Source organism: Hordeum vulgare, chromosome 3H (genome assembly GCF_904849725.1).
Source record: "Hordeum vulgare subsp. vulgare chromosome 3H, MorexV3_pseudomolecules_assembly, whole genome shotgun sequence".
Classification (NCBI taxonomy): domain Eukaryota; kingdom Viridiplantae; phylum Streptophyta; class Magnoliopsida; order Poales; family Poaceae; genus Hordeum; species Hordeum vulgare.
The window spans coordinates 199287245-199431423 of record NC_058520.1 but is presented as its reverse complement, the minus strand read 5'-3'; positions in this window follow the sequence as shown (position 1 = coordinate 199431423).

The window sequence follows — 144179 nt, the reverse complement described above, 5'->3', positions numbered from 1 at the left end:
TCCTTCTCCTTCTATTCTTCTCTTCTTCTTCTTCTTCTTCTTCCTCCTTCTTTTCATTTCTCCTCTTCTCCTCTTCTTGGAGCTAAATTAGCTAACTATGTCTTTTTGGAGCTAAATGGGCTAATTATGTCATTATAGAGTAAAACAAGCTAAGTATATAATATTAATGAGCTAACCAAGGTTCTTATGCTATTTTGAGCTTATAATGTCTTTTAAGAGCTAAATTGGCTAATTATATCATTTTTGGGGAAATTAAGGCAAGGAGAATATGAAATAGGAGAAGAAAAAGGAGGAGGAGGAGAAGAAGAATATATAAAGAAGGAGGAGAAGGAGGAGGAGGCGGAGAATGACTAGAAGGTCCTTGGCCTTCTCCTCCTCCTCCTCCTTCTTCTTCTCTTCTTCTTCTTCTTCTTCTTCTTCTTGTTTCTTTTCATTTTTCCTATTTCTTCTCCTCTTCTCCTCTTCTTGGAGCTAAATTAGCTAACTATGTCTTTTTGGAGCTAAATTGGCTAATTATCCCATTTTAGAGGAAAATAAGCTAAGTATATAATATTAATGAGCTAACCAAGGTTCTTATGCCATTTTGAGGTTATTATGGCATTTTGGAGCTAAATGGGCTAATTATGTCATTGTTGGGGAAATTAAGGCAAGGATAATATGAAATAGGAGAATAAAGAGGAGGAGGAGAAGAAGAAGAAGAAATAAAGAAGAAGGAGGAGGAGGACGAGAAGGACTAGAAGGTCCCTGTCCTTCTCATCCTTCTCCTCCTCCTCCTCGTCCTCCTCCTCCTTCTCCATCTTCTCTTCTTCTTCTTCTTCTTTCTATTCATTTTTCCTATTTCTTCTCCTCTTCTCCTCTTCTTGAGCTAAATTAGCTAACTATGTCTTTATGGAGCTAAATGGGCTAATTATCTCATTTTAGAGGAAAACAAGCTAAGTATATAATATTAATGAGCTAACCAAGGTTCTTATGCCATTTTGAGCTTATAATGTCTTTTAGGAGCTAAATTGGCTAATTATGTCATTGTTGGGGAAATTAAGGCAAGGAGAATATGAAAGAAGAGAAGAAAGGGGAGGAGGAGGAGAAGAAGAATAAATAGAGAAGAAGGAGGAGAAGGAGGAGGAGGAGGAGAAGGACTAGAAGGTCCTTGGCCTTCTCCTTCTTCTCCTCCTCCTCCTCCTCCTCCTCCTTCTTCTCTTCTTCTTCTTCTTCTTCTTTCTTTTCATTTTTCCTATTTCTTCTCCTCTTCTTTGAGCTAAATTAGCTAACTATGCCTTTTTGGAGCTAAATGGGCTAATTATCCCATTTTAGAGGAAAACAAGCTAAGTATATAATTAATGAGCTAACCAAGGTTCTTATGCCATTTTGAGATTATTATGGCATTTTGGAGCTAAATGGGCTAATTATGTCATTGTTGGGGAAATTAAGGCAAGGAGAATATGAAATAGGAGAAGAATGAGGAGGAGGAGGAGAAGAAGAAGAAATAAAGAAGAAGGAGGAGAAGGAGGAGGAGGAGGAGGAGAAGGACTAGAAGGTCCTTGGCCTTCTCCTCCTCCTTCTCCTTCTTCTCTTCTTCTTCTTCTTCTATCTTTTCATTTTTCCTATGTCTTCTCCTCTTCTCCTCTTCTTGGAGCTAAATTAGCTAACTATGTCTTTCTGGAGCTAAATGGGCTAATTATCTCATTTTAGAGGAAAACAAGCTAAGTATATAATATTAATGAGCTAACCAAGGTTCTTATGCCATTTTGAGCTTATTATGGCATTTTGGAGCTAAATGGGCTAACTATGTCATTGTTGGGGAAATTAAGGCAAGGAGAATATGAAAGAAGAGAAGAAAGAGGAGGAGGAGGAGAAGAAGAATAAATAAAGAAGAAGGAGGAGAAGGAGGAGGAGGAGGAGGAGAAGGACTAGAAGGTCCTTGGCCTTCTCCTCCTTCTCCTCCTCCTCCTCCTCCTCCTCCTACTTCTCTTCTTCTTCTTCTTCTTCTTTCTTTTCATTTTTCCTATTTCTTCTCCTCTTCTTGGAGCTAAATTAGCTAACTATGTCTTTTTGGAGCTAAATGGGCTAATTATGTCATTGTTGGGGAAATTAAGGCAAGGAGAATATGAAAGAGGAGAAGAGAAACTTACCGTAGTGGTCATCAAGGAGGAGAAACACCTGGAGAAGGGTCGTGCGATGCCGCTCGGGAGTTATTCTGCACAATAGATATTTTGCAATGTCTCAGTTAGCATGATGACACTCAATTATTAATACTAGTTTATAATGAAACTCACCATGCCAATCGAAAAGAAGACGGGCATCGACGGAGGTACTTGACCGCTCTTCTCGCACATACCCTGAAGAGTGGGTCGTATTAGTTAGTAATGAAACAGACATTACACACATGATTTGGCTAATGTGAAAAAAACTTACCACAAAAAGCTCGTACAGGGCCCGTTGACCCGCCTCATTCCGGGACCTCTCCTCCTCAATCAATCGTGCCGTGGTCTGGTCCCTCTCATCAAGAGCAGCCTGACTTGCCAATCTCTCTTTCTCAAGAGCAGCCTCAAGAGCAGCCTGGCTTGCCAATCTCTCTTTCTCAAGAGCAGCCCGGCTTGCCAATCTCTCTTTCTCAAGAGCTGCCTGAAACACAATTCCTCGTTAACACAGTAATGATCTATGGTGACACACATAATGAAATGTATGAAAGTGTTCTTAGTCCGTACAACTAACCTCGATGGCAAGATCGACTGGCCGTGGACGACGCATTATCTCAGGACAGCTGCTCGACTGGCATGCCTTGATCTCCGGGCGAGTGAGTGGACAACGTATTATCCCATCTCCAATGGATATTGAGCCATGGGGCCTCCCGCCACTAGATATCATCACCAGCTCTGGATCCAAAGGTTCCTGGCTAGGGTTAAAGTCATCCCCTTTCGTAGCCTTCCCCGCGTCCCTGTATGCCACGAGGTTCTGGTGGGATGATATGTTGGTGAAGTTATTGGGATCATCCAGGTCAGACACAGAGAATGCCTTCGCCTTCTTGTACGAGGCAATATGGGCCATGACATAAAGGTCGTACAAGTGTGGCATCTCCGTCTTATTGTGATGCGCCTAAAAGAGAGGAACAAGATATTAGCATGAAGAATGAATTGCATGAATCATGAAGCAAATCACATACCCAGTTTCGTCCGAACTGAAGTAAGTTGGCGCTGCCTTGATGGTGTGGCACACCAACCATTTGGCTACACCGATCCTTCACATTCTCGTGGACGGCTCGCCATCTCCCTGTGCACCAGTCATCAACCAGCGCCTCCCAAAAATCCATCTTATCCGCACACCATCTCGGGGGCACCTGTAAGTTATTAGAAAGAATTTTCAGCGCTACGCCTATGAATGAAATCAAGAAAACTATGTACAAGGACTTAAGAATAGGTAATTACCTTCATGTATTTCTCCTTCTTCAAAAACTTTCCGCGGCGATCCTTCTTCTGCTTCTTAATAGCACGTGTGTTGTAGTAGTCTTGAATAGCCTGCGGTCGAGCCTCGTGGCGCAAGTTCTGTAGTAACCGCCTACACTCGGGCTCGAGAACCCTGGCCGCCTCCTCCTCATATCCATTCTCACACCTATAGAAGGTCTGCAATCAAACGTGAAAATACCGATTAGTACAATAATTAGCTATATTGTTAATTTTAGATTCTGTAAAAGGATAATTTACCCAAAAGCTCTTGATCACCATCTCGGCCCTCGTGTGGCACAAGACACCATCTATAATCTCCTCCGTCGGAGCCTGCGCAACCAGGTAGTGCTCCCAGGAAAATCCTAGTGTAGGAACCTGACCCTCACTAGGCAACGTGACAAACCCTAGGAAATTTGTCCGGCAAAGCACACCAAGGACGGAGTTCGGCCTGCAGACTCCAAGAGGGTGTACCCATCCCCTGCAGCATGATAAGGTCGCATTAGATATTTGAACAAACTTGAAGGCAAAAGCTAAAAAAAGAGTAAATATACTTACCTATCTCCTTCAAGTTTAATCACCGGCCTCTGCTCGCGGGTAGCCGGCGCGACCGGGAGACGTGTACTACCACGCTTGTACACGATGGCCCCGTCCACCTGCACATCGCCCTCACTATCCGTAAGCTCATCCCCGCCATCCCCGCCCCCTAAGCCACACGGACCCTCGGTCGAATTCGGCAACTCGGTACGATCCGGCCAGGTCTCCAATCTCGGCCTCTCCATGTCGGGTGAAGCCTCCGGAACCGTAGTCTCGTGGGCCGAATGCACCTCGACCCGAGGCTGATCCTGGACCGGAGTCTCATGGGACGAATGCCCGTCAACACCAGGCTCCTGGAACAGAGTCCCCGTAGCCTCCTCCGCAAACGGGTCCACCATAGTAGTCCTATGCTCGGGTGAATGAGCTGGTGGTGGTGGCGAGGACGGCTCAGCAGTCCTCCTGGATCTTCCGCGGCCACCACCTCTCCCTGTACCCTTCCCCTTCTTCCCTACCCGACCAGCACCTCTCCCAATGGGCAATGCCGCCGACGAAGAAGAACCCACGGGTGGTGTCGACAGACTGTCTGCCAAAGCTCTACGGAGAGATAGGGGTGGAAGGGAAGTACCACCCCTCGTGCGGGGCGCCTCAGAAGAACCCGTCGAGCGATCTGCACCAGCGCCCACCAGTGACCTGCTATGATAAAGATTAAAAGAAATTAGTACGACATAAAAAAATTGAATAACTGACATGAATAATAATGTGTACATGAATAATAAAGATTAAAATATACATAATTTAAGTTGTGAATCTTACAAACTAATAATCATCATCAATAAATGCATCATCATCATCACTATCACGTATGTCTTCATGAATGACGTGCTCGTCGGGTTCAACGGCGTGAAGTTGTGAAAGGCCTTGCTTTAATCTTTGAAGCATTGACAGGTCATCCGCATCAGTAACCTCTACGAGTTCCAGGTCTTTTGGTTCCGGCTCAGGACTGGAGTCGGATTCATTGTTGCTGTCTACTTCCATGTTCTTGGGCGAAGCACGGCGGTTCTTGAAACGTTTCTTAGAAAGACGTGTTTCTTGGAAGAATTCTCCATCATATGTGTCTGGTTAATGTGAGGCTCATAATCATGTTCGTTTGGGAGAGGTGGTCTGACATGTGGCGGCACTTCATCAACAACATACCAACCTTCCATATTCTTATCCGTTTGGCATGCCCACGGTAGATACAAAACTTGGGTCGCCTGTTGAGCCGTAATATAAACATCGGGAACATCTAAATGGGTGTTTGGGTTGATTTCGACTAGTCCTATATGTTCATGAGTCCTTCTAGTCTTCTTCGGCTGGAACCAATAAAATTTGAAGACTACGACGTTCGGTGGGTTTTCACCATAGAATTGAAGTTCTTAAATTGCTTCAACTCTTCCATAATACTCGACAACACCTTCGCCGATAGCAGAGACACCACAATTTGTAGATTTCCGGTCGGGCATAGATAGCTCTTTGCCAAAGGTACGAAAGAGATACTCGTTGATGTTGTATGTCTCAAATGAAGGGACCTTATAGTCAAAACCATTAGCGACTTGTCTCAATTCGGCGTCCATAGACTCTGAATTAGCCAACAAGTTTAATACGAAACGATTGTTGCATTAGCCGCAAGTTAGACCAAGTAATGAAATGGTCCATTATGGATAATTACCGTTTGTTTGAACCAAGAGATGAAACCGGGATAGCCGCCTCCTGTCTTTGACAGAAGCTCATACACTTCGACGGAATCATTTTTGGTCACCGCTCCATCCGAGAATTTGGCGATGTAACGGCTGTTTGAAATATCCGGGAATAAGAGCAGTTCAAATGAATTAGAATTTACGGGAAAATGTGCCGAGAACTCACTCGATGTACGGCCGCACTTCTGTTAGGTTGTTGAAGATATACAACGAAATGTTCCGCCATTCTACGACATCCAACGTTATTGGTTTTGAAGCACTGGCTGGTGCGAGCTTCCCTTTGAATAGGTTGAGGTTGGACCCACCTTTTTTAGGGTCTGCATCATTGTGCCGAGGCTTCGGATTATGCAAATGATGATATTTGGCTTCGTAGTGTGCTGTCACAAAGTTTGCCACCTCCTCAGTAATGAATGCCTCAGCCATCGATGCTTCAATTCTACGCTTATTTTTACATTTACCTCAAAGGGTCTTCTGCATCCTCTCAGTTGCATAGCACCAACGATCTTGCACGGGCCCACCCAATCTTGCCTCAGTCGGTAGATGTAAAATCAAATGCTGCATTGGATTAAAGAAGCCCGGTGGAAAGATCTTCTCTAACTTGCAAGACAACTCCGGTGCAAACTCCTCCATGTCTTCTACCACGCGAGGCGGCAATTCTTTCGCACAAAGAACACGGAAGAAATAGCTCAGCTCCGCTAGTACTAGCCATTCATCCTAAGGAATAAAGCCACGTAACATCACCGACATTACCCGCTCTAGCCATATGTGCCAATCATGACTCTTGAGACCAAAGATTTTTAATTTTTCAAGACTCGCTCCCCTCTTTAGATTCGCTCCATACCCATCGGGGAACATCAAGTGCATTTTGACCCACAAGATAATTTCCCTCATAGCTGGCCTTCCAAGATTGAACCAGGCCTTTGGCTTCGACCACTTCTGCTTTCCTTTGCCTTCTCACATGTTTTGTAACGGTCTATGGCATAGTGTCTCTTGATCGACTCTAGCCTTAGTATTATCTTTTGTCTTCCCATCTATGTCGAACATTGTACCAAAAATAGCCTCCCCGATATTCTTTTCAGTGTGCATCATGTCGATATTGTGTGGAAGAAGGAGGTGTTTGAAGTAAGGAAGATCCCAGAAGCATGGCTTGTGAGTCCAGGCGTGTGTTGAATTATATCCCATGACATACCCTGGATGCTCTGGACTGATGGTCAGGATCCAGGAACTGTCTATGCAAGTCAAAGCAAGAACACTTCCGACCCTCCTGCAACTAATGAAACTGAAGAGCTGCCTTGCATTGGGGGCACGGGCCCTTCCATGCACACACCATCCAGACAATAGATTATACGCAGGCAAGTCATGCATAGAGTACATGTACCACACATGCATTTTGAACTTTTCTTTTCTAGCGGCATCGTATGTCTTGACCCCATTATGCCAAGCTTCTTCCAATTCATCCTTAAGTGGTTGCAGGCACACATTCATATTCTTCCTCGGATAATTGGGCCCTGGAATTATCAACGTCAGAAATATGTTCTTTCCTTGCATAATCTGCCCGGGGGGGGGGGGGAGATTGAGTGGAATGACAAATACAGGCCAACAACTGTATTGGGTTGCCGTCATGCCGAAGGGATTAAAACCATCCATGGCGGCGCAGACTCGAGGATTCCTTGGATCTGCCGCTTTATCCTCATGCAATCCATCGAAATGTTTCCACGCTTCCCCATCCGATGTGTGTACCATCATCTTATTCCCATCTGTATCTAGTTCGGTTCTTTTGCCCAATTTGTGCCATGTCATCCGTCTGTCTGTCTCTTTGACCATGAAAAGACGTTGAAGTCTTGGTACGATTGGCATATACAGAAGTACACTAATTGCGATTTTGGTCTGCCTCTTCTCACCCATACCGTTGTCTACCACAAGATACCTGCAAGACTCACAATTGGGACAATAGTCCAAGTGTGCACTCTCCTTCCTAAATAAGACACATCCTTTCTCACATGCATCTATCTTCTCATAGGGCATCTTAAGTACACGAAGTATTTTGACCGACTGGTACAGGTTTGCAGGCATGACATGGCCTTTGGGTAGGAAGTGTCCAAATAGTGTCATCATTGTGTCGTAGCATGCTCTTCCCAAGTTGAACTGAGCCTTTAGAGCCATTACTTGTGCAATTGCATCCAGCTGATAGAGCTTAGTGTGCTCATGGAGAGGACGTTTGGAAGACTCCAACATTTTATAAAAGGCCTTTGCAGATTCCTCCATCTCATCTTCCAAATCCCGAGCATCATCAAAGTCTTGCACCATGTCTTCGATCCCGGTACCATGCTCGTCCGTGCGACGAGGGACCAGCTCAGCTCTTGTGCGTTGTATAGACTCACCATGAAATGTCCACACCGTATAATTAGGCTTAAAACCCCTCCTCTGCAGGTGTTTGATCATTACAGCCTCTGTCGTCTTTTTATAGTTGTCGCATCCAGGACAGGGGCAATAGTTTCTTTCCTGGCCATTTGCGAATGCGGCTTTCACAAATTCCTTTGTTTTTACAAACCATTCTTTCGTCATCTCTTTCTGACTAGGGTGACCAGTATACATCCATGCACGATCACTCATCTTGCGTAGCTACTAAAGCCAGAAGAAATATATTTATATATAATTTAGCATTTATATTCATCGGTTAATCAGGTTCGCCATTTTTATTACGTCCAGGCAACCCACACGCTAATAGGTAAAGATAGGTCCTAATCCCACCCGAGTATGTGTAGATTGGATTCGTTTTCCCATGCTCTGCTCCGGATCCAACGCAAAATTTCGGCAGCACCTCCCCACTGTTCTCCTGATACACGTCTCCGCAATAAAGAAAGAGGATGTGCATCCAGAGAACAACAGGGAGGCACTGAAGAAATTCCACATCGGATCCAGAGCACAGCATACGGGAAAATGAACCCAATCTACACATACTCGGGTTGTCCATGGATAATGTTGGACAATTCGAAAGGATGGCGGTTATAAATATGCAAAGACATGCATATTTATAGATGTCGCCCTTTCGAACGGGAGACGCATACTGGTCACGCATACTGATAAATTAATTTAATTACCTAAATCTAGAAAGTTTCATCCGGAAACCGAGCCACAGTAAATGAAGGGGCGGGGAGGAGATGAAATTTGTACTAACCCACGAATGCAGGGCCGGAGTTCGTACAACGCACGGGCAGGTCTTCGCACAACAGACCTCACAGCGAGGAGACAACTATCACATGTAAATCCACCCGATCAACACAAATATTCTAATTATGTCATTTTAGAGGAAAACAAGTTAAGAATATAATATTCATGAGCTAACCAAGGTTTTTATGCCATTTTGTAGCTAAATGGGCTAATTATCTCATTGTTGGGGAAAATAAGGTCACGAGAATAAGATAGAGGAGAAGAAAGAGGAGGAGGAGGAGGAGAAGAAGAAGAAATCAAGAAGAAGGAGAAGGAGGAGGAGGAGAACAAGAAGAAATCAAGAATAAGGAGAAGGAGGAGGAGGAGAAGGAGGAGGAGGAGAAGAAGGAGGAGGAGAAGGTATTCTTCTTCTCTTCTTCTCTTATTCTTCTCTTCTTCTTTTCTTCTTCTTTTCTTCTTCTCCTTCTTATTTTTGTCTTCTCCTCCTCTTCTTCTTCTTCTTCTTCTTCTCCTCCTCCTCCTCTTCTCCTCCTCCTCCTCTTCTTCTTCTTCCTATTCTTTCTATTAAGCTAACTAACTAACTAACCTAACTAACCAAGCTAACTAAACCTATCACTAAACCTAGATAGCACTAAACAACAAAAAACAAACATAATCTACCACTAAGTCACTAAAAAAGAATCTAGCTACCACTAAATACCAAACAATAAAAAATCAACTTCTTTTTTTTCTCTTCTTCTCCTTCTTATTTTTTTCTTATTCTCTTCTTCTCTTCTTCTTTACTTCTTCTCCTTCTTATTTTTTCTTCTCTTCTTCTTCTTCTTCTTCTTCTTCTTCTTCTCCTTCTTATTTTTTTCTTCTCCTCTTCTTATTCTTCTTCTTCTTCTTCTTTTTCATCTCCTCCTCCTCATCCTACTCCTCTTCTTCTTCTCCTCTTCTCATCCTCCTCCTCCTCTTCTTCTCCTCTTCTCCTCCTCCACCTAACTAACCAAGCTAACTAAATAACCTAACTAAAACTACTAACCTAACTAAATCTACCACTAAAACTACTAACAATAATCTAGCTACCACTAATTAATAAAACAAAACTAAATCTGTAAATTAGCAAAAAAAGAAAATAAAGGACACACCGGAGAGGGGCGGACGGGGAGCAGGAGGTTGCGGCGGTGGAGGAGACGGCGGTGGTGGCGGAGGGGGTCGTGGTGGAGAAGGGGCGAGCTCCAACGGCGGTGGTGGAGGAGGAGGTCCCAGGGAGGAGGAGTGGGCATGGTGGAGGAGGGGGCGCAGGGAGGCCGGAGGAGGAGGGGGCGGCGGCACAGGGAGGCCAGAGGCCGGAGGAGGGAGGAGGAGGGGCGCAGGGAGGCCGGAGGAGGAGGGGCGGCGGTGCAGGGACGCCGGAGGCTGGAGGAGTGGGCGCAGGGAGGCCGGAGGAGGAGGGGCGGCGGCGCAGGGAGGCCGGAGGAGGGCGCGGCGGCGGTGGTGGTGTCGGGGGTGAGAGAGAGGGGTGTGGGGGTGGCCGTTAGGGGTGAGAGAGAGGCGCGTGGGGGTGGGGCTAACGCTCGTTAGGGGCGCACCCTCTTTGCCGTCCGCCTCCCGACGGCATAGAGGAGAAAAGCGGACGACAAAGAGAGAGGTCGTTAGGGGGGAGAGAGGGGGTGCGGGGTGGGCCAGCCGAGCGCTTTACCGTCTGCCTAAGTTAAGTTTGTCGTGAGCCAGCAGACGGCAAAGAGGCAGCAGATGGCAAAGACCCTCTTTGCCATCAGCCTTCTCTTTGCCGTCTGGTTTCTGGTAGCTGATGGCAAAGAGGGTCTTTGCCATCAGCCAGCAGACGGCAAAGAGGCACCAGATGGCAAAAAATTGTTTTCCAGTAGTGCATGGAGGCAATCTTTATGAGATGTTCTATGTGGATGCCTGAACCGTTAGTGGAAGGATAGTATGGTAGTAGCTGTACTTTCACAATCCTGTGTGAGTTGTGAGGTATGCTTGTGTCGTGAAATGAATTCCGGAGGCATAGATAAATAATGTATAGGAAGCTTGGAAGACTCTGATGAGTAGTTTCATGTTTTGAGTAGTTTGCTCTTTGGTTAAGGTTGTACTGAACTATGTAATGGTGTCTATGAACCATGGTGTATATATAGCACTTGCTTGTTACCATGCTGTTCAGAAATTCATTTCCGCATTCCATGTGTTCAGTGCATTCTTAATCCATAGTTAGTATTGATGTTGATATTGGTCTAAGTTGTGAGTTTGTTTGTCTGGATGGTGTTCACCAGGTTGAACCGTGCCCCTGCTCATGAGCAAGGCGAGGGTAGTCAAGCGTCGCAGGAGGAACTGCCTCACCCGCCCTCTCTGGCGGAAGTTATTCTTGAGGCAGAGAGAAACAAAAGGGAGACCAACCGTCTGTTAGAGCGTATCGAGAAAAATACGGCTCGTCAGCCTAGGAATGCTACAGTGTCCCTCAATGACTTTGTGAAGCTAAATCCTCCAAAGTTCTATCACTCCGTCGATCCCCTCGATGCTGATCATTGGCTGTGGAGTATATCACGCAAGATTTGCTCTGCGAATGTTTCTAAGGCCGACAAGGTGACCTTTGCGGCGTACTTCTGGAAGGACCCGCCAATCTGTGGTGGGAGAACTTTGAAGCTATGCGTCCTGCTGAACCAGCAACCACATGGGCAGACTTTAGTGTAGCCTTCCGTCTGCACCATATTCTAGAGGGCCTGATGGACAGAAAGAGAGAGGAGTTCTGTGCATTCACCCAGGGAAAGTTGACCATGGATGCCTATAGCCGCGAGTTCGGTAACCTCGCCCGGTATGCAACACAGGAGGTGTCTACTGATGCCAAGAAGCAAGCAAGATTCCGTAAGGGTCTGAGTCATGAGCTTCGTCACGATTTGCGCCTCCACGAATGTACAAGCTTCCAAGCCCTGGTCAACAAGGAGATCAGTGCCGAGACTGGTCATACCAACTATGAATCCACAAAGAAGCACTCCCGTGACTCTGGCTCGTCATCTAGTTCCGCGTTCCAAAAACGCAGGCTGTGGGTTCCAAATAGTTCTCTACTGCCAAGATATACTCCGAGGCCATCTTATAAGGCGCCTTAGACGAATCTGACCAACCCCCCCAGCAAAATCCCATGGTGGCCCACCTAGCAATGCAGCACCACGTGCCAATCAGGTGATCTGTTACAAGTGTGGAGAACCAGGGCACTACTCCCGAGTGTGTCCTCAGAATGTGGGTTCCAAGCAACCCGGAAAGTCCGTTGGGCAAGGCAAGTCGGGCAAAGCTTATTATGTGAAGCCAACTCCTGCACGTGGCCGTGTGAACTATGTTTCAGCAGAAGAAGCTGCAGAGGATCCCGACGTCATACTGGGTACGCTCCTTGTTAATCATCACCCAACGTGTGTTCTTTTTGACACTGGGTATTCTCATTCCTTCATTTCAGAAAGTTATGCACAGTTGCATAACATGTCTTTCTGTGATATGCCAATCCGATTGGTTGTCCAAACCCCTGGTAGTAAGTGGCAAACCCCCAGGATAACCTATGACAATGAAATTCTAGTAGACAGGCTAGTTTTTCTAGCATCCTTGATAGCCTTGAAATCTTCGGATATCAATATCATCTTGGGTATGGACTGGATGTCAGCTCACTATGCCAAGATTGATACTCATTCTAGAAATGTTCAGCTTACCCATCCCTCGGGTGAGAAAGTCAATGTCTCTACTCGAGTTGCCAAATGCCAACTCTGTTCCCTTAATGCCAACCCTCTTCCGGAACTTAAAGACATTCCGGTAGTCCGTGACTTCCCGGATGTTTTTCCAGAGGAACTGCCAGGAATTCCACCTGACAGAGATGTAGAGTTTGTGATAGATCTTGTTCCGGGAACTGTCCCAATAGCCGGAAGACCTTATAAGATGGCACCCCTGGAGCTAGCTGAACTTAAGAAGCAACTAGATGAGGCCTTGAATAAAGGTTTTATTCGTCCTAGCTCTTCCCCTTAGGCTTGTCCCGTCCTCTTCGTCAAGAAGAAATACGGAACGGATCGGATGGTTGTCGATTACCGACTAGTTAACCCGGTCACCATAAAGAACAAGTATCCGCTCCCCACGATCATTGATCTGTATGATCAGCTCGCTCGATCCTCAGTCTTCTCAAAAATGGATGTGAGGTTGGGATACCATCAAATCAAGATCAAGAATGGGGACATTCCAAAAACGGCTTTTGTCACTCGTTATGGCCAATACGACTACACCGTCATGTCCTTCGGTTTAACCAATGCCCCAGCCACTTTCTCTCGCTTGATGAATTCAATCTTCATGGAGTATTTGGATAATATCGTCGTAGTATACCTCGACGATATTCTCATCTACTCGAAGAATGAACAAGAACATGCCGAGCATCTAAGGCTGGTATTGATGAAACTTCGAGAACATTGCCTTTATGCCAAGTTTTCAAAATGTGAATTTTGGTTACCAGAAGTGACCTATCTAGGTCACGTAATCTATGGTAAGGGTATTGATGTCAATCCCGAGAGAGTTCAAGCTGTCCTTGATTGGACTCAACCTAAATCGGTTAAGCAAGTTAGGAGTTTTCTTGGTCTAGCGAGCTACTTCCGCCGCTTTGTCGAGAATTTCTCCAAGGTTGCAAAGCCTCTAACTGAACTCCTCAAGAAAGATAAAAATTTCGAGTGGACACCACAGTGTGAGCATAGTTTTCAGGAACAGAAAAGAGCCTGACTTCCGCATCTGTGTTGCTCCCACCAGATTTCTCTAAGGACTTTGTTATCTACTGCGACGTCTTGCGACAAGGATTAGGTTGCATTCTCATCCAAGATCGTCATGTGATTGCATAAGCATCTCAACAGTTGTGTCCACATGAGGATAATTATCCCACACATGATCTTGAGCTTGCCGCTGTAGTCCATGCACTTAAAACCTGGCGACATTACCTTCTTGGTAATCGTTGCGAAATTTTAACTGATCACCAAAGTTTGAAATATATCTTCACCCAGCCGGATTTGAATCTCAAGCAAAGACGATGGGTTGAGTTGATCACGGATTACGACTTAGGGATAATTTACACCCCGGGGAAGGCCAATGTTATGGTTGATGCACTAAGTCGTAAGTCTTATTGTAACAATTTGATGCTACAACGAGGTCAACCACGTCTCTATGAGGAATTTCGGAAGTTAAATCCTCATATTGTTCCTTAAGGATTCCTTTCTACCCTGGTGGCGAGGCCTACTCTTAGGGATCAAATCATAGCTGTGCAGTCATATGATAAGGGTATAGCCTGGATCAAGGAGAATATTGCTAGTGGAAACGCTAGGAAATTCTCCAACAATGAGCAAGGTGTTGTGTTCTTTCAGAACCGTTTAGTGGTTCCTAAGAGAAAACGTCTGCGGCAATTGATCCTTAAGGAGGCTCATGATTCTCCTCTCACCATTCATCCTGGTAGTACTAAGATGTATCAGGACCTAGGCCAGAGGTTTTGGTGGACTAGGATGAAGAGAGAAATTGCTGAGTTCGTTGCTAACTGCGACGTTTGTCGTCGAGTCAAGGCAGAACATCAAAGGCCTGCTGGCACCCTTCAACCCTTAGCTATTCTTGAATGGAAATCGGATAAAGTTAGTATGGATTTCATCACCGGATTTCCCAAGACCAAGAAAGGAAATAATGCTATCTTTGTGCTCATTGACCGTCTTTCCAAAGTAGCTCATTTTCTTCCAGTTAGTGAGAGTATAACAGCTACCAACTAGCAGAGTTATATCTCTCTCGAATCGTGTCTCTTCATGGTGTTCCTCTGGAAATTAACTCAAACCGTGGAAGTATCTTTATTTCTCGCTTCTGGGAGAGTTTTCAGAATGCTATGGGGACTCACTTATCTTTTAGCACTGCTTTCCATCCTCAATCAAGTGGTCAAGTAGAAAGAGTGAATCAAGTCCTAGAAGATATGCTCCGAGCTTGTGTTATATCGTTCGGTATGAATTGGGAGAAGTGCCTTCCATTCGCTGAATTTTCTTATAGCAATAGTTATCAATCAAGCTTGGGCAAAGCTCCTTTTGAAGTTCTCTATGGACGAAGATGTCGAACACCACTTAATTGGTCATAAACCGGAGCGAGGCAACTCTTTGGCCCGGGTATGATCCAGGGTGCAGAAGAGCAGGTTCACATTATTCGTGAAATGTAGAAAACAGCCCAGTCTTGTCAAAAGAGCCAATATGATCATCATCATAAGGCTGTGACCTTTGAAGTTGACGAGAAGGCTTACCTTCGGGTTACACCTTTGAAGGGTACCCATCGATTCGGTATCAAGGGAAAGTTGGCTCCTCGTTACATTGGTCCTTTTCGCATTCTTGCCAAATGAGGAGAAGTTGCCTACTAGTTGGAACTTCCTCCGCATCTTTCCAAGGTTCATGATGTTTTCCACGTCTCGCAACTCAGGCGTTGCTTTTCAGATCCTATCCTTGAAGTGGACCACAAAACGCTTGATCTCCAAGATAACCTTTCATACCGAGAATACCCTGTGCGTATTCTTGATCAAGCTGAGCATACCACTCGACGTTGAAACCTCATGTTTCTTAAATTTCAATGGTCAAATCATTCCGAAAAGGAGGCAACATGGGAAAGAGAGGATCGTCTCCGACTTGAGTATCCCGCGCTATTCCCGACGACTTCTAAATCTCGAGACGAGATTCTTTTGAGTGGGGGTGAGTTGTCATATCCCTGGATCCCTCACTAGGGTCTAGTATTTGTGCTCATGTCTTCTTCCATTGCATCCAAGAAGTTGAAACGAAATCAAAGGAAGTGGTGAAACTCAAACCAAAAAGCCTTGCCACTTCTTATTCAAAGGTAATTCAGATCTTGCCAAAATCAATGAACCCAAAATGGCCTTCTTAAAAGTTCAATATTTCTGATAAATATTGAAAACAAATTATCAGGGGAGAAAACTATTTTCAAAACACCCTTGGCATTTTATTTAAAATCAGAAAGCCCCTGAATTCAACCTTATATTTGAATTCAAAAATATTCAAGTTTTCAAAAATGTTGCAAACTTTAGGAGTAGTTGGGAATATTCCAACTAACACTCAGGGCTATTCAAACTAAATTTTGAATTGCTTTTTGAAGCTAAAATAAATAGCAGTCAATATTAGCAAGTAAAACAAAAAACAAAAACAGAAGAAAAAGAAAAAGCCCATCCTATGCTCACCTGTAAAGGCCCAGCCCACAGGGGCAGGGTCGTCTTCTTCCTCTGCCTTCTGGCAGAGGAGAGATCGACCACGGCGGCCCCCTCCACCTCCTGCTTCGCCGTGGCACTCCCCGGTGCCCCGAGGACAGCACGACAACGGGAATGACTTCCCCGAGCGCGTCCCTATCCTCCCCCTACTCTCCATTCTTCCCCCTCCTCTCGTTTTATTCTCTCCTCTCCCTGCCGCCATTAGCAGGAGCTTGAGCTCGAGGAGCCCGCACTCTCTGGCCACAGAGAAGCCTCCCCGAGTGCTCCATCCTCTCCGCCACATCGAGCTCGACGCGCACGCCAACGGAATAGACCTCCCCGAGCTCTGCAACGCCCCTTTGCCGTCGTCTTCAACCTCTGGCCACCGGAAAATCGACGTTGGATCGGCGGCTACAACACCTCCGCGAGCCATCTGAGCCTTCCATCGTCTCCACCGTGAGCTCACGAGCATTTCCCCCCTGTTTCCCGTTGTTCTCCTACACTCTAGCCACGGGACCAACGAGCCCGAGCTCCGGCAGCCGCCTCGGCTCGTCGCCGGTATCGTCCGGCCACCCTCAGCCCCTCCTGATGCCCGTAGTGGATGAGGCCGAGCGCGGGGATCATCCCAGTGCTCTCGGCACTCGATTCCGAGCACCACAGCAAGCTTTGGTGCATCTCCGGCGAAGATCCACCACGGATCTAGTCACTGCCGGTCAGTCTCCGACAGGGGACGACGTGGCCGGCGTAATCCCTGTTTGTTAGCGCTAATTAGTCACCGACAGTGGGCCCTAGCAGTGAGTCAAACACACATAGGGGCTGGTCAGCGCGGGATTATCTCCTGTGTCGCTGACCAGTGGCCCCCACCTGTCAGGTTTGACCTGACCAGGTCGGCTGACCTGCTGACGCAGTGCTGACGTAGGTCCGAGGCAATAAAGAGATTTTCTGATTTAAAAGAATTCCAGAAAATGCCCAAAACTTCTAAAAATCATAGGAATTAATCTGTAACTCCAATGAAAAAAATTTATATATGAAAAATGATGAGAAAAATCCAAGGAAACTGATATTGATATTTTCAAACATGTTTGAAAATGTTAACATCACCAAACAGATGAAATGATGAATAGGATAACCTTATTAAATAATTTGGAGATGGAATTTGAAATCCATTTGAATTCCGCTTCAAATATTATGACCAAACCATGATCAAGAACAATCAGCACCTCCAAATACCATCTTCATGCATGCTAAAACAAGATTACCTGAGCATCAGGTTGAATCAATTAAAAGCGTATTTGAAAATACCTTCTTTGAAGTGATATTTGAATCTTGATTCAAATCAACTTCAACTTAAGAAATGATAGCTACATTAGCCTACCACCTTTCATTTTCATGCCATGCGCATGCATCATCTTGTTGCATATGATTGTTATTGATTGATGTTGTTTTTACCGGTAGGCCTCGCTCCTCCGGATTCCACCGAATATCCGACTGATAGATATTGTCCCTCTGCTGAGCAACATGGCAAGCAACCATTTTGATCATCCCGATAAATCACATGTTCTCGCTCCTGCTCTTGTTTCTTGCATTAGGTCAAAATGCTTTCACTGCTTTTATCACGTTAGTTTAACCCGCTTCCTTTGCATGACCTGTCCTCGTCACATTAAATAGCTGAACCTTGCAACCTAGCATACCTGGTAGATGCTTGAAACATGATGTGCCTTATCCTGCTATGCATGCTATGCTTAAAGTTGAGTATGGCCTGTCATCTGGGTGATGAACAGGATTGTGAGAATGTGTTCAGTTATTAAAGGTGGTGCGTTGAACCTGATTTGGTAAAGGTACTGGTGAAAGGCTATGTAGGAGTACATGGCAGGTTGTTTCATTGGAACCGTCCTTAGGAACTGAGTTCCGTGTATGTAAGCCAAGACTAGATACTACCACACGTGGGATACTTAATTGACCCTCTCGACTTATTAATCGCTTAGTACTCGGTCCAGGAGTTGCAAGTAGTTTCTGGTGTTTATAGTCATGCTAGAGGCTGTGCGTAGCGCTGACCTTAGAGGTGGGCTATGATGCGGTAGGCAGTGGCACGGTGTACCAAGTGGCACCCGGATGGTGGACTTGGGAACCCTGCGCACATCGTTTGGGGCCGTGGCGGAATCCTCGGCCGGACGTCCGTGCGGGTTACCCTCAGATAGGCGATAGGCCTGGACTAAGTATTAGCGTGGTTAACGGTCATGGACGACTCCCTCGCTGGGCTTCTGCTTGAAGGTTGCCGAGGTGCATGGCGTGCACATGGTGATAAGTGGCGAGAGCGTGTGTGAAGAAGTACACCCCTGCAGGGTTATGATCTATTCGAATAGCTGCGTCCACGGATATGGACTACTTGGAAACATATGTTGTTCATAGATAACTATAATGGCTACTCATAAAATTGTTGTGGTGTTAGTGGACTCCGCGAGAAATCAAAGTTGTCAAAACTATTTAAAAATGTAAGTTGTCTAGCCATGAGTCAAATGCTGGCTTTCCGCATGAAACCCCACCACTCCTTATTGATATATTGCATGAGTAGATAGATTTCCTAAAGTCTTGCTGAGTACTTTTGTACTCACGTTTGCTAAATAAATTGTTGCAGAGGTTGTTAGTGACCCTAATGGAGGGTTCTACCTAGACATCGACGACGACGAGTAGATGGTATCCCTGCTACGATCTGGCCCTAGGATGGGTCTGTAGATAGTCAGGCCATGTGCCTTTATCTTTCCATCTGTCTGTACTCAGACAGTTTTAATCTTCCGCTCGCTTGTAAGAATTGTGTGTATGACTTATGATGATGGTTCGTGAGACCCCTACCTTGTAATATTATGTGTGAGGCTCTTCCGAGCCTTCTAAATAAAGTTGTATGTTTATGGTTATGTTGTGATGCCATCGATGTATCTATACATATCGGTATGCCATGCATACGTTGTTGTACCTGATATGTATGGGCTTCGAATACCTAGCCGTAGGCTTTAGTAGCACTCCTTACAGGGAAATGCCCCTTTGTGATTCCAACGAGCCATGGTAGTTCGCTACTGCTCCGGACACATTGGTTGATCGGCATGTGCCCTTCTTAGCTGTTGTGTCTGTCCCCTTTGGGGGAAATGTCACGCGATGTAATGGAGTCCTTGTAGCTTGCTATGAGTCGTCTACATTCTCTGGTGATCGACACCTGCTTTGCTGGGTCATGTATGCCTGTCCCTGTGCGGAACTGCCGCTTTGCTTTATGACTAGACATGTCGATCCGGGTTCTTTGTCATTGGATTGCTAGCGACACAATTGCATACGTGAGTCAAAAAGCGCAAAATGTCCTGGCTAGGGTAAGGCTGCAGCCGTGGGGATAACCGTGCATGAGACGGCAAAGAGATGCGATGTGTTACAGGCTAGATTCCTATGGCTTAGGATCGGGGTCCCGACAAGATACTTGCACAATTTCTCTCATTTTACTGGAGCGTAAAAAATAATTGAATGTTTGCACAGTTTTCGTATGCAAATTCTTTGTGTTGTACTAATATTTGAGAATTTTTAGAGGCAAGGAAGTATGGTATTTAGGCATATGTTCACATGTTGTTCTGTTTTTCAAATATTCTTTTTTGCATGCATAGTTTGCTTGTTTTAATGTTTCCATATCTTATATTTAGTGATATATATTATGGGAATGATAGAATACAATAGGTATCACGTGAGTAAAATTATCAATCTTGTCTTGACAGTACCTAAGTGAATGATCTATCTTTATCATACTAACCCATCTCACGAAGTTCCGTCAAGTTTTGTGTGATTGAAATTTTCAAGTTTTGGGTGAGATACCGATATGAGGTGAATAAGGAGTAGAAAGAACCAAATATTGGGGATTCCCAAGGCATCCCAAAGGTATTATCCAAGGAAGACTCAAGCATCCAAGCTAGGGCATGCCCCGGAAGGCATCCCCTCTTACGTTTCCAACATTATCAGTACATCTTACTTGGAGCTATTTTTTTATTCTTCACATGATATGTGTTTTTCTTGGAGAGTCATTTTATTTTGTTGACATATGTTAGACGTTATTTATAATCTTGTTTTTCTATAAAAAATTACAAGAATTTCCTTTATAATGCTTTGAATTCCATGTGTGATGTGTGTTGTACAAAAACAAAAACTTGTGTTGCAGTATTTGAATTATGATATTTTAGTCGAACATGGAAAGTTACTGAAGTTTTGACACAACACCGTTATACAAATTATTTATCAGATCCTAAACTTTCATAACCTTTAAAGTTACAAAAGTACACTGTTTTAATATATTTCTACAAACTGTTGTGTTTGGATAAATTGCTGTCATAGTTTTGTTATCTAGTTATTCTAATGTTTTCATATCTTATGTTGGTAGATCTAAATTATGTTAATGATCGTATACAATACCTAATGTTTGAAATTATTATGCAACTTGTCTAGGAAGTACATGAAGTGTTGATTTACTTTTATGTGTACTAACCTATCTCACGAGTTCTTTTCAAGTTTTGTGTGGATGACGTTTTTGAGATATAGGTGAAAGTGAAATATGAGGGGATTGAATGAGATATAAAATATCAAGTGTGGGTATGCCCAAGGCAGACCAAGTAAATATTACAATAAGTCTCAAGAATCTAAGCTTGGGGATGCTACGCATCCCACATCTCTTCGTCAACAATTATCGATTAGCCTATGTTGATCATAAGTTCTTATTGGTCCACATGATATGTGCTATTCTTGGAGTGCACTTTTATTTAGTTTTCTATTTGAATAGAATACTCAGATCTCAAAATATTTATTGAGATAGAGTCCTCACATAGCTACTTAATTGTTTGACTACTCATTGATCTTCACTTATATCTTTTGAGAGTAGTTTGATTGTTTGCTCTTGTGCTTCACTTATATCCTAAGAGTAAATTGTGAATGAATGATATATCACAAATATGAAATTATCAATGTTCTTTATGTCTTCTAGTAGTTTCGCATTTGGTTTGGAAAGTAAATCTATTGAAGTTTGACAATCACTGTATTGGTCGTATGAGGAATTCATGAATGATTAATATCTTTTATCTTGAACATCTTTTAAGATTGTGAATACCCATAAATTATTTTCAACCCTGATAAAATAGTTGAAGTTGGACAAGGAAGACAACGTGATGGTTATGTTTGTGTATATTTGCATATAAGTTATATTGTTGTGGATCCTCCAACATGTGGTGCTTGTTTAGAACCTTTTGCTAGCCAAAACTTCATAATAAGTAGAGGTACTACTTGTGCATCCAAATCCTTGAGCCAAGTTTCTTCCATGATAGTTGACCTTACCTACCTATATATGGCATTTCAGTGTCATTCCAAGTAAATTTTCATGTGCCACCTCTAAACATTCAAATAAACATCCATTTTGTGTGCCCGTATCTCTCATGGAGCGACGGGGTGGGGGGTTGGTTCATTATCTTCCATGCTAAATGAGTAATTCTCAAGGTGAGCTTTACTCACTTGTCATTGCACGAGAGAGGTTGGTAAAAAGGATGCCCAGTCCTGCATAATACAAAAATAAATAAACAAGAACCCCCCTAGAAAGTTGATTCTTTGGAGGGCACCAATGGATACGACCAGCCATGGAATGTGTTTCAATGGTGGAGGGGGAGTAAAATTTCAATTCTGCTTGGGAACCGCCAATACAGTGATTAACATGGAAGATATTGAAAACTCTGTTTTGACGTTAATAGGAATGGCACACCACCCAAAATTACATATTCTTCTCTATTTTAAAACAGTAAGCTCTATCACCTCTCAAATCCCCGCTTCCCTCTGTGAAGGGAAAATCTATTTTACTTTAATATTACTTACTTTTCATGTTGAATCAACTTCTTATTCCAACCTCACTCTATTAGTTGGAAAGCACCATGCGGTGGGAAAGATCCAAACATATATATCCACTCAAATATATTTGATCATGATTCACTATTGTTGATAATTATCTTTATGATAAATATGTTGGGAGGCGACCATAAAGCCCCTCTCTTTCTCTGTGTTCGATGGATGTTTTTTATTCTGAAAATATGCTTTGAGTATTAGAAATCATAGAAGACTATATGGTAATTGAGTATGTGGAGCTCTTACTTGGACTTGATGATGCATTGAAATTATTTGATGACTAATAACATATGATGTTGAGTTTCAAGAGAATGCATTGTTAGAACCAGGACATGTGAATTAATTGCTACTCAACCAAGATGATTTTTATGAAAAGGTTGTAGGTTACGATGCTAGAAAAAGTGATTGCAATTATGATTGATCAAACTTATATTCTATGCTATCATTCACATTATCATTTGCCTACTCGAGGACAAGTTGGAATTAATCTTGGGGATCTTGATACGTCTCCAACGAATTGATAATTTATGAAGTATTCATGCCATGTTTCTCTATTTTTATAATACTCTTAAATGGTTTTCAGGAAAATTACCATGGTGTTGTTTTGTGCATATAATGAAAGTTCTCGGGATCGCTTGAAACTTTTTATACTTTTTTCTAGAGGAAATAAGCAATATTGGAACGAAGAACCACCGGAGTGGAGCCACCTGTGCTCCACAAGCCAACAGGGCACGACCCCCTAGGCCGTGCTGTGATGGTTTGTGGGGCCCGCGTGGCTCCATTGGCGTGATTCCAGTGATGAAAAATCCTATATATACCAAAAACCGTAGAAATAAGAAGAGAACTTCCACTGCACCGCCGTAACTCTGTGTATCAATAGAAAACCCGTCTAGAGACTTTCTAGTACGCCGCCGGAGAGGGGAAATCATCTCCGGTGGCCATCTTCATCATCCCGGTTTAGGCCATGATGAGGAGGGAGTAGTTCACTCTCGGGGCTAAGGGTCTATACAAGTAGCTATGTGTTCAATCTCTCTCTCTCTTTCTCTCTCGTGTTCTTGAGATGGCACAATCTTGATGTATCATGGGCCTTGTTAACCTAGTTGGATCAAATGATGTTATTCCCTTGCTACCTTGTTGTTATGAATTGAATCTTTCCCATTAAGATCTCGTTATGTTGGATTGAATATTCTGGTTTGGGAATAGTCTATATATGCCTTGCATGCGGATACCCACAGTGACATTGGGGTATTCAAGTGATTCAGTTGATATACGTTATGGCATCCACTTGCGGATTTCGGTGACCTTGGGGAACTATGCATTGGGTATGATTGCACGTTTTCATACTATGTTCTCCAATAGAAATCTTGGGGTGCTCCTTGAAGTTCTTTGTGTTGGATTGAATATCATAGATCTGAGATTGTTTGATGCATGTCACGCAATTTACCCATAGATACTTGAGGTGACACTGGAGAATCTAAGTGATATTAGGGTTGATTGATATGTATCATGGGTGTTATTGTAGGACAAGCTCTAGGGTTGTTTGTGACACTTGTAAGAATAGCTCAAAAGATTGACCAGAAAGAATAACTTTCAGGTGGATCTAGTACCTACACTAATATCATCTTATTGTTCTCCGCTAGATAGGATCTTTGGAGTGATTCTTTGTCGCACGTTGAGGGATGATCATATGATTCTAGTATACTACAATTGTTGGGAGAATGCACTAGTGAAAGTATGAACCCTAGGCCTTATTGCCAAGCATTTATAAAATGTTTTGCTAGCTATTTTAGACTTGTTGCCTTGTTGTTTCTATATTTTCATATTAGAAAAACCTATATCTACTATCCATAGTACACTTGTATCACCATCTCTTTGCTGAACTAGTGCACCTATACAATTTCCCATTGTATTGGGTGTCTTGGGGACGCAAGAGATTTTTTTTATTTGATTGCAGGGTTGTTTGAGAGAGACCATCTTCATCGTACACCTCCTACGGATTGATAAACCTTTGGTCATCCGCTTGAGGGAAATTTGCTGCTATCCAACAAAACTTTGCACTTGGAGGCCAAACAACGTCTAGAAGTATAAAGTTGCATAGTAGTCATCAAAGAGCCTAAGCTTGGGGATGCCCAAGTGTGACGCCCTCGATTTAATCGTATGCTAATCTTACACGCAAATGCGTACGATCAAACTCAAGGACTCACGGGAAGATAAGACAACACAACTCTAGACACAAAATAAAACATACAAGCTTCATATTACAAGCCAGGGCCCTCGAGGGCTAGAACACAGGAGCTCGATAAGCACACGAGTCAGCGGAAGCAGCAATATCTGAGTAGAGACATTAAACAAGAGGGTGCCTTAGAGAATGCTAGCACAGAATATACAACGATCGAACAAGGCGAGGACTCCTGCCTGGGAACCTCCTAACTACTCCTGGTCTTTAGCGGCCTCCACGTAGTAGTAGGCACCGTTGGGGTAGCAATCGTTGTCGGCGGGATACTCTATCTCCGGGGCTCCAACATCTGGTCGCAGCAACGGATCAAGGGGCAAAGGGGGGGGCAAAGCAAGGGTGAGTACTCATCCAAAGTACTCGCAAGACTTACATCAGAACTATTGTAAGTATGCAACAATATCAAAGAAGGGGGGTTTTATATGTGGACTGACTGCAGCAATGCAAGAATAGAGAGAGAAGACCTAGTCCTATCGAAGACTAGCATCTTCAGGGGTCTTGCAGCAGTAGACGAGAGTAGAACCGGAAAAAACAAGTAATAGTCATATTGTTGCAGCAATATTAATATGAGCTCACGCCCAGAGATCCTCCCTTGACTCCCTTCGAGGAAGCAATCCTGGGGCAACAAATCCAGTTAAGTAATAGTTGTAGTTGTATAAATATCAGGGCACAACTTCAAGTCATCCTGTAACCATGGACACGGCTATTTGAATAGATAAGTTGTTCCCTGCAGGGGTAAACAACATATTCCCTGATGCGTTCGATAACACTCTGGCCGGACACACTTTTCTCGGTTATGACCGGCCTCGGAATATCGACACGTCGCAGCCCCACCTAAGCTCAACAAAGAGGCCAGCCCGCCGGTCTAACTCCTAAGCACAAAGGGTTCATGGGCCCACTTGCCCTTTGCGCTCCTGCATGATGCAAGGGCAGCCGATTTCAGTCCTAGCACCCCTTAATACAAAAGCGATGCATCTCGGGATCACTTGGGCGTGCGCCACTCCATCGCTGACGTCCGAAGAGCTTTGGCTCATACCCGACGTCGAGTACCCATAATTCTTCCCACGCACACGGTTAGTGCATAATAAGGCCTTTCGACCAACCCAGATCAAATATCCAAATCCATTATCATTTTAATTAAGTCATCGACACATCCACGTGGGAATCCACCCGCCTAACATCTATTCAGCAAAGATCCCAGTGACATGGTTAAGTAATTGTGTGGTTGTAACATCAGGGGATCCGAGGCATCACCCTCGTTGGATCCCGAATGATGTAACCGTCAAGGTGGACTTAGAGGAATCACCCTCGAGTGTCCCACACTTGAGGGGTTGCACGACAGAGACATCGTCGGGAATGGTGAAAGAGGAATCACCCTCGATAACCACGACTGACTAGCTGTACTACAGAGATATCATCCTGAGTACTTCGCGAGGTGTCACCCTCGGTACCCGATAGTATCTCTGTAGCGTTGTACAACTAAGGGGGGGGGGTGAGTGCTGTGTCAGATCTGGCTCGTCGATCAGGGATCGGGACTCGAGAAATAAGCGGGGCAACTTGACTAAGGGGTCAGAGGGATGACTGCTCCACCTATACTAAACAGTTTAAAGTACAATACTGAAAGTAGCACTTAATTAAATTTAGGCTATGCATCAGATATAGGAGCTAACTACAAAAGTAGCAAAACTCTAATGCAAGCACGAGGAAGAAAAACATAGGCGATATAGGGATGATCAAGAGGGGTTTGCTTGCCTTCTTGCTATGCGGCAAAGGGCTGATCGGCAGGGTCGTAGATGTACCCGATAGCAACGTCAGTCTCGGGGTCTACAGGAGGAAGAGGGGGGAGAAACAATAAATAACAACAACAGGTGCAACACTAAGCATGACATGCAAATATGCAGTCTAGGCATGAGCTAACGCAGTAACATCCTCATTGACCGGGCTGGAGAATATCAGATGATATTTCACGGGTCTCTCGCTACTACCGAACATACTAAAAACGATGGAAAAGTTCCTTGTTTGCTATGCTAGGGACGCGTGACACACGACTTGATGGTGTAACCGGGTTTGTCTCGTTCTGTTGATCAACTTTCATGTTGAAAATATTTTCATCTGACTTACGTTTTATTTTATATTAATTTTGAAAGTTTTATTCAATAATTAGGAATTAAAAACAGATTTAATTAATTATTAAATGCTATTATGACGTCAGCATGATGTCATGCTCACATCAGAAGTTGACTGGTCAACTCGGACCAGTGGGTCCCATGTGTGATGCTCACATGAGAAGTTGACAGGTCAACACACTTTATTAATTAAGGTTTATTATTAATTAATCAGATTAATTTAGTGGGGGACCCATGTGTCATACTCTAATTGGATAATTTAATTATCCTAATTAACAAATTATCTAATTAATCTATTTACTCATAATCATTATCACTGATACTTATGTATCTAATTAATTCATTCAAAAATTAAATAATTAATTAATTAACTAATTATTTATTCATTTATTTATTATCTATTATTATTTTAAAAACAATTTACACGGGATGGCCCCACCTGTAAGTGGCCCATCGGCCTAACGCACACACATACACAACACACATCCGTACATATACAATATGTATCCTTTTCTACATACATGCATACATACATAATACATACATGCATAGTACATACATACATACATGCACATTTCCAACTTCTCCTACACTACACAATCAACAGGGGCAAATCCCCTCTATCTAACAAGGAGGAAACGGAGCGCACGCGAGCATGCAACCGGCGGCTCGCTGGAGTAGGGAGAGGAAGGAGAGGGTGGGAGGAGCCCGAATGGGCTCACCGCATGTTGCTGGGAAGAGGGGGGTGAGGCTCGATGGAGCCGACGTGGAGGATGACGAGGAGGCCGGTGCAGTCCGGCGAGGAGGAGCTCCCGGTGATGCCGGTGGGGAGATGCCCCGGGGCGTGGCACCGCGGCACCATCGCGTGTCCCCGATGCGGATCTGGTGATGTGACGAGGGGTGCTGGCAAAGGAGCAGCCGGGGCTCATGGAGGAGCTCCGGCGGAGGGGCGGCGTTGCCGGGATGAGGGGAACCAGGGGGAGGCAGGGGGCTCGATGCTGGAAGGGGCTCGGGTCGGCCGACGATGGGGGGCGCTGGATCGGCGCCGAGAGAGAGGGAGGGCGCGGGGGCGTGTGGAGGGCGCCGGCCCAGGGAGGCGCGACGGGAGGGAGGCAATCTGGTGGCGCGTGGAGTGTGGACGGGGGAGGCTCTTTGCCCCGACCCGGATCTTGATCTGGAGCGAGAGTGGGTTGGGGGCGAGGGGAGATCGATGGTGGGCCGGTTGGCTCCTAGCGTTGGGGCGATCTGGGAGGAGAGGGAGGCGTTGGCGACGGGCCAGGAGGAGTGCCACGAGGGGAGGGAGAGACGGTGCCAGGGAGGGAGCAGCGACGGGATCAGGGGAACGGGAGGAGAGGGCGACGTGGGGTGCGCTCGGGAGGGGGATCCCCTCGTGGGTTCGAAGGGGATTTGGCGAGAGGGCTAGGTTGCGAGAGGGAGGGAACCGTGCTGGTTCCCTCGTGGTTCCCCTAGCGGCGCATGGGAATGGGGAGGGGAGGACCGAGCGCTAGGGTTCCTCCCTGGGGGGGTCTTATACCCCCAGGCGAAAATGGGCCGTGGGGGGATTCGGCCAGCTCGGCCATTTGGCCCAGTTGGGCCGGGGGCTTTTTTTTCCTTTTGTTATTGTTATTTTTATTTGTGAATAGTTTCTATTTTAATTATATAGGGGTTATAAATAATATCAAAAATGCCCGATTCAATTCTATAAATAATTAGGGAATTCTTATAACTCATCCGACATTTTTATTTTAACATTCGAAAACTTTTCTCGTTCGACTTATTTTTAAATTTTTAATTTGACTCGGTTTCGATTAACACGAGATCAACGATAGAATTCGCGATGATGTGGAATCATTAGAGTGTGATCACTGTAACTTAATTACATACATTACTGTAGCAAAAGATGAGGGTGTGACACCAAGGCACCCCAAGGTAATAATCTAGGAAGACTAAAGTGTCTAAGCTTGGGGATACCCCGGAAGGCGTCCCTCTTTCGTCTCAATCCATCGGTATGTCACTTGGACCTATATTTTTGTTCATCACATGATATGAGTTTTGCTTGGAGCGTTGTTTTGATTTGGTCTCCTTTTGTTTGAGTTATGCACAATTGTTGTTTGCTGAACACACCTACCTGAGAGAGATAAAGTATCACCATGATTTCTTAGAATACACTTTGTGCTTCACTTATATCTTTTGAGCTCCGGAGTTGCTCTAATACTTCACTTATATCTTTTAGAACACGATGGTGTGTATATTGAAAAAAATTTGCACTCTTGTTCTTCACTTATATGTGTTTGAGAGTTAATAAATAGTGATGGTAATTTTCATGGGCTAAGACTATTCCAAAAATAACAGGTATTCCATGAGTGCATAATCGAAACCTTCATATGGCACATAAAAGAGAAACTTTGAGTTAATGATATTAATGTGGTAATGTGAAAGGGCATGAGTGCATGATCATTGGTTAATGAGAATACCATAAATTCGAGGGTGATAAGTCGCTGTTCATTTAAATATTTTTGTGGCATGGTGATGATGTGTGAGCATTCTAGTTCCTCGTTGAAAACCTAGTGTTGTTTAGGTCGGGGGCATGCAATGGTTAACTCCTACAAACCTCTTCCTTGGGGCATGCGAGTAGTACTTTGCTTCACGAAAGCTAATAAATATTGAAATAAGTATGTGAGTTCTTTATGACTAATGTGAATCCATGGATATACGCATTCTCACATCCTCATATTTGCTAACCTCTTCGGTATCATGCATTGCCCATTCTCCACCTCGAGGAAAAGTGCAACCTTCGCCGGTGCATCCAAACCCCGTGACATGATAAGCTCTGTTGCACATAAGCCTCATTATAACATCCTCAAAACAGCCACCATACCTACCTATCATGGCATTTCCATAGCCATTCCGATATATATTGCCATGCAACTTCAACCATCACGTCATATGACTAGTACTTTCATTTTCATATTGTTTTGCATGATCATATAAGCTGAGATAGTATTTGTGGCAAACACACCATCCATCATTTTTGATACATGTTACGCTTGATCATTGCACATCGTGGTACACTACTATAGGCTTTCACATAGAGTCATGCTATAGTTTTTCATATTGAGTTGTGAGTAAATATAAGTGTGATGATAAACATTATTAGGGCACTATCTGAATGAGGAAAGAATGATGGAGACAATGATTTCCCCACAAGTCGGGATGATACTCCGGATGGAAAATAAAAGAAAAAAATAAACATAAAAAAGGAAGAAAAAGAAAGAAAGAAAAATAAAAATAAAAAAGGAAAAAGAAAGGAAAAGAAAATTAAAATTAAATGAGAGATAAGAGAGAAGGGAGAGTGCTTCTTCTCTTTTTCCACACTTGTGCCTCAAAGTGATACCATGTTCTTCATATAGATAGTCTCATGTTTTGTCACTTCCATATGCTAGTGGGAATTTTTCATTATAGAACTTGGCTTGTATATTTCGACGACAGGCTTCCTCAAATTCTCGAGGTCTTCATGAGCAAGCAAGTTAGATGCAGACCCACTTAGCTTTAGTCGAGCTTTCATCCACTTATAGCGCTAGTGCATCCTTTGCATGGCAATCCCTACTCCTCGCACTGATATCTATGAATGGGCATCTCCATAGCCCGTTGATATGCCTAGTTGATGCGAGACTCTCTTCTCCACTTTTACCCATTTGAAACCTACCACCATATTCTATTCTACCTTTATGCTATATCCATGATTTACGCTCATATATTGCATGAGTAATAAAAAGCTGAAGCACATTAAAAGTACGATCTGGTTGCCTATCTTGACACCATGGTGGTTGACATTTGTAGTTATGCGGTGAATACGGAGTCATGCCATGCTAATATGATAAAATGAATAGTGGGTGAACATTCTTTAAGGATCATATATTTTGAAACTTTATGATTATGTGATTTATGTCTACAAATATTACTATGTTGATGTTTATTAATTCATAATTTCTCAATGATCAAACCTGCAATAGATTACATGTTGGGTAGCATGTCACTTCATAAATTCTATTTTTATCATTTACCTATTCGAGGACGAGCATGAATTAAGCTTGGGGATGCTCATACGTGTCCAACATATCTAGATTTTTTGATTGTTACATGCTATAATATTAACATTCTAGGATACTTTTTGGGTGTTTATTTACCAATTAATATTATTTTTGAGCACTAACCTATCAACCCAATATCTACTGCTAGTTGCTTCTTTGTGCGTGTTTTTGGCTTTTAACGTTTACAGTACCAAACGAAGTCCAATTGCCAAATAACTTTTTGACAATTTTTTCTGGACCAAAAGTAGACCTCGAAGCTTCGGGAGGAGACAGGAGGCTGCACGAGAGAGGCAACACACAGTAGGGCATGCCCAGATGTGTGCTGGCCCCACATCCCGACGTCCCTCTCTGGCGTGTAAATTAGTAAATATCCTAAAAACCCGAGGGAGCCTCCTGAAACACTTTTTGTGCTACCGTAAATCTCTGTTCCACCGTTTGCTCATCTGGAGCCCTATTCTGGGGCCCTGTTGGAGAGGGTATAGATCATGGAGGGCCTCCACATCAACCTTGCTACTCCCATGGTGATGTGTGAGTAGTTTACCATGGACCGACGGGTCCGCAGTTAGTACCTAGATGCACACCTCTCTCTCTCTCTCTCGATCTTCAACACATGATCATCACATATTTGGTTTGATCTATGTGATGTACTTTTATTGTATGGTGCATTGTGTGGCATGCAATGAATTGTAGGTTTATGTTTAGATTATTCATGATAAAAGATTTGAGTCTTCTCTAAATTCTATATTTGATTCTTATTTGCATGATTATTATAGATTCATAAATCTCACCGATCTATTGACTTGGTTTGGCCAACTAGATTAATCTTTCTCCAGTTGAAGGTGTGCATTGTGGTGGGTTTAATCTCGCGGTGCTCTATATCCGAGTGACATTGTAGGGGATTGATACGTCTCCAACGTAACTATAATTTTTGATGGTTCCATGCTGTTATATTATCATCTTAAGATGCTTTTTGGGTCATAATGCTGTCATAATGCACCAATTTCTAACCACTAACCCATTAACCCAGTGCCCAGTGCCAGTTGCTATTTTCTGCATGTTTTTTTGTTTTTCAGGTTTTGAATACCAAATGAAGTACAATTGCCACAAAACTATTTGGTTTCGGGAGGATACCTGGAGCTGCATGAGGATCCCACAAGGCAACAGGGCGCGCCCAGGGGTGGGGGGTCGGCATGCCCCGATGCATTGTCAACTCCATGTGGCCACTCTTGCCCCGTTCGCTGGCCTATAAATTCTATAATACTCCAAAAACCCTAGAGGCATCCACATAACACTTTTTACACCGCTACAAGTCTTTGTTACACGGCGACACCATTCGGAGCTCCGTTCGGGCACTGTGTCGGAGGGGGATCAATCACAGAGGGCCTCTATATCTACCTCGGTGCCCTTGTAATGATGTGTGAGTAGTTCACCTTAGACCTACGAGTCCGTAGTCAGTACCTATATGGCAATCTCTCTCTCCATCTATTGATCTTCAATACAATGATCATCGCATCTTTGCTTTCATCTATCCGATGTAATTGTCTTTTATGGTGCATTTGTTGGGATCCGATGAATTTTGGATCTATGTTCAGATTATTCATGAAAAGTATTTGAGTCTTCTCTGAATTATTATGGCTCTTATTTGCATGATCATAATAGCTTCATAAATATATCCGATCTATTGCATTGCTTTGGCCAAGTAGTTCGATATTTCTTCAGTGGTAGATGTGCATCGTAGTAGGTTCAACCTGACGAATTTCTATATCCAAGTGACAGAAGGGGACAAGTTGTGTCTTTGTGTTTCTGCCACTAGGGATGAAATGACGGGGTTCTGTCATATTGGTTGAGTTTACTTTGTCTACATCATGTCATCGTTCTCCAAGTATTACTTAGTTTGTCATGAACTTAATACGCAGAGAGGCAAGCATAGAACTGCTGTTGCAGTGAAGTAATAGTAGTAGCTGTAAGCATGAGTCCGCGTATTTGCCTATGGATCTGACTCCTATATACACATGATCATTGCCATGAAAATATCATAATTATCCGTTGTTCTACCAACATCGCAACAGTAATTTGTTTACCCACCGTATGTTACTTTCATGAGAGATGACACTAGAGAACACTACGGCCCCCGGGTCTATTCACTTATATATTCAAAAAATTATATTTTCCTTGCTACCTTCTGTTAGCTTTTATTTTAGTTAGTATTTTCAACAATTATCTACACAACTCACTTGCTTGCAAATAACAAGAACAAGGGAGTTGACAACCCTCTTGCCCGCGTTGGGTGCATGTTGTTTGCTCTTTTGTGTGCAGCCACTGAAGATGGTTGAGGATTGATATTCCAATTGGTTGGATAAACACTGGTTTCTTAATCGAGGGAAATACTTACCCGCATTGTGCATTTGTGTTGCGATAACCAGTTCCTCTTCATGCAAAACCCAACGCAAATCACAAGCATCAGGGACAAGACACGTCTTTGCATTGTTGCCACTAAGGATAAATGATGGGGTTCATTCATATTAAATGAGTTTACTTTGTCTACATCATGTCAATGTTCTCCAAGCATTACTCTATTTTACTTAGTACTATAGATGCATGCTGGATAGCGGTTTATGGGTGGAGTAATAGTAATAGGTGAAGGCAGGAGTCAGCCTATTTTCTTATGTACTTGATGCCCATATATATATGATCATTGTCGTGAATATCACATAACTATGCGATTTTCTATGAATTGCCCAATACTAATTTGTTTACCCATTGTATGCTTACAACATGAGAGATGCCACTAGGGAAAATTATGGCTCCCGGGTCTATTCGCTTATATATAAATTTACAAACACTACAATTATCTTGCTGCCTTTATTTACTTTTTATTTATTTTGCAATTATCAAATATCATGTACACACTTCATTTGTTCAGAAATAACGAGTCCAAGGGGATTGGCAACCCTCATCCATGCGTTGGGTGCAAGTGTTTGCTTATTTGTGTGTAGTCACTAAAGATGATGGTTGTGTGTTACTCCTATTGGTTCAATAACCTTGGTACTCACTATTAGAAATAATTATCTATAATCTGTCGCATCACCTATTCCACTTCACGAAAACCCAATGTAGATCACAAGTATCATATGATGAATTTAAAGATGTGATGCATAATTGTAAACGAGGGAGAACATGGAACAAGTTTGCCATTAATGATGGATTTGTGTTCCATTTTAACAAGCCATGCATTACTGCTTGCTTCGTTCATATTTTTTTGTTGTAGGGTCACATGGAGGAGGATTCATGGGACATTTTGGCCTCATGAATATGGAGGAATTACTTGCTATATATTTATTTTAGCCAAAGATGATACATGATGTTGAGCGTTTTCTTACTCGCTGCACTACATGTTAAAAAGCTTAGTCACGACTCAATCCTCATGGTTTATATATGCCTGATACATCCATTTTGCATCATGCTTTCATGTTGATATTTATCGCTTTATGGACTGTTATTATAGTTTGTGGAACCTTACTTATGCCTTTTCTCTCTTATTTTGCAAGGTTTATTTGAAGAGGGAGAATACCGGCAGCTGGAATTCTGGACTTGAAAAGGAGCTAGTCTGAGTCCTCTATTCTGCGCAACTCCAAATGCCCTGAAAATCAACGTGGATTTTTTTTGAATTTATAAAAAATACTGGGCGAAAGAAGTGTCACAGGGGAGCAACCAGGGGCCCACAATCTTGGTTGTCGCGGCCTACCCCCCTGGCCGCGGCAATAGGGCTTGTGGGCACCCTGGTGGCCCACTGCCCTCCCTCTTTTTCTATATGAAGGGTTTCGTTCGAAAAAAAAATCAGGGTGGAGCTTTTTCGCGGATTCTCCGCCGCCACGAGGCGGAACTTGAGCAGATCCAATCTAGAGCTCCGGCAGGACGATCCTGTCGGGGAAACTTCCGTCCTGGAGGGGGAAATCGTCGCCATCGTCATCACCAACACTCCTCTCATCAGAGTGGAGGCATATCCATCAACATCTTCATCAGCACCATCTCTTCTCCAAACCCTAGTTCATCTCTTGTAACCAATCTCCGTCTCGCGACTCTGATTAGTACTTGTAAGGTTGCTAGTAGTGTTGATTACTCCTTGTAGTTGATGCTAGTTGGATTACTTGGTGGAAGAGTTTATGTTCAGATCCTTGATGCTATTCATTACACCTCTGATCATGATTATGATTATGCTTTGTGAGTAGTTACTTTTGTTCCTGAGGACATGGGATAAGTCATGCTAATAATAGTCATGTGAATTTGGTATTCGTTCGGTATTTTGATATGCTGTATGTTGTTTTTCCTCTAGTGTTGTTATGTGAACGTCGACTACATAACACTTCACCATATTTGCGCCTAGAGGAAGGCATTGGGTGTTGGAAATATGCCCTAGAGGCAATAATAAAATGGTTATTATCATATTTCCTTGTTCATGATAATCGTCTATTGTTCATGCTATAATTGTATTAACAGGAAACTGTAATACATGTGTGAATAAATAGATCACAATGTGTCCCTAGCAAGCCTCTAGTTGGCTAGCTCATTAGTCAATAGATGATCATGGTTTCCTGGTCATGGGCATTAGATGTCATTGATAACGGGATCACATCATTGGGAGAATGATGTGATGGACAAGACCCAATCCTAGGCATAGCACTAGATCGTATTGTTCGTATGCTAAAGCTTTTCTAATGTCAAGTGTCTTTTCCTTCGACCGTGAGATTGTGCAACTCCCGGATACCGTAGGAGTGCTTTGGGTGTATCAAACGTCACAACGTAACTGGGTGACTATAAAGGTGCACTACGGGTACCTCTGAAAGTGTCTGTTGGGTTGGTACGAATCGATATCGGGATTTGTCACTCCGCGTGACGGAGAAGTATCTCTGGGCCCACTCGGTAGAACATCATCATGAGCTCAATGTGACTAAGGAGTTAGTCACACGATGACGTGCTACGGAACAAGTAAAGAGACTTACCGGTAACGAGATTGAACAAGGTATAGGTATACCGACGATCGAATCTCGGGCAAATTCTATACCGACAGACAAAGAGAATTGTATACGGGATTGATTGAATCCTTGACATCATGGTTCATCCGATGAGATCATCGTGGGGCAAGTGGGAGCCACCATGGGTATCCAGACCCCGCTGATGGTTATTGGCCGGAGAGGTGTCTCGGTTATGTTTGCTTGTCTCCCGAACCCGTACGGTTTACACACTTAAGGTTCGATGACGCTAGGATTATAGGGAATTGTTATACGATGTTACCGAAAGTTGTTCGGAGTCACGGATGAGATCCCGGACGTCATGAGGAGCTCCGGAATGGTCCGGACGTAAAGATTGATATATAGGATGGATGGTTTTGGACACCGGAAATGTTTCGCGCGTCACCGGTAATGTATCGGGACCACCGGAAATGGTCCCGGGGGTCCACCGGGAGGGGCCACCAGCCCCAAGAGGTAGCATGGGCCAAAATAGGGAGGGAAACCAGCCCAAAGTGGGCTGGTGCACCTCCCACAAGGTGGCCCAAGGCGCAGGAGGTGGAGAGGGGGGAAACCCTATGCGCTGGTGGGCCTAAGGCCCACCTAAGGGTGCGCCACCCCCTCCCCCTGCCCTGGCCGCCGCACCTCCCATCTAGGGCGGCTGCCGCACCACCTAGGGTGGGAACCCTAGGGGTGGCACCCCCCTCCCCTCCTCCTATATATAGTGGGTGTTTTGGGTTGTTTTACACACAGTTTTCCATCTCCCTCGGCGCAGCTCTGCCCCCCTTCTTCCTCCTCTCCCACGGTGCTTGGCGAAGCCCTGCCGGGAGACCTCATCTCTCCATCGACACCACGCAGTGGTGCTGCCGGAGATCTTCCCCAACCTCTCCCTCCTCCTTGCTGGATCAAGGTGCGGGAGACGTCATCGGGCTGCACGTGTGTTGAACGCGGAGGTGCCGTGGTTCGGCACTAGATCGGAATCACACCGCTATCTGAATCACCGCGAGTACGACTCCATCAACCGCGTTCTAGAAACGTTTCCGCTTAGCAATCTTCAAAGGTATGAAGATGCATTCACCCCTCTCTCGTTGCTGGTCTGTCCATAGGAAGATCTGAATATGCGTAGGAATTTTTTTGAATTTATGCTACGTTACCCAATAGTGGTATCAGAGCCAGGTTTTCTACGCGTAGATTCTATGCACGAGTAGAACACAAAACGTTGTGGGCGATGATTTGTCAATTTCTTGCCGCTACTAGTCTTATTCTTTTCGGCGGTATTACGGGATGAAGCAGCCCGGATCGACATTACACATACGCTTACGTGAGACTAGTTCCACCGACAGACATGCACACCGTGCATAAAGGTGGCTAGCGGGTGTCTGTCTCTCCTACTCTAGTCAGATTGGATTTGATGAAAAGGGTCCTTATGAAAGGTAAATAGCTTTGGCATATCATCGTTGTGGCTGTCACGTAGGTAAGAAACTGTTCTTGCTAGAAACCCAAATCAGCCACGTAAAACTTGCAACAACAATTGGAGGACATCTAACTTGTTTTTGCAGGGTTTGACATGTGATGTGATATGGCCAAAGTTGTGATGTTGCATGTATGATGTATGAGATGATCATGTCATTGTAATAGGTTTCACGACTTGCATGTCGATGAGTATGACAACCGACAGGAGCCATAGGAGTTGTCTTAATTTATTGTACGATATGCAACACCATGTGCTTACTACTTTTACTTCATTGCTAACGGTTATCTATAGTAGTAGTGATAGTAGTAGTTGGCGTGACGACTTCATGGAGACACGATGGAGATCATGGTGTCACGCCGGTGTCAATGATGATCATGCGATGTGTGAAGATGGAGATCGAAAGAGCAAAGATGATAATGGCCATATCATGTCACTATATGATTGCATTGTGATGTTTATCATGTTTTCATCTTATTGCTTAGAACGACGGTAGAATAATAAGATAATCCCTCTTAAAATTTCGAGAATGTATTCCCCTAAGTGTGCACCGTTGCGAAGGATCGTTGTCTCGAAGCACCACGTGATGATCGGGTGTGATAAATTCTAACGTTAGCATACAACGGGTGTAAGCCAGATTTACACACGCGAAACACCTAGGTTGACTCGAAGAGCTTAGCATGTATAGACATGACCTCGAATACAAGAGACCGAAAGGCCGAACATGAGTCGTATGGTTCAATACGATCAGCATGAAGTTGCTCACCATGGTGACTAGTCCGTCTCACGTGATGATCGGACACGGGTTAGTCAACATGGATCATGTATCACTTAGATGACTAGAGGGATGTCGATTTAAGTGGGAGTTCATACTTAATTTGATTAAATGAACTTAATTGTCATGAACTTAGTCTAAAAGTTGTATTTATAAATATTGTAGATGGCCAACGTCAACCTCAATTTCAACGCATTCCTAGAGAAAAACAAGCTGAAAGATGATGGTAGCAACTATGCGGACTGGGTTCGCAACTTGAAGCTCATCCTTGAAGCAGCTAAAAAGGCTTATGTCCTTGATGCGCCGCTAGGTGACCCTCCCGCTCCCGCAGCAGCCCAGGACATTCTGAATGTCGGGCAAACGCGGAGTGATGACTACTATCTGGTTAGGTGTGGCATGTTATACAGTTTGGAAACGGGGCTCCAAAGGCGTTTTGAGTAACACGGTGCATATGAGATGTTCCAAGAGTTGAAACTAGTTTTTCAAGCTCATGCCCGTGTCGAGAGATATGAAGTCTCCAACAAGTTCTTTAGTTGTAAGATGGAGGAGAACAGTTCTGTCGGTGAGCACATACTCAAAATTTCTGGGTTACACAGTCGTCTGACTTCACTTGGAGTCGAACTTCCAGATGATGCTATAATTGATAGAATCCTCCAGTCTCTCCCACCAAGCTACAAAGGCTTTGTGCTGAACTACAACATGCAAGGGATGGAGAAGACCATTCCCGAGTTGTACTCGATGTCCAAGTCTGCAGAAGTAGAAATCAAGAAAGAGCATCAAGTGTTGATGGTCAACAAGACCACTAGTTTCAAGAAGGGCAAGGGTAAGAGGAACTTCAAGAAAGACGGCAAAGCCGTTGCCTCGCCCAGTAAGCCAGATGCCGGGAAGAAGAAAAAGAATGGACCCAAGCCTGAGACTGACTGCTTCTATTGCAAGGGAAAAGGTCACTGGAAGCGGAACTGCCCCAAATACTTAGCGGACAAGATGGCCGGCAACGTTAAAGGTATATCTGATATACATGTTATTGATGTGTACCTTACCAGCGCTTGTAGTAGCTCCTGGGTATTTGATACCGGTACTGTAGCTGACATTTGCATCTCAAAGCAGTAACCGCGGAATAAGCGGAGACTGGCCAAGGACGAGGTGACGATGCGCGTCGGGAATGGCTCCAAGGTCGATGTGATCACCGTCGGCACGATACCTGTACATCTACCGTCAGGATTGGTTTTAAACCCTAATGATTGTTATTTAGTACCAGCTTTGAGCATGAATATAGTATCAGGGTCTTGCTTAATGCCAGACGGCTACTGATTTAAGTCAGAGGATAATGGTTCTTCTATTTATATGAGTGATATGTTTTATGGTCATGCTCCGCTGATGAATGGTTTATTCTTGATGAATCTCGATCGTGATGTTACACATATTCATAGTGTGACTACCAAAAGATGTAAAGCTGATAATGATAGTCCCACATACTTGTGGCACTGCCGTCTTGGTCATATCGGTGTTAAGCGCACGAAGAAGCTCCATATTGATGGACTATTAGAGTCTCTTGACTTTGAATCATTTGACACATGCGAACCGTGCCTCATGGGAAATATGACTAAGACTCCATTCCCAGGAATAATGGAGAGAGAAACTGACTTATTGGAAATAATACATACTGATGTGTGTGGTCCATTGAACGTTGAAGCTCGCGGTGGCTATCGTTATGTTCTCACTCTCACCGATGATTTGAGTAGGTATGGGTATATCTACTTGATGAAGCACAAATCTGAGACGTTTGAAAAGTTCAAGGAATTTCAGAGTGAGGTCGAGAATCAACGTGACAGAAAAATTAAGTGTCTACGATCTGATCGTGGAGGAGAATATTTGAGTCACGAGTTTGGCACACACCTGAGGAAGTCTGGAATCATTTCACAACTAACACCGCCTGGCACACCGCAACGCAACGGAGTGTCTGAACATCGTAATCGCACTTTATTAGATATGGTACGATGTATGATGTCTCTTACCGACTTACCGCTATCATTTTGGGGATACGCATTAGAAACTGCAGCATTCGCTATAAGTAGGGCACCGTCTAAATCTGTTGAGACGACACCGTATGAACTATGGTTTGGCAACAAACCTAAGTTGTCGTTTCTTAAAGTTTGGGGTTGCGATGCTTATGTGAAGAAACTTCAACCAGAAAAGCTCGAACCCAAAGTGGAGAAATGCGTATTCATAGGATGCCCTAAGGAAACTATTGGGTATACCTTCTATCTTAGATCCGAAGGTAAAACCTTTGTTGCCAAGAACGGATCCTTTCTAGAGAAAGAGTTTCTCTCGAAAGAAGTAAGTGGGAGGAAGGTAGAACTTGATGAGGTAACTACACCCCCTCTCGAACAGGATAGTAGCGCAGGGCGGGAAATTGTTCATGTGGCGCCTGCACCAACTGAAGAGGAAGTTAATGATAATGATCATGAAGCTTCGGATCAAGTTACTACTGAACCGCGAAGGACCACAAAGGCACGTTCCGCACTAGAGTGGTAGGGCAACCCTGTGATGGAAATCATGTTGTTAGACAACGGTGAACCTTCGAACTATGAAGAAGCAATGGCGGGCCCGGATTCCAGCAAATGGCTTGAGGCTATGGAATACGAGATAGGATCCATGTATGAGAATAAAGAATGGACTTTGGTGGACTTGCCTGATGACCGGCGAGCCATAGAAAATAAATGGATCTTCGAGAAGAAGACTTATGCAAACGGTAATGTGACCGTTTATAAAGTTCGACTTGTCGCAAAGGGTTTTCGACAAATTCAAGGAATTGACTACGAAGAGACTTTCTCTCCCGTAGCGAAGCTGAAATCAGTCCGAATCATGTTAGCAATTGCCGCCTTTTATGATTACGAAATTTGGCAAATGGACGTCAAAACAGCGTTCCTTAACGGGAACCTTAAGGAAGAGTTGTATATGATGCAGCCAGAAGGTTTTGTCGACCCTAAGGGTGCTAACAAAGTGTGCAAGCTCCAGCGCTCCATCTATGGGCTGGTGCAAGCATCTCGGAGTTGGAACATTCGCTTTAATGAGGTGATTAAAGCGTTTGGATTCATACATGTTTATGGAGAAGCCTGTCTGTACAAGAAAGTGAGTGGGAGCTCCGTAGCTTTCCTCGTACTGTATGTGGATGACATATTATTGATGGGGAATAATATAGAGATATTGGAGAGCATAAAGGCCTATTTGAACAAGAGTTTTTCAATGAAGGACCTTGGAGAAGCTGCATACATATTAGGCATCAAGATCTATAGAGATAGATCAACACGCCTCATAGGTCTTTCGCAAAGTACATACCTTGACAAGATATTGAAGAAGTTCAATATGGAAAACTCAAAGAAAGGGTTCTTGCCAGTTTTGCAAGGTATGAGATTGAGTAAGACTCAGTCACTGACCACAGTAGCAGATTGAGAGAAGATGAGTACTGCCCCCTACGCTTCAGCCGTAGGCTCTCGAATGTGTGCCATGCTGTGTACCAGACCTGATATAAACCTTGCCATAAGTTTGGTAGGGAGGTACCAAAGTGATCCCGGTATGGAACACTGGACAACGGTCAAGAATATCCTTAAGTACCTGAAGAGGTCTAAGGAGATGTTTCTCGTTTATGGAGGTGACGAAGAGCTCGTCGTAAAGGGTTACGTCGACGCTAGCTTCGACACAGATCCGGATGACTCTAAGTCACAGACCGGATATGTATATGTTTTGAATGGCGGGGCAGTGAGCTGGTGCAGCAACAAGCAAGAAGTCATGGCAGCATCTACATGTGAAACGGAGTACATAGCTGCTTCAGAAGCGGCTCATGAAGGAATTTGGATGAAGGAGCTCATCACCGACCTTGGAGTGGTTCCAAGCACGTCGGGTCCGATGACACTCTTCTGTGATAACACTGGGGCCATTGCAATTGCCAAGGAGCCCAGGTTTCACCGGAACACCAAGCACATCAAACGCCGCTACAACTCCATCCAGGACCATGTCGAGAGTGGAGTAATAGAGATTTCTAAAGTACATACGGATTTGAATGTTACATACCCGTTGACTCAACCTCTTCCACGAGAAAAACATGATCAACACCATAATGCTATGGGTGTTCGATACATCACAATGTAACTAGATTATTGACTCTAGTGCAAGTGGGAGACTGTTGGAAATATTCCCTAGAGGCAATAATAAAATGGTTATTATCATATTTCCTTGTTCATGATAATCGTCTATTGTTCATGCTATAATTGTATTAACAGGAAACAGTAATACATGTGTGAATAAATAGATCACAATGTGTCCCTAGCAAGCCTCCATTTGGCTAGATCGTTAGTGAATAGATGATCATGGTTTCCTGGTCATGGGCATTAGATGTCATTGATAACGGGATCACATCATTGGGAGAATGATGTGATGGACAAGACCCAATCCTAGGCATAGCGCTAGATCTTATTGTTCGTATGCTAAAGCTTTTCTAATGTCAAGTTTCTTTTCCTTCGACCGTGAGATTGTGCAACTCCCGGATATCGTAGGAGTGCTTTGGGTGTATCAAACGTCACAACGTAACTGGGTGACTATAAAGGTGCACTACGGGTACCTCTGGAAGTGTCTGTTGGGTTGGTACGAATCGAGATCGGGATTTGTCACTCCGCGTGACGAAGAGGTATCTCTGGGCCCACTCGGTAGAACATCATCATGAGCTCAATGTGACTAAGGAGTTAGTCACACGATGACGTGCTACGGACCGAGTAAAGAGACTTACCGGTGACGAGTATAGGTATACCGACGATCGAATCTCGGGCAAGTTCTATACCGACAGACAAAGGGAATTGTATACGGGATTGATTGAATCCTTGACATCGTGGTTCATCCGAAGAGATCATCGTGGAGAAAGTGGTAGCCACCATGGGTATCCAGACCCCGCTGATGGTTATTGGCCGGATAGGTGTCACGGTTATGTCTGCGTGTCTCCTGAACCCGTAGGGTCTACACACTTAAGGTTCGATGACGCTAGGGTTGTAGGGAATTGTTATACGAGGTTACTAAAAGTTGTTCGGAGTCCCGAATGAGATCCCGAACGTCACGAGGAGCTCCGGAATGGTCCGGAGGTAAAGATTGATATATAGGATGGATGGTTTTGGACACCGGAAATGTTTCAGGCATCACCGGTAATGTACCAGGACCACCGGGACCACCGGAAATGGTCCCGGGGGTCCACCGGGAGGGGCCACCAGCCACAAGAGGTAGCATGGGCCAAAAGAGGGAGGGCAACGAGCCCAAAGTGGGTTGGTGTGCCTCCCACAAGGAGGCCCAAGGCGCAGGAGGTGGAGAGGGGGGAAACCCTAGGCACTGGTGGGCCTAAGGCCCACCTAGGGGTGCTTCACCCCTCCCCCTACCCTGGCCGCCGCACCTCCCATCTGGGGGGCTGCCGCACCACCTAGGGTGGGAACCCTAGGGGTGGCACCCCCCTCCCCTCCTCCTATATATAGTGGGGGTTTTGGGGCTGTTTTACACATAGTTTTCCATCTCCCTCGGCGCAGTCCTGCCCCCCTTCTTCCTCCTCTCCCACGGTGCTTGGCGAAGCCCTGCCGGGAGACCTCGTCTCTCCATCGACACCACGCCGTCGTGCTGCCGGAGATCTTCCCCAACCTCTCCCTCCTAATTGCTAGATCAAGGTGCGGGAGACATCACCGGGCTGCACGTGTGTTGAATGCGGAGTTGCCATGGTTCGGCACTAGATCGGAATCACACCACGATCTGAATCGCCGCGAGTACGACTCCATCAAGCGCGTTCTAGCAACGCTTCTGCTTAGCTATCTTCAAAGGTATGAAGATGCACTCACCCCTCTCTTGTTGCTGGTCTCTCCATAGGAAGATCTGAATATGCGTAGGAATGTTTTTTGAATTTATGCTACGTTACCCAACATTGGGGAGTAGTAAGTAGATGATGGGTTGCTGGAGTGACAGAAGCTTAAACCCCAGTCTATGCGTTGCTTCGTAAGGGGCTGATTTGGATCCACTAGTTTAATTCTATGGTTAGACGTTGTCTTAATTCTTGTTTCGTAGTTGCGGATGCTTGCGAGAGGGGTTAATCATAAGTGGGATGCTTGTCCAAGTAGGGGCAGTACCCAAGCGCCGGTCCACCCATATATCAAACTATCAAAGTAACGAACGCAAATCATATGAACATGATGAAACTAGCATGACAGAAATTCCCGTGTGTGCTCGGGAGCGTTTTTCCTCTTATAAGACTTTGTTCAGGCTTGTCCCTTTCTACAAAAGGGATTGGGCCACTTGCTGTACCGTTGCTACTACTTGTTACTTGTCACTTTTCGCTTGCTACGTTTCACCTCACTACGCCATCACTTGTTAACGCTACTTTCAGAGCTTGTAGTTATTACCTTGTTGAAAACCGTTTATGAGAGCCTTCTCCTCCTCGTTGGGTTCGACACTCTTACTTATCGAAAGGACTATGATTGATCCCCTATACTTGTGGGTCATCAATTCCTTTTCCTATACCTGGTGTTCGATGGGAGGATATCTCTATGGACTTTGTTTTAGGTTTAGCTCGAACAAATAAGGGGAGCGATATCATATTTGTTGTCATAGATAGATTTTCTATCATGGCACACTTTATACCATGTCATAAAAGTGATGATGTTGCCATTGTTACTTATTTGTTCTTTCATGAGATTAGTCGCTTGCATGGTTTTCCAAATACAATTGTTTGAGATCGTAATGCTAAATTTCTTAGCCACTTTTTGTGATGTTTATGGGATAAGTTGGGGACTACACTACATTTTAGTACCACATGTCACCCAAAACTGATGGACAAGCTCAAGTAGTCAATAGAACATTGTCTACCATGCTTAGGGCTGTTTTGATTAATAACTTCAAATGTGGGAAGAATGATTGCATCATATTGAATTTGCTTACAATATTTCTCTGCATTCTACTACTAAGATGTGCCCTTTTTAAATTGTGTATGGTTGCCTCTTCCTTCTTTGGAGAAGGTTAATTTTGATGCTAAACAACGTGATGAATTGATCTTCAAAATGCATGAGTTAACCAAGGAAAAAATTGAGCGTATGAATGCTAAATATAAATGTGCTTGAGATAAGGGTAGAAAAGATGATGTCTTTGAACCCGGAGATCTTGTTTGGTTACATTTATGCAAGGATAGATTTCACCATTTGTGCAAGTCAGAACTAATGCCATGTCTTGATGGTCCTTTTAAGGTGTTAGAGAAAATAAATGATAATCCATATAAACTAGATCTGCCAGCAGTCTTTGGGGTTAGTCCCACTTCTAACATTGCAGATTTGGAGCTTTAGCTTGGTGAGGGTGATGAGCTTCTGTCGAGGACGACTTTAGTCCAAGAAGGGGAGGATGATGAGGACATCCATACCATAGTTACACCCACATCCCCTGGTACTATACCTACTGGACCAATTAATAGAGCTCACGTAGGTTAATTAAATTATCAGGTAATTTCATTTCTTGGGAACGATTCTAATGTTAATGAGAATATGATGTTGCCTAAAAGAGACACATTTGTGTTGATTACTAATGAAGGGCCTAGGATGGACTAGAGGAATCAACACTAGAGCGGGAGCAAGCATGGTGATGAAGACACACACAAAGGGAACCACATAGACATCTCAAGTGGAGTTTTCAGCACTTTATAGCCCCCGTGATGACATACAAGGACATGGACAAAACATACAAGATGTCCTTTCATAAATTTTATCAATAGCTTGTTATAGGTGTTCTGCCATGATACCTCTCCAACATATGGATAATTTTTGATTGTTCCATGCTATTATATTTTAAATCTTAGATACTTATATGCAATAATATGCTATTTTATATCATTTTTTGGAACTAACCTATTAACCAAGTGCCAAGTGTGTGTTCTTGTTTTCTACTTGTTTTTTGCTTCTCCATGGAAGTAGTACCAAATGGAGTCCAAACACTATGAAACGTCTTCATGATTTTTTCCTGGACAAAAGAGACCCTAGAAGCTTCGGGAGGAGACCAAATGAGAAGGGAGGAGATGGCCAGGCAATACGGAACGCCTAGGAGAGGAAGCGCGCCCTGATGCCTTGTGGGTCCCACGTGGCTCTGTCTGACCTAATTCGACCTTTATAAATTCTCTAATACCAAAAATCCAATAGAAACACTTCCCACCGCTGCAAGCCTCTGTTCTGCTGTGATCCCATGTGGAAACCTTATCCAATGCCATGCCATAGGGAGAATCGACCATGGAGGCCGTCTACATCAACATTGCTCCCTCCATAATGATGTGTGAGTAGTCCACCACACACCTACAAGTCCTTAGCTAGTACCTATATGGCTTCTTCTCTCTCTCTCTCTGATCTTCAATGCAATGTTCACCGTGATTCCCATAGTAATTTATTCAATGCAATCCTCTTTTGTGGTGTGTTTGTTCGGATCCAATGAATTGCGGGTTTCTGATGAGATTCATTGAAAGTAATTGTTGCTCCGCTGAATTCTATTGTGCATGATTATTATAGCTTCGTATTTCTCTCTTAACTATCTGTTTGGTTTGGACAACTAGATTGATTTCTCTTCAGTGTGACTTTTGCATTATAGTGGGTTCAATCTTGCGGTGCTCTATATCTAGTGAGAGAAGGGGACAAGACTCATATTTGCATTGTTGCCACTAAGGATTCAACGACGGAATCTAAACATATTTCTTGTCTTACTTTGTCTATATCATGTCATCTTCCTCCAAGAATTATTTTGTTTGTCATGAACTTAATATCTGGAGAGGCAAGCATAGAAGCACCCTCAAACTGGAGTAATAGTAGTAGATGTAGGATCGTTTTGGTCTACTTGCTATAGACATGATGCCTATATACACAATCCTTGTAGTGAATAACATGTTGAAACTATGCGCTATTTTGTCAATTGCCCAATAGTAATTTGTTTACCCACCGTGTGCTATGTTCGAGAGAGAAGCCTCTTGCGAAAACTATGGCCCTCGGGTCTACTTTATCCTATTGCTAAGAGCTCAATTTACTTTACTTCACTTTATGTACTTTTTATTTAATTTTGTTATTTATATCATCTATCTTTCAACATTATACCTTGCATGTAATGAGTTCAAGGTGCTTGACAACCCATTTGCCCGCATTGGGTGCAAGTGTTTGGTTTTGTGTGTATAGGTGTGAGACTTGTGATTTGCATTGGGGTTTCCCCCGAAAAGGAGGGGCGTGATGCAACACGGTATAGATAACTATTTACCTTAGTGGGAACCGAGGTTATTGAACCAATAGGACGAACAAACAACTTCTTGTCTTCAGCACCTACACACAAAAGAGCACACACTTGCACCCAACGTGGTCAAGAGGTTGTCAATCCCCTTGAACTCATCACTTGCAAGCAAATGATTAGTGTAGATGATACATGATAAATACAAAATAGAAAATAAATAAAAAGTAAATAAAGGCATCAAGGTATTTATAAAATTTGAATATATATATGTGAATAGACCCAAGGTCCATAGTGTTACAGGCTAGAGGCTTCTCTCTCGAAGAAGGCATACATTGGCTAAACAAATTACTGTTGGGCAATTGATAGAAAAGCGCATAGTTATGCAATATTTACTCACGACAATGATAATTTGTATATAGGCATCATGCTCGTCAGCAAGTAGACCCACTCCTGCCTGCATCTACTACTACTACTCCACCTATCGACTGTTATCGAGCATGCATCTAGATTATTAAGTAAACCAAAGTAATGCTTTGTCGGGACCCCGATCCTAAGCCATAGGAATCCAGCCTGTAACACATCGCATCCCTTTGCGATCTCACGCACGGTTTACCCCACGGCTGCGGCCTTACCATAGCCGGGACCGTTTGCGCCTTTTTACTCACGTATGCAATTGATGTTAAAGAACCCGGATCGACAAGTCTAGTCATAAACCAATGTGGCAGTACCGCACAAGGACAAGCATACATGACCCAACAATGCAGGTGTCGGTCACCAGCGAATGTAGACGAGTCGTAGCAAGCTACAAGGACTCCATTACATCGTGTGACATTTCCCCAAAGGGGACAGACACAGCAGCTAAGAAGGACACACGCCGGTCAACCAATGTGTCCGGAGCAGTAGCGAGCTACCATGGCTCGTTGGATCAGAAAGGGGCATTTCCCTGTAAGGAGTGCTACTAAAGTTTACGGCTAGGTAATCGAACCCCATAGATATGAAGTACGACACACATACGCAGGGCATACCGATATGTATAGATACATCGATGGCATCACAACATAACCATAAACATACAAGCTTTATTTAAGAGGCTCGGAAGAGCCACACACATAATATTACACAGTAAGTGTCTCACGACCCATCATAGCAGTCATTCAGTTACAAGCCAGCGGAAGTGTTTAAAACTATCTTAGTACAGACAGGTGAAACTAGAAGGCACATGGCCTGACTATACTACAAACCCAACCTAGGGCCAGATCCTAGCTGGGACACCAGCTACTCGTCGTCGTCGATGTCTAGGAAGAACCCTCCATTAGGGTCATTAGCAACCTCTGCAACATTTATTAAGCAAACATGAGTACGGAGGTACTCAGCAAGACTTTAGGATAACTATCTACTCATGCAATGTATCAATAAGGTATTGTGGGGTTTTCTGCGGAAAGCCAGCATTTGACTCATGGCTAGACAACTTGCATTTATAAATAATTTTGACAACTTGATTTCTCGCACTCGAGTCCACTAACACCACAACAATATGCCATCGTGGAATCATTCCGTCTCCATACGGAAATGCCGTCCACGACACTCACGCTTATCTTGACAATTTTATGAGTAGCCATTTAAGTTATCTATGAACAACATATGTCTCCAAGTAGTCCATATCCGCGGACGCGGCTATTCGAATAGATCATAACCCTGCAGGGGTGTACTTCGTCACACACGCTCTCGCCACTTATCGCCATGTGCACGTCATGCACCTCGGCAACCTTCAAGCGGAAGCCCAGCGAGGTAGTCGGCCACGACCGTTAACCACATTAGTACCTAGTCCAGGTTCATCGCCTATCTGAGAGTAACCCGTACGGAAGTCCGGCCGAGGTTTCCGCCACGGCCTCAAACGATGTGCGCAGGGTTCCCAAGCCCACCATCCGGGTGCCACATGGTACACCGTGCCACTGCCTACGGCATCACAGCCCACCTCTCAGGTCAGCACCATGCACGGCCTCCAGCATGACTATAAACACCAGAAACTACTTGCAACTCCTGGACCAAGTACTAAGCGATTAATAAGTCGAGCGGGGTCATATTTCAGGGCCCAGTATGTGGTAGTATCTCGTCTTGGATTACATACACGGAACTCAGTTCCTAAGGACGGTTCCAATGAAACAACCCGCCATGTACTCCTACACAGCCTTTCACCGGTACCTTTACCAAATCAGGTTCAACACACAACCTTTGCTTACTGAACACGTTCTCACAATTCTGTTCATCTCCCAGATGACAGACCATACACAACTCTAAGCATAGCATGCACAGCAGGATAAGGCACATCATGGCTCAAGCAACTACCAGGTATGCTACGTTGCAAGGTTCAGCTATTTACTGTGACAAGGATAGGTCATGCAAAGGAAGTGGGTTCAACTAACGTGGCAAAAGCATTTGAAGCATTTGATCCTAATGCAATAAGTAAGTGCAGGAGCAAGAACATGGGATTTATCGGAATGATCAAAATGGTTGCTTGCCTTGTTGCTCAGAGGGGTGACAATATCCGTCAGACGGATATTCGGTGGAATCCGGGGGAGCGGAGCCTACCGAAAGAATGACAACAATCAATATCAAACATATGGAATCAAGATGATGCATGAGCTTGGCATGAGGATGCAAGGTGGTATACTATTATAGCTAACATGTATTAGGTTTGAAGATGATTTGAATCAAATTCAAATATCACTTCAAACGAGGTATTCTCGGATACCATTTTAATTGATTCGACCTGATGCTCAGATCAACTTGCTTTTAACATGCATGGTATAACATGTTAGGTTGCTGGTTTGTAATTTGGACACTGTTTGATCATATCATGTGAAGTGAAATTTCAATTTTTTCCAAATTCCATCTCCAAAGTATTTATAAGAATTAACTTATTCATTAATCTACATGTTTGGGTTCAGTATCATTTTCAAACATGTTTGAAAATGACATATTCAGATTCCTTGAATTTTTCTCATACTTTTTCATATATAAATTATTTTCATTGGAGTTACAGATTAATTTCTATGAATTTTAGAAGTTTTAAACATTTCTGGAATTATTTTTATACTAGAAAACCCCTTTATTGCGTCACAGTGACGTCTCTGGTCAACAGAGCCTGGGCCAGGTCAAACCTGAGCAGTGGGGTCCACTGGTCAGTGACCAGGGACTAATCCCCGAGTTGACCAGCCCCTAACTGGGGTTTGACTCACCCTGGGGCCCACTGTCAGTGGCTAGGGGGGGTGTTTAGTGGGTGATTAAGTTGACCATGTCGGCCCCCATCGGAATATGGCCGGCGGCGACCACGGGCGCGGCGGAGGGCTCGCTGGAGTGAGCTAAACGGCGCTACGGGCTCAGTTCTGGGCGCGGTTTAGTGCTACGGATAGCTAGTGAAACACCGCATCTAAAGGGGGAGGAGCTGGACCCAGTGCTCACCGGAATCCATGCGGGCGATGTGGTCAGCGGCGGTTGCGGCTCGGGCATCGACGGGAGTGCCGATGCGGGGGATTAGCGAGCTGGGAGAGGGGCCCTACGCCATCTACAAAGCTCCAGGAGCTCATTTCTGAGCTCGGTCTTGCGAGCAGAGTACCACAACGACGGCAATGACATGGCCGGCGATGAGGTCCTTCGGGCTCCGGCGGCTAACGGGGTTAAAGGAGGGGGAAAGCCTTGGGAAGAGGGGGTACGGGAAGAGGAGCTCACGGCCGATCTTGTGAGGCTGCCGGCAAGGTCGGGGAGGACCGGGAGGCGACGGATCGACGGCGACCGGAGCTTCGGGAAGAGAGAGATCCGAGAGGGGAAAGGGGATCGAGAGGCCTACGGGGGGAGATAGAGCCGCGGGGAGGAGGATAAGAAGCCTCAGGGAGTCGCGCTGGCGCTCCTGGAGGCCTCCAGCAGCGAGCAGGCACGCAGGAGGTGGCCAGGCTTGGCCGCTGTGCTCATCTTCTTCCCTGCCTATTGGCAGGAGGAGGAAGATGACCGGGGAGCCCCTGGTGGGCTGGGCCGGCGACAGATAGAGGTATGCTATTCTTTTCCCTTATTTCTTTTCTGTTTTGTTTCTGTTTTGCTAACTACTGATTGCTATTTATTTCAGCTCCCAAAATAGTTGGTAAAAACTATTTTGAACACACCAGAATATTTGTTGGAATATATCCAACCATTCCTGGAGTTTTCAAATTTTTTGAAAACTTAGAGTTTTTGAAATCAAACTTTAAACATGAAACCAGTAGCTTTTTGCATTTATTTAAAATGCTTAAAGTATCAAGAAAATGGTTTTGTTCATTGCTTATTTACTTCCATGATTTATCAGAAAAGTTGAACTTTTCTTGAGGCCATTTTGGGTTCATTGATATTAACTAGTTTGAAATTTCCTTTAATTTGAGAAGTGGCTAGGGTTTTTGAGTTTTCCTTCACCACTTACTTTGTTCTTGTTGAAAATTTCCTAGATGCAATGCAAAGAAAACATGAGCACAAAGCTAACTTGATTAAGGTGTCAGGGATGTGACATGATTGGAGAACAATGACATGACATATACGAAGAAAATCCAATTAACATGAATCAACCCCAACATTTTCTCCTTAGTGGCAGAAATACGGATATGTGTCTTGTCCCCTACTTTGTCACTTGGATATAGAGCGCTGCAAGATTGAACCCACTACAACACACCTCTGTAACTTAAGATAGATCAATCTAGTTGGCCAAACCAAATCAATAGATCGGAGTGAATTAAAAATCTATATTGATCATGAAAATAAGAATCAAATAATAATTCAGAGGAGACTCAAATCTTTTCCACAAATAATCTGAACATAAACCCACAATTCATAGGATCCCAGCAAACGCACCACACAAAGTGATTAAGATCACCATGAGAATCGCGATGATCGTGGCAATAAAGAACATAGACACATAGAGAGACAGAGAGATCTAGGTACTAGTTATGGAACTATAGGCCTGTGGTGAACTACTGACACATCATCATGGGAGCAATAAGGTTGATGTAGAGGCCCTCCGTGATCGATCCCCATCCGATAGGGTACTGGAACAAGGCTCCAGATGGGCACATGGCAGAACAAAAATTTGCGGCACCGTAAAAAGCGTTTCAGGAGGCTCCTTAGGTTTTTGGGATATATTAGAATTTATAGGACATAGAGTGGTGTCGGGGGACGAGGAAAGTGGCCACAAGCCATCAGGGCACAACCACCCACCTGGTCACCCCCTATTAGCTTGTGGGCCCCTTGTGCGGCTTCTCGTCTTCTCCTGAAACTTCCACGTCTTATTTTGGTCCAGAAGAAAAATCAAAAAAATTAGGGGTATTTGGATTCCATTTGGTACTATAAACCTGAAAAGCCAAAAACATGCAGAAAAAAAAATAGCAGTTCGCAGTGGGTTAATAGGTTAGTGCTTAAAAATAATATAAAACAACAAGTAAATGCCTAAAGAGCATCCTAGAATGATAATCTTATAGAATGGAATAATCAAAAAGTATATATACATAGGAGACGTATCAGCATCCCCAAGCTTATTTCGTGCTCATCCTCAAGTAGGTAAATGATAAAACCATAATTTTTGATGTGACATGCTACCTAACATGTAATCTTTTTCCGGTATGATAATTGAGAAACGATGAATTAACTAACATCAACATAGTAATATCCATGTACATAAGTAGCATAATCATCAATGTACAACATATACGATCCTTAAAGAATGTTTAACACGTCAATCATTTCTCGTATTAGCATGGCATGGATCCGTCTTCACCACATAAATAGATATGTCAGGCACCACAGTGTTAAGCCAGTCAATTGGATCGTACTTTTTAATGTGCTTCAACTTTTTATTAGTCAATCAATACATGAGCATGAACCTTGGACATAGCATATAGGTGGAATAGAATATGGTGGTAGGTTTCAAAGGGGTAAGAAGTGGAGAAGGAATTCTCGCATCAACTAGGCGTATCCTTGGCTATGGAGACACCCATCAATAGATATCGATGCGAGTAGTAGGGATTTCCATGCAACAGATGCACTAGATCAATAAGTGTATGAAAGATCAACTGAAGCTAATTGGGTGTGCATCCAACTTGCTTGCTCATGAAGATCGTCATCGGAATATACATGTCAAGTACTATAATGAAAAATTCGCACTAGCATGTGGAAGTGACAAAACATGAGACTCTCTACATGAAAAACATGGTGCCATTTTAAGGCACAAGTGTGGAAAAGGAGGTAGTAGCATTGTTCTTTCTCTCTTTTCTCTCATTTATTTTTTTATTTTTTTATTTTTATCCCTTTTTTCTTTTTTCTTTTTTTTTCTTCTATTTTTCGTCTAGAGTCTCATCCCCACTTGTGTGGGAAACATTGTCTCCATTATCCTTTCCTCACTGAGACAACACCCTAATAATGAATAGCATCACACTTCTATTTACTTAGAACTCGATATGAAAAATTACTAATCAATATGACTATATGAATGGCTCTAGCAGTGTACCAAGATGTGCAATGATCTAGCGTAACATGTATGATAATGATGAATGGTGACTTTGCGACAAATACCATGTCATCTACATGATTATGCAAAGCAATATGATAATGCATGTACTAGTCATAAGATGTGACAGTGGAAGTTGTATGGCATTATATGTCGGAATGGCTATGGAAATGCCATGATAGGTAGGTATGTTCGCTGTTTTGAGGATGATATAAGGTGGCGTATGTGCAACATAGCGTAGCATGTTGCGGGGTTTGGATGCACCGGCGAAGTTTGCACCTGTCCTCAAGGTGAGAATGGGCAATGCATGGTAGCGAAGAGGATAGAAAATATGAGGTGGTCAGAGTTCATACATCCATGGATTCACATTAGTCATAAATAAATAACATTCTTATCGCAACATTTTATTATATCTCTCGAAGCAAAGTACTACTCGCTTTTGGCTTATATACGTATGCTGTTTGGCTTATGTAATGCACCTGCCACCTTTCAAACATGTATGATGGCTATATTCTCTGACTTTTGTGAGAAGAATGTCGAGGTTTTCATTGATGACTTTTCCATTTACGGGTCTTCCTTTGATGATTTCCTCAGCAACCTTGATCGAGTCTTGCAGAGATGTAAAGACACCAATCTTGTCTTGAATTTGGAGAAGTGCCACTTTATGGTTAATGAAGGCATCGTCCTAGGACATAAAATTTCTGAAAGAGGTATTGAAGTCGATAAGGCTAAGGTTGATGCAAACAAGAAAATGCCATATCCCACAGATATCAAAGGTATAAGAAGTTTCCTTGGTCATGCTGGTTTCTATTGAAGGTTCATTAAAGACTTCTCTAAGATTTCTAGGCCTCTTACCAATCTCCTACAAAAGGATATTCCTTTTGTTTTTCACGATGATTGTGAGGAAGCCTTCGAAATACTTAAGAGGGCTTTGATAACTGCACCAATTTTTCAACCACCTGATTGGAACTTACCTTTTGAGATCATGTATGACGCTAGTGATTATGCTGTTGGTGCTGTTCTAGGGCAAATAGTTGATAAGAAGTTGAATGTTATTCACTACGCTAGTAAAACTCTAGACAGTGCCCAGAGGAACTATGCTACTATGGAGAAGGAATTTTTAGCAGTCGTGTTTGCATGTGAAAAGTTCAGGTCTTACATAGTTGATTCCAAAGTCACTATTCACACTGATCATGCTGCTATCAAGTACCTCATGGAGAAGAAGGACGCTAAACCTAGACTTATTAGATGGGTTCTCTTGCTACAGGAATTTGATTTGCACGTTGTTGACAGAAAGGGTGCTGATAACCCAGTAGCAGATAACTTGTCTAGGTTGGATAACATTCTTGATGACCCACAACCTATTGACGATAGCTTTCCCGATGAGCAACTGAATGTCATCAATGCTTCACGTAGTGCACCGTGGTATGCTGATTATGCAAACTATATCGTTGCCAAATACATGCCACCTAGTTTCACGTACCAGCAAAAGAAGAAGTTCTGTACCTGAACACTTTATAAGAAAGGAGTAGATGGTGCTATTAGACGTTGTGTACCTGAACATGAACAAGGTTAGATCCTACAAAAGTGTCACTCCGAGGACTACGGAGGACACCATGCGGGAGATAGAACTACACACAAGGTATTGCAATCAGGTTTCTATTGGCCCATTCTCTTCAAGGATGCCAGTAAGTTTGTCTTGTCTTGTGACGAATGTCAAAGAATAGGTAATATTAGCAAACGTTAGGAAATGCCTATGAACTATTCACTTGTCATTGAACCATTTGATGTCTGGGGCTTTGATTACATGGGACCTTTTCCAAAATCCAATGGGTATACTCACATCTTAGTTCTTGTTGATTACGTCACTAAGTGGGTAGGAGCTATCCCCACTAGTAGTGCTGATCACAAAACCTCTATCAGGATGCTGAAAGAAGTTATCTTCCCTAGATTTGGAGTCCCTAGATATCTAATGACCGACGGTGGTTCACACTTCATTCATGGTGCTTTCCATAAAACGCTTGCTAAGTACGATGTCAACCATAGAATTGCGTCTCCCTACCACACTCATTCCAGTGGTCAAGTAGAGCTAAGCAACAGAGAGATTAAACTAATTCTCCAAAAGACTGTCAACGGGTCTAGAAAGAATTGGTCTAAGAAGCTCGATGATGCACTATGGGCTTATAGAACTGCCTATAAGAATCCCATGGGCATGTCTCCGTACAAAATGGTGTATGGTAAAGCATGCCATTTACTTCTTGAGCGAGAGCATAAAGCTTATTGGGCAATCAAAGAGCTCAACTTTGATTTCAAACTTGCCGGTGAGAAGAGGTTGTTTGATATTAGCTCGCTTGATGAATGGAGAACTCAGGCATATGAGAATGCCAAGTTGTTCAAGGAAAAGGTTAAGAGGTGGCATGATAAGAGGATACAAAGCGTGAGTTCAATGTAGGTGATTATGTATTGCTATATAACTCTCGTTTAAGATTCTTTGCACGCAAGCTTCGCTCTAAATGGGAAGGTCCCTATGTTGTTGAGGAAGTATATCATTCCGGTGCTATCAAGATCAACAACATGGAAGGTAATTGTCTGAGAGTGGTAAATGGGCAGAGAATCAAGCATTATATCTCAGGTACTCCCATAAACGTTGAAAGCAATATTATCAATACCATAACTCCGGAAGAATACCTAAGGGATATTTATCAGCCTGTTTCAGACTTCGAAAACGAAGAGGTATGTGATTCGGTAAGAAAACAGAGTCCAAAACTTTTCCAGTAGGAAATTTTCTCCGTTTTGGAATATTTGAAAAAATAAAAAAATTGGAAGTCGTCCGGAAAGTGTGCGAGGAGGAGACAAGCCTGCACGGCGCGGGCCCACCCCCTGGCTGCACCGTGAGGGCTTGTGGCCACCTCGTGCACCTCCCGGACTCTGTTTTCATGCAGGGTACTCTTTCTGGTCTGGAAAAAATCATTATATATACTCCCGTTTGGTCTGACCCCTGCATCACGCATATTTCTTCTGTTTTTCGTTTCGAGCCTGTTTCTGTTGCAGATCTAGATCGTTATGACTTCCCCAAAAGCTCCGAAGGACAAGATCTTCGAGAAGGTCATCAATCCCTACCTCATGGGAGTGTTGCAACACCCTCAATCTATTGAGATGCGTGAGGGGATGTTGCACATCCGTGATGTTGAGGGGCCCAAGAAGACCGAAAGCGTGGAGACAAGGCTCGAAGCAATGGAGCAACAAGTCTTCATGTGCCAAGGGATGGTGGAGCGTGGACTCAACGCCAACCACATGATGATCATGGAGTTCACCAGCAAGCACAAGATTGATGCCAATGACATTGGAAAGCATCTCTCCAGGCTCTATGACAGGATTGATCAACTCCATGTCCAGATCTATGACCTGCAGAACCAAAACAGTGAGTATGAGTATAGATTTAAATTGACACGGTTGGCTGCAAATTTGGGGATTCCGAAGACTCGTTCATATTTCCATGATGGAGCACCTATGCCTTGGAAGGGGGAGGATCAAACTCATGTTGCAACAACTCCAACTCCATCACCGCCAAAGGAAGACAACTAGCATGGGTATGGGCAATCCCCTTGGCTTTTGCCAAGCTTCGGAGAGTTGCCCCGGTATCGTATCACCATCACATCTTTTGCCTTTACCTTTGTTTTAGTTTTGCCTTTTCAATTTTCTCTTTTTCTAGTAGATTAAAAGTCTTAGTGTTTTCGTCTTGAGTTTTGCTTTGTGTCACCCCCGATGTATTCGAGCTCGTGAGCCATATAATAAAGAGTGTCTTAGTTGAAGGGCTTTGCCTTTTGCCATGATCAAAAGAGTGAGAATAGAACAACAACATGAAAGATCATATAATGATCTTATGGGAAGTGATGGCTTCACTTATAAAAAGAACCAGGATTGAAGCTTGTTGAGGGTAGGCAAGTGTAGACCTTGGTTATGGTTGCAATTAATAGGAAGTGATAAAGAAGGAAAGGTTCACATATAAATATATCATATCTGACACCATCTACGATTGTGAACATTCACTAAACTATTAAATGCTTAGAAGTAGATGTTCGACAAGGAAGACAACATAATAAATTGTGTTTGCTTGGCTCCAAACAATGTTATATGATTAGACATCCCTTAGCATGTGACGATTGCTTCCACCTCATATTAGCCAAACCTCCCGCACTAAGTAGAGATACTACTTGTGCATCCGTAAACCATCAACCTAGTTTTGCCATGAGTGCCCACCATACCTACCTATGGATTGAATAATATCCAGCAAGTAAGTTGTCATTGGTGCAAGCAATAAAAATTTCTCTCTAATATGTATGATCCATTAGTGTGTGGAAAATATGATTTATACGAACCTGTGATGAGGAAGACATAAAAGCGACAGACTGTATGATAAAGTTCTTTATCACAGGGGGCAATATAAAGTGACGTTCCTCCGCACTAAGAGGACACGCATCCAAACCTGAAAAGGGCATGACAACCTCTGCTTCCCTCTGCGAAGGGCCTATCTTGTACCTTTACTTTTTGCCCTTGAAAGAGTCATGGTGATCTTCACCAATTCCTTATTTCGCCTTTATCTTGGCTACCGTCACATGCTTGGGAAAGATCTATATTCATATGTCAACTTGGAGGTAAGTATTCATGAATTATTATTGTTGACATTACCCTTGAGGTAAGCAGTTGGGAGGCAAAACTATAATCCCCTATCTTTCTTTGTGTCTAGCTAAAACTTTAATCTCATGAGTACCACGTGAGTTGTAGCAATTGTAGATAATGAAAGAATGATTGAGTATGTGGATTTGCTTTACAAGCTCTTATTTGACTCTTTCTGATGTTGTGATAAATTGCAATTGCTTCAATGACTAAAGGCTATTAGTTGTTACTTCTCGGTAAGGTTCTTGATCCATGCTTTACTTTGTGAAGGAATTCTCACTTTAGCATGAGAGATTATATGTTGGTACTGCTGTTGTGATCATGCTCATGATGCATGCATGTTCGTATCTTCTTTTGTCGACACCTCTCTCCCTAAACATGTGGACATATTTATTGAGCTAGGCTTTTGCTTGAGCACAAGCGAGGTCTAAGCTTGGGGGAGTTGATACGTCCATTTTGCATCATGTTTTCATGTTGATATTTATCGCTTCTTGGGCTGTTATTTCACTTCACGGTAAAAATCTTATGCCTTTTCTCTCTTATTTTGCAAGGTTTACATGAAGAGGGAGAATACCGGCAACTGGGATTCTGACCTGAAAGTGGAGCAAGTATGAGATACCTATTATGCGCAACTCCAAACGCCGTAAAAATCAACGAGGATTTTTTTCCCGATTTATCAAAAATACTGGGCCGAAGAAGTACCAGAGGGGGGCGTGCAGGTAGCCACAAGCCTGCACGGCGCGGCCACCCCCCTGGCCGCGCCATGAGGGCTTGTGGGCACCCTGCAGGCCCACTTGCCCCCCTCTTTTGCTATTTGAAGGGTTTCATCCTGGAAAAAATCAGGGAGCAGCTTGTTCGTGGTTTCGCCGCCGCCACGAGGCGGAACTTGAGCAGAACCAATCTAGAGCTCTAGCAGGACGATCCTGCTGGGGAAACTTCCCTCTCGGAGGGCGAAACTGTCACCATCGTCATCACCAACACTCCTCTCATCGGAGGGGCCTCGTTACCATCAACATCTTCATCAGCACCAGCTCATCTCCAAGCCCTAGTTCATCACTTGTAACCAATCTCCGTCTCGCGACTCCGATTGGTACTTGTAAGGTTGCTAGTAGTGTTGATTACTGTTTGTAATTGATGCTAGTTGGACTATTTCGTGGAAGAGTTTATGTTCAGATCGTTGATGCTACTCATTACCTCTCTGGTCATGAATATGATTATGCTTTGTGATTAGTTACTTTTGTTCCTGAGGACATGGGATAAGTCATGCTAATAGTAGTCATGTGAATTTGGTATTCTTTCGGTAATTTGATGTGTTGTATGTTGTTTTTCCTCTAGTGGTGTTATGTGAACGTCGACTACATAACACTTCACCATTATTTGGGCCTAGAGGAAGGCATTGGGAAGTAGTAAGTAGATGATGGGTTGCTAGATTGACAAAAGCTTAAACCCTAGTTTATGTGTTACTTCGTACGGAGCTGATTTGGATCCACTAGTTTAATGCTATGTTTAGACGTGGTCTTAATTCTTTATTCGTAATTGCGGTTGCTTGCGAGAGGGGTTTATCATAAGTGGGATGCTTTTCCAAGTATGGGCAGTACCCAAGCGCCGGTCCACCCACATATCAAACTATCAAAGTAACAAACGCGAATCATATGAACATGATGAAAACTAGCATGACAGAAATTCCCGTGTGTCCTCGGGAGCGTTTTTCCTCCTATTAGACTTTGTCCAGGCTTGTCCCTTGCTACAAAAGGGATTTGGCCACTTTGCTGCACCGTTCCTACTTTTGTTACTTGTTGCTTGCTACGATTCCTCTCACCACACAATCACTTGTTACCGACAATTTGAGTGCCTGCAGATTTTACCTTGAAGAAAACCACTTGTCAGATCCTTCTGCTCCTCATTGGGTTCGACACTCTTACTTATTGAAAGAACTACGATTGATCCCCTATACTTGTGGGTCATCAAGCCGGATCTTGCATTAGGTAAAAAACTTCAACCTGTAGCCCCCAAGGGTCGGGTCCTCTTTTGAAAGATGAGTCAGGTTTTGCATTAGATAAAAACGTCAACCTATAGACCCCAAGGGCCGGGTCATCTTTTTGAAAGATGAGTCGGGTCTTGTATTTGATAAAAAACTTCAACCTGTAACCCCCAAGGGCCGGGTCATCTTTCGAAAGATGAGCCGGGTTTTGCATTAGATAAAAACATCAACCTGTAGCCCCCAAGGGTCGGGTCATATTTTGAAAGATGAGCTGGATCTTGCATGAGGTAAAAAACTTCAACCTATAGCCCCCTAGGGGCGGGTCATCTTTTGAAAGATGAGACGGGTCTTGTATTTTGTATGACTTCTAATAGAATCATACATTAGCCCCCAAGTGTCAGGGATGTTGCTTGCAACAGTTCTGAGACTTTTCTCCCCAAAATTTGTTTGCAGGAATCTGTGACCCGGGCCAAGTCATCTCTTGCTAATTTGAAGAAAAGTTTAGCCGAACAACATGATTCTCGGACTACATCTGAAGAAAAATAGCAGTTGTCCTTGGCTGACATGGATAAATTGAAAGCCGACCACCATAAATTTGAGAAGAAAGCAAATGGTGTTCAAGCCGCCATCATGAAGCAGGCGGAACAAGCCGAGGCAAAGCTAGAAGCCGCCCTACAGGAGCTCTCTGGTGAAAAAAGCATGTCCCTAACATGACCCAAGCCATCTTTGGTAAGTATCCATTCCTTCGTTCGGAAAGAGAAGTCATAATTTAGTTTGCAAACACTGATTGTCATTGTTTATGCTTTGTAGGTCCGCGAGATGCCAATCTCCAAGACGACTGCATCCTGAAGCTGAAGGCGATTTACACCTTTACGGAGCAGCTGTATACTGGGAGCATGCTGACGATGAAGGTAGTGACGGGCAACAAGTAACCAATCAAGTCCATCAAGAATATGCTGGGTTGCTTGTCAACATTGACACCGCAAGTAGAGGAACTAAAGAGGTCAACCGCCCGCAAGGGGGCTCTGACCACCCTAAGTCGGTGCCTGGCCTATGCCCCTGAACTCAAGCCACAGGAGGTAGTGATACGTCTCCAACGTATCTATAATTTTTTATGGTTCCATGCTATTATCTTGTCAAACTTTGGATGTTTTGTATGCATTTTATATCTTTTTTGGGACTAACTTATTAACTCAGTGCCAAGTGCCAGTTCATGTTTTTTCCGTGTTTTTGACCCTTTTTAGAGGAGAATATTAAACAGAGTCCAAACGGAATAAAACTTCCGAAAAGATTTTTTCCGGAACAGAAGATAAGAAGGGGGCATGAGAACCAACGCAGAGACCACCAGGGGAGGCCATAATCCCCCTAGGCGCGGCCAGGGGGGCCCGTGCCTAGCAGGCTTGTGGTCCCCCTGTGGCTTGTCTGCCCTACTTCTTCCGCCTATAAATCCCTGAAAAATCCAAAACCACGGGAGGGATCCACGAAAATACTTTTCCACCGCCGCAAGCTTCTGTCTCTGAAAGATCCCATCTGCGGCACGTTCTGGTGCCCTGCCGGAGGGGGGATTCGGATACGGAGGGCTTTTCATCAACACCATTAGCTCTCCAATGATGCGTGAGTAGTTCACCATAAACCTTCGGGTCCATGGCTAGTAGCTAGAAGGCTTCTTTTCTCTCTTGGATCTTCAATACAAAGTTCTCCATGATCTTCATGGACATCTATACGATGTAATCTTCTTTTGCGGTGTGTTTGTCAAGATCCGATGAATTGTGGATTTATGATCAGATTATCTATGAATCTTATTTGATTTTCTTCTGATCTCTTTTATGCATGATTTCATATCCTTGTAATTCTCTTCGAGTTGTGGGTTATGTTTGGCCAACTTGATCTATGATTCTTGCAATGGGATAAGTGCTTGGTTTTGGGTTCATACCGTGCGGTGACCTCATCCAGTGACAGAAGGGGTAGCGAGGCACGCATCGTGTTGTTGCCATCAAGGGTAAAAAGATGGGGTTTATATCTATTGCATGAATTTATCCTCTACATCATGTCATCTTGCTTAAGGCGTTACTCTGTTCGTCATGAACTCAATACACTAGATGCATGCTAGATAGCGGTCGATGTGTGGAGTAATAGTAGTAGATGGACACAGTATCGGTCTACTTGTCTCGGACGTGATGCCTATATGTATGATCATTGCCTTAGATATCGTCATGACTTTGCGCCGTTCTATCAATTGCTCGACAGTAATTCGTTCACCCACCGTACTATTTGCTATCTTGAGAGAAGCCTTTAGTGAACACTATGGCCCCCGGATCTACTTCACATCATATTTTCAGCCTTACACTTTTACTTTGTTGCACTTTCCACCTTTAGATATCACCTTGCAATCAATCGTGAAGGGATTGACAACCCCTTTGTAGCATTGGGTGCAAGCTCGTTTGTGTTTGCGCAGGTAATCTGGAGAGTTGGCTTGATTCTCCTACTGGATTGATACCTTGGTTCACAAAACTGAGGGAAATACTTACTGCTACTGTGCTGCATCACCCTTTCCTCTTCAAGGGAAAAACCAAATCAAGCTCAAGAGGTAGCAAGAAGAATTTCTGGCGCCGTTGCCGGGGACGATCGAGTCAAGAATAGTCTCCCACCAACGTGTCAATTTCTGGCAACGGGGATTATTCTGTCACATCCCTGATCCCTATTAGAGTATAGCAAGTTGTGCTCATGTCTTGTTCTTTGCATCCAAGAAAATGAAATGAAATCCAAAAGCAAAGCAAAGAAAACCAAAGCAAACCCTAGCAACTCTATATTCAAAAGCTTTTCAATTTTGGTGGCAAATTAAAAATTCCAAAATGGCCAATAGAAAAGTTCATCATTGGCATTTTATTTTAAAGTTAAAAGCTACTGAAATCAACTATATAATTGATTTCAAATATTTCAAATTTTTTGAAAATGCTGAAACCTTTATATATGTTTGGAAATATTCCAAATAACATTTTAGCCAAAAATAAAACAAAACCGTATCAGAAATGTATTAGCAGAAATATAAAAGAGGAAAAAATGGAAAAAGGTTTATCAGACGCTTACCTTGGCCCAGGCCCATCTCCTCCCCTTCTGTTGTCTTCCTCCTTCGCCAGTGGGAGCACGAGGTGGCCGCCGCTCCCTCCGGCGAGGCCACGCACCTTTGAGCGTGCCTAGCTCGCCAGGATGAGCTGGAGAGGGAGAATAAGCCTCCCCAAGCTCTTTCCCATCCTCTGCCCTTCCTCATTCGCCCCATGTGCCTCTTCTCCTCTCGGCCGCCATTGGAGCGATCTCGAGCTCAAGCTCCCCGTCGCTCCAGTCCCCTCCGACTTGTCTGAGCCTCACAAAAGAACCGCCTCGACCCCCTGAAGCTTCCCAGTGAGCCATGGAAGCCATCGAGCCCTGCATCGAGTTGTCACCGTCGTCTTCCTCCTCGGATTCCCGGAGCTCGCCACCATCGCTCTCCCTCCTCAGACCATCCCCGAGCCTGCTCTCATCGCCTCTGCACTCCCTGTGAGCTCAGGGTGCTTTCCCCCTCATTTTCCCCTTCGATCCCGAGCTCTAGGCCCCGATTCCACCGGAGCCCGACGAGATCCGCCGCGGGACCTCGTCGCTGGTAGCCCTCCGATGATCGGCTGGTCATTGTGAGGCCACCGTTAGCTTCAGTGCATCGTGTAGGTGATGTACGAGCCTAGCCCCGTGCGTGATGGGCCTCATAGCCGTGATCCCGATGGTGCCCGAACTCCGACAGCCGCTGGGCTCGTCGCCGGCGTCATCACCGGTGGTTCAACCCGTGCTCTTTGCAAAAATGGAGTTGCGATTGAGTGGCCGATCGTCTGGTGCCCTCTGTCATGCGTTTGGTCACCGGAATAGCAAACCCGAGGCCCCCCGCCGTTCTGCTGGTCGTCGGAGCCTCGCCGCCGGTGGGTTTGACCCCATCGCCGGTGGGGTTGACTCCCTTGAGTCTCTGGCAAGTGAGCCAGCCCCCAGACTAATTAAGTTTTGTCAAAATAAAAATAATAATTATATTAACAGTTAAATAGTCACTGACATGTGGGTCCAGCTCTGTTAATTAGCTATTTAAGTTTAAACTTAATCTAAAACTGGCCAGAGTCACTGACCAGTGGGTCCCACTGGTCAGGTTTGACTTTCAACGGCCAGCTGACCTGCTGATGTCATGCTGATGCAATAAATCTAATCCTGATTTTAATATATTTCCAGAATAATTGCAGAACTTTGGGAATTCATAGAAAATTGAATATAACTCCAAATCAGACAAATAATATATGCAAATTGATCAGAAAAATCCAATGAACACAATAGTGCATGAAAAACAAAGTTATGAAACAACATCAGGTCAAATAAATTAAATAATTAAGATGAATATGCCATTTCAAATGATATTTGAATTTGGAATTCAAACCAGATGCAAACTAAGGTTTCACCAACAACATTTAAGCATATCACTTTTCATTTCATGCCATGTTCATGCACCATGATTGTTGCATATGATTGTTAATATTTGTATATTGTTATTCGGTAGGCCCCGCCCCTTCGGATACGACTGATTATCCGACTGACGGATATCACCCCTCTGCTAAGCAACTAGGCAAGCAACCATTTTGATCATCCCGATAAATCCCATGTTCTCGCTCCTGCTCTTACGTATTGCATTAGGTCAAAATGCTTTCAATGCTTTTACCACGTTAGTTGAACCCACTCCCTTTGCATGACCTGTCCTTGTCACACTAATTAGCTGAACCTTGCAACATAGCATACCTGGTAGATGCTTGAGCCAAGATGTGCCTTAGCCTGCTATTCATGCTATGCTTAGAATTGTGTATGGTCTATCATCTGGGTGATGAACATGATCGTGAGAATGTGCTCAGTTAATAAAGGTTGTGTGTTGAACCTGATTTGGTAAAGGTACCAGTGAAAGGCTATGTAGGAGTACATGGCGGGTTGTTTCATTGGAACCGTCCTTAGGAACTGAGTTCCGTTTATGTAATCCAAGACTAGATACTACCGCACGTTGGGATACTTACTCGACCCTCTCAACTTATTAATCGCCGAGTACTCGGTCCAGGAGTTGCAAGTAGTTTCTGGTGTTTATAGTCATGCTAGAGGTCGTGCATAGTGCGGACCTTAGAGGTGGGCTGTAATGCGGTTGGTAGTGGCACGGTTTACCAAGTGGCACCCGGATGGTGGGCTTGGGAACCCTGCGCACATCGTTTGGGGCCGTGGTGGAAACCTCGGCCGGACTTCCGTGCGGGTTACCCTCAGATAGGCGATAAACCTGGACTAGGTATTAGTGTGGTTAATGGTCGTGGCCGACTCCCTCGCCGGGCTTCCGCTTGAAGGTTGCCGAGATGCATGAGGTGCACATAGCGATAAGTGGTGAGAGCGTGTGTGAAGAACTACTCCCCTGCAGGGTTATGATCTATTTGAATAGCCGCGTCCGCGGATATGGACTACTTGGAGACATATGTTGTTCATAGACAACTATAATGGCTACTCATAAAAATGTCAAGATAAGTGTGAGTGTCGTGGATGACATTTCCGTAGGCTGCCGGAATGATTCCATGATGGAGTATTGTTGTGGAGTTAGTGGACTCGTGTGCGAGAAAACAAAGTTGTCGAAACTATTTAAAAATGTAGCTTTGTCTAGCCAAGAGTCAAATGCTAGCTTTTTGCATGAAACCCCACAACTCCTTGTTGATACATCGCATGAGTAGATAGATTATTCTAAAGTCTTGCTGAGTACTTTTGTACTCACGTTTGCTTAATAAATTGTTGCAGAGGATGTTAATGGCCCTAATGGTAGGTTCTATCTAGACGTTGACGACGACGAGTAGCTCGTGTCCCAGCTACGATCTGGCCCTGGGTTGGGTCTGTAGATAGTCAGGCCATGTGCCTTTTACCTTTCCATCTGTCTGTACTCACACAGTTTTAATCTTACGCTGGCTTGTAAGACTTGTCTGAATGACTTGTGATAATGGGTCGTGAGACCCCTATCTGTGTAATATTATGTGTGAGGCTCTTCCGAGCCTTCTAAATAAAGTTTGTATGTTTATGGTTATGTTGTGATGCCATCGATGTATCTATGCATATCGGTATGCCATCCATACGTATGTTGTACTTGATATGTATGGGGTTCGAACACCTAGTCGTATGCCTTAGTAGCACTCCTTATGGGGTACTACCCCTTTGTGTTTCCACCGAGCCATGGTAGTTCGTTACTTCTCCGGACACATTGGTTGACCGGCATGTGTCCTTCTTAGCTGATGTGTCTGTCCCTTTGGGGAAATGCCACGCGATGTAATGGAGTCCTTGTAGCTTCCTACGACTCGTCTACACTCGCTGATGACCGACACCTGCTTCGCTAGGTCATGTATGCCTGTCCCTGTATGAAACTGCGACTTAAGTTTATGACTAGACATGTCGACCCAGGTTCTTTGAGATCGGAATGCTAGCGACACAATTTCATACGCGAGTCAAAAGGCGCAAACGGTCCCGGCTAAGGTAAGGCTGCAGCCGTGGGGTTAACCGTGCGTGAGACCGCAAAGAGATGTGATGTGTTACAAGCTGGATTTCTATGGCTTAGTATCGGGGTCCCGACATATTCTAAGTGAAGCTTATCCAAGTAAGTGTCGCAAACTCGTCTCTTGCATTTACTTTTTTTTGCCTCTCGTTTTCCTCTCCCCCACTTCTGAAAAACAAAAATTTACAAAAATGTTTGCCTTTTTCGTTCGCCCTTTTCTTTCGCTTGCTTTCTGTTCACTTGTGTGCTTGTCTGCTTCGTGGAGTCACCATGACTGAAAACACCAAACTTTGTGACTTCTCGAATATTAATAATAATGATTTTGTTAGTACTCCGATTGCTCCCACCACTAGTGAGGAATCATATGAAATCAATGCTGCGTTGCTGCATCTTGTTATGAAAGAGCAATTCTCCGGCCTTCCTAGTGAAGATGTCGCATCCCATCTTAATACCTTCATTCAGCTTTGCGATATGCAAAAGTAGAAATATGTGGATAATGATGTGATTAAATTGAAGCTATTTCCGTTCTCGTTGCGAGATCGAGCAAAAACTTGGTTTTCATCTTTGCCCAACAATAGTATTGATTCCTGGAACAAGTGTAAAGATGCTTATATATCCAAGTATTTTCCGCCGGCTAAGATTATCTCTCTCCGTAATGATATCATGAATTTTAAGCAACTTGATCATGAACATGTTGCACAATCTTGGGAGAGGATGAAATTGATGATTAGAAATTGTCCCGCTCATGGCTTTAGTCTTTGGATGATTATACAAATCTTCTACGCTGGTTTCAATTTCGCTTCTAGAAATATCTTGGACTCCGCCTCCGGTGGAACGTTCATGGAAATCACATTAGGAGAAGCCACAAAACTCCGAGACAATATCATGACAAACTATTCTCAGTGGCACACTGAAAGGTAACCTACTAGTAAAAAGGTACACGCTATAGAAGAAATTAACTTGTTGAGTGCTAAGATGGATGAGTTAATGAAATTGGTTGCTAGTAAAGGTGCTCCTTTAGATCCAAATGATATGCCCTTGTCTTCCTTGATTGAGAGTAGCAAAGAAAGCTTGGACGTTAATTTTGTTGGTAGGAATTTTGGCAACAACAATGCTTTTAGAGGAAACTTTATTCCTAGGGCTTTCCCTAGTAATCCCTCTAATAACTTTGGCAACTCCTACAACAATGCTCATGGAAATTACAATAAATTACCCACTGATCTAGAAAGTAATATCAAAGAGTTTATCAACTCGCAAAAGATTTTCAATGCGTCCATAGAAGAAAAACTACTCAAAATTGATGATTTGGCTAGGAGCTTTGATAGAATGTCTATTGATATTGATGCTTTGAAAGTTAGATGTGCTCCTCCCAAGATCAATATGGATGAAACTTTGAAAGCTATGCGTGTTTCCAGGAATGAGAGTAAAGAAAGAACCGTCCAAATTCGTGCTAGACATGAATGGCTTAAAAAGGCATGTTCTCGTGATGAGAATCACGAAGATCTTAAAGTGCTTGGTGTCACTCCCATTGTATCCTTGTTTTCCAGTGTCAAACCTAATGATGATGGGGCTGGATATGAATCCACCTTGGTTAAAAACTCCCCAATGATTCGTAGTCTATCTATCTTGATGCTAAAAGCATTGAAAGTGGAGTAGAAGATATCAAAACTTTGAGTAGTAATGAAACTACCACTTTGGATTTCAAGGAATTCAATTATGATAGTTGCTCCTTGATTGAATGCATTTCCTTGATGCAATCCATGCTAAACTCTCCACACTCTTATAGCTAAAACAAGGCCTTTACCGATCATAAAATGCACAGAAACTTGAGTTGGAAGTTTCTATTCCTAGAAAGTTTCATGATGAATGGGAACCTACTATCAAAATCAAGATCAAAAACTATAATGCAATGCTTTGTGTGATTTGGGTGCTAGTGTTTCCGCGATTCCAACGTCTTTATGTGCTGTTCTAGGCTTCAATGAGATTGATGAGTGCTCTCTTAATTTGCATCTTGCGGATTCTACTGTTAGGAAGCCCATGGGAAGGATCAATGATGTTCTTATTATTGCAAATAGGAACTATGTACCCGTGGATTTCATTGTGGTTGATATTGATTGCAATCCTACATGCCCTATCATTCTTGGTAGACCTTTCCTAAGGACTATTGGTGCTATCATCGATATGAAGGAAGGGAATATTACATTTCAATTTCCTTTAAAGAAGGGCATGGAGAATTTTGCTAGAAAGAAAATAAGATTGCCTTATGAATCCGTGATGAGGGCTACTTATGGTTTGAGCACCAAAGACGACGATACATGATTCTATCACCTTATGCCTAGCTAAGGGCGTTAAACAATAGCGCTTGTTGGGAGGCAACCCAATGAATTTATCTTTGATTTTTTCTTTATGTTTTGTTGCGTCCACACCATCATAATTCTGTTATGATTGTGTCTTTTTGTGTTTGAGCCAAGTAAAACCTTTATGACTAGTTTGGTGATGGTTGTTTGATCCTGTTGGAAAAACACAGAAACTTTTCGCTCGACAAATTATTTTTCATTTTTATCCAGAAAGAGCTTTTGAGTTGATTCTTTTTTCTGCTGGTTGATATGCCAATTTCCTAAACTGTCGTAATATTTCAGAATATTTTAGATACCAGAAGTATACAGATTGCTACAAACTGGTCTGTTTTTGACAGATTCTATTTTCGTTGTGTTGATTGCTTGTTTTGATGAAACTATGGATAGTATCGGGGGGCACTAGTCATAGAAATGTGAGAATACAGTAATCTAACACCAATATAAATAGAAATCAAGTTTTCTACAGTACCTCAAGAGGTGGTAGTTTGTTTTCTTTTGCTAATGATATCACGAGTTTCTGTTTAAGTTTTGTGTTGTGAAGTTTTCAAGTTTTGGGTGATGTTCTCATGGACAAAGGGATAAAGAGTGGAAAGAGCTCAAGCTTGGTGATTCCCAAGGCATCACAAGCCAAATTCAAGGACACCAAAAAGCCTAAGCTTGGGGATGCCCCGGGAAGGCATCCCCTCTTTCGTCTTCAATCCATCGGTAACATTACTTTGAGCTATATTTTTGTTCACCACATGATATGTGTTTTGCTTTTAGCGTCTTGTATCATAGGAGTCTTTTCTTTTTGGTGTGTGATCCTTGCTGCACACCTTTTGATAGAGACATGCACTCATCACGAATTTGCTAGAATACTCATTGAGCTTCTCTTATATCTTTTGAGTTAGGCAATTTAGCTCACATGTGCTTCACTTATAATCTTTTGAGCTAGAAAACTTTGCTCTTGTGCTTCACTTAGATCTTTTAGAGCACGACGGTGTCATATTTCGGAGAAATAAGGACTCTCGATCTTCACTTATATCTTTTTGAGATTGCTCTCTCTGAGTAACTTGGTAGTTGGCTTGTGCTATGAAAGTAGTCCAAAGATGATAGGCACCCAAAGAGGATACAATGAAACTTCCATATTCTTGTGCATTGATTAGAAGGAGAAGTTTGATTCCTCTCAATTAGTTTTGAGACATGGATTTGGTGATATTAAGAGTTATGTTAGTAGGGTGTTGTGAATCTAGAAATACTTGTGTTGAAGTTAGTGATTGCCGTAACATGCACGTATGGTGAACCGCTATGTTAGGAAGTCGGAGCATAATTGATCTATTGATTGTCATCCTTCGTGTTGCGGTTGGGGTCGCGCGATGGTTAACACCTACCAACCCTTCCCCTAGGAGTATGCGTTTAGTACTTTGTTTCGATTACTAAAAAACTTCCGCAATAAGTATGTGAGTTCTTCATGACTAATGTGAGTCCATGGTATATATGCACATTCACCTTCCACCATTGCTAGCCTCTGTAGTGCCGCGCAATTTTCGCCGGTGCACAAACCCACCATACGCCTTCCTCAGAACAGCCACCATACCTACCTATTATGGTATTTTCATAGCCATTCCGAGATATATTGCCATGCAACTCCAACCGTTCCGTCTCATGACTTGTGCCGTCACTCTCATATTACCATTCCATGATTGTCAGATAGCTAGCGAGTCATACGCCAAGCTAGATCGTTGCACATCCCGGTATACTCCCGGAGGCATTTCCTCTAGAGTCATCATCGTTCTAAGCTTTGAGCTGTGAGTAAATAAAAGTGTTGTGATCATCATTATTAGAGCATTGTCCCACGTGGGGAAATAAAAAAAGAGAAAAGAGGCCAAAAGTTGCCCACACAAAAAAAGAGAGATATGGAAAGAGGCCAAAGAGCCCAAACAAAAAGAAGAGAGAAAAAGATAGAAGGGACAATGCTACTATCTTTTCCACACTTGTGCTTCATAATAGCACCATGTTCTTCATGATTGAGAGTCTCTCGTTTTGTCACCACCATATGCTAGTGGGAATATTCATTATATAACTTGGCTTGTATATTCCAATGATGGGCTTCCTCAAAATTGCCCTAGGTCTTCGTGAGCATGCAAATTGGATGCACACCCACAAGTTCTCCTTTTGAGCTTTGACATACTTATAGCTCTAAGTGCATCCAGTGCATGGTAATCCCTACTGTTTCGCATTGATATCTATTAATGGGCATCTCCATAGCCTTTGATACGCCGAGTCGATGTGACCATCTCCTCCCTTTTTGTCTCACAACCTCCACCACACTCTATTCCACCTATAGTGTTATATCCATGGCTCACGCTCATGTACTGCGTGAGAGTTCAAAAAGGTTTGAGAAAGTAAGAGTGCGAAAAGAATTACTTGGCCAATACCAGGGTTGTGCATGATTTAAATTAGTTGTGTGGGGATGATGGAGCATAGCCAGAATATATGATTTTGTAGGGATAACTTTCTTTGGCCTCGGTATTTCGAAAGTTCATGATTACCTTGCTAGTTTGCTTGAAGTATTATTTTTTTCATGTCAATAGCAAACAACTCTTTTGAATCTTACGGATCTGAACATTCATGTCACATGAAGGAAGTTACAAAGGACAAATATGCTAGGTAGCATTCCACATCAAAAATTCAGTCTTTATCACTTCCCTACTCGAGGACGGGCAGGATTTAATCTTGGGGATGCTTGATACGTCTCCAACGTATCTATAATTTTTTATGGTTCCATGCTATTATCTTGTCAAACTTTGGATGCTTTGTTTGCCTTTTATATCTTTTTTGGGACAAACTTATTAACTCAGTGCCAAGTGCCAGTTCCTGTTTTATCCGTGTTTTTGATCCTTCTCACAGGAGAATATTAAACGGAGTCCAAACGGAATAAAACTTTCGAAAAGATATTTTCGGGAATAGAAGATACGCAGGGGGCATGAGAACCAAGGTAGAGGCCACCAAGGGAGGCCATAAAGCCCGCTAGGCGCGGCCAGGGGGGCCGCGCCAAGCAGGCTTGTGGGCCCCCTATGGTTCGTCTGCCCTACTTCTTCTGCCTATAAATCCCCGAAAAATCCAAAACCTCGGGAGAGATCCACAAAAATACTTTTCTGCCGCCGCAAGCTTCTGTTTCCGCAAGATCCCATGTGGGGCACGTTCTGGTGCCCTGCCGGAGGGTGATTCGGATACGGAGGGCTTCTTCATCAACACCATTGCCTCTCCGATGATGCGTGAGTAGTTCACCATAGACCTTCGGGTCCATAGCTAGTAGCTAGATGGCTTCCTCTCTCTCTTGGATCTTCAATACAAAGTTATCCATGATCTTCATGGAGATCTATCCGATGTAATCTTCTTTTGCGGTGTGTTTGTCGAGATACGATGAATTATGGATTTATGATCATATTATCTATGAATCTTATTTGAGTTTCTTCTGATCTCTTATATGCATTATTTCATATTCTTGTAATTCTCTTCGAGTTGTGGGTTTTGTTTGGCCAACTTGATCTATGATTCTTGCAATGGGAGAAGTGCTTGGTTTTGGGTTCATACCGTGCGGTGACTTCACCTAGTGACAGAAGGGGTAGCGAGGCACGCATCGTGTTGTTGCCATCAAGGGTAAAAAGATGGGGTTTATATCTATTGCATGAATTTATCCCTCTACATAATGTCATCTTGCTTAAGGCGTTACTCTGTTCGTCATGAACTCAATACACTAGATGCATGCTGGATAGCGGTTGATGTGTGGAGTAATAGTAGTAGATGCACACAGTATCTGTCTACTTGTCTCGGACGTGATGCCTATATGTATGATCATTGCCTTAGATATCGTCATGACTATGCGCGGTTCTATCAATTGCTCGACAGTAATTCGTTCACCCACCGTAATATTTGCTATCTTGAAAGAAGCCTGTAGGGAACACTATGGCCCTCGGGTCTACTTCACATCATATTTTCAGCCTTACACTTTTACTTTGTTGCACTTTCCACCTTCAGATCTCACCTTGCAATCAATCGTGAAGGGATTGACAACCCCTTTGCAACGTTGGGTGCAACCTCGTTTCTGTTTGCGCAGGTACTCTGGACACTTGGCTTGATTCTCCTACTGGATTGATACCTTAGTTCTCAAAACTGAGGGAAATACTTACTGCTACTGTGCTGCATCACCCTTTCCTCTTCAAGGAAAAAACCAACGCAAGGTCAAGAGGTAGTAGGTAGCAGCTGGTTACCCTAAAATGAAGGATGACGAGTCGGAGTTCACCGAAGATGATTACCACCGGATTGTGAAAGAGTCCTGTGCCGCGGCGACTCGGCTGGCGGCTAGTTTGGACTTAAACAAATACCAGGCTGCGTATGATGACAACAACATAAAGATAACTCCTCCTTCGTTCCGGATTACCAGCCTGACTCCTCGTCGGCGCAAGAATCCCTTCGACTTTGAAGCAGACCTATCTGTCTTTTTGAACGGGGAAGATGATTTCATCGCCTTGTCCAAGTGCAACTAGAAGCTGGGTGACTTACAAATTGAAGATGGAGAGAGCTCAAGGCAAGGCGACCCGGAGGTGGCTTAAGTATACCCAGGATGTAACCTATTCTTCAAAAACAATTTGGTCTCTTCTTGACCAGGAGATGACGCCCGGTATGGCCGAGTGAGCCATGTAATAGTTTTTAGGTTTCAGGTAAACAATCTTCCATCCATGCCTTTTGCTTAACGTTGCTGAACAGTTTATCATTTTTGTGAATCACGAGTTGCCTTTACTAATCTTGATGCTTGATAGTTTAGGAAGTGTCATATTTCCACAAGAAAAAGCTTCTTCAACCTGTTTGTCAGGGAAAAAAACATCATAGGCCGACTCAATGAGTCATGGCGGGTTATAAGCAAGGAGCCGACTCAGTGAGTCATGGCGAGTCATAAGCAAGGAGTTGGCTCAGTGAGTCATGGCGAGTCATATAAAGGTTTACAAAACCTTGCGGTAGTGCCACGAAGATAGTCGTAAAAATTTCCCGGCTCGATGAGCTACGACAGGATAGGACGAGTTTGCAAAACTATAGTGCTACCCGAAGAAGGCTTTTGCAATAGCCCAAGTTTTTAGACCAGTTGATCAGGCCCGATTCAGGCTTCAGTGAAGCAGGTTCAATGAACCAATGGTTTCTCTATTTTCCATGTGTGGCTCTGGCCGGTACCTTTCATGTTTTAACCAAGGCGAGTTCAGGCTCCAAAAAACGGACTGAGTCGCCATGAGTACATGGGTCCATAGGGCAACTCGTCCAATACATAGTCCAGTATAACCATTTGTAATGCGGTAATTTTTCGCTGGCCAAGAGGGTATTCAGGCTGAAATCAGTGAGTGGAAGGCCCCAAGTGACCTATGATTAGGAAAAAGTCGGACATAGGATTGCAGAAGCATTTTACGCTCTTACTGCAAAACGACTTCGGAACTAGTAGCCCCCAAGTAAGCCGGCTTAATTCTCAAAACCATATAAGGCACCCATGTTTGAACCGTGCAGCGTGGCAACTTTTTTCCTCTTTCGCTTATCAGTACCCAGTTTTGAAACAAGTGCAGGGTGGCGACTTATGCTCTTTGGCACTGATAGCGTCCATGTTTGGACGACTCATAGAACAATAAAGACTCATGCTTTCCAGAAGCTAAAACGACAAAGGACCCCGAAGTTCGTGGGTGCCAGCTTTATTGCTTAATAAATAAAAGATTACAAGTTCTTAGATTTTCGGAAAAGAAAGGAGCCCATGGCTCTAGGTGTAATAACGCCGCAAGTGGGCTATATTCCAGGGGCGAGTTGTCTCAACCTCTGTATTTGGCCGATCAGGGCGAAGATCAACCAAGTAGTATGAGCCGTTCTGAAGATTCTTGCTGATGAGAAATGGTCCTTCCCATGGAGGTGATAACTTATGCATACCAGTGTGGTTTTGAATCAACCGAAGCACTAAGTTGCCCTCTTGAAAAGTCTGTCTCTTGACGCGGCGGCTGTGATAGTGTCGCAAACCCTATTGATAGATTGCTGATCGCCATGCAGCCAAGTATCGCTCTTCCTCCAAAGCATCCAACGAATCTTGTCGTGCCAAATCGTTGTCCTCTTCCACATAGGCGGCGACTCGTGGTGAATCGTGTCAGATGTCACTTGGCAAATCTGCCTCTGCCCCGTAGACTAGAAAGAAAGGAATAAAACCCGTGGAGCGATTTGGGGTGGTCCTGATACTCCATGACACTGAGGGCAATTCTTCCACCCAACATCCAGGAGTATGCTCCATAGGTACCATAAGCCGAGGCTTGATTCCTCGCAATATTTCCTGATTCGCCCTTTCTGCCTTTCCATTAGACTGGGGGTGTGCGACTGCAGAAACGTCAAGCCGGATATGCTCCCGTCCGCAAAACTCTTGCATTGAGCCCTTTGATAGATTAGTACCATTGTGAGTAATGATACTATGAGGGTATCGAACCGGAAGATCAACTTTTTCAAGAATTTGACAGCCGTGTTTGCATCACAGCTACTAACGGGTTCTGCTTCAACCCACTTAGTGAACTTGTCAACTGCCACCAATAGGTGAGTCTTTTTATTAAATGACATTTTAAAAGGGCCAACCATGTCCAGCCCCCAGACCGCAAACGGCCAAGTAATTGGAATCATCCGTAATTCCTGAGCCGACATGTGCATCTGGCGTCCAAATTTCTGGCAACGATCACATCGGCGAACTATCTCTTCCACATCTGCATGAGCCGTCAACCAATAAAATCCATGCCGAAAAGCTTTTGAAACTAGGGAGCGTGACCCCACATGATGACCACAGTCACCTGCATGAATTTCGTTGAGAATCATACATCCTTCCTTGGAAGAGATACCCCTGAAGTGCTTCACTTATGCAACTCACCGTTATGTATGACCATGGATTTGCATCGACAGATGATTTGGCGAGCCAATAACTCATCCGTGGGTAACTTGTCTCGTGTGAGATACACCATGCAGGGAATCACCCAATCCCAGGGTAGCACGAAGAGCCGCCACAAGCTGAGACTCAGGGTCCGGCACCGCCAAATCTTCCTCTGAAGGTAGCCTCACCGAGGGGTTATGTAACACATCCAAAAATACATTGGGGGGAACCAGCTTACCTTGTGAACCGAGGCGTGAAAGAGCATCTGCTGCTTCACTGAGTCGCCGATCGATGTGATCCACTTGATAACCATGAAAGTGACCCGCCACGTCTGACACAGCTCGCCTGTAAGCCACCATCAAGGGATATCTAGAATCCCAGGTGCCTGAAACCTGTTGTGCCACTAAATCTGAGTCGCCCAAACATCTGACTCCGGTGAGGTTCATCTCTTTGGCGAGTTGCAACCCATGGAGCAGAGCTTCATATTCTGCTGCATTGTTGGTGCATGGAAACATGAGTCGGAGGACATCGCAGAATTTGTCACCTTGGGGCGAAGTTAACACCACACCAGCCCCCGAGCCTGCCAACTGCCTAGATCCATCAGAATAGATGATAGAGTATGTGTGATCGGGCCTATCTTCTGGAATCTGCAACTCGGTCCAGTCGTTGATGAAATCCACTAGTTCCTGAGACTTAATGGCTGCACGGGGAGTATATCGCACGTGATGCGGTCCTAACTCGATGTCCCACTTAGCAATCTGTCCAGTCACTTCTCGGTTTTGTATAATGTCACCAAGGGGGGAAGAACTGACCACCGTGATGGTATGCTCCTAGAAGTATTGCTTCAGCTTCCGACTCGCCATAAACACCCCAAAGACCATCTTCTGCCAATGCGGGTAGCGTTGTTTGGAGAGGGTCAGGACTTCGCTGATAAAATATACTGGTCTCTGAACAATATATTCCTTCCCTTCTTCCTTCCGCTCGACGACCACTGCCACGCTTACCACCTTAGAATTGGCCGCGATGTACAAGAGCATAGGCTCCTTGTCCGTCGGAGCGGCCAATACCGGCGGCTTAGCTAGTTGGCTTCATCCATCCAAACAAAACGATCATTTTTCTTGAGCAACTGATAAAGAGGGATGGCTTTTTCCCCAAGGCGACTTATAAAGCGACTTGGAGCCGTGATACGACCCGCCATGCGTTGGACTTGATTTATATTGGCCGGCTTTCCTAGCTTAGTGATAGATTCAATTTTTTCCCGGTTAGCTTCAATGCCGCGTTCCGACACCAGAAAACCCAATAACTTTCCTGCGGGAACACCAAACACACACTTGGTGGGTTTAAACCTCATTTGGTATACGCGCAAACTGTCAAAAGTCTCCTTGAGATCCTCCAAGAGCGACTCTTTCTTCTAAGATTTGACTATGATGTCGTCAACATAAGCGTGGACATTGCGTCCGATCTGGTTATGCAAACAATTTTGGATGCAACGCTGATAAGTCGCCCTCTTACTCTTGAGCCCGAACAGCATATACACGTAACAGAAGGCTCCGAAGGTGATTATGAAGGATGTTTTCTCCTGGTCTGCCACGACCATCTTGATCTAGTGGTATCCTGAGTAAGCATACAAAAAACACAAACGCTCGCAACCCGCCGTCAAGTCAATGATTTGATCAATGCGGGGAAGGGCGAAGGGATCATTTACACAGCTCTGTTGAGGTCAGTGTAGTGGATGCACATGCGGAAAGTGCCATTCTTTTTTAGCATCAGGACCGAGTTATCCAACCATTCAGGATGGAAGACCTCGATGATGAATCCGGCGGCCAAAAGCCGGGCGACTTCCTCTCCAATTGCCTTGCATCGTTCCTCATTAAAACTGCGAAGATACTGCCGAGCTGGCTTTACTTTGGGGTCAGTTTTAAGATGGTTCTCGGCGAATTCTCTCGGTACTCCTGGCATGTCAGAAGGTTTCCACACGAAGATGTCCCGATTCTCAAGGATGAATTCAATGAGCGTGCTTTCCTATTTGCGGTCCAGACCCGTCCCAATAGTGAACTGCTTGGTTGAGTCGCCACGCGTGAAGTGTATCACCTTCACGTCGTCTGTTGGTTTGAACTTGAGGGGCGGCTCAGAGTCAATTGTTGCCCTCTTGAGCAGCATCATATCCGCCGGGTCCACATTGGCTTGGTGAAATTTGAGGTCCTCGGCTGCACAAGCCATCTCAACATAAGCCGCGTCTCCTTCTTCGCACTCTTGGGCTATCTTCATGTCTCCGTTGATTGTAATAGGTTCCTTAGGATCAGTCATCTTGAGCTTGAGATAAACATAACATGGGCGAGCCATGAATCGAGCATAAGCTGTCCTTCCAAACAATGCGTGGTAAGGGCTCTTGATTTTGACCACCTCAAACATGAGTGACTCGGTCCTGTAATTGGACTCTGTGCCAAAAGCCACGTTAAGTTTAATATGCCCAATTGGATATGCCTACTTACGCGGAACAATGATGTGGAAAATCATGGATGACGGCAACAAGTCATTCTCTGAGAAGTTCATCCTTCAAAAGGTATCGAAGTATAGGATGTTTATGCTGCTGCCACCATCCATAAGGACTTTGGAAAGGGTGTATCCTCCGACTAGGGGAGCCACGACCAAAGCCAACTCACCAGGGTTATCAACTCGGGGCGGGTGATCCTCCCTACTCCAGGTTATGGGCTGTTCGGACCAATGGAGGTACCTAGGGAGCGCCAGCTCAGCCACGCTGAAAGTTCTATGTTTCACCTTCTGGTCCCGTTTGCAGGTGCTGGTGGTGAACAAGTGATATTGCCCACTGTTCAGCTGCTTAGGGTTATTCTGAAAACCGCTATTATCATCCTGTCGCTGGGGATCTCGTTGAGGGGGTGGTTGCTGAAACACTCCCTGCAGGTTATACCGCTGTTGGTTGTGAACTTGGTATTGTCCGCTATTAGGCTGTGACCCGCCCTGCGGACCCGCGTTAGGGAACCCGCGAAACAGGCTTTGGCGTGACCCGGGCGCACCGAACTGCTCCTGTCGCTGGCCCTGATCGCCCCCTTGGTCTTTCTTGAGCGCCTCAGCTCGGAATTCCTGCATCACATAGCAATCCTCCCAGGAGTGGGTCGCCGGTTCCTCAGTCGTAGCATGCTGTGGGAAGGGGCCTTTGAGCATCTCATCATACTTGCACGGCTTCTTCCCACTTAAACCCTGATTTTTCTGGCGTTGGTTTCCGTTGCCGGCATTGGTATTGGCGACGAAGTCTGTGGGACCTTCCTGTTGTCTCCTCTTACCTTGCCCGTCGTGGTTTTGGTTACCCCGCCCTTGAAACTGGGAGTCACCTTTTGCCTACTCGCCCCTCCTGGCGGTGCTAACCTTGTCATCGTCCTCCCCAGGATCCTTGGTGTCATCGGACTCGGCATATCTAGTGAGGGTGTCCATCAACTCGCCCATGTCCTGCACCTTACGCTTGAGTCGCCCAAGCTTCAACACCAAAGTCTCGTAATGGCAATTTTTCTCCAAAATCAATAATGCCTGAGCCGCCGGGATGCCGTCCGATGAATGGATAACTTCTGCAAATCGCCGAGTCCAATGATGGGCTGACTCGTCCGGCCGCTGAACGCAGTGTTGTAAGTCGACGATGGTCATCGGGCGTTTGCAAGTCCCACGGAAGTTCTTAACGAACCGCCCCTTTAACTCTGCCCAGGTGTTGATGGATTTGGGAGGCAGGTTTTTCAGCCACGTGCGCGCCGTTCCGTCAAGCATCAGAGTGAAATACTTGGTATAAACCACCTCGTTCACGTCGAGCATGTCCATCGCAAGCTCGTGACTATCGATCCATGACCCTGGCTTGAGATCTGGTGTGTAATTGGGTACCTTCCTCGGTCCTCTGAAATCCTTCGGCATCCGCTCATTGCGCAGAGCGGGCATGAGACAGGGCACCCCAATGTGCCTGCCGCCGTCTTCGAGTGGTGCGGGAGGTGTGTAGGTATAAGAGGGATAGCCCTGACCCGACGTGGCCGCCGTCCCCATCAGGCGCGCGGCGCGTGTTGCGTCCACAATATCTTGGGCTCGATTATCATGCACCCCGAGCGGGTTGGTCTGAGGCAAACGTCGTTGCCCACTGGTCACCGCGGGTTGATCCTCATGGCGACCCGTGGTGTGACTCTCCTAGGGTGTGGAGTGTAGCCGGTCAAGGCTGTGAGAGTATTGCGCGTGTTGGAGCACTGTTGTCTTCAGCATCTCGATGGTGTTTCTCGCCTCCACCTCGGCCGGGGATTTTCCATAGATCGGGAGGGACTCCAAGTGGCGGGTCGCCACCAGCATGTTGTCCACAGGATTTGAGAAGTGGCCTCATGGTGTCTAGAAGCGAGGAGCATGGGCATCCGTTGGTTGAGGTGGTGGCGGGTTAGGCGGTTGAGCCGGACCTCCCCTTGGAGCGGCCTGCAAGGGCCGATCGGGCCCAACCCGAGGAGTGTGTGGGGTGTCGAAGAGGCGAGTTGGATGTAGATCGGCCAAGAGGCGCCCGTGATGCCTCCTCTGATGAATAGCATCTGACTCGCGTTGTTGTCTCTCGAGCCACCAACCTTTGTTGTTCAGTTGTTCCGTCTCCGCAGTGATCCGGGCCTGCTGTGCCGCCATCCTGGCGGCTTCCGCTTCCACGTCCCGCTGGGCTTTGGCCATCTCCTCCCGCAGCTTCGCCAGCTCAGCGTTGATTGCTTCCTGATTCTCTGCCGTCACAACGGTTGTCATGAGTCTGGTGACCTCCGCCGTCAAGTCCGCCATGGCTTGAGCTGGAGTTTTCGACGACTCGCCAGGCTCGTTGTATCCGGCCGGGTTTGGCTGAGGTTGTTTCGCCCCCGCCATGTAGATAGTGATTTGTCGATGGGATCTTTCGAAGACCTCGGGGTCCATCACCAATGGCAAATCTCCGAGTTGTCCTTCGTACAGAGGGCGAATCGAATCTGTGTCGCCCATGGATGATTTGTCATCAGAGTTGACGGGGGTGATCTCCTGGACCGTCGGTTCGTCTCGTACACTGGCTCCCTGCGTAAAATCGACGAAAATATGGCGTCTCCTGTCCTAATGTTTGATGGGGAGGACATACCTGGCCGGCTCGATGATGTCGGTGGAGGTGTCCGGCTCAGGCACGGGTGTTCCAATCATGCCCATGAAGATGTTGACCATGCCGAAGGGTACTCTGTAACCAGATTCGATTGAATCTGCTTCAGCCCCCCACAGCGATTTATCGATGTAGTACCTTCCGTGGCGGCTCTTCGTCATGATGCCGACCACATAGCTTTCTGACCCTCGTAGGGCTCCCTTTGAGAACTGAACTCCACCGTGCGCTAGCCCCATGATGGGCGCCAACTGTCGTGGTTTTGCCACGGTAGATGTCCTCGTGAAAGGACTTAATGAAGGCGCCATCGCACCTTGGGGGCGACTCAAAGGGGGTGAGCGAAAGCGAGACTCAGATTTACCCAGGTTCGGCCCCTCGTCCGGAGGTAAAAGCCTACGTCCTGCTTGCTTTGTGTAGATTGATGATGGTTTCGATTACAAGGAGGGCGTAACTCGCCTGACCTAGCTCTCGATGATTTCTAACTAGCCCTATCTAGACCAGGGACTCGCCTTTATATACAGGTCGAGGCCCTAAGATTTACAAGAGGCCTAGCCACGCTACTGATCGTGTTTTTCCATATCTCTAAGTCGCCGTGCTTTCCAAGACTAGAAACCTCCTTGGCGGCCTATCCTCCGTATAGCTCCTGAACCGCCATCTGGCTCTTGGACCCCCTGGGCCAAGGCTTGTATTACCAAAGCATGAGTCGCCCCTTCAGTGACCCGACCCAGTTAGGGCGGATTACACCACAGGTAATATCCCCAACAGTGCGGTCCCTCCCAATGCTGTTAAGCGACAAGAGATGAAGGATGGCTCGTCCCGACAAGGTTTCCCGCCCTGCAAAGAATTCCATTGTACACAATCGAAAAGGAGTGGCAAAGAATTCCCGCCCTGCAAGGAAAGGAATGGAACCGAGCTTAAGATAAGGTGGTTTAAGCTCGTCTCTTTAGGGGAGGTCCCCTTGAAGGTGTGATGGTCCGCCGTCCTTTCTTCTCTGTTGTGTGATGTTTACCTAGGGGTCAAACATACAAAGCAAAGAAGAGGCTCCTTCCTCTGGAAAGTGGGGATATACGATAACAAGGATCATAAGTCCATCAAGAACTCTTAATAACTTGTAAACTAAGGCAGTAGTGACATCATAACACAAGTAAATGCATAATGAACATGCAAATAGTGATATGATGCAATGCCTAGCTTTATTTATGCACCGGGTCTGCGCCTCGCTTTATACAAAGGGTTACATGCAACTGTGGCAGAGCTTGTACAAAAGGTGGTTGCTAGGGATTCGGCCCGGCAACCTCACCTTATGGGTAGAACTTACATAGATGCTCAATGTTCGATGAGTTAAGTACTTTGATGCCATCTTTGGTCTCCAGACGGTCTGCGCCAGGTCTGGTGACTTGTACTACCCGGTAAGGGCCTTCCCACTTTGGCGTCAACTTGTTACAACCCTTGGCGGACTGAACATGTCTAAGGACACGGTCGCCTTCCTCAAAGCTACGGGCATGGGCCCTACGGCTGTGATAGCTGCGTAGGGCCCGCTGATAGCATGCAGCACGCACAACGGCCTGGAGACGATCCTCCTCGAGGAGCGTGGCATCGTCATGCCACACCTGCTGTTGCTCTACATCATCATAGGCAAGCACTCGATGTGACCCGTATATGTGATCCGTGGGGATAACTGCTTCTGACCCATATACTATGGGGAAATGTGTGTGGCCGGTAGCTCGATTCGGTGTCGTTCCGAGGAACCAAAGAACCACCGACAACTCATCAATCCAGCACTTGCCGCATCTTTGCAGTCTATTGAAAGGTTTTTTTCTGAGTCCTTGAAACACTTTGGCATTCATCCTCTTCACTTTCCCGTTGCTCCTTGGGTGTGCAACACATGCAAAGGAGACCTTGCTTCCAAGGGTTCGGATGGACTGCATGAATATGCGGCTTGTGAACTGGGTGTTGTTACCAGTGACTACTCTGTTGAGTACTCCAAAGTGGCACACCGGTGCCTTCATGAACATGATAGCTGACTGTGCAGTCACCTTTCTCACTGGTTCCACCTCAAGCCATTTCGTGAACTTGTCGATTTTTACGTACAAGAACTCGAAACACCCGGCATCGCAAGGGAAGGGGGACAGGATATCGATCCCCCAGACCGAGAATGGCTAGGACAAAGGGATCGTCTGGAGGGCTTGTGGTGGCTAATGAATATTCTTGGAATGGAACTGACAGGCCTCACACTTGGTGACCAGCTGAGTCAAATCTTGGAGGGGCGTGGGCCAATAGAAGCCCTGCCGAAAAGCTTTTCCGACAAGGGCCCTTGATCCAATATGTGACCCACATACGCCTTCGTGAATCTCCGCCAACCGCTATATTCCTTCTTCCCGTTAGATGCACCTCAATTTCACGCCACTGGGTCTCCTTCCGTACAGAGTGTTGTCAACAAACTAGTACATACTAGACCGACGTGCTACTTTTTCGGCCTCTTCTTGCTCTTGGGGGCTTCTCCTGTTTGAAGGAATTAGACAATATGTTGTGCCCAAGCTGGAGCCTGTGGCCCGACAACAAGGACTAAATGCATTTACTCGTTCTTGGGAACACTTAACTCTACCGCGAGAACCCGGAGTTCCGTGCGAGGGAGAGGCTCACCATGAGAAACAGAACCACCTCTCGCAACTTATCTACGAGGGGCTTCAGGAAGCTCTACAGGGAAATGTTTGCCGGTGTTCAACTTTCTTCTCTTCCTGGTCATCGTTGAAGGGTATACAAACTGTTGAGTGAGGTGAAGGACAAAAAATACTGGTTCCATAGGAAGTTTCTGTGCGGAACACTTGGACACGTGATCGGCAAAGCTGTTCTCTGCGCGTGGCACATGTCCTTCCTACAATCCATCAAAGTGTTCCTCCAATTTCCTCACTACTTCTACGCAAGCCTCCATCAACGTACTCTCATAATCTTTGTTGATCTGCTTCGCAACGAGCTAAGATTCTCCTCTGATGATCAGGTTCTTGATTCCAAACTCTACCGCGATCCTGAGTCCTGCAAGGAGTCCCTCATATTCGGCGGTGTTGTTGGTTGCTTCCTCCCGCGGAAAGTGCATTTGGACCACGTATTTGACATGCTCTCCGGTGGGGGTAACTAAGAGCACACTTGCCCCCGCACCTAAGAGTGAGAAGGCACCTTCAAAATACATGACCCATTCCTTAGGTGCTTCCCTGCTAGGAAGAATTTTGTCTTGGACTTTTTCATCTGGTGTGGGTGTCCATACAACGATGAATTGCACCAACGCTCTGCTTTGAATTGTGGAAGTGCTTTCGTACTTCAATCCAAAAATTGACAACTCAAGCACCCACTCGACTATCCTACCAGTGGCTTCGGGGTTTCTTATGATACGTCGAAGTGGAAAACGGGTGACAACTGTGATCTCATCGGCTTGGAAATAGTGGCGCAGATTCCTCGAGGCAATGATAAGGCCGAAGATCAGCTTTTGCACTCCAGAGTACCTTGACCTAGCCCCCTACAACAAGGACCAGACAGAGTACACCGGCCGTTGTACGACTTTCTTCTTTGCCATTGCCTTGGTATTCCTTCTACCAGCCTATTGGGGTTCTTCTGAGTCGGTGTTGGGCGTTGTCGCGAGTAACTTGACTACATCCCCGATAGTATTTGTTGCTGCGGCTGCATCTTCATCTATTTCCCGCTATGCCACAAGGGCTGCGCTAACCACTTGATTTGCTGCCACCAAGTATAGCAACAACGGCTCTTGTGGCTTAGGAGCGACCAAGGTGACAGCGGAAGAACAATATATTTTCAGATCTTGCAGCGCTACGTCTTATTCTAGGGCCCACTTCATCGGGCCAAACTACTTCAGTATTTTGAAGAACGGGAAGGCACATTCAGCGGATTTGGAGATGAATCTGCTCAGCGTGGCAACGCATCTGGTCAAACGTCTCATGTCCTTGACTGTCTTGGGTGCTTGTATCTTCTCGATAGCTTTGATCTTGTCGGGATTGGCTGTTATTCCTCACTGAGACACAAGGAATCCAAGTAGCTTGCCGGGCGGAACACCAAACACAAATTTCTCAGGGTTGAGCTTCAGATTAATCTTGCGCAGGTTTGCAAAGGTCTCTTCTAGGTCTTGTACAAGAGTAGCTTCGTATGTGTTTTGACCACTATGTCATCCATGTAAGCTTCCACGTTTCTATGCAACTGATGTCCAAATCCAATATGTACGACCATGGAAAACGTCTAACCAGTGTTCTTTAACCCAAAGGGCATACGTACAAAGCAGTACATGCCACATTGAGGTATGAACGCGGTCTTCTCCTCATCTCCTTTGTAAATGAATATCTGATGGTATCTGGAATACAATCGCATTCGGAAGTGGCATCAACTATCTGATCAATGCGCGACAAGGGAAATGGGTCCTTCGGGCATGCTTTGTTTAGGTGAGTGAAATTAATGCAAAGTATCCATTTCCCATTCGCCTTGCGCACCACTACCAGGTTAGCCAACCACGTTGGATGCAGTACTCCTCGAACCAAACCAGCTGCTTCTAGCTTCTTGATTTCTTTGACAATGAACTATTGCCTCTCCAAGGCCTGTTTCCTAACTTTCTGCTTGACGGGTATGGCGTGATGGCACACAACAAGGTGGTGCTCAATTACCTCTCTGGGAACACCGGGGATGTCAGAAGCTTGCCATGCAAACACATCGACATTCGCCCGCAGAAAGGCAATGAGGGCGCTTTCCTATTTGTTGTTAAGCGTGGCATTGATGGTAAACGTACCGTCAGAGCCATCCTCCCTTGCCGGGACTTTCTTTGTCGTATCATAGGAGACCTTGGATTTGTTGCTAGTGGAACTCTCTAGAAGATCATCGACACGTGCAGCACACTCCACGGAGGCGCGCTTCCCGGAGTCCTTACCGGTGTTTATGCAAGATTTATTTTCCTTTTTTAGGCTTCTGCGAGGAGCAAGTACTTCTGCGGCCTCAGCTACTACCGCATCTTTCTTGTCAGACGTGAAGGAGATTACTCCCATGGGGCCTAGCATCTTCAGAACATTCTAAGCATAGTGGGACGCCGCCATGCATTTTGCCAAGGCTGGGCGACCAAGAATTCCATTTTACGGAAGGGAGAGTTCGACCACGTCAAATAAGACCTTCTCGGTCTGGTAGTTGAACTCTCTGCCAAACGTAATAGGAAAAGTTATCTTCCCATTGGGCTGGCCTGTGCCGAGGTTAATTCCCTTGAATGAACCCGTAGGCTTGAGCTCGTGATCAGGGATTTGCATGATCTTAACCACCCTGGGAGAAATCAGGTTCAACCCTGCCATGCCGTCAACTATCATCTTCCTAACTTTGAGTTTGCGGACTATCAGAGAAACCAACAACAGTAGACACCCGACCAGAGTAATGCGATCAGGCTGATCCTCTCCGTCAAATATGATAGGCGTGCGAGATCATTCAAGCGGTCTCCTAGACTCTGTCGTTGGCTCCATGGTGTTAACTTCCCGCACCCACTGTTTGAGCTGGCGATGAGAGGAGTGCAAGGATGCACCTCCGTCAACAGACATGGCATCAGTTGCCCTCTGGAATTCTTTATCACTTGAATCCTCTCCATCGTCTTCATCATAACTCATGCCATCTTCTTCTTTCTTCCCGCGGCCTTTGCTAGGCTTTTACTTTCTCTATGGGGCATTGCCGCGCGACCTCCTCTACCATCACGGCCCTTCCCGGTAGCACCAACTTGGCCCTTTTCCTTGTTGCACTTATCGTACTCTACTTTTTTTTTCTTTTCAGCAAGCTTCTCAACCTGACGGCATTCTTGGAGATCATGGCCCTTGGTCCGATGGATCTTGCGATATGGACCATCAGACTTTCCTTTTTCTCTGCCGCTGTAGACTCCTGGCAACCAGCGCACGAGGTAGCTCCATTGCCAGTGGTCTCGGCTTTCGCCTTCTTGCTGGTGCTAAGATCACCAGAACTTTCGACGACCAATATCGCTTTTCCCTTGCGCTACTTATTGCACTTTCGGTTCCTCCCCTTTGATCCACACGTATCATCGTCTCCATGAGAGTCGACTCGTACACCTGTCTCCTCTCCGGGGACTCGCCTTCCTTCTTCAGATCGAGCACACTTGTCTGCCAATGTATACAACTCAGTGACAGTCTTGGAGAGTTTGCCATTCATCTTGGCCCACATCCTCCTGTTGCGCATGCTTGAATAGTATGTGGCAATCATGGCTACAGGGTATATCTCAGGAATGTTGCGGTGCACTCTACTAAATCTATGGATGTACTTCTGCAGGGTTTCCTCCTCCTTCTGTGGGAGGACCTGTAAGTCGCTAGTCTGTCCTAGCACCTGGTGGCCCCAGTGAAGGCTCCAACAAACTCATTGCACAAGGCGCCCATGAAGAAATGGAATTATCTGGCAGGTGCATCAACCATGACCTCACATTTCCCTTGAGTGCCAAAGGGAAATAGTTGGTGAGCACCTTCTCATCTCTTCCTAAGGCAGCTTGACCGGGTATCGTGTAGATGCCGAGGAACTCTGCCGGGTTGAGCCGTCTGTGATACTTCTTTGTTAGTTCATGCGTGAAAGCTCGGCTTGGTAGCCAGCAGACCTGTCGCAACTCGCAAGTGAAGGCCGGGCACCCGACATCGTAAGGTAGGTATCCGCTAGCACTGGGTAGGGGGTCGCAAGCATCTATGTTGTTATGCCTGTCAGATTGAGAGTGTGCTTCCCGGTGTCGTTCAATGGTGATACGCACATCCTCCTTCCAACAGTCTTCAAGGATACGCCGCTAGTCTCACTGGTCGCGCGGGCCGGACGAGGCCATGGATGCCTCGTCGGGACCGTCAGTGCGTGGAACTTGTTGCGGCTGCCCTTGGGTTTGCTGTCGAGGGGGCTGCACAGCTGGTGAGGCCCCCTTGTCACTACTATCAGTCCAGGCTGCCGTCATTTTCCGTGGATGACGGGATGGTCCTGCATGTTGCGATTTTCTCGCTTCGGTGAAGCCGATCAAAAATTGGATGGTGGCCCTTCACTCGTCCATTTTGTCAACCGCTGGTGAAAAACTTAACATCAGGTGAGCCCGCGCAATTGCCTCGACGACCATGTACGACATGGACAGAGAGGTAGACCGCAATGTTGCTCAACTCCTGGTGGAACCAAGAGGAGCGTCGTCACGTCCTTGTCATTGTGCACCAGTCGTCATGGCGGTCTGACATGGGGGAGGCTGAGCTTGTAGATCCGCCGCTCTGTTCAGCACTCCGTCTTGCTCTGGACGAGGCATGCGCCCAACAGACGCGCTTGTGACAGGCACATACGTTGTGACTGCGGCTTGCTTATGTGGGGGAAGCATGGATTCTGGATGTACCTTCCACTCGCAGCACCAGGGCCAAGCTCGCCAAGACCTCAGTGCTGCCTGCCTATGACGCTCCTTGTACCGGCTACGGCCGCGGGGGACACGACGGTGGCACTTCCTGCACCGACCGCATCACCCGCAACGCTAGATTCGTCCGCGACGCCAATAGTGTCTGCAGCCAGAAGCATCGCGTCCTTCGAAGAAGAAGGATGGGTGTTTGCACCAGTCTTCTTCTTGGGAGCAATGCGGAAAAGGAACAACGACGAGGATCAGCACGCTTCTTGTAATCTCAGGTTTACACTAACGAAGCCCCCTACCTGGCGTGCCAAAGATGTTGGGCAGGTGTGCACTTGATCACCTATGTGGCCATTAGCCCCTTCATGGTTCGTCGGGGAGAGCACGTCGCACAAAGAGCAGAAACTTCGAGATAGCACGATGATGACACTCGATGCGCTTACCCAAGTTCGGGCCGCTGAGAAGCGTAATACCCTACTCCTTTGGTGGATTGGTTTAGGGAAGATGGATCTCGCACAGCGTTCTCCCCTGCAAGGGTTGCCGCGGAGAGCTACTATGCGTGTGCAAATATTCTTGGGTCTGAATCCTCTGGGTCCGAATCCTGTGCTAAGTTGCCTTGGACCTTCTTTTAAAGCTCAATGGGCATCCACTATGGCAAACAGACATGATTAGATAGCTAACAGTGCTACCATACCTAACTCTGGCACTCAAGAGAGAATGCCATAAATGCAGCCTTAGGTGGCGACCGGGGCTGCGTCCCCGGCAAGCTCTTGCCACCGCTTAGCTGGTTGTTTCTTGGTGTCCTGACACACCTCTAGACGGGTGTCAACTGGTCAAAATCTATCTTTCGGCGCGTTGCAATGTATCTAGCGAGATCCACTTATCCACCTGGGAGATCGACACCTCATCGACAAGTGACTGCTGTAGCGATGAGGTGGAGTAGTGGCAAATTGGCTCGTGCTTGCTAGATGGGTGAATTGTCAGGCCTTCTTGAAGATGCCTATGCCTTGGTCCGCGGAAAGCGATGGGGTTCTTGGCGCGTCTTGGGCCCATCCTGGGTGGTTGTGTAGGACTTGCCGACATCTGTTTCTGGATACTTGTTTGGGTTGGCAGTTTCCTTCGAAGGGTTATGCTCCTAACGCCTGTGCATAAGTCAGGGGCACTGGGTACTCCGTTACTAGTGCACCGACACTATGGCATCGCCGGGTACCCCATGTCGGCATGAGAAATCTTCAAGATCTGTTAAAGGGTGAACACATCCTTGGAATAAACAATGTATATTTTGAGAATCATTGTGTGTGTAGTGCATGCATAGTCGGGAAGCAACATCAATCAAAGCATAGCCCCAAATATATAGTAGCAACTTCATGACCTTTAGAGCTCATTCATGTGGATCTCTTTTGGACTCCTTCATGGGATAGTCCTGGCGGGAAAAAGTATGGGTTTGTCATTGTTGATGATTAGTCAAGATACACATTGGTGTTCTTTCTCAAATCCAAGGAGCAGGCAAATATCACCTTCGTTGATTTTGCAAAGTAAGCGCAACGCAATTTTGACAAAGAAATCTTGACAATAAGAAGTGACAATGGATCTGTATTCAAGAACTACACCTTTGAAGAGCTTCTTAGTGATGAAGGAATTGAGCATCAATACTCCGCACCATATACCCCACAACAAAATGGAGTAGCTGAGAAGAAGAATCACTCACTTGTGGATATGGCAAGGTCCATGTTGGATGAGTACAAACGACCTCATAAATTTTCGGCATATGCCATCAACATTGCATGCCATGCATCAAATCGTCTCGTCCTTCGCAAGATCTTGTTGAAGACGCCATATGACCTCATACCGAGAAACAAGCCAAACATATAGTATTTCTCGGTATTTGGTTGCAAATGCTTCATTCTCAACAAGACAAAACGGTTAGGAAGATTTCAATCTAAAACAACCGAAGGAATATTTGTTGGTTAAGGATCAAAGTCCCATGCCTATAGGGTCTACAACAAATCCACCGGATAAATTGTAGAAACTTGTGACATGGTGTGTGATGAATTTAATGGCTCCCACGGGGTGCAAGTTGATGTAAGGTCCTTCACAAGACATTCTAACCATGGTTGTAGGTGCTCTCCTTCCAATGGAACATGTTCCTTGTGAAGGTGAAGATGAGGACACGAGCACCACTCATGCTAAACCAACTACTACACCTAAATCACCACAAGATCCCATCCCTCAAGAGGAGTCCATAATCCAAGAACAAGAAGATGGTCACCATCAAATACAAGAACAAGAACAAGCTCATCATCAATTACAAGAACAAGAACATGCACATGTCGATGATGACGAACCTTTTGATGATGGTGAACCTCAACAAATGATGCATGAAGAAGAACATCTTCCACCATACATTATAGATCCTTATGTCGAAGATGTTGATGATGGGAATGAAGTTCAACCTCATGAAACCTTAACCTCCATCATGCCTCGTCTGGCCGGCCGTATTGATGTTGATAAAATTGTTACTGAGAAATCGGAAGGTAGAGTCACTCGTAAAAAAATGAAAAACTTTTGTGCTCACTTTTCATTTGTCTCTAGCGTTTTGTCAGTCAAAACACAAGATGCATTTATGGACACCGACTAGCTTGTTGCGATGCAGGAAGAGTTGAACAGCTTCGAGCGCAACAAAGTGTGGTATTTAGTGAGAAGGCCAACGAAGGAGCACAATGGCATTGAAAAAAATGTATCTTCAAGAACACACAAGATGAGAATGGTGTAATCATCAGAAGCAAGGAAAGATTAGTGGTAGAAGGGTACTCACGAGTTCAAGGTTTGGACTTTGATGAGACTTTTGCCCCTGTTGCCCGTATTGAACCAATTCACTTCTTGCTTGTTTATGTTGCTTTCAAAGGTAATACTTTACATCAAATGGACGTGAAGAGTGATTTTCTTAATAGTCCTTTACAAGAAGAAGTATATGTATCAGAACTACCCAGTTTCTTTGACCCGATCACAAAGACTATGTTTATAAACTTCACATGGCTTTGTATTGTCTCAAACAAGCACCTCGTGCTTGGTATGATCATCTTAAGATGTTTCTACTCGATGATGGTTTTGTGAGAGGGGTGATCGACCCTACTATTTTCACAAAGATGTAAAATGGTGATTTGATCTTATGCAAAATTTATGTAGACGGTATCATTTTTGGTTCTCCTAACATCCATTTATTCAAGAAGTTTGTAGAATCCATGACCAAGACCTTTGAGATGCCACTTAATGCGGACTTGAAGTTCTTTCTCAATTTTCAAATTCAACAATGTCAAGTCGGAATTTTCTTGTCTCAAACCAATTATCTCAAGAACATTCTTGCGAAGTTCGGAATGACACACGCCAGTCCATGCAAGACATCTTTGCCAACCAAACATGCTCTTAACGAAGACACAGATGGTATTCTATTTGAACCATCTCTTTACCTCTCTATGATTGGTTCATTTCTTTATCTTTGTGAATCTGGACTAGACATCCTGTTAAGTGTAGGCATTTATGCAAGCTTTCCAGCTTCTCCTAGGGAAAGTCATTATAAGACGGTTAAGCATATTATTAGATACTTTTTTCACACCCCCATAGTTGGGTTTATGGTACTCATACTTGGGATCTGTGTTGGGTGTTCCATGAAGAGGAACGGGTTATCGTAGCACAATGTGGGTAAATATTTCCCTCAATTATGAAACCAAGGTTTATCGAACCAATAGGAATATCAACAACAACCGTCTTCAGCGGTTGCACACAAAAGAACAAATAACTTGCACCCAACACGGGCAAGAGGGTTGTCAATCCCCTTAGTCTCGTTATTTGGAAGCAAGTGAGAGGTGTAGATAATTAAGTTGCAAAATAAAATGAAAACAAGTAAATGTAAGCAAGGTATTGAAGGTTTTGTGAATATGTGGTGAATAGACTCGGGGGACATAGTTTTCCCTAGTGGCATCCCTCATGAAAACATCATACGGTGGGTAAACAAATTATTGTTGGGCAATTGATATAAAAGTGCATACTTATGTGATATTCATGGAAATGATCATGTGTATCTAAGCATCACGTCCAAAAACAAAGAGGCCGACTCTTGCCTGCACCTATTACTATTAGCCCACTCATCGACCACTATCCAGCATGCATCTACTGTATTATGTAAAACAGAGTAATGCATGGAGAACGATGACGTGATGTTGACGAAGTAAACTCAAGCAATATGAATACACCCCAACGTGTTATCCTTAGTAGATGCAACAAAAAAATGCATCTTGTTCCATTCTGTGACCGCCATATAGAAATTTGCCAGGTTGAACCTACTACAACGCACCTCTCTCAACGAAGAAATATCAATCGAGTTGGCCAAACTAATTCAATAGGTCGAAGAGAATTACGAAGCTATCATAATCAGAGAAGACTCAAATATTTATCATGAATAATCTGAACATAAACCAACAATTCATCGGATCCCAACAAGCACACCACACAAAAGGATTACATCATATGGATCAAAGTGAAGCTGCGACGATCATTGTATTGAAGATCAAGAGAGAGGTGTTGCCATCTAGGTACTAGCCATGGACCCATAGGTGTGTGGTGAACTACTCACGCATCATCATGAGTGCAGCAAGGTTGATGAAGAGGTCCTTCATATATGACAGAACAAGAATGCCGACTTTTGTCGTGGGGGTCGTTTCTCCTTCTTCTCCTTGTGCTAGATATTTGTTATGCACTAGGGGAAGTAGGAGTAACGACCATCATCGACGGTCGAAAAATTGGTGAGGGAGTGTCCACCATATATGAGAGAAGAAGAATCAGTGAGGGAGCATCCACCATAAATGAGAGAAGAAGAATGCCGACTGTTGTCGTGGGGGTCGCTTCTCCGTCTTCTCCTTGTGCTAGATATTTGTTATGCACTAGGTGAAGTAGGAGTAGCGACCATCATCGACGGTCGAAAAATCGGTGAGGGAGTGTCCACCACACATGAGAGAAGAGTGTCCATCATATGTCGTTTATTAAAGTTCCTCAACCATATTTATTAAGTAATTTATGTTGTTTATTAAAAAAATATTTGACAACTAATTTCTTATTGTTTAATTTCTATTTATGTAATTCTCCTAGGGTTAGCGCCGCAGCCCTCGGCCACCTCCGACGTCACCCCCGCACGGTACTACCACGCTCTCGCTCCCCTCTACTTCATACTACCTCAAACTTGCAAACATGCACAATCATATTCGGTTAATTTGTCATATGATGTTGTCATGAGTGTTGATCCCCTGAACATGAGCTAATTAGTTTTTGTCATATGAACTTGGTTAATTTGTCATATGATCATGCCATGTTATGATGTTGCCATGTAATATTCGGTTCGAACATTAAACATAAGCTAAAAAATTTCCAAAGGGATTTGTCTCGACGTCGATGATGCCCATCCCGCATCCTCGTCGTCGAGTACATGGCGGCCACCTGCTTGATAGGCGCCAGCATGTGTGGGACTGGGCTCCGTCGGGCTGGTACTGGGAGGTGCTTCCTTCCGGGGCATTATCGATGACGAGGGAGCCAACCCCCACGGAGGTGGTACGTCATCGTGTCAGGGAGGAGGACAAGCACGTCTATCGCTACATGGCTGCGTTGGATACCAGGTTCTCCAATACCTGGCAGGTTCTCGAGGGACATCACCCGAGCTATGATCCGTTGATGGTTCCTTATCTTTGGGTTGCCACCGCCTTCTATATGAGTTATATGAATATGAGCTATATAAGTATGAGTTATATGAATATGAACTATATGAGTATGAGTTATATAAGTATGATCAATATGAGTATGAGCTATATGAGTATGAGTTATACGAATATGAGTTATATGAGTATGAGTTATATGAGTATGAGCTATATGAGTATGAACTATGAGTATGAGTTGTATGAGTATGAGTTATATGAATATGAGTTATATGAGTTATATGAGTTGTTAAATGAGTATGAGTTATATGAGTTAAATGAGTATGAGTTATATGTAGCGATCCGACTCAAGACGAGTCAAGCCTCTCGTGTTTCTGTACCATCCCAAGATCATGTTGGTACACACTCAGTACATAATGTATATATTCAAGAGTTCAATCACACAAATTTATTAATCGAAATCTCATAAAGAGTACTTTATTACAATAAAGGATTACAATAAAGTGGCTGAAGGCCATCTCATGAGATATCTAACAAAGACTAGCGGAAGCATCAGGTAGACGAGTCCATCCGACTCCAAGGGCATGTCGCTGAGCGTAGAACGTAGCCTCACTCCTGGTCGGAAAAGTACTCTGCGACATGATACGTTGCAGTCGTGTAGGTCAGCATATTGAATATGCCGGCAAGTCATCAAAGAGAGGAGTAAAATAATAATCAACTATCTCTACATGCATATTTGGTCGGTGGGGCTATGAGTTTTGCATAAAGCCAGTTTTATCCTACAACAAGAGGTGTTGGAAGCAAAATATTACTACATTGTTTGTTCTTAACGAGATGGTTCCGCCAACCAATTCTCGTACCCGAATAGTTGTTAACACCCACATCATTATTAAGTTGTGTCGAGAGTTCAGAGGAATTTCAATGCCTTCGGCTCAAGTTGTCCATGACCGTGGACATGGCTAATCGATTAGGTTGGGCACTCTGCAGAGTTTTGCACACGTTCCCCACAAGATTTGATCGCCTCCGTGTTTGTCCTCGCACTTCAGGGTGTTTGAAGACCGGATGATCAAAACATGGTCTTTCAACGGGTCCCTCTGAATCCCTGTCGGTGCCCATCCATTCCTACCATTCTTCTACATCTTCTAGAACCGCCTGTCCAGAGTCGCCGCGTTGTCCAACCAAGCCAGAGCCCATAATGACTTGTGGCTGTGTAGGTAAGCCTTGAGTCTTGAAGTCTCCGTCCGTCTCTTCGAGCCTGGGTGAAGCTTTCCGCAGGATGTCATGGCCTCTCCAGCATCCCGGGCATCCACTGGGTTCTCCAGGGAGCCGATCAACCGTCCTTCACCCAGAGTTTCATTGCGTCCGAGGTCTTGAAAATCTTGTCTTAACCAATCTTGATTATTTAATCAACCTCGCATCACTTGTGTCATGCACTCAATCGAAAACCCGTCTACTCAAGCATAGCATTAAGAAATTGTCGTCCCGGGGCCAAGTAGCGGGGTTGTTGTGTGCCTACCACATGATACTACATCTTATACTAAAATTTCCAAGTACCTAGGCAACATGCAATTGGGCAAAGAAAGGTGAACTACCATGCATCGAAAACATATGAAAATAACATGATCAAAATGACTTGCCTTGATGATAGTTGTCTTGATCGAGCGCTTCTAAGTAACACGCTTCGCACTCCGGATGATCTACCGATACAAACACAAAACACACCATAAGCACTACAATCAAGCAACAAGTAAAAATAACATCACAAGTAAGGATTTGCTAAAGCCTAAGTAAAAGAATTCAACACGTCTGACTATGGCAGAAACTTGTTTCTGTTAAAAACACCAGTAAAAATACTTTAAAATTTTTGAACCTTCTACCACAGTAAGATATAATCACTAGGAAGCAGTAGCAAAAAGAATCAACTCAAAATCGTTTTTAAACTCGTGGAATAGGCAAAACAAGGTTTAAACTAAATCTGATCTAACTTATATTTGAAAATTTCAAACATAGACAAATTATATATTTTTAAAAACTACAGAAAAATTGGAGTCTACTATAACAAGAATCAATATCATTGGACTTCGGGATCAAAAGTTATGGCCAAAACAAAACAGAAACTTTGCTGTTTTTGCAACTAGACAGAAAAAAAAGCTAACATGCTAACAGACAGGGGTATACGTGGCGCGCTGTGATAGGCTGCGGGGGTGTTTGTTGCTAATGTTAGGAGCAAACGGCCGTGAGCTAACAGAAACTAATAGCTAATAAAATAAGTGAAATAAAACCGACGGTTTTCTGAGCTAAACCGAACAGGTATCCTACTTCTAATCTACACCATCTAACTACAATCGGGGGGAGGAGGATGCTCCGGCGAGGTTGACTCCGGCGAGGCGAGGGAGACCGGCGATGGGGAGGGGCTCCGGGGGTGGCGATGGGACGGGGAGGCGGCGGCGAGGTAGGGGAACGTGCTGGTGGCGACGGCGAGGCGAGGGAGGCACTGGGGTGGCTGCCCCCACGTGCGGCTGAAGTGGTGGAGCTCGGGGTCGCCGGCGAGGCTGCGGCAGGGGCTCGAGGGGGGGGGGCTCGGCGAGGCGAGGGGAGGAACGGGGCTGCGGAGGCAGGGGCTGTTTATATAGGCCGGGAGGGGGCTTGGGGAAGGAAAGGAGAGGGGCTGCGGCAGGGTATCCCGGCGGTCTCGGGCTCGGGGTCGGGTAGGGATTAGGAAAGGGGAGAGGTAGGGGGTGACCGGTGGGAGGGGCAGGTCTGGCGGGGGCCCCGCGTGGCAGTGAGAGGAGGCGGAGAAGGAAGGGGCCGGTCGGCCGGTATCTAGGGGATTTCGGATCCCGGGCTGTGGGGGTGGCGGCCCACTGCCTATTAAGCGCTCGGGCGGTGGCTTCCAAAAAAAATACTTTCCTAACTAAATCTTTTCCGAAACAGAAAAAAAAGTGAAATAAAAGGAAATAAATCAAATATTTAATATAGAGTATTATATACCAAAAAAATCAGAAAAATATCCTCTACCCGAATAACATTTTTCCAAAGCAAAAAATAAAAACTTAAAAAAAATGTTTTTTTCAGAAATTCCCTAAAATGCTTTATTTTCTTTTTGCAAATATCTTTGCAAATAATATTTGGATTTCTTGGCTCCAATATTTCAGAAATTGCACGCACTTTGGAGGGTCATTTTCCTCCGCTCTCTCTCTTGCGTGCAAGAGAGTATTTCCCCGGGAACTTCTCGTGTGAGGAAAAATAGAAATGCAAAAATCAAAAGAAGAAAGAATTCAAGTGCCAAATTATTTCAATCAATATGCATAGATGCTTAGCTACTATCTAAAACATTCCCAATTAGGAAATTGCGATGTTACATTGTATGAGTTATATGAATATGAGTTATATGAGTTGTTTTGTGATGATGCATTCTGAATACTGCTAATATTGTCGATGATGATGCATTCTGGTAGTATACGTTAGCAGTAGCGCTGGAAAATATTAGCAGCAACGCTGCTTAGCAGCAACACTTTCTCTGATCAAGCGCCGCTACTAAACCTATCAGTAGTGCTGCATGTATCTGCGCTACTACTAGTTTTTAGCTATAGCACGATAGCAGTAGCGCTTGGACCAGCGCTACTGCTACTAATATAACCAGTGCTACTAGTAGGGTTTTCCCTAGTAGTGCATGATGGTTTTAATTATCACTCATTGAACACCTATTATTTCTGGTCTGGTCTTATGACCATGCAAATTACCGTCACTATTTATTTAACTCTCAAAAAATATAAGTGAAGAATGAGAGCATAATATTACTATAAAATCTACATGCCACCATGCTTAAAAAGATATAAGCGAAGTACTAGAGCAATTGCTAAGCTCAAAAGATATAAGTGAAGCACATAGAGTATTTTAACAAATTATGATGATGGCGCGTCTCTCTTAAATAGGTATGTCATGCAAACGATGATTGTGGCAAACTGAAAGTAAAAGTAAAAGAAAGCAAACGACACTCCAAACAAAACTCATATCATGTGATGAATAAAAATGTAGCTCCAAGTGACATACCGATGGATTGAGACGAAAGAGGGGATGCCTTCCGGGGCATCCCCAAGCTTAGACGCTTGAGTCTTCCTAGAATTTGACTTGAGATGCCTTGCACATCAACAAGCTTATGATCTTGCCACACCTTATTCCTTCATCCATCGTGATAACACTAAAACTTGAAAACTTGATCATACAAAACTCAACAGAAAACTTATGAGATCCGTTAGTCGGCTACGGCGACCATAAACATTAGGTAGTGTTATAAATTCATTCATATTTTATTATTGCATAAGGTACTGTATTCGAACCTCTCCATGACATATACCCCCCGATATAATCGATAACATCTTCAAAATAAGCAAACTATGCAAGCAAAAAACAGAATATGTCTAAGACAGAATAGTTTGTAGTGATTAGCAAAGACACCCTAATCATGTAACTCTGAAATTTCTGAAAAATTATGAAAACCCGAGGAAGTTATATTTAAAAAGAGGGGATTCCTTCCGGTGCATCCCCAATCTTAGACGCTTAAGTCTTCCTAGAATATTACCTTGGGTGCCTTGGGTATCTCCAAGCTTAGGCTTTTGTTGCTCCTCATTCCTTTGTGCAGCGGGGTAATACCCAAAACTTGAAAACATGAATCACATAAAACTCAACAAAACTTCGTGAGATCCATGAGATCTGTTAGTATAAGAAACATATCAAATACTTTAGGTACCATTATAAGTTGATTCTAATTTAATTTTTTTCATAAGGTATTTTTTCGATCTTCTCATGACTTATACCCCCCGATACTATCCATAGCATCATCAAAACAAGCAAACTATCCAAGCAAAAAAAAACAGAAGTTGTTTAAAACAGAGTAGTCTGTAGTAATCTGTAATGAACCTATACTTGTTTAACTACAAAATTTCTGAAATATTGGGATGACCTCAGGAATTTGTACAAAAATAATACGTAAAAAATTCAGCTTAAAAATCGTTCTAGTAAAATTAGAGAAATTTTGTACTCGACGTAAAATTTTTTGTTTTTGCACCATATCAATTCCACTCATCATACAAATCATCCCAAATACTTTACTTGGCACAAACGCTAATTAAAATAGAAAAACACAATCCTTAGAGTAGCCATAAGCAAGTTATCACAAACAAAGAGAAAGTAAAAGCGAAAATAAAGATAACTATTGGGTTGCCTCCCAACAAGTGCTATTGTTTTACGCCCGTAGCTAGGCTTATTGAATAGTTTAAAGTGTTGTCATATTTGAAACTCCATCCAAAAGAAGCTCTCATGATTGATTCATAAGGTGGTATACTTATCTTTCTAGGTAAGTGTCTCATTCCTTTCATTAATGGGAATTGCAACCTTATGTTTCCGTCTTTCATGTCAATGATTGCACCTATAGTTCATAGGAAGGGTCTTCCAAGTATAGTGGAACAAGTAGGATTGCAATAAATATAAAGCACAATGAAATACACAAGGACATAATTTTTATTTGCAATTATAAGCACATCAGTAATTCTACCTAAGGGTTTCTTAATGGTAGAATCTGTTGGATAAAAGTTTAGGGAACACTCTTCAATATTAGTGAGACCAAGCACATCACATAAAGATTTAGGTATAGTTGAAACACTAGCACCAAGGTCACACAAAGCATTGTATTCATATTTATTTATATTAATTCTTATAGTAGGTTCCCACTCATCATGCAACTTTCTAGGAATAGAAACTTCAAGCTCAAGTTTCTCATCGTAATCTTTTACCATAGCTTCTACTATATGTTGAGTAAAACCTTTGTGTTGTTCATAAGCATTGGGTGAGATAATAATGGATTGAAGGAAGGAAATACATTATACTAAAGTTAAATTATGAAAATTAAATTCCTTGTAATCCAAGATAGTGGGCACATCACTAATTAAAGTTTTGACCTCTCCGAACGCACATTTTTCAGTTTTAGCATCAAAATCATCATCCTCTAAGTAAAAGGGACGCTCCTTAACTATAGTTGACTCATATCCAGTCCCTTCATAGTTAATATTCAGAGAAGTAAACAAATATTCAATCGGATAAGTACCAATAATTTTAGGATCTTCATCATGATTCCGGTAAAAACCGGGTGGAAGAGCTTTTTCTAGGAATACCCGCTTAGCTTTGAACTTAGAGGTACTCTCCTTACTTTCATTGATAGAAACTTGGATAGCTTTAATAGTCACATTAAAATCATTCTTAGGAGGCAAAGCTTTTACTTTTAAGAGTTTCTACATCAACAACAATTCTATCCATGTTTTTAGCCAAAGTATCAAGAACATGCAATTTTCTTCTACCATGGTATTGACAACCTTTTGAGAACTAATGAATTCCTTAATTGTTTTCTCAAGATAAGAGGGTATCCCATTAAAATTTCTTCAATAATTTCCATAAGAATTATGATAATAAATTCCATAGTGGTCAGAGGAGTTACCGGGATACAACCAATAGTTGAAATTACCTCTATAAGTATTGTTGTTGAAATTAATTTGTGAGACAAAGTTAACATCAATAGCATCATTATTCTGCTCAATCAAACTAGACAATGGCATATCATTAGGATCAACATGTGTATTTTTATTAGCAACCAAATTCACAAGTGCATCCGCTTTTTCACTCAAAGTAGCGATTTTCTTAACAGAATTTACCTTCTTACCAGTCGGGGCTCTCTTGATATGCCATTGAGAATAATTACTGATGATGTTGTCCAGAAGTTTTGTGGCCTCTCCTAAGGTTACATCCATAAAGGTACCACCTGCAGGAGAATCTAGAATATCTATAGACACAAAGTTTAGTTTAGCATAGAAGTTTTGGATAATCATCCACATGTTTAACCCATGAGTGGGGAAATTCCTTATCATCAATTTCATTATCTCCCAAGCTTGTGCAACATGTTCTTGATGATGTAGTTTAAAATTTATTATTTGATTTCTAAGGGCGATGATCTTAGCATGAGGAAAATACTTGGCAATAAAAACATCTTTACATTATCCCATGTTCCAATACTATTACGTGGTAAAATGAAAACCAAACTTGAGCTTTAGCTCTCACTAAAAAATGAAAAAAAAATTAATTTCACAATGTCATTATCCATATCCTTTTTCTTTTGCATATCACAAAGTTCAACAAAGTTATTAAGATGTGAAACGGGATCCTCATTAGGATTTCCCAAAAATTGATCTTTCCTAACAAGATTCAACAATGCACCAATAATATCAAAGGCCTTCGCACTAGTGGTGGGTGGTAGAAAAGTACTAATAAAATCATTATTATTAGTATTTGAGAAGTCACACAACTTAGCATTATCTCGAGACATGGCGACCGAGAAAGCAAAATCACAAGCAAGACAAGTAAACTAGAGAGGAAAGATGCAAACTGGTGACAAGCTAAGCAAGCAAAGGTAAATGTTATCGTATTTTTATTTTTTATGATACAAACTAAATATACCAGCAAATAAAAAGAGGAACTAGTGAATCAAAATTTGTGTGAAGTTACTTGGTAGTTGTTTATGATATTCCCCGGCAACGGCGTGAGAAATCCTTCCTAATACTTATGATCTACATTAGGTTTTCCATGAAGATGAAGGCGTTATCATAGCATAAGGTGGGTAAGTATTTCCTTTAGTTATGAAACCAAGGTTTATCGAACAACTAGTATTATCAACAACCACCTTCTTTAGTGGTTGCACCCCAAAGAACAAACAACTTGCGCCCAACGCGGGCAAGAGGGTTCTCAATCCCCTTGGTTTCGTTATTTGCAATCATGTGAGATGTGTAGATAATTGTAAATAGCAAAAAAAAGTAAACGGCAGCAAGATATTGAAGGTTTTGTGAATATATGGTGAATAGACCCGGGGGGCATAGTTTTCCTTAGTGGCATCTCTCATGAGAACAACATACAGTGGGTAAACAAATTACCGTTGGGCAATAGATAGAAAAACGAATAGTTATGCGATATTCACGGCAATGATCATGTGCATATAGGCATCACGTCCAACAAAAAATAGGCCAACTCATGCCTGCACCTATTACCATTACTCCACTCATCGACCGCTATCTAGCATTCATCTAGAGTATTAAGTAAAACAGAGTAATGCATGGAGAATGATGACATGTTGTAGACAATGTAAAATCTAGCAATATGAATAAAACCCATGGTGATATCCTTAGTAGAAGCAACAAAAAGATGCATCTTGTCCCCTTGTATCACTCGGATATAGCAATTCGCAAGGTTGAACCTACTTCAACACACCTCTCTCATCGAAGAAATATTAATCTAGTTGGCCAAACTATTTCTATAGATCCGAGAGAATAAAGAGCTATGATAATCATGCACATAAGAATCATATTAGTATTCATAGAAGATTCAAATATTTATTAGGAATAATCTGAACATAAACCCACAGTTCATCGGATCACAACAAATGCATCACACAAAAGGATTACATATTATGTATCAAAGTGAAGCTGCGATGATCATTGTATTGAATATCAATAGAGAGAGAGATTCACATCTAGATACTAGCCATCCACCCGTAGGTCTATGGTGAACTGCTCACACATCATCATGAGGAAAGAGAAGTTGATGAAGAGGCACTCCGTGATCGACCCACCCTCCGACAGGGTGCCCAAACGGAGCTCCAGATGGCCTCCGTCGGAAAAAACACTTGTGGCAGTTTAAAAAGTGCTTCGGGAGTGCCTTTAGGGTTTGGGGGATATATGAGAATTTATAAGCTAGAGAACGAAGTCGGGAGAGCCTCGAGGGGCCCACAAGCCACCATGGAACCCTCAGGACATTTCGTGCTGGCTTGTGGGGTCCTGTGGTGCTCCCCAGCCTTCTTAGAATACTCATTGGTCTTCGCTTGGTCCAGAAAAAATCTCCAAGAAATTTCTGGTCAATTGGACTTCGTTTGGTATTGAAAACCTCAAAAGTGAAAAACATGTAGAAAACAACAACTCGCACTAGGCATTGCGTCCGTAGGTTAGTGCTAAAAATAATGTAAGTTGGTAAATAAATACCCAGAAAGAATCCTAGAATGATAATATATCAGCATGGAATAGTCAAAATTGTAAATATGTTGTACACGTATCAGGTACCCAAGGATGCAAAGTTTGATCTCGTGGGGTACATGGATATGGATTTGGCAGGAGACAAGGTAGGAAGGAATTCTACCTCTCGGGCATATCATTTTCTTGGACGTTCCTTGGTAAGTTGGTCCTTCAAGAAGCAAAATTGTGTCTCTCTATCCACCACCAAAGCTGAGTATATTGCAACCGCAAGTTATGCAACTCAATTGCTATGGATGAGGCAAACTTTGAAGGACTATGGTATAACCTACATACATGTGCCTATTCTATGGGACACTGAAAGTGCCATCAAGATTGATGAAAACCCTATTGATCACTCTCACACCAAGCATATTAGTATTCAATATCACTTATTGAGAGACTATGTGCAAAAGGGTCACATTGATATTGTTCATGTTGGTACAGATATGCAACTTGCCGACATCTTCACCAAACCACTAGATGTAGCTAGGGTCTGTCAACTTAGGCATGAACTTGGTATCTTGGAGCTTGATAGCATTATGTGAAAGTTTGCACACATGCATACATTTATTTCATGTCTGCTGCATTTCATCATCTCACAACCATATGTTTCACTAAAATTGCCTTTAGTTATCCTTACGGACGTTGGGCTACCTCCGGTCGTCCCGTAGTCTCCGGACGTCCGACAGTCTCCGGTCGTCTGACTCCTCTCGCCACACGGCACTTCGGCAACGTGTATATAAAAATTTGAGGGCCCACATGGCTGGGTAGTTACCCTAATCCACCACGCTGCCCGTGTCTCGATCCCCTTTTTTACCCGAGAGCCACCGGCCCACCACCGGATGAACTCCGACCGTTCGGCTGGCCATTTCCCTCCGTTTCTCTATCCCAAGGTAGATCCTTTGATACTTTTCCTTTATAAATGATGCTTCCTTCGAAAATTTCGGTTGGATATGGGATTTGAGAGCCCGTCCTCTCAATGGCCGTTCATTGAGGCGGTCGCGACCCTCCATGCTGAATATCAAGGACAGCGGGCTCAACACCCTCGTGGGATCGTCTACTTGAGCCTCCTTCATCATGACTCCAATGATTCCCAAGACCAGACCCGCCCTAGTAAGCGCCTTGAAAAGCGTCCCATCCGTGAAGATGCTTCTTCTATGGAGGGCTCTTACTATGAGGAAGAAATGGAGTATGAACAACCGGCTGAATATATCGATGTTCGCGTCAATGCCCCAAAGCATGGTACATGAAGTCCCTCGTACATGCCTCCTCCTTCTCCAGATCATCCTCAAGGTGATGCTCGGCAAATCTCTCTTGATCCCTGTCCCCCTCTTGGTCACGAGATAAAGGATTTCGCCCTGGTTTCCAAGCCAGCTTATCTTAAGTTTTGTCGCGAATTGACTAGTTTTCTATTCAGCATGACTCTATGGATTCTCGTTTCCATACAAATGTTCAGGCAGACATTTTCACCACAATCGATATTCCCAAGGGTCTCTCCATTGATTACTATGTTGACTTAGAGCATATTCATAGTCATCCAGCGAAATATCCGGGTTCCATTGCGCTCATTGAGTCTTCTCGTGTTGTTGAACTATTTGCTTTTAAACATGATTTCAATCATGTTGGCATTCATCAGTTCTATGCCACTTGTTTCTTTGATCCTAACAAGACCATCACTTGGATAACTTCTGACATCGAGTTGACTTCTACTTATCCTTAGTTTGTCACTACACTTGGTTTCCTTCACACTGGATTCAAAATCCACAAGGATGATCCAAATGTTGCGCTCAAAGCCATTGAGTCTTTTGGCTATCTTCTAAAATCCATTGACGAGCTTGAGGATGATGAAAAGGGCAAGGATCTAAATCAAGTTTCTATTTGGAGGTATCCTTTCTTTATCATTTTTAGTGTGTCATTTGCACCATCTAACCCAGTACGGTTGATAAGGGGACCTGTAGCGGGTACTGCATTGATCTTATAACTCACCTTAATGGGCATCCGAAAGGGAAGATTAATGTTCCTCACTTTCTATGCCATGAGATTAGTCTCACTAGTTTTCAGTACAAGCGAGCTTTTCCTCATGCTCCATTTATTTAGGCTCTCATCGAGCATGTGGCCCCTTCCCCATGATACCTCTGCAACGTATATATAATTATTTTTTGTTCCCAATTGTTATGCAACTCAATTGCTATGGATGAAGCAAAGTTTGGACTAACAAGCATCAGAGGAAGTGCTAGTTGTTGTTTTCTGCATGTTTTTCACTTTTCATGTTTTCCATAACAAACGAAGTCCAGTTGACCTGAAACTTTTTGGGTATTTTTTGTGGACCAAAAGAAGACCAACAAGCATAAGAGGAAGGCTGGGGGCCACACGAGGGCCCCGAAGGCAACCCGGCGCGGCCTGAGGGCACCTTGTTGGCTTGTGGGCCCCTCGAGGCCCTCTCGACTCCGTTCTATGGATTATAAATTCTCACATACCCTAAAACCACAAAAGTAGTCTCTGTTTTAACGGAAGGCCATGTAGAGCTCCGTTTCGGCACACTGCCGCAGGGAGGATCGATCATAGATGGCCTCTTCATCAACCTTGCTGCCCTCACGATGATGTGTGAGTGGTTCACCAGATACCTACAAGTCCATAGCTAGTACCTAGATGGCAGTCTCTCTTTCTTTTGATCTTCAATACAATGATCATCACATCTTCGCTTTGACCCACATGATGTAATTCCTTTTGTGCAGTGCGTTTGGTGCTATCCGATGAATTATGGGTTTATTTTCAGATTATTCATGATAAATATTTGAGTCTTCTCTGAATACTTATATGATTCTTATGTGCATGATTATGATAGCTTCGTAATTCTCTCTGATCGATTGAAATAGATTGGCCAACTAGATTGATATTTCTTCGGTGAGAGAGGTGCATTGTAGTAGGTTCAACCTGGCGAATTTCTACATCCCATTGTTAGAAGGGGATAAGATGTGTCTTTGTGTTGCTGCTAATAAGGATAAAACGATGGGGTTTATTCATATTTCTTGAGTTTACTTTGTCTACATCATCTCATTGTTCTCCATGCATTACTCTGTTTTACTTCATACTCTAGATGCATGTTGGATAGCGGTCGATGAATGCAGTAACATTAATAGGTGCAAGGAGGAGTCGTCCTCTTTTTTTATGGATGTGATGCCTATATAGACATGATCGTTGAAGTGTACATCGCCTAATTATCCGCTTTTCTTTCAATTGTCCAACAATAATTTGTTTACCCACCGTATACTATTTTTCATGAGAGGTGCCATTCGGGAAAAGTATGGCCTCGCCAAAAAGTATGGCCATTTGGGAAAAGTATGGCCTCGTAGAAATGTATTTACAAAACCTTCTGCTGCTGGCCTCGCGGTCGTCGGCTACGGTGCCGACCGTCGGGCTGCAAAACGAGGAAGGCGACGTCTTGAGACACTAAGGGGAGGAGCAACCAGCGGACACGGCCGCGGCATATTCGGGCACTGAACATGTCCATCATGAGGGGATGGAGCGCTCAGGCTCCCATCGCGAAGCATACGGCTGCGGGTTGGCTTAGACCAATCTGGGAGAATCCTGGTGGAGAGAGGAGTGGCGGCGGGCGATGGGAATGGGTGCGGGAACTGCTCGTGGGATTTGAGGGACCGCGTTGGCACGCTTCTTAAACCGAGGGAGATGGTCGGGTCGATTGGGTGAGGTGAATGGATTGGATCGGTAGCTGGTTGGCCGTGGTCTCCCACACATGTCCAAGTCGGAAGCGCACATGTCTGGTAGGTGGGGAAGTGGGCGATTTGGGGCCGTTGGATGGGGATCCAATTGTCCAGATTTGGTCCTGAGATAGGATTTCGGGGAAGAGAGGAGGTGGAGCTAGCAAGTGGGGTTTTCTAGGGGCGTGGCTATAAATTTGGCTTGGGGGAAACCCTAGTGGAGTGAGAGAGCTCTCTCCATGAGTCAGTTCTTATATAGGGTTTGTTCCGTGGTGGGATGGACCTCGTCTGTCCGATCGCGATCCGACGACCATGAATGGAGGGATGGGCTAGGTTGGTCTAGTGGGCTGTGTAGTTGGGCTATGTGGGGATGAGAGGGAAATGGTGTGGCCCGTGATAGAGTTTTAAAATACGAAAGCGTCTGACAATTAAAGCGGCTATAATGTTGCTATATATTTAATGGTACGGGTATCAAACTAACTCCGATTATGACAAAATTTGGCAGGCCGTCTACCTACATTAAAATAAGACCGCACGCCATATTTCAACCCAATCCGAGAAATTTTTATACACACTTTTGAAAACAAGATTTTTAACGATGCCGAGGGCGCGTGCATGTGTGGTTGGTCTGAAAACGGTCAACGACAAAAAAGGAGAGAACCGGAAACTAATTAAAGATGCAAGTTTGAAAAATGACGGCCACAAAGTGTTGATGCAATGCGGATGATGGGCATCATGCGATGATGAATGCGACAAACAATTAATTATCACGACGACAACGGAATAAAGGGGGAATCTTCTGGAGCATCGGTTCCGAGCTGTTACAACTCTCCTACACTAACAAGAGATTTCGACCCGAGATATAAGAATGAAAGGGGAATAGGAAGAAAAAAGGAAGAGGTAAAGCTTAGTCGCTTCTTTGACAAATGAGTGAAATCAATGAAACTTAGAGTTTGGAAGGAGATGAATAATGGCATGAGAAAGAAGCAAGAATTCAAAAGAAATTTCGGCATCACTTAGGTTGGGAAAAGGGGAAAAACATGATAAGATGGAAATACCTTGCAAAGATTTCACAACACTCCAGCTAAAAAGACTAGCAAGGGAACAACAGGATCTTGATAACTAGAATATGGATAAAAGAGAGCAATATCACAACAACTCTCGAACAATAGAATAGAAACTAGATCCTTGGGGAGAAAGAACGTAGTAGAAAATGACAACCTCTACCACAATTGATTTGGATAAGCATCCTTACAAGAAGAATTGAACGGAGCTGTTGGAAAACCAACAACGAAAAGAAGAAACTTGTTGTGCTCTTAGGGAAAACATCTCAAAATACCCGTGGCAACCAGCCACTAACGAAAGCAAAGATTTCTTGGGAGCAACAAGATATGCAAAACTTCTTACACCAATAGGATGCATTGAGAACTTGGATAAACAATAATCACCATAATAGAAACAATCCTTAGGAAATGCTTCACGTGAAAGCTAAACGAAGATAACTCTAAGAACAAATCTTGGGTTGAAAATATCTCATGATCAAGAATTGGTGGGTTTAAATATCTCATTGTTGAAACAAATTCTCTTCGAGACTCCTTGTGAGTCAAGAATCTATAGCACCACCTCAAAGGATAAGGGATGAAGAATTACACTTGGAGATGCAATAGAAAGAATACTTCAGGTTCTCCAACAACAATCTTGAAGAATACTTTGAGAATGAATTAACTCCTTGAAGAGCCATCATGAAGAACCCTTGGAAGAACTCCGTGATGAAAGGATGGTGAAAATAAATGAAGGTTAAAAAGAATAAGATTATGGCCTTACAAGGATGTAGATGAAGCTTCACGAGGAGATGCTTGAGAAAACTTGGAACTCCGGAAAAGAAAGATTAGAACACTTGGGATATGAATTAGATATCATAACAACTCCGGAAGAAAGATTGAAATTAGCTTGATGAAACAAGAATAAGAATTATGTTATGCCTTTCCTTTATCAAGTTAAATTGATGACAAGCAAAGGACTTGCAAAGTACTTATTCTTCTTGAAAAGAATTGAAGAAAGAGAGATAGGGCACAAACTTGAAGACGTCTTGAAGGAACCACCAGTAAGAATTTGGAATGAAAGAGGAAAATACAAACTAACTGGGCTACATGAGGACAAAGAAAGCATGATCCAATTAGAGAAAGCTTGAAGAAGCCACCAGTAAGAATTCACAAATGGGAACACCTTGAATTAATGAAGATACATGAGACCGAAGGGATCATGATCCACCTAAAGAATTTAGAACATATAGGGATATTAGGAACGAATGGAATGCATGAGAACAAACAGATCATGAGCCGCCTAACAGAAAACTTCAAGAAGGAACCAAAATATTGAGATACAAACGAAGAGATAACAATTGAGAAGAATTTGAGAATGAAAGCTGAAAGCTGAGAACAAACAAATCTTCGAAAATGATCGCCTTCAGAGTATTGAGAAAACAAAACAACACTGAAATGCACCGGATAAATATGGAAGAAATTAATCATGAGTGGAAACAATTGAGACAAAAGAACAAAGCTGAGATGACAATTTTCGAAACAATGGACAAGATTTAGGAGAAACTCGCGTTCGGTCTTCCAAGATGAGAATGATGAGAAGGGACACCTCCAAATATTGACACACTCTGGAATAATGAATAAGAAAGATTGAGTTAAAGATGAAAATAATTTTTGAAAACAATCTTCAAGACGGGATATGACTGATGGAATCCATACTTGCGCCACACTTGAAAAGAAGTGGAGATCTGTGGAAAAGATTAGAAGAGCCAGGAAAGATCGTGGGAAAACATGTGGGTTATGGACCCACTCAAAGATAACACCATTGAAACAATTGCTTATAAAAGAGAGATTGTGCCGGTATAACTGAAAACTTGAGGAGACGAGAGCCTTGAAACAATTGAAAGGATTGAAAATAAGAAACTTCTAAGATATCTTCAACACACTCGGTAGAATAGAGAGAGATGAATAAATAAGAGAGGCTTGAATAAGAATTTCCAACACGGAAAGCAATTGAAGGATGAAACAATATGGAGAACACCAAAATCTTGAATAGAATCCACTGGAGAAGAAAACAAGAATGAGTAATGATGAACTCGAAACTCGTGAGAACCTTCACAAGAATCACCAAATACAACACGAAAGAGAAGATAGCGGAAGGATAAATGAGAAGAAATGCACTTTGATGTTAATTACTCACTAAAGAGGAGGGCGGGAGGGCGGGGAAAACAAAAACAGCTTGGGACGGATGAGACAAACACTGGAAATAAATGGGGAACTGCTCTTGCAAAATTGGAGAAGATTGAACTAATTTGAAGAGAAGCACACTAGTTGGAAAATAATTGACATGACGACTCCGGTTGAAAAGAATTGTCAACACAACTTGATTGAGCAAAAGAATTAATTAGCACTCCCATAGAAATATGAGAACACTATTTAGGAAAGATATGAAATCACCACTTGACATTGAAGCAACTCGAATTACCATATTCCAATAAAGGATGAGGCTTATGAAACAAGCTAGAATAAATTCATGACAAAAATTGCATCCGATATTTTCATGGTAAGGTTCGCACGGGCTCGTTCATACATTGAATTATCATATTTAAATGACACTCGAATATGCTCCCTAGGCGTAGCGAACTACAAGGCTTGACGAAGCATATGTGATGACATATATCGATACTGTCCTGTGTAAAAACGACTGTGAACAAACGAATCCACTAGATGTCGAACCCCAACCTCACATCATGCATCTGTTGGAAGATAATCCTATAGGTAACTACAAGAATTCCCACCTAAGAACTCCCGAAATTTTCTGATTATGCAATCAGGTCCACGGATACAAGGAGTAAAATCCATCACTCAACTCCTAGCAATAACACTACCCGTCTAGTGTATCACATCTGTCAACACATAACCAGAGATCTCGGAAACTCATCTAACTCATACCCTCATATTCACAACGATACCAAGTATGGCAGTTCATCCAGACGCTCTCCACCAGTACTGGGGATGCCAGACTCCTCTCGCCACTACTAGTATTGAAGCAATTTCCAACATTCTCCATCGTGAGATACTAAGAAATCTAAATGATAATGATGTGCTCAAGAATCCCCTCGAGCTCAACTCCCCGGAAGTAATCAAGTCAGACAGGAGGCTCTAAGTCAGAACTCCGTCATATCGACATCATATACATTCCAAAATACCCACGTGATCCTAAAAAAATGAGTTAGAAGAGAAGTAGAATTAAAATTCCTATGTCGTGAACCTCACAGAGCAGGGAAGGAGTATAAAGAATCCTACTCTCCGATATAACTAAGACACAAAACAGTTTTCACTAGACTCGACTCGGCTAAGTTCGATCAACCAAGGGGGCTCCTAGGTCGTTACTGCTCTGATACCAACTTGTAACGCCCAAGATGTGATCCTATCCTTATTTTGGCATCAGGACCTCGACAGGGATAGAAGTGCTTCTCGTTGTTTCGCAAGAATGTATATTGTTACAAGTACATGTACTGAAGAGAAGAGTATATGTAATTCGCTTACACTCGACACAAGCTACATCAAGATCACATCAATGCAACAACATTCAATAATCAGGTAGAAGAGCAGGTCTGACTATGAACGAAAACAAATGATAAAAGAACGACGTCCATCCTTGCTATCCTAGGCTGCTGATATGTCTCCAACGTATCTATAATTTTTGATGGTTCCATGCTATTATCTTGTCAACTTTGGATGTTTTATATGCATGAATATGCTATTTTATATCTTTTTTGGGACTAAACTATTAACTCAGTGCCAAGTGCCATTTTCTGTTTTTTCCGTGTTTTTGGCCCATTTTCAGACGGAGTCCAAATGGAATGAAACTTTACGATGATTTTTGTTTGAACCAAAAGAGACCCCTGAAGCTTTGGGAGAAGGCCAGATGGGCCACGAGGGAGTCACAAGCCCTCACGTCGCCACCAAACCCCCGGTGGTGGCGCGCAGGCTTGTGACCTCCTCATGGGCCCAACAGACGCAATTCCACCGCCATAAATTCCTATAAATTCAGAAACCCCCAAAAAGAAACCTAGATTGGGAGTTCCGCCGCCGCAAGCCTCTATAGCCACCAAAAACCAATCTAGAGCCCATTTCGGCAACCTGCTAGAGGGGGAATCCATCTCCGGTGGCCATCTGCATCATCCTGGCGATCTCCATGACGAGGAGGGAGTAGTTCTCCCTTGGGGCTGAGGGTATGTACCAGTAGCTATGTGTTTGATATCTCTCTCTCGTGTTCTTGAGATGTCTTGATCTCGATGTACCACGGGCTTTGCTACTATAGTTTTATCTTATGATGTTTTTCCCCCTCTCCCTCTTGTAATGAATTGAGTTTCCCCTTTGGAGTTATCTTATCGCATTGAGTCTTTGAGAACACTTGATGTATGTCTTGCACGTGTCTATCTGCTGTGATCAACTTACGGGTTTGTGACAATTGGGAACCTATGCATATGGGTTGGCACACGTGGATTCATGTGAGTACTTGATGTATGGTTTGTTCATCAACTTGCGAGTTCGTGACATTGGGAACCTATGCACAGGGGTTGGCACACGTTTTGACTCTCTGGTAGAAACTTTGGGGCACTCTTTGAAGTTCTATGTGTTGGTTGAATAGATGATTCTGAGATTGTGTGATGCATATCGTATAATCATACCCACGGATACTTCAGGTGACAATGGAGTATCTACGTGATATTAGGGTCTTGGTTGATATGTATCTTAAGATGTTATTCTAGTACGAACTCTATGATAGATCGATCAGAAAGAATTACTTTGTGGTGGTTTCGTACCCGACAATAATCTCTTCGTTTGTTCCCCGCTATTAGTGACTTTGGAGTGACTCTTTGTTGCATGTTGAGGGCTAGTTATATGATCCAATTATGTTATCATTGTTGAGAGAACTTCACTAGTTAAAGTATGAACCCTAGGCTTTGTTTCCACGCATTGCAATACCGTTCGTGCTCACTTTTACCATTTGTTAACTTGCTTTTTTTGTAATTTCAGATTACAAAAACCTTTATCTACCATCCATATTGCACTTGTTTCACGATCTCTTCGCCGAACTAGTGCACCTATACAACTTACCATTGTATTGGGTGTGTTGGGGACACAAGAGACTTTTTGTTATTTGGTTGCAGGGTTTCTTGAGAGAGACCATCTTCATCCTACGCCTCCCGTGGATTCGTAAACATTAGGTCAACCACTTGAGGGAAAATTGCTACTATCCTACAAACCTCTGCACTTGGAGGCCCACCAACGTCTACAAGGAGAAGGTTGCATAGTAGACATCAAGCTCTTTTTTGGCGCCGTTGCCGGGGAGGCTAGGTAAGCGGCACTAACATCCCGTCAACGAAGCTCTTTTCTGGCGCCGTTGCCGGGGAGGTTAGCGCTTGAAGGTATATCTTTAGATCTTGCAATCGAATCTTTTTGTTTCTTGTTCTTTCGCGTTAAAACTAAAAAAATGGAATTGAGGATGCCTCATATGCTCCATCTTTTCAATGTCTTTCGTGAGCATGATGGGAAGGAAAATTGTGCCCAAGTGCTGAAAGAATAATTACATAGAATGCTTGGCATAGAATATGTGAATGATGAGAATGATTGCAATGTTGTTAGCATGAATTCTATGAATACCCATGATGCTAATGATATGCAAAGCCACAAGCTTGGGGATGCTATATTTGATGAAGATGATCTTTTTAGTTCTTCCACTTTGAATGATCACAATTATTTGGATGAAAGCATGCCCCCTATCTATGATGATTATTCTGAGGATACTTATGCTTTAAAGAAGAGGGATGATAAAACTTGCCATACTCTCGAGAACCCCTTTGCTAAAACTTGCTTTTTCATTGTGGAGACAACTTGTAGTGCTCAAGACTTTTACGATACTCCCACTACTATTCTTGAGAATAGATTTCCTTATGTGGAGAGTGGTAAAATTTCTATGCTTGTAGATCATGAAAAGAATGCTTTAGGTGCTGGTTATATTGTTGAATTCATTCATGATGCTACTGAAAATTACTATGAGAGAGGATCATATGCTTCTACTTATTGCAATAGTATCAAGCTTCCTATCCATATGTTGAAATTTTTGAAGCTATGCTTGTTTTGCCTTCCTATGCTAGTTGATTCTTGCTCCAATAAATTGTTTGATCACAAAATCCCTATGCATAGGAAGTGTGTTAGACTTAAATTTGCTAGCCATTTACTCCATGATGCTCTCATTGTGTTTCAATCTTTACCTTTTATGTGAGCATCATTGAAATCAATGCCTAGCTAAGGGCGTTAAACAATAGCGCTTGTTGGGAGGCAACCCAATGAATACATTTTTCTTTGCTTTTTGATTCTTGTTTTTATTTTTCCACAACATCATAATTCTGTTATGATTGTGTCTTTTGTGTTTATTTTTGTGTTTGTGCCAAGCAAAACCGTTATGATTAGTCTTCGTGATGATTGTTTGATCATGCTGGAAAAAGACAGAAACTTTCTGCTCACGAAAAGAATTTTCATTTTTTTTCTCTGAGAGATTTTGAATTGATTCTTTTGTCTGCTAATTGATACGCAAATTCTTCGCACTTTCGTAATTTTGCAGAATTTGTGAATTAACAGAGGTATATGAAATATACAGATTGCTACGGACTGGTCTGCTGTTAACATATCCTGTTTTTTTTGTGTTGGTTGCTTATTTTGATGAAACTATGGATACTATCGGGGGCTATTAGCCATGTAAGATTAAAAATTCAGTAACCCAACATCAGCATAAGTAGAATTTAAGTTTTCTACAGAACCTATGGAAGTGGTGGTTTGCTTTCTCATACTAATGTTACCACGAGTTTCTGTTTAAGTTTCATGTTGTGAAGTTTTCAAGTTTTGGGTGAAGTTCTTATGGAAAAAAATATAGAGAGTGGCAAGATCTCAAGCTTGGGGATGCCCAAGGCACCCCAAGAGATTCAAGGATGCCTTAAAAGCCTAAGCTTGGGGATGCCCCGGGAAGGCATCCCCTCTTTCGTCTTCAATTCATCCGTAACGTTACTTGGGCCTATATTTTTGTTCACCACATGTTATGTGTTTTTGCTTGGAGTGTCTTGTATCGTAGGAGTCTTTTATTTTTGTTCTGTCACAATCATCCTTGCTACACATCTAGAGAGAGAGACATGCACTCACCGTGATTTTGTCGAGCTTCACTTATATCCTTTGGTAGACAATTCAGCTCACATGTGCTTCACTTATATCTTTTGAGCTAGATAATTTTGCTCTATGTGCTCCACTTATATCTTTTGGAGCACAGCGGTGAGTGGATTGGTAGTTGATCTATGCTTTGAAAGTAGTCTCAAAAGGGGTAGTTATCCAAAGGGATACGAAAACTTCCACCTTCATGTGCGTTGAATAGTTAGAGAAGTTTGATTCCTCTCAATTAGTTTTGAGATATGGTTGTGGTAATATTGAAGTTATGCTAGTAAGGTGTTGTGGATCTAGAAATACTTGTGTTGAAGTTAGTGATTCCCGTAGCATGCATGTATGGTGAACCGCTATGTGATGAAGTCTGAGCATGATCAGTCTTCTGATTGTCATCCTTTTTGTGGTGGTCGGAATCGCGCGATGGTTTATACCTACCAACCCTTCCCCTAGGACTATGCATTGAATTCTTTGTTTCGATTAATAATAAAACTTTTGCAACAAGTATATGAGTTCTTCATGACTAATGTTGAGTCCATGGTTTAGATGCACTTTCACCTTACACCATCACTATTTTCTTAGTGCCGTGCAGCTTTCGCTGGTGCACAAAACCCACCATTAGCCTCCCTCAAAACAGCCACCATACCTACCTACTATGGCTTTTTCAAAGTCATTCCGAGATATATTGCCATGCAACTACCACCATGACATGTGCCACCACGTCTACATTGCCATTGCATGATCGTAAGATAGCTAGCATGATGTTTCCATTAATGTCTATGCCATGCTAGATCATTGTCACGGTACACTACCGAAGGCATTCCATATAAAGTCATCGTTGCTCTAAATTTTGAGTTGAAAGTGTGATGATCATCATTGATGGAGCATTGTCCCATGTGAGGAAACAAAAGAGGCCAAAGATGCCCACCAAAAAAACAGGCCAAAGAGCCCACCAAAAAAAGAGAGAAAAAGAGAGAAGGGACAATGCTACTAAGCACCATGATATTCATGATTGAGAGTCTCTCGTTTTGTCACCATCATATAGCTAGTGGGAAATTTTCATTATATAGCTTGGCTTGTATATTCCTACGATGGGCTTCCTAAAAATTGCCCTAGGTCTTCGTGAGCAAGCAAGTTGGATGCACAGCCACGAGTTTTCCTTAAGATCTTTCACATACTCATAGCTCTAGTGCATCTCTTGCATGGCAATCCCTACTCATTCACATTGATATCTATTGATAAGCATCTCCATAGCTCATTGATATGCCTAGTCAATGTGACCATCTTCTCCTTTTTTTGTCTCACAACCTCCACCACACTCCATTCCACTTATAGTGCTAAAACCATGGCTCGCGCTCATGTACTGCATGAGAGTTGAAAAAGTTTGAGAAAGTAAAGGTGTGAAAACAATTACTTGGCCAATACCGAGGTTGTGCATGATTTAAATTCGTTGTGCAAGGATGATAGAGCATAGCCAGACTATATGATTTTGTAGGGATAACTTTCTTTTTGGCCTTGTTATTTTGAAAGTTCATGATTACCTTGCTAGTTTGCTTGAATTATTATTGTTTCCACATGAATAGAAAACTATTGTTTTGAATCTAACGGATCTGAACATTCATGTCACGTGAGAGAAGTTACAAAGGACAACTATGCTAGGTAGCATGCAACATCAAAAATTCATTCTTTATCAGTTCCCTACTCGAGGACGAGCAGGAGTTAAGCTTGGGGATGCTTTATACGTCTCCAACGTATCTATAATTTATGATGGTTCCATGCTATTATCTTGTCAACTTTGAAGTTTTATATGCGTGAATATTCTATTTTATATCTTTTTTGGGACTAACCTATTAACTCAGTGCCAAGTGCCAGTTTCTGTTTTTTCCGTGTTTTTGGCCCATTTTCAGACGGAGTCCAACTGGAATGAATTTTTTTGGACCGAAAGAGACCCCCGAAGCTTTGGTAGAAGGCCAGATGGGCGACGAGGGACTCACAAGCCCTCACACCGCCACCACCCCCCCGATGGTAGCGCGCAGGCGTGTGACCTCCTCGTGGGCCCAACTGACGCAATTCCACCGCCATAAATTCCTATAAATTCAGAAACCCCCAAAGAGAAACCTAGATCGGGAGTTCCGCCGCCGCAAGCCTCTGTAACCACCAAAAACCAATCTGGAGCCCGTTCTGGCACCCTACCGGAGGGGGAATCCATCTCCGGTGGCCATCTTCATCATCCCGGCGATCTCCATGACGAGGAGGGAGTAGTTCTCCCTCGGGGCTGAGGGTATGTACCAGTAGCTATGTGTTTGATCTCGCTCTCTCGTGTTCTTGAGATGTCTTGATCTCGATGTACCATGGGCTTTGCTACTATAGTTGGATCTTATGATGTTCTTCCCCCTCTCCCTCTTGTAATGAATTGAGTTTCCCCTTTGGAGTTATGTTATCGGATTGAGTCTTTGAGAACACTTGATGTATGTCTTGCACGTGTCCATCTGCTGTGATCAACTTGCGGGTTTGTGACAATTAGGAACCTATGCATATGGGTTGGCACGAGTACTTGATGTATGTTTTGGTGATTGACTTGCGGGTTCGTGACATTGGGAACCTATGCACAGGGGTTGGCACACGTTTTGACTCTCTGGTAGAAACATTGGGGCACTCTTTGAAGTTCTATGTGTTGGTTGAATAAATGATTCTGAGATTGTGTGATGCATATTGTATAATCATACCCACGGATACTTGAGGTGACAATGGAGTATCTAGGTGACATTAGGGTCTTGGTTGATATGTATCTTAAGGTGTTATTCTAGTACAAACTCTATGATAGATCGATCAGAAAGAATAACTTTGTGCTGGTTTCGTACCCGACAATAATCTCTTCGTTTGTTCCCTGCTATTAGTGACTTTAGAGTGACTCTTTGTTGCATGTTGAGGGCTAGTTATATGATCCAATTATGTTATCATTGTTGAGAGAACTTCACTAGTGAAAGCATGAACCCTAGGCCTTGTTTCCACGCATTGCAATACCGTTCGTGCTCACTTTTACCATTTGTTACCTTGCTGTTTTTGTAATTTCAGATTACAAAAACCTTTATCTACCATCCATATTGCAGTTGTTTCACCATCTCTTCGCCGAACTAGTGCACCTATACAACTTACCATTGTATTGGGTGTGTTGGGGACACAAGAGACTCTTTGTTATTTGGTTGCAGGGTTGCTTGAGAGAGACCATCTTCATCCTACGCCTCCCGTGGATTGATAAACCTTAGGTCACCCACTTGAGGGAAAATTGCTACTGTCCTACAAACCTCTGCACTTGGAGGCCCAACAACGTCTACAAGGAGAAGGTTCCGTAGTAGACATCAGGTGTCGGCATGGAACCCATCCTAGAACCAAGAAGAAGATGAAGAAGAAGAAACTCGAAATAGAACAATCATCGCGCTTACGTCAAAGTATCACTTTACCTTTACTTGCAACTGTTGTTGTAGTAATCTATGAGCAACAGGGACGCATCAATCTCATTTCCAAAGATATCAAGACTAGCAAAGCTTAATGGGTGAGGTATGGTTAAGTAGTGAGGCTGCAACAAGTAACTAAGCAATGATTTGAGGTGGCTAACTTACGAGTACAAGAATAAAAGGGGGGATGATATACGCATAATCGAACGTGACTAGCGATGATCATATGAATGATCCTAAACACCTACTTACGTCAAAAATAACCCCACCGTGTCCTCTTCCGGATGCGGAACTCACGAGAAGAGACAGTCACAGTTACGCACACAGTTGGAAAGTTTTAATTAAGTTTACTTCAAGTTATCTAGAACCGAATGTTAAACAAAGTTTCCAAGTTTGCCACATAACCGTGGGCATGGCTTTCCAAAATATTTAACCCTGCAGGGGTGCTCCAACTAGTCCATCACAAACTACCACAAGCTGCATAGAAACCCTCGACCACGAATATTGTGATCTCCTCGGATTCCTAAGTGGAAAACCTCAACTCTGAGATAGCCCAAAGCATCACCAGAATGCCGATGCACAAGACGCTCGAGAAAGGTAAAACAAGTCCAACAAGGCCGCCCGACGTGCCGATGATCCCGATAGGAGCCGCATATCTAGTTCTCAGGGCACAATCGAATGAGCACTACATACGATGGTCGGATAGAAATCCCCCGAGTTGCCCCAGGTGGCCCCGCAAGTGGCTCTGTTTGGGACCAACACCATCAGCACTGGGCCCCTGTATTATGTTGAATTACTCCTCGGGTAGCGCTAACTCCCTACGCGTCAAATTATTATCACAATTATAATGTTGGGAAAATATAGTACCATAGTTGGGCCTTGACAGACGAGTTTTATCCAAAAAGGAAAGTCGAGGGGGTCCCCATAACAATCCCAAGCGTGTTAGGAGTGCTCATTTATGGAACATAACACGGATAGCCGAAACTAAGGCGACAAAGGTGGAATAGAACACCAGGCTAGAGGGCCAAGCCTTCCACCTTGTACCAAGTATATAGGTGTGTTAAATTAATGAGCAATAATACGGTGATATAACAAGGAACCCATGTTTCATATGGAAGCAACTGCACCTGCAACTAGCAACACTATCAAAAGGCTGAGCAATCGATAACATGGTCAAAAGTGGTTTGTTGGGTTGTGGAAGGGTTAGAGGCTTTCATGGCAATGATGGGAGGCTGACATGTAAGTGGTATGCAGCAAGACATAGCGTAAGAAATGAGACAACTATCATGGCAATGTTAGTAATGGTATCTAGGGAAAAGGTCATCTTGCCTGTGATCCCGCTTGGAAGAAGAACGATTCTGTGAAGCAGGCGAACCAGTGTAGTCGAATGGATCCTCAGACTCATCAGCGGATCCAAACTCTATCGAGAAGAAGAAAACCAAAAACAAGAATCAACACACGATATTCACCACGACACATGCACGATATGATAAACAACCAATTATGATGCATGTCCTATTTCAATTATGCAAGGCATGGATTGGCAATTCACAACAATCAAACACTACACATTAAGTGAAGCTCAATATGCAACGAGCTGCATATTGATAAAGCTCCACATACGAATTATTTAGTTCACTCCCGTTTAGGTACACGACAATACTAGATGATGTTTAAACATGGAAAGATCTGAAGCACAAATAAACTACCTATCTATGCATTTTAAATGAGGTCGGAAACGACATATAGCATTTCATAAATGACCCCACACATTTACTTCAAAATCTGTCGAGATCTGACCTAAACATATTTTATGTTTGTTGAACGGAAAAATAAATTGGAGCACATGAAACTACACGTCATTCTAGTCGATTTACATATATAGCTCACCTCCAACAGAGTTACGGTCTAAAAGATACGAGCAATAGAAGATATTATACCATGAATGCAACATGCATGCAATGACATCCACGACACATTCTGGTTCCGATAACTCGATGAGATGCCGGTGCAAATGAATTGGGAGTGTGTGCGTGTCATGGCAAAGAATGATGGGTTGATCCTGGTTACCGGGTTCCCATGTGTGGGAGGCATGGATATGGGGTACCTGCGACTAACATGGCATCTACAAAACGGAAAGCGGAAACACCAGGTGTTGTCCCCCAACCTATAGAACCTACTGAAAATATTTATTATGAAATTCTTTCGAGTATGAAGCTTGTGGATTATTTAAGCTTGCAGGTTTATCCAGAGATGAAGTCAAGAAGAAGGGTTTACCTTTATCTTCAAGGGGAAAATAATTGACATGGTATAGGCTATGTGATGATACAAGATTTTGTAACTGGAATCGACTGTACTTGGAGTATCACCAAACAAGTTATCCTATGCATCTTGTTCATCATGATCGGAAATTAATCTATAATTATCGCTCTAGCTTGTGGGGAGGCTTAATTCAATGTTATATTCATACACCAATCATGAGATCCCGAGAGAAATTATTATTCAGAATTTTTATGCTCGGCTTTCTCGTAATGATCAAACCATGCTCGATAGTTCTTGTTCTGGTTCTTTTATTAAGACGACTATTGAGTTCACAGGGTGTCTTTTGAAAATAATTTCATGCAACTCTGATGATTGGGAACTTGAGGAAGGGAAAGATTCAGGTATAAAACATGAGTTTGATTATGTTATATCTTTTATGAATCCCAATGCTTTCAATCGTTTTAGCACTAAATATGGACTTGGCTCTGAGATAGTAGCCTCATTTTGTGAAACCTTTGCTACTCATGTTGATCTCCCTAAAGATAAATGGTTTAAATATCATCCACCTATTAAAGAAAAAGTTGAAGAACCAATTAGACTTGAGGATGAAAAAGTTGTGAAACCTTTGTGAGTTAACCCAGTTGTGCCTACTTCTTATATTGGGAAACCACCTTTCCCTGTTAGGATAAAGGAACATGCTAAAGCTTCTACCATGGTTAACAGAAGTTATGTTAGAACAACCCAACCTTCTGAGCAAATAAAGGTAGAACCTAGTATTTCTATGGTTAAATATCTCTTGGTCGATAATATTGATGGGCATGTTATTTATTACTGTGATGAAGCTGCTAGAAGTGCCAAACCTGATACTAAAGACAAAAATAAAACCTTTATTGGCAAGTGTGTCATCTTAGTCAAAATAGGAGATCATGGTTTATGTGATATGGGCGCTAGTGTTAGTGTTATTCCTTTTACCTTATATTAAGAAATTATGCATGAGATAGCACCCACTGGAATAGATGACATAGTTGTTACTGTTGAGATTGCTAATACATACACCATCTCACCACTTGGGATTGCTAGAGGTGTTGAAGTCTTGTGTAAAAGTAAAATACAATATTGATTTTCTAGTACTTAGCTCACGAGAAGATGATTTTTGTCCCATAATATTTGGTAGACTCTTCTTGCATACTGTCAATGCTCAAATATATCGCAAAAAGGAAACTGTGAGTGTTAATTTTGGTGGTATATCTCATGATTTTAATTGATCTAAGTTCAGTAAGCAACCCCATGATAAAGAATTGCCTAGTAAATATGATTTAATTGGTCTTGATTCTATTGCCATTCCTCGTACTGGTCCATTTGAACAATATTTGCTAGACCATGAAAATGATATGCATATGCGTGAAAGAAATAAAATAGGTAAAATGTTCTTTGTCCAACAACCTATCCATCAACACAACTTGCGTGTTGAAACTCTAGGAGATCCTCCTCCTCCAAACGGTGATCCTTTGTTTGAATTAAAGAAACTACCTCACACATTGAAATATGCTTATCTTGATGAAAATAAGATATATCCTATTATTATCAATGCTAACCTTATAGAGCATGAAGAAAAAGAATGTTAAAAACATTAAGGAAGCACCGAGCTGCTATTGGGTATACTCTTGATGATCTTAAGGGCATTAGCCTCACTCTCTGTCCGCACAAGATTTATATGGAACCAGATGCTAAACCCGTTGTTGATCATGAATGAAGATTGGATCCCAAAATAAAAGAAGTGGTAAGAAATGAACTAGTAAAGCTTCTAGTTGCAGGTATAATTTGTCCCATAGCTCATAGTAGATGGGTAAGCCCCGTTCATTGTGTTCATAAGAAAGGAGGTATTACTGTTGTTCCAAATGATAAAAAAGAACTCATTCCACAAAAATTATGACGGGCTATAGAATGGTAATTGCTTTTAGAAAATTAAACAAAGCTACTAGAAAAGATCATTATCCATCACCATTCATTGACCAAATGCTAGAAAGATTATCGAAGCACACACATTTTTTTCTTTCTATACGGTTATTCTGGTTTTTCTCAAATACATGTGTGACAATCTGGTCAAGAGAAAACCACCTTCACTTGTGGTTTTGGAACCTATGGTTATAGACGTATGCCTTTTGGATTATGCAATGCACCTGCTACCTTTCACAAATGCATGACTACTATATTCTCTGATATTTGTGAAAGGATTTTGAGGTTCTCATAGATGATTTTTGCATTTATGGAACTTATTTTGAAGATTGCTTAAGCAACCTTGATCGACTTTGGGAGATATGTGAGCAAACTAACCTTGTCTAGAATTTGAAGAAGTGCCACTTTATGGTAAATGAAGGTATTGTCTTGGGTCATAAAATTTCCAAATGAGATATTGAGGTGGATAAGGCTCAAGTTGATGAAACTGAAAAGATGCCATGTCCTAAAGATATTAAAGGTAACCGTAGTTTCCTTGGTCATGCTGGTTTCTATAGGAGGTTTATTAAAAACTTCTGTAAACTTTCTAGACCTCTTACCAATTTATTACAAAAGGATGTTCCTTTCATTTTTGATGATGATTGTGTAGAAACCTGTCGGGACCCCGATCCTAAGCCATAGGAATCCAGCCTGTAACACAACGCATCCCTTTGTGGTCTCACGCACGGTTAACTCCACGGCTGCAGCCTTACCTTAGCCGGGACCGTTTGCGTCTTTTGACTCACGTATGCGATAGTGTCGCTAGCAATCCAATGTCAAAGAACCCGGATCGACATGTCTAGTCATAAACCAAAGTGGCAGTTCCGCACAAGGACAGGCATACATGACCCAACAAAGCAGGTGTCGGTCACCAACGAACGTAGACGAGTCGTAGCAAGCTTCAAGGACTCCATTACGTCTCGTGACATTTCCCCAAAGGGGACAGACACAGAAGCTAAGAAGGACACATGCCGGTCAACCAATGTGTCCGGAGCAGTAGCGAACTACCAAGGCTCGTTGGATCACAAAGGGGCATTTCCTTGTAAGGAGTGCTACTAAAGTTCACGACTAGGTATTCGAACCCCATACATATCAAGTAAGACACACGTACGCATGGCATACCGATATGTATAGATACATCGATGGCATCACAACATAACCATAATCATACAAGCTTTATTTAAGAGGCTCGGAAGAGCCACACACATAATATTACACATTAAGGGTCTCTCGACCCATAATAGCAGTCATACAATTACAAGCCAGCGGAAGAGTTATAAACTGTCTGGGTACAGACAGAGCAACTAGAAGGCACATGGCCTGACTATACTACAGAGCCGACGTAGGGCCAGATCGTAGCTGGGACACCAGCTACTCGTCGTCGTCGATGTCTACGAAGAACCCTCTATTAGGGTCATTAGCAACCTCTGCAACATTTATTAAACAAACATGAGTACGAAGGTACTCAGCAAGACTTTAGGAGAACTAACTACTCATGCAAGGTATCAAAAGGTATTGTGGGGTTTCATGCGGGAAGCCAGCATTTGACTCGTGGCTAGACAACTTGTTTTTTTGAAATTAGTTTTGACAACTTGATTTCTCGCACACGAGTCCACTAACACCACAACAATACACTATCGTGGAATCATTCCGTCTCCATATGGAAATGCCGTCCACGACACTCACGCTTATCTTGACAATTTTATGAGTAGCCATTGAAGTTATCTATGAACAACATATGTCTCCAAGTAGTCCATATCCGCGGACGCGGCTATTCGAATAGATCATAACCCTGCAGGGGTGTACTTCGTCACACACGCTCCCGCCACTTATCGCCATGTGCACGTCATGCACCTCGGCAACCTTCAAGCGGAAGCCCAGCGAGGGAGTCGGCCACGACAGTTAACCACACTAGTACCTAGTCCAGGTTTATCGCCTATCTGAGAGTAACCCGCACGGAAGTCCGGCCGAGGTTTCCGCCACGGCCTCAAACGATGTGCGCAGGGTTCCCAAGCCCACCATCCGGGTGCCACTTGGTACACCGTGCCACTGCCTACCGCATCACGGTCCACCTCTCAGGTCAGCACCATGCACGGCCTCCAGCATTACTATAAACACCAGAAACTACTTGCAACTCCTCGACCGAGTACTACGCGATTAATAGGCCGAGCGGGGTCATATTTCAGGGCCCAGCATGTGGTAGTATCTAGTTTTGGATTACATACACGGAACTCAGTTCCTAAGGACGGTTCCAATGAAACAACCCGCCATGTACTCCTACACAGCCTTTCACCGGTACCTTTACCAAATCAAGTTCAACACACGACCCTTGCTCACCGAACACATTCCACATTTCTGTTCATCTCCCAGATGACAGACCATACACAACTCTAAGCATAGCATGCATAGCAGGATAAGGCACATCATAGCTGAAGCAACTACCAGGTATGCTAGGTTGCAAGGTTCGGCTATTTACTGTGACAAGGTTAAGTCATGCAAAGGATGTGGGTCCAACTATCGTGGCAAAAGCAGTTGAAGCATTTGATCCTAATGCAATAAATAGGTGCAGGAGCAAGAACATAGGTGTTATCGGGATGATCAAAAGGGTTGCTTGCCTTGTTGCTCAGAGGAGGAACGATATCCGTCAGACGGATATTCGGTGGAATCTGGGGGTGCGGAGCCTACCGAAATGAATGGCAACATTCAATAACAAACATATGCAATCAAAATGATGCATGAGCATGGCATGAGAATGCAAGTGATAGGTTATTATAATCAAGATGTTTTAGGTTTAGAGTTGATTTGAATCACATTCGAATAGCAATTCAAACGGGTATTCTTGGATACCGGTTCAATTGATTCGACCTGATGCTCAGATCAACCTAATGTTAACATGCATGAAATGTCATGTTATGGTACCGAATTATATCTAGGGCAGTGTGTGATCATTGTATTTATAATGAAATTTGGATATTTTTGGAAATTCCATTTATAAAGTGATTAAAGAATTGAATTATTCCTTATTTCACAAATTAGGGTCCTGTAACTTTTTCAAACATAGTTGAAAATAGCATAATCAGAATCCTTGAATTTTTCTGATACTTTTTCATATATAATTTATTTTCATTGGAGTTACAGATTAATTTCTATGATTTTTGCAATTTTTAGCAATTTCCTGAATTATTTTTATACTGGGAATTCCATTTATTGCATCAGGCTGACGTCAGCAGGTCAGCCGACCTTTGCAGGTCAGCCGACCTTTGCAGGTCAAACCTGACAGGGGGGCCCCACTGGTCAGCCTCTCTGGGACTAATCCCGCGCAGACCAGCCCCTAATTGGGGTTTGACTAGGCGTGGGGCCCTCTGGCAGCGACTGAGGGGAGGGCGATTACGCCCTAATGGTCGGCCACGTCGACGGCCACCGGAGGGTGGTCGCCGGCGACCAGACCCGCGGCGGAGGGCTCGCCGGAGGCGACCTAGACGGCGCTGCACAGCACCAAAACGCACGCGGTTTGCAGCTACAGCATGCTCACGAAGTGGCCGATCTGGCAGGACCATCTGGGGAGGCTAGGGTCACCGGAAGAGGCGTCGGCGACGAGCCGGAGCGGCGGCCGAAGCTCGGGCTCCGATGAAACTAGGGCTAGAGGAGGGGATCGACGGGAAAAACCTAGGGAAAACGACCGCATGCTCACAGGGAGTGCAGGGCAGAGCTCAGACGGCTCGGGGAAGGCCTGGGGGCGACGAATCGACGGGAGAGGTCCGGCGGCCGGAGGTGGAAGACGACGGCGTTGCGGGCGTTGCAGGGCGCGAGGAAGCTTCGGCTTCTGCATAGACGACCAGGGCGACGAGGCGGAGCTAATGGCGTGCTCGGGGAGGGGTTCCTATGGCCAGAGGCACGGCCAGCTCGAGCTCGAGCTCGGCTCTAATGGCGGCAGCAGGGAGAAGGAGGAGATCCGGGAGGAGGGGAAGAACCGAGGCGGGGAATGGATAGGGGAAGCTCTGGGGAGCTTATCCCCGTCGTCGCCAGCGCGAACCGGCGGCCAGGCAGGCACGCAGGTGCGTGGCCGCGCCGGAGGAGGCGGCGGCCACCTCCTACTGCCTACTGGCGCGAGGGAGGGGACGAGCGACGAGATGGGCCGGGCCTGGCTTGGGCGAGAGGTAAGACTTTTTCCATTTTCTCTTTTTTTTGTTTTTCTGTTTTGCTATTTATTGCTTTGCTAATTATTTCAGCTCCAAAACAAAAAGTAAAAACTATTTTTGACCTCCTGAAATATTTGTTATAATATCCCCACTCCTAAAAATTATAGTTTCTGATTTCAAATTTTTAAATTTGAAACCAGTGGCTTTTGCAATTATTTAAAATGCTTAAAGTGTCAAGAAATAGTTTTCTCCAATGCTCATTTACTTTCATGATTTATCAGAAAGTTTGAACATTTCTTGAGGCCATTTTGGGTTCATTGATTTTGAACTAGTTGAAATTTCCTTTAGTTGAAATGGTGGCTAGGGTTTTGAGTTTTTCCTTTGCCACTTTGTTGTTTTTGTTGAAACATCTTAGATGCAAATGCAAAGAAGAAATGGGCACAATTCTATCTTGCTTAAGGGTTAGGGATGTGACAAAACCTTTGAAAAACTTAAGGAAGCCTTAACTTCTGCACCTATTGTTCAACCACCTCATTGGAACTTTCCTTTCGAAATTATGTGTGATGCTAGTGATTATGTTTTTGGTGTTGTTGTAGGACAAAGTGTTGATAAGAAATTAAATGTTATCCATTATGCTAGTAAAACTTTATACAGTGCCCACAGATATTATGCTACCACTGAAAACGAATTCTTAGCAGTTGTATTTTCTTGTGATAAATTCAGATCTTACATTGTTGATTCTAAAGTATTTTTTCACACTGATCATGGTGCTATTAAATATCTTATGGAAAATAAAGATGATAAGCCTAGACTTGTTAGGTGGGTTCTTTTCCTACACGAATTTTATTTGCACATCATTGATAGGAAAGGAGCTGAGAACCCTGTAGCTGATAACTTGTCTAGGTTAGAAAATGTTCTTCATAAGCCTCTACATATTGATGATAGCTTCCCTGATGAACTACTAGCTGTGGTCAATGTTTCTCATAAAACACCGCGGTTTGCGGATTACGCTAATTACATTGTTGCTAAATACATACCACCTAGTTTCACCTATTAGCAAAAGAAAACAATCTTCTTTGATTTAAGATATTACTTTTGGGATCACCCATATCTTTATAAAGAGAGAGTAGATGGTATTATTAGATGTTTTACACCTCAGCATGAACATGAAAAAATCCTTTGGAAGTGTCACTCCGAGTCTTATGGAGAACACCATGCGGGAGGTAGTACTCCACACAAGGTATTATAGTCTGGATTCTATTAGCCTACTTTTTTCAAAGATGCTCGTAATTTTGTCCTCTCTTATGATGAATGTCAAAGAATAGGTAATATTAGTAGACGTCAAGAAGTGCCTATGAATTAGTCACTTGTTATTGAACCATTTGATGTTTGGGGATTTGATTATATTGGAGTTTTTCCTTCGTCTAATGGGTATACACATATTTTGGTTGTGGTTGATTATGTCACTAACTGGGGAGAAGCTATTCCAACAGTACAGCTGATCATAACACCTCTATTAAATTGCCAAAGGAAGTTAGTTTCCCATGTTTTAGAGTCCGTGGATATTTAATGACTGATGGTGGTTCACATTTTATTAATGGTACTTTTCGTAAGTTGCTTGCTAGATATGATGTTAACCATAGAATTGCATCTCACTATCATCCTCAATCTAGTGGTGATGTAGAATTCATCAATAGAGTAATAAAACTAAATTGCAAAAGACTGTCAATAGATCTCGAAAGAATTGGTCTAAGAAATTAGTTGATGCATTGTTGGCCTATAGAACATCTTATAAAAATCCTATGGGTATGTCTCCATATAAAATGGTTTATGGAAAAGCATGTCATTTACCTCTTGATTTAGAACATAAAGCTTATTGGGCAATTAAATAAGTCAACTATGATTTCAAACTTGCTGGTGAAAAGAGGTTATTTGATATTAGTTGATTAGATGAATGGAGAACCCAAGCTTATGAAAATTCCAAACTAGTCAAAGAAAAAGTTAAAAGGTGGCATGACAAAAGAATCCAAAAGCAAAAATTCAAAGTTGGTGATTATGTTCTATTATAAAATTCTCGTCTTAGATTTTTTGCAGGAAAACTTCTTTCAGAATGGGAAGGACCATCTATCATCGAAGATATTTATTGGTCTGGAGCAATTAAGATCAATAGTCCCGAAGGCACTAACCCGAAGGTTGTCAGTGGACAAAGAATAAAGACTATATTAAATTGCACCTATTAATGTTGAATCAAATATTATTCAAACCAAGACAACGGAGGAATACATAAAGGAGACCTTCCAGAACACTTTAAAACTCTTAAAATGAAGGTATGTGATAAGATAATTAAATGGACTCCGAGAAATTTGCAAAATTATTTTCTGTTAGATTTGGAATATGACAAGAATTAGGAAATTTATAAACACACGGGAAGGCAACCCAGGTGCCCACTAGGCACGAGGGCGCGCCAGCCCCACCTGGCGTGCTCTGGTGGGTAGTGGGCCCCTCGGGCACCCTCCTAGCTCTGTTTTCTTGTAGGATGTGTATTTCCTTGTATAAAAATTCTTTATATATATATATATATCCCTATGATTTAATCTCCGTACCACAGAGAAATCCAATGTTCTTGTTTCGTGTTGTGTTTTTGACAGATCTAGATCACCATGGCCTCATCAAGCTCCTCCAAGGACAAGTTCTTCGAGAGGGTTGATACGTCTCAAACGTATCTATAATTTTTGATGGTTTCATGCTGTTATCTTGTCAACTTTGAATGTTTTATATACCTTTTATATATTTTTTGGGACTAACTTATTAATTCAGTGCCAATTGCCAGTTCCTGTGTTTTCTATGTTTTTCACTCTTTTCTCATCTAATTTTGGAACGGAGTCCAAACGGAATAAAATCCCCGAAATGAATTTTTCCAGAACAGAAGACGATCGGGGGACTTGAGGGCCAAGGCAGGAGGCCCACAGGGAGCCCACAACCCTGTAGCCGCGGCCAGCGGGGCCCGCGGCTAGCAGGCTTATGGCCTCCCTGGAGCTCCCCTGCCCTAGCTCTTTGGCCTATATATTCCCTAAAATCCCAGAAAAAATCAGGGCGTCCACGAAACCACTTTTCCGCCGCCGCGAGCTTCCGTTTCCGCGAGATCTCATCAGGAGACCTTTCCTGGTGCCCTGCCAGAGGGGACTTTGGAGCTGGAGGGCTTCTACATCAACATCATTGCCTCTCCAATGACTCGTGAGTAGTCTACTTCAGACCTACGGGACCGTAGTTAGTAGCTAGATGGCTTCTTCTCTTTCTTGGATCTTCAACACAATGTTATCCTTGATCTTCATGCAGATCTATCCGATGTAATCCTGTTTGGCGGTGTGTTTGTCGAGATCTGATGAATTGTGGATTTGTGATCAGATTATCTATGAATTATATTAGAGTCTTTGTTGATTTCTTATATGCATGATTTGATATCTTTGTAAGTCTCTCCGAGTCTTGGGTTTTGTTTGGCCAACTACATCTATGATACTTGGAATGGGAGAAGTGCTTGGTTTTGGGTTCATACCGTGCGGTGAACTTTCCCAGTGACAGAAGGGGGAGCAAGGCACGCATCGTGTTGTTGCCATGAAGCGTAACAAGATGGGCTTTCATCATAGATTTGAGATTGTACATCTACATCATGTCATCTTGCTTAAGGCGTTACTCTGTTCTTATGAACTCAATACAGTAGATGCATGCTGGATAGCTGTCGACGTGTGGAGTAATAGTAGTAGATGCAGAAAGTATCGGTCTACTTGTTGGACGTGATGCCTATATGTATGATCATTGCCATAGATAATGTCACGACTTTGCGCGGTTCTATCAATTGCTCGACAGTAATTCGTTCACCCACCGTCTACTTGCTTTCATGAGAGAAGCCACTAGTGAACACTACGGCCCCCGGGTCTACTCACAATTATCATCTCAGCTTTTACTTTTACTTTGCTTTGTTTACTTTTTGTTTTCAGTTCTCACTTTGCAAACAATCTATAAGGGATTGACAACCCCTTCATAGGGTTGGGTGCAAGCTCTTTGTGTTAGTGCAGGTACTTGTGACTTGACGCGATCCTCCTACTGGATTGATACCTTGGTTCTCAAACTGAAGGAAAAGCTTACCGCCGTTGTGCTACATCACCCTTTCCTCTTCAAGGGAACACCAACGCAAGGCTCCAAGGCCACGGGGGAATCCTTTGCATATTGCCAAGGAAATCCCTATAGGCGTAGCCAGCAGCAGAAGGATTTCTGGCGCCGTTGCCGGGGAGGATCGCTTGTCGAGGAGTATCAAGACAAGAATAATCTCCTGTCAACACGCCGATTTCTCGCGCCGTTGCCGGGGAGAGATCAAGTCAATATCTATCCAAGTAAGTGTCACAAACTCATCTCTTGCATTTACCTTTTTTGCTAGTTGCCTCTCGTTTTCCTCTCCGCCACTTCACCAATTTGCGTTTTTCGTTTTCCTTTTTCGTTCTCCCTTTTCTTTCGCTTGCTTTTTGTTTGTTCGTGTGCTATGTGCCTTCAATATGCTTGCATCTTCGCTTGCTGAAAATCTATTGATATGGATCCTCACCCACTTGCTAATATCTTTAAGAGATCAACTTATGTGGAACCAATTGCTAGTGAGTTGAGTACACTTGACTTTCTCTATGGAGTTTTGCTTGACATGCGTGAATCTGAAAATCAAGATGAAGAAATTTATGAAGTGATTCACGAGGGCTCCTTGAATGAAAAGCATGATTGCAATGGTTTCACTATAAATCCTATTAGTGTTAATCATGCTAAAAATATGCAAAACCCTAAGCTTGCGGATGCTAGTTTTGCTATGTCCCCTACTTGTTGCAATGATCATGAGTGGGACGATTATTTTTCTTATGATCTTGACAATTTGTTTAAGCCTCATGATGAATATGATATTTGCAACAATATTGAAAGTTGGATTGGAGAAGTCGTGACTTTATTTGATGATAATCCCACTATTTTTCAAGAGCGTCAACTTTGCATGCATGTGGATCATGAAAAGAATATCCTACGTGATAGTTACATTGTTTAATTTGAATATGATCCCACATGTAATTATTATGAGAGAGGAAAATATGGTGGTACAAACTTTCATATCACTAAATTACCTCTTGTTATGTTGAGATTGTTATTCTCTCTTCCTTCTTACTTGCATTTGGTAACTATTGGTTGTCTTGACAATCTGTTTTCCTATAAAATGCCTATGCATAGGAAGTATGTTAGACTTAGATGTTATTTTCACATGCTTTATGATGCTCTAGTTGTGCTTCAATTCTTGTCTTTTATGTGAGCATCATTGAATTATCAATGCCTAGCTAAGGGCGTTAAACAATAGCGCTTGTTGGGAGGCAACCCAATGAATCTATCCTTTTTCTTTTTGTTTTGTGTTTTCCACACTTTCATAATTCTGTTATGATTGTGTTTTTTGTGTTTCTTTTGCGTTTGTGCCAAGTGAAACCGTTATGATTAGTCTTGGGGATGATCGTTTGATCATGCTGGAGAAGACAGAAACTTTCTGCTCACGAAAAGAATTTTCATTTTTTTCTGTGAGAGCTTTTGAGTTGATTCTTTTTGCTGCTGATTGCTACGCAAATTCAGCAGACTGTCGTAATGTTTCGGAATTTTTAAAGTACCAGAAGTATACGAAGTATACATATTGCTAGAAACTGGTCTGCTATTAACAGATTATGTTTTTGTTGAGTTTGTTGCTTATTTTGATGAAACTATGGATAGTATCGGGGGGTATTAGCCGTGGAAGGTTGAAAATACTGTAACCCAGCATCAACATAAGTAGAATTTAAGTTTGCTACAGTACCTAAGGAAGTGGTGATTTGCTTTCTTATACTAATGATAGCACGAGTTTCTGTTTGAAGTTTCGTGTTGTGAAGTTTTCAAGTTTTGGGTGAAGTTCTTATGGACAAAGAGATAAAGAGTGGCAAGAGCTCAAGCTTGGGGATGCCCAAGGCACCCCAAGTTGATTCAAGGATGCCGAAAAAGCCTAAGCTTCGGGATGCCCCGGGAAGGCATCCCCTCTTTCTTCTTCAATTCATCGGTAACGTTACTTGGGGCTATATTTTTATTCACCACATGTTATGTGTTTTGCTTGGAGCGTCTTGTATCGTAGGAGTCTTTTAATTGTGTTGTGTCACAATCTTCCTTGCTGCACACCTAGAGAGAGAGACAAGCACTCACCGTGATTTTGTCGAGCTTCACATATATCCTTTGGTTAGACAATTCAGCTCACATGTGTTTCACTTATATCTTTTGAGCTAGTTGATTTTGTTCGATGTGTTTCACTTCTATATTTTAGAGAATGGAGGTGCGTGGCGTGGTAGTTGATCTGTGCTATGAAAGTAGTCTCAAAAGGGGTAGTTATCCAAAGGGATATGAAAACTTACACCTTCATGTGCATTGAGTAGTTAGAGAAGTTTGATTCATCTCAATTAGTTTTGAGTTGTGGTTGTGGTAATATTGAAGTTATACTAGTAAGGTGTTGTGGATCTAGAAATACTTGTGTTGAAGTTAGCGATTCCCGTAGCATGCACGTATGGTGAATCGCTATGTGATGAAGTCTGAGCATGATTAGTTTATTGATTGTCATCCTTTGTGTAGCGGTCGGGATCGCAAGATGGTTTATACCAACCAACCCTTCCCCTAGGAGTATGCGTTGAATGCTTTGTTTCAATTACTAATAAAACTTATGCAACAAGTATATGAGTGTTTCATGACTAATGTTGAGTCCATGGTTTAGATGCACTTTCACCTTCCACCATCACTATCTTCTTTAGTGTCGTGCAACTTTCGCCGGTGCACAAAACCCACCATATACCCTCCCTCAAAACAGCCACCATACCTACCTACTATGGCATTTTCAAAGCCATTCCGAGATATATTGCCATGCAACTACCACCATGACATGTGCCACCACTTCTACATTGCCATTGCATGATCATAAGATAGCTAGCATGATCTTTCCATTGATGTCTATGCCATGCTAGATCATTGTTACGGTACACTATCGAAGGCATCCCATATAAAGTCATCATTGCTCTAAGTTTTGAGTTGTAAGTGTGATGATCATCATTGATGGAGCATTGTCGCATTTGAGGAAATAAAAGAGGCCAGCGAAGCCCATTTACAAAAAGATGCCAAAGATGCCCACAAAAATAAAAATATATATATATAAAAAAAAGAGGCCAAAGACCCACCAAAAAAATGGGAGAAAAAGAGAGAAGGGACGGTGCTACTATCTTTCCACACTTGTGCTTATTAAGCACCATAATCTTCATGATTGACAGTCTCTCGTTTTGTCACCACCATATAGCTAGTGCGAAATTTTCATTATATAACTTGGCTTGTATATTCCAATGATGGGCTTCCTCAAAATTGCCTTAGGTCTTCGTGAGCAAGCAAGTTGGATGCACACCCACAAGTTTTCTTTAAGAGCTTTCACATAGTCTTAGCTCTAGTGCAACATTTGTATGGAAATCCATACTCATTCACATTGATATCTATTGATGAGCATCTCCATAGCTCATTGATATGCCTAGTCAATGTGACCATCTTATCCTTGTTTGCCTTGCAACCTCCACCACACTCCATTCCACTTATAGTGCTAAAACCATGGCTCAAGCTCATGTATTGCATGAGAGTTGAAAAAGTTTGAGAAAGTAAAGGTGTGAAAACAATTACTTGGCCAATACCGAGGTTGTGCATGATTTAAATTCGTTGTGCAAGGACGATAGAGCATAGCCAGACTATATGATTTTGTAGGGATAACTTTCTTTTGGCCTTGTTATTTTGAAAGTTCATGATTACCTTGCTAGTTTCTTGATGTATTATTGTCTCCCCGTCAATAGAAAACTATTGTTTTGAATCTAACTGATCTGAACATTCACGTCACATAAGAGGAGTTACAAAGGACATCTATGCTAGGTGGCATGAAAGCATCAAAAAATCATTCTTTATCACTTCCCTACTCGAGGACGAGCAGGAGTTAAGCTTGGGGATGCTTGATACGTCTCAAACGTATCTATAATTTTTGATGATTTCATGCTGTTATCATGTCAACTTTGGATGTTTTATATACCTTTTATATCTTTTTTGGGACTAACTTATTGATTCAGTGCCAAGTGTCACTTCCTGTTTTTTTGACTTTTTTCAGATCTGATTTTGGAACGGAGTCCGAACGGAATAAAATCCCCGAAATGAATTTTTCCAAAACAGAAGAAGATCGGGGGACTTGAGGGCCAAGGCAGGAGGCCCACAGGGAGCCCACAAGCCATGTAGCCGCGGCCAGGGGGGCCCACGGCTACCAGGCTTGTGGCCTCCCCGGAGCTCCCCTGCCCTAGCTGTTTGGCCTATATATTCCCTAAAATCCCAGAAAAAATCAGGGCGTCCATGAAACCACTTTTCCGCCGCCGCAAGCTTCCGTTTCCGCGAGATCTCATCTGGAGACCCTTCCCGGTGCCCTGCCGGAGGGGACTTTGGAGCTGGAGGGCTTCTACATCAACATCATTGCCTCTCAAATGACTCGTGAGTAGTCTAGTTCAGACCTACGAGTCCGTAGCTAGATGGCTTCTTCTCTCTCTTGGATCTTCAATACAAAGTTCTCCATGATCTTCATGGAGATCTATCCGATGTAATCCCCTTTGGCGGTGTGTTTGTCGAGATCCGATGAATTGTGGATTTGTGATCAGATTATCTATGAATTATATTTGAGTATTTGCTGATTTCTTGTATGCATTATTTGATATCCTTGTAAGTCTCTCCGAGTCTTGGGTTTTGTTTGGGCAACTAGATCTATGATTCTTACAATGGGAGAAGTGCTTGGTTTTGGGTTCATACCATGCGGTGACCTTTCCCAGTGATAGAATGGGCAGCAAGGCACGCATCGTGTTGTTGCCATCAAGGGTAACAAGATGGGCTTTCGACACGTGGGCACTGCAGTGGCGCATGCGGAATGCGCTGGAACTTGGGGAGGGCGGTGGCACTGTAGCGAGGGCAGTCGCCCTCCAATGCCTGGCCCTGTTATCCCGACAAGGGGTGGCTTTCCGGGGCTTCGGGTCCTCGTCCCGACAAGGGAGCTTGCGGGGGGCTTCGCTTGTCGTTCCTGCAAGGGAGGTTTGCCAAGGTCTTGGATTTGGTGAGTTCATCACGCCCACTAAATGGGCGTGGCCTTGGTTATATTCCCGACAAGGCAGGCTTGCCGGGGCCTTCGTAATCTCAGGGGTGCATCTTGTCTGGGACCTGCCATGTTCTGCCGTCAGGGGTTCTTTGCACCCGTGCACAAGTCTGGGGCACTAGGGACCCCAGTCTTTAGTGCACCAACACTAGTTCATCTCTTGTGCTCAATCTTGTACGAGAACCTCAGGTTGGTACCTGGGGGTGACTAGTAGTGTTGATTACATCTTGTAGTTGATGCTTCTTGGTTTACTTGGGGGAAGATTATGTTCTAATCCAATTTGATTTTTAATACCCCTCTTATCATGAGAATGTTCATCATTTGTGAGTATTTACTTTTCTTCTTAAGGCCACGGGAGAAGTCATGAGGCAAGTAGTCATGTGAAGTTGACATTTGTTTGATAGTTTGATGGTATGAATGTTGTGATTCCCTTAGTGGTGTTATGTGAACGTCCACTACATAACACATCACCATCTTTGGGCCTAAGGGAATGCATTGTGGAGTAGTTATTATATGATGGGTTATGAGAGTGGCAGAAACTTAAACCCCGGTTTATGCGCTATTCTGTAAGGGGCTGATTTGGATCCCTATGTTTAATGCGATGGTTAACAGTTATTCTTAATAATTTTATCGTAGTTGCGGATGCTTGTGGTAGGGTTAGTCATAAGTGGGAGGCTTGTTCAAGTAAGAACATCACCCAAGCACCAGTCCACCCACATATCAAATTATCAAAGTACCAAACGTGAATTAACCCGATATGACGAAAGTGACTAGATGAAATTCCTGTGTGCCCTCAAGAACGCTTTGCCTATTATAAGAAAATATTCCAGCTTGTCCTTTGCCATAAAATTATTGGGCTACCTTGCTGCACTTATTGTTACTATTTATACTTGTTACTTGTTACAATTATCTTGCTACCGAACAACTTGTTACCGCTATTTTAGTGCTTGCAGAAATTACCTTGTTGAAAACCGCTTGTCATTTCCTTCTGCTCCTCGTTGGGTTCTACACTCTTCCTTATCATAAGGACTATGATTGATCCCCTATACTTGTGGGTCATGACTATCGTACTCCACCTGGAGCTATTCCAAATGGCCCCTCCACTCTACGTATCCAGTTTGTGACTCACAGTCATCCAGATCGGTGTTAAATCTTGCATCAACGTAACCCTTTATGATGAACTCTTTGTCACGTCCATAACCAAGAAATATTTTCTTAGTCCTTTTTAGGCACCTAAGGATAATTTTGGCCATTTTCTAGTGATCCACTAATGGATCACTATTGTACCACATTGCAAGACACATGGCAAGCCACACATCATGTATGGTACACAACATGGTATATATTATAGAGCTATAGCTGAGGCATAGAGGATGACCTTTACCCTTTCTCTTTCTTCTACCATGGTCGATCTTTGAGTCTTACTCAACTTCACATCTTACAAGTCACGCAAGAAATCCTTCTTTGACTGATCCATTTTGAACTCCTTCAAAATCTTCTCAAGGTATGTGCTCTGTGAAAGTATTATCAGGTGTCTTGATCTATCTCTATAGATTTTGATGCCCAATATGTAAGCAGTTTTACCCAGATCTTCCTTTGAAAAATTCCTTTCAAACAACACTTTGTAATTTCCATAAATTCTACATCATTTCTGATCAACAGTACATCATCCACATATACTTATCAGAAATGTTGTAGTGCTCCCACTCACTTTCTTATAAATACAAGTTTCTTCATAAACCTTGTATAAACGCAAAAGCTTTTATCATCTCATCAAAGCATATATTCTAACTTCGAGATGCTTGCACCAGTACATAGAAGGATCTCTGGAGCTGGCATACCTTTTAGCATCCTTAGGATAAAAAAACCTTCCGACTGTATCACATACAACCTTTCCTTAAGGAAACTGTTAAGGAAACAATATTTTGACATCCATCTACTAGATTTTATAATTATAAATTGCAACGACTACCAAATAATCCTAATAGACTTTAGCATCACTACAAGTGAGAAAGTCTCATCGTAGTCAACTCCTTCAACATGTCATAAATTGTGACAAGTCGAGCTTTATAAATTGTGACATTAGCATCAATGACTCTCTTCTTCTTAAAGCTCCATTTGTACTTAATGGCCCGCCGGTCACCGGGAAAGTGTGACAAAGTCCATATTGGTTTTCAAACATGGATCCTATCTCGGGTTTCATGGTCCTAGCCATTTGTTGGAATCTGGGCAGATCATCGCTTCCTCATAGTTCGTAGGCTCATATTATCTAATAACATGACTTCCAAGACAAGATCACTGTACTACTCAGGGCACCACATGTCCTTGTCGACCTACGAGGTTCAGTAGTAACTTGATCGGAAGTTTCATGATCATCATCATTACATTCCCACTCAATTTGTGTACACACCAGAGGAACACCTTTCTGTGTTGCGCTACTTTCCAATTCAAGTGAAGATTTAATAACCTCATAAAGTGCTATCTCCCTACCACTCACTTCTTTCGAGAGAGCCTCCTTCTGTGGAAAGGAACCATTCTTGGCAAGAAAGACCTTGCCTTCAGATTTGTGATAAAATACCCAATTTTTTTCTTTAGGGTGTGATGACCCACAAGTATATGGGATCAATCGTAGTCCTTTCAATAAGTAAGAGTGTCGAACCCAATGACGAGCAGAAGGATCTGACAAGTGGTTTTCAGCAAGGTAAAATCTGCAGGCACTAAAATTGTCGGTAACAAGTGATTGTGTGGTGAGATGATTCGTAGAAAGAAACAAGTAGCAAAAGTAGCAACGGTGTAGAAAAGTGGCCCAATCCCTTTTGTAGCAAGGGACAAGCCAGGACAAAGTCTTATAGGAGCAAAAACGTTCCCGAGGACTCACGGGAATTTCTGTCCTGCTAGTTTTCATGATGTTCATATGATTCACGTTCGTTACTTTGATAGTTTGATATGTGGGTGGATCGGCGCTTGGGTACTGCCCTTACTTGGACAAGCATCCCACTTATGATTAACCCCTATTGCAAGCATCTGCAACTACAAAAGAAGAATTAAGACAAAGTCTAACCATAGCATTAAACTAGTGGATCCAAATCAGCCCCTTACGAAGCAACACATAAACTAGGGTTTAAGCTTCTGTCACTCTAGCAACCCATCATCTACTTACTACTTCCCAATGCCTTCCTCTAGGTCCAAATAATGGTGAAGTGTTATGTAGTCGACGTTCACATAACACCACTAGAGGAAAAACAACATACAACACATCAAAATACCGAACGAATACCAAATTCACATGACTACTATTAGCATGACTTATCCCATGTCCTCAGGAACCAAAGTAACTACTCACAAAGAATAATCATATTCATGACCAAAGAGTTAATGAGTAGCATCAAGGATCTGAACATAAACTCTTCCACCAAGTAATCCAACTAGCATCAACTACAAACAGTAATCAACACTATTAGCAACCTTACAAGTACCAATCGGAGTCGCGAGACGGAGATTAGTTACAAGTGGTGAACTAGGGTTCGGACATGTGATGGTGCAGATGAAGATTTTGATGGTGATGAGTCCCCTCCGATGGGAGGAGTGTTGGTGATGACGATGGTGACGATTTCCCCCTCCGGGAGGGAAGTTTCCCCGGCAGTATCGTCCTACCGGAGCTCTAGATTGGTTCTGCTCAGGTTCCGCCTCATGGCGGCGACGAATCCACAAAAAAGCTCCTCCTTGATTTTTTTCTGGACGAAACCCTTCATATAGCACAAGAGGGGGGCTAGTGGGCCAGCAGGCTGCCCACAAGCCCTGATGGTGCAGCCAGGGGGGTGGCCGCGCCAAGCAGGCTTGTGGCCACCTGCTGGCGCCCCTCTGGCGCTTCTTCGGCCCAGTATTTTTTATAAATCCGGAAAAAATCCTCATTGATTTTTACGGCGTTTGGAGTTGTGCAGAATAGGTATCTCAACTTTGCTCCTTTTTCAAGCCAAAATTCCAGCTGCCGGCATTCTCCCTCTTCAAGTAAACCTTGCAAAATAAGAGAGAAAAGGCATAAGAATTGTAACGTGAAGTGAAATAACAGCCCAAGAAGCGATAAATATCAACATGAAAACATGATGCAAAATGGACGTATCAGGGTGTCTCATGAAAATATAGGTTTCTACTTCGGGTTCGAGCTTATCACACGTAAGTGTCGCATCCCCAAACTCTAAGAATAGACAACTTAGGTTTCTTGCCAAACCATAATTAAAATGGTGTCGTCTCATTGGATTTAGATGGTGCCCTATTCAATGTGAATGCAGTTGTCTCTAATGCATATCCCCAAAACGATAGTGGCAAATCGGTAAGAGACATGATAGAATGCACCATATCCAATAGAGTATGGCTGCAACGTTTGGACAGACCATTACACTGTGGTGTTCTAGGTGGCGTGAGTTGTGAAACAATTTACACATTGTCTTAAATGTATACCAAACTCATAACTTAGATATTCACCTCCATGATCACATCATAGGCATTTCATCTCATGTCACGATGATATTCTACTTCTCTCTAAAACTGCTTGAACTTTTCAAAGGTTACATACACGTATTTCCTCAAGTAAATACACATGTAGCTACTCAAATCATCCATGAAGGTAGGAAAATAATGATATCCACCACGTGCTTTAACACTCATTTATCTGCATACACCAATATGCATTATTTCCAGTGAGTCACTTGCTCGCTCCATCGTACTGGAAAATGGGATCTCAATTTTTACAGCGTTTGGAGTTGCGTGGAATAGGTATCTCAACTTTGCTCCTTTTTCAGGCCAGAATTCCATCTGCCGGCATTCTCCCTCTTCAGGTAAACCTTGCAAAATAAGAGAGAGAAGTCATAAGAATTGTACCGTGAAGTGAAATAACAGCCCAAGAAGCGATAAATATCAACATGAAAACGTGATGCAAAATGGACGTATCAACTCCCCCAAGCTTAGACCTCACTTGTGCTCAAGCGAAAGCCTAGCTCAATAAATATGTCCACATGTTTAGGGAGAGAGGTGTCGACAAAACAAGATACGAACATGCATGCATCGTGATCATGATCAGAACAGCAATGCCAACATATAATCTCTCATGCTAAAGTGATAATTTCTTCACAAAGTAAAGCATGGATTAAGAACCTTACCGAGAAGTAACAACCGATAGCATTTAGTCATTGAAGCAAATGCAATTTATCATAACATCAGAAAGATTCAAATAAGAGCTCGTAAAGCAAATCCACATACTCAATCATTCTTTCGTTCTCTACAATTGCTACAACTCACGTGGTACTCATGAGATCAAAGTTTCAGCTGAACACAGAGAAAGATAGGGGCTTATAGTTTTGCGTCCCAACTGCTTACCTCAAGGGTAATGTCAACAATAATAATTCATGAATACTTACCTCCAAGTTGACATATGAATATAGATCTTTCCCAAGCATATGACGTTAGCCAAGATAAACGCGAAATAAGGAATTGGTGAAGATCACCATGACTCTTTCAAGGGCAAAAAGTAAAGGTACAAGATAGGCCTTCGCAGAGGGAAGCAAAGGTTGTCATGCGCTTTTGAGGTTTGGATGTGTGTCCTCTTAGTGCGGAGGAACGTCACTTTATATTGCCTCCCGTGATAAAGAACTTTATTATGAAGTCTGTCACTTTTATGTCTTCGTCATCACAGGTTCGTACAAAGCTTATTTTCCACACACTAATAGATCATACATATTAGAGATCAATTTTTATTGCTTGCACTGATGACAACTTACTTGAGGGATCTTATTCAATCCATAGGTAGGTATGGTGGACTCACATGGCAAAACTGGGTTGATGGTTTATGGATGCATAAGTAGTATCTCTACTTACTGCGGGAGGTTTGGCTAATGTGAGGTGGAAGCAATCGTCACATGCTAATGGATCTCTAATCATATAACATTTATCGGAACCAAGCAAACACAATTCATTATGTTGTCTTCCTTGTCCAACATCTACTTCTAGGCATGTAATAATTTAGTGAGTGTTCACAGTCATAGATGGTGTCAGAGATGATATATTTATATGTGAACCTCTCCTTCTTTATAACTTCCTATTAATTTCAACCATGACCAAGGTCTACATTTGCCTACCCTCAACAAGTTTCAATCCTCATTCTTTTTATATGTGAAGCCATCACTTCCCATAAGATCATTACATGATCTTTCATACTTTTGTTCTATTCTCACTCTTTTGATCATGGCAAGAGGCAAAGCCCTTCAACTAAGACACTCTTTATTATATGGCTCACGAGCTCGAATACATTGGGGGTGACACAGAGCAAAACTCAAGACTAAAACACTAAGACTTTTAATCTACTAGAGAAAGAGAAAACTGAAAAGGCAAACCAAAACAAAGGTGAAGGCAAAAGATGTGATGGTGATACGATACCGGGGCAACTCCCCCAAGCTTCGCACAAGCCAAGGGGATTGCCCATACCCATGTTTAGTTGTCTTCCTTTGGTGCTGCTGGTGGTGGAGTTGTTGGACAGGGCTTGATCCTCCGTCTTCCAAGGCATAGGCGATACATCATGGACAGATGAACGAGTCTCCTGAATCCTCAAATCTGCAAGTAAACCGTATTGATTTAAATCTATACTCATACTCATAGTTTTGGTTCTGCAGGTCGTAGATCTGGGCCTGGATTTGATCAATCCTGTCATAGAGCTTGGAGAGGTGCTTCCCAATGTTATTGGCATCAATCCTGTGCTTGCTGCTGAACTCCGAGATCATCATGTGGTTGGCGTTGAGTCCACGCTCCACCATCCCTTGGCACTTGAAGACTTGTTGCTCCATTGCTTCGAGCCTCGTCTCCACGCTTCCGATCTTCTTGGGGCCCTCAACATCACGGATGTGCAACATCCCCTCACGCATATCGATAGATTGAGGGTGTTGCAACACTCCCGTGAGGTAGGGATTGATGACCTGCTCGAAGATCTTGTCCTTCGGAGCTTTTGGGGAAGTCATAGCGATCTAGATCTGCAACAAAAAAAGGATCGAAATGAAAACAGAAGAAATCTGCGTGATGCAGGGGTCACACCAAACGGGAGTATATATAATGATTTTTTCCAGACGAGAAGGAGTACCTCGCACGAAAACGGAGTCCGTGAGGCGCACGAGGTGGCCACAAGCCCTCTCGACGCGACGAGGGGGTGGGCCCGCGCCGGGCAGGCTTGTCGCCTCCTCGCGCACTTTACGGACTACTTCCAATTTTTGTATTTTTTCAAATATTCCAAAACGGAGAAAATTTCCTACTGGAAAAGTTTTGGCTCTGTTGTCTTACCGAATCACATACCTCTTCCTTTTCGAAGTCTCAAACAGGGTGGTAAATATCCCTTAGGTATTCTTCCGGAGTTATGGTATTGATAATAAAGCTTTCACCATTTATGGGAGTAGCTGAGATATAATGCTTGATTCTTTGCCCATTTACAACTCTCCGACAATTACCTTCCGTGTTGTTGATCTTGATAGCACCGGAACGATATACTTCCTCAACAACATAGGGACCTTCCCATTTAGAGAAGCTTGCCTGCAAAGAATCTTAAACAAGAGTTATATAGCAAGACATAATCACCTACATTGAACTCATGCTTTTGTATCCTCTTATCATGCCACCTCTTAACCTTTTCTTTGAACAACCTAGCATTCTCATATGCCCGAGTTCTCCATTCATCAAGCGAGCTAATATCAAATAACCTCTTCTCACCGGCAAGTTTGAAATCAAAGTTGAGCTCTTTGATTCACAATAAGCTTTATGCTCTAGCTCAAGAGGTAAATGACATGCTTTACCGTACACCATTTTGTATGG